At 40.6% G+C, this 121,178-nt stretch overlaps 4 protein-coding genes across 43 annotated transcripts in view; all 4 read left to right on the top strand.

The window, feature by feature from the left end:
• Positions 1-32,473, top strand: part of LOC117954295 (receptor-type tyrosine-protein phosphatase mu-like) — a 152,280-nt gene extending 119,807 nt beyond the window's left edge. For 8 of the 16 annotated variants that reach the window (XM_034887979.1, XM_034887987.1, XM_034887991.1 and 5 more), the window contains 15 exons: positions 578-586; positions 2,995-3,082; positions 4,072-4,148; positions 8,040-8,076; positions 14,516-14,613; positions 17,153-17,269; positions 18,487-18,641; positions 18,842-18,977; positions 21,240-21,389; positions 21,787-21,960; positions 23,326-23,457; positions 28,095-28,220; positions 30,446-30,609; positions 30,806-30,941; positions 31,535-32,473. In XM_034887979.1, coding sequence (XP_034743870.1) covers positions 578-586; positions 2,995-3,082; positions 4,072-4,148; positions 8,040-8,076; positions 14,516-14,613; positions 17,153-17,269; positions 18,487-18,641; positions 18,842-18,977; positions 21,240-21,389; positions 21,787-21,960; positions 23,326-23,457; positions 28,095-28,220; positions 30,446-30,609; positions 30,806-30,941; positions 31,535-31,588 — 1,653 coding nt within the window. In that variant the 3' untranslated portion in view covers positions 31,589-32,473. The remainder of the gene's footprint in view (positions 1-577; positions 587-2,994; positions 3,083-4,071; positions 4,149-8,039; positions 8,077-14,515; positions 14,614-17,152; positions 17,270-18,486; positions 18,642-18,841; positions 18,978-21,239; positions 21,390-21,786; positions 21,961-23,325; positions 23,458-28,094; positions 28,221-30,445; positions 30,610-30,805; positions 30,942-31,534) is intronic. The other 8 variants (XM_034887994.1, XM_034887992.1, XM_034887993.1 and 5 more) reach the window with 3 other exon arrangements.
• Positions 32,474-49,208: 16,735 nt separating this feature from the next.
• On the top strand, positions 49,209-54,427 carry LOC117954731 (transmembrane protein 200C). Its single transcript, XM_034888692.1, has 2 exons — positions 49,209-49,356; positions 52,174-54,427. The coding sequence occupies exon 2, from the start codon at positions 52,207-52,209 to the stop codon at positions 53,803-53,805; it is 1,599 nt and encodes a 532-aa protein (XP_034744583.1). The 5' UTR covers positions 49,209-49,356; positions 52,174-52,206; the 3' UTR covers positions 53,806-54,427.
• Positions 54,428-55,772: 1,345 nt separating this feature from the next.
• epb41l3b (erythrocyte membrane protein band 4.1-like 3b) lies at positions 55,773-112,908 on the top strand. Of its 25 annotated transcripts, none has more exons than XM_034887070.1 (27): positions 55,773-55,950; positions 75,569-75,711; positions 83,031-83,174; positions 88,942-89,046; positions 89,261-89,303; positions 89,385-89,460; positions 89,743-89,961; positions 90,636-90,723; positions 92,563-92,607; positions 93,168-93,320; positions 93,960-94,057; positions 94,523-94,698; positions 96,114-96,319; positions 96,806-97,390; positions 99,177-99,230; positions 100,372-100,407; positions 100,884-100,949; positions 101,643-101,828; positions 102,507-102,560; positions 103,176-103,901; positions 104,672-104,704; positions 104,940-105,017; positions 106,551-106,634; positions 107,067-107,165; positions 108,290-108,370; positions 108,724-108,839; positions 111,898-112,908. In XM_034887070.1, exons 3-26 carry the CDS (start codon positions 83,121-83,123, stop codon positions 108,832-108,834), a joined length of 3,456 nt encoding a protein of 1,151 aa, XP_034742961.1. In that variant the 5' UTR covers positions 55,773-55,950; positions 75,569-75,711; positions 83,031-83,120; the 3' UTR covers positions 108,835-108,839; positions 111,898-112,908. The 25 variants fall into 25 exon arrangements, 24 of the variants coding, with proteins under 24 accessions (XP_034742961.1, XP_034742952.1, XP_034742951.1 ...); XM_034887061.1 differs by lacking the exon at positions 55,773-55,950 and adding an exon at positions 56,010-56,212 and having other exon boundaries at positions 75,542-75,711; XR_004658682.1 differs by lacking the exons at positions 55,773-55,950; positions 111,898-112,908 and adding exons at positions 66,252-66,421; positions 108,942-109,232 and having other exon boundaries at positions 75,542-75,711; positions 108,724-108,890.
• A 1,423-nt stretch (positions 112,909-114,331) lies between these two features.
• Positions 114,332-117,098, top strand: zbtb14 (zinc finger and BTB domain containing 14). The gene is made up of 2 exons (XM_034888412.1): positions 114,332-114,481; positions 115,083-117,098. The coding sequence occupies exon 2, from the start codon at positions 115,106-115,108 to the stop codon at positions 116,276-116,278; it is 1,173 nt and encodes a 390-aa protein (XP_034744303.1). The 5' UTR covers positions 114,332-114,481; positions 115,083-115,105; the 3' UTR covers positions 116,279-117,098.
• The last annotated feature ends 4,080 nt before the right edge of the window (positions 117,099-121,178 follow it).

The raw sequence follows: 121,178 nt of genomic DNA, 5'->3' as shown, positions 1-121,178 counted from the left end.
CCCCCCCCCCCCCCTTTCCCTACCTGCTCAGTTCTACTATGTGTGGGCCGGATTTATTAGTAATTAACTCCCAACTTCCCCCTCACGACTGCAGGATTAAATAATGCAGCCCCCAATTGCTACCTGCAGCATCAGATCGTTGAGGGTCCGAAGTTCTTTGGGCTGCCCTCCGGGCCTAATCCATTATGGATAAAGGTTTTTTGGGGTTCACGCTGCCGGCATTGCATGAATGCTTAACAGTCAATCAAAGGAAAGCAACGCCACAGCGAATGATTGGACCCCGTCCCCCTTACCCTGTTGTCACCTAGCTGTCTTTTGCTACAAAATGAAGGCCTGGCGGATGCTTAAAGTGTGTAACAGAGCTCATTCTCACGTGGCTAGAGCAATTCATTTGTATCTTGTGTTCCGCTGCTGTCTTCTCTATATCAACCTGTTATAAGGTTAATGCCCTTTTTAATCGTTTATTATTGATGATGAGATTGGAGTCCAGTGCACCTCTAAACCTGTTGACTTACACTGTACTATATCTCTCTCTGACCCATGCTTCTTGTTATTCTTTACGTTAACTTTGGATCAGATAAACGAGGTAAGCCAATACTTTTGGTTATTTGTAAGTTGTTGTTTTTTTAAACTTGTAGATGATATCACAAACCTGACAGATTGAAGGAGCTTGTTGGCTATTTTTTAAGGCCCTGTGATTACGTCATCTGACGTATATGATCTTGTCTGAAAAGGGCATTGACCAACAGAAGCTATGCAAAGTTACCAAAGAATTTGACCGTCCTCAGATAATGAAATGTATGAAATTGTGATTTATTTATTTATTTATTTTACTTTTGTCACGTCTTTACAATGTCAATGTTTTTTTTCCATAGTCAGGAATTGTGAGATCCATAAATACTCCACAACCTAATTCTGATGTTCTTAATGAAGCTTTTTGAAAGCATACTTATTGCCACACCAGTACAATGAAAAGAAAGAGCCAGAAGAACTCCAAAAAGAAAAGTGGATATCAGTCACTCACAACAGCAATTTCTGACACTGTTAATTAGTAATTAGGTGGGGTCTACAAATTCATTAGTGTGTTTCATTATTACATAGCCAAACCCACCAAATCTCAAAGCAATCCTTTGTAAATGGAAAGCCCCATGAAAAAGGGACCCAACACTCTCACGTTGTATATTTTGTAAAAGCTTTATGATGCCATGTTTGATGGAAACTATCACAGCTTATTTGCTTGTGCAGATTTTGTTAGCGACCTTTGAGCAGAATGTCATTGTATTTCACTTGTTTTCAGCTTGTTAAATGTGAAGGGGAATGTGTTGTGTCTAGCTTACTGTGAGAATCCTGAAATTCCATAGGCTCCAACCACCATTTTGCCATTGTGTGTATTTTATGCCAAGTTCTCTGTTGTTGCTTCACTTTACGTAGGTTTTTCCATAGTTATTGTAAGCAGAGAAAGTGCTGTGTTTTTCACTTATTTCAAGTGTTTACAGACAAAGAAACACCATGGCCAGCTGAGACTGGAGTACAGCAAGTAGCCTGTAATTAAACACACACCATGTTGGATCCGTGCCAATGGGAATAATTTGAGGATTGTGAAAAACTACCTGCAGATGAATTATAGTAAAGGACAACACTGACCTTTACTACAAAATAGTTTTCACAGGTGGAGCCAGACGTTGTTTTTCAACCACTCTGAATTTTAGGCAGCCAATAATTCTCAGTGAGGGTATATAGCCTTTAAATTGAAAGCCTTCGTGTAATCTCTACCTCTTGGGACACTAACTACTTTATCACAATAGTTTATGTTTCTATATTCAGGCTCTAAACAGCCTAAGGAATGAGACAACAGCATCTGAGACAGGCAGGGTCACTCAGTCTAAGAGAGAACTATTATAAAGTTGCCATGTAGCGTCTTTCGGCTTGAAGATGATTTGTCTTAAGATGCTTGATATTAGACCTGTATCCTTCAGAGTGACAGACAGAATGACATTGGCCCGTGCACTTGCTCAAGACACATTGCCACCGGAGAAGAGGCCGATATAATCCATCTCTGAGACATGCTTCCATCCTCACTGGAAGTATGTGACATAATTTTAACATATTAAAGCTGTTTCTCAGTGAAATCACTAATCCTCAGGACTTAATACGTCCTTGTTGGTGTCGAAAGGCCTTTATTTGCCAGACAAACGGCCTGCTGCCTGCCTGTAGCAATGAGATGAATGAAACCATCAAGTCCTAGAGCAGTGATGATTGAAGACAATGCCTCCTGCTCTCTCAGACTAAAAGGAGCTCTCTAGAAAATCTGTTCAGCCCCCGAATCTTGACTTGCAGATGGTCTGCATTTTAATGTAATAGATGACATTGTAAATGTGCATTCGCTGACTATCAAAAAGCCAGAACAATAACATGTTTTTGTCAAGGCTAGTCTGCTTGGAGCCAACCCCGCCCTCCCCGGCTGAACAGCGGTGGACTGGCAGTGGAGATGTATTTTCATAATTTGGCTTAATTGTGCCTGGTGTGCCATCAGAATGGAAATCTCCCCAGCGAGAGATGATAAATATTTCATGAGGGTAATCTGAGCGGAGCAGTTTTGATCTGCAGACGATGAGCTGGCTTTATTTTCCCCCTCAACGGGCTGATTGAGTCCTTCAGATGAGGCAGACAGACAGCCGCTGCGGTGGCCCCGCTGTGGTGGCCCCGCCCGGCAGAGCGGCGTATGGGGAGAGGTTTGAGCGTGACACCCGCCGCTTCTGCCCTAATGGCACTCGCTGTTTGACACAACTCCCCAGGATCCACCATTCTCTCTGTGTTTCATATCTAATAATGATGTGAATATATCTCTCCCTGTGTCTTCCTTTCTATTGCCAATGTTCCCTTTCTTTTTTTGTAGCGCTGAAAGAAGACTCTTCTTTAGCCTGGTTATCATTTAGAGTGCTCGCACATGACACCATATTTCATCTCCCCCCTCTCTGTTTTCTGTCTTTTCAGAGCTTTTTTGAAGGACAGTCTGCGCCATGGGACTCTGCCAAGAAGGATGAGAACCGCATGAAGAACCGATATGGGAATATTATTGCATGTGTGTACAAAGCACCTCCTGAGCACTCATGAATTTTTGTGTGCCGTTCCCATTCTTCTGGCTGATTTATTGGCCAGGCTTGTGACTCTGGATAACTGTAAGCTGCTCAAACAGAGTTTTATTATCAGCCAACGAGAGCAGCTTTGACCTTTCCAATCTACTTTTATATTCATCTTTTCGCAGTGTCTTTTCAGTTATGAGAAATAAGCTGTGCGGCATATGGAAGTTAACGTAGACTCTGCAATTTGTATAAAAATGTTGAATTTGATTTCACAATGTTGCCCATCTAAACTTAAACTGAGCGGCGATGCAAATTTGCTGATTATTGCTGATTGGACACTTTATATTGAGCCTCTTTAATCACCGCTGACAGAAGAACCGTTGTGAAAGTTACCGTAACGTTATATTGCTTAATGTAACAATGCAAATGATCTTAAATACCAAAAATTATATCTTATTATTATGAACATAATCTAGAATCAACGCTGCATGGTTTTCATTTCACAAATGTATTTTAACATAAATGCGTGTCCTTTTCAAAATAATCCTACTGTGGACTAGCCTGCTTTACAATGTCCACATTCTGTTCTCTCCCCATTCTCCCCACTGACCTTATTAACCATTATTTAAAGGTTTATAAAGTCTTTCATTGTGCAACTTTCATACACCTAAGATCAATGAGTTCAAAAAATATGATTTTAGAACGTCTTGCTCCTAATTTCATATATTAAAGGTATTACACTGACAGTAGCACCATTGTGTGTGTCATATAGGCTCAATCACATGACGGCAGCCATTTATCAGCCATGTTGCATTTCTACAACTCTGTTTTCCTTCGTGCTCGGCATGATGCCAGTCAGGTCACTCCTCCATCACCACTTTCTGCTCCTCTGTTTTACTCTCCGTCCCTCTCCCGCTTTTCTTCTCATGATGCCCTCGTTAATATGATTAATTCAACGCTGGTTTCTTCCTCTCTGCCTCTCTTCCAGATGATCACTCCCGTGTCAGGCTGCAGGCCCTGGAGGGGGAACAGAGCTCTGATTACATTAATGCAAATTACGTTGATGTAAGTACACACACCAGCCAGTGCCACCAACGCAAAGGTCACTGCGCTCTTTCTCGGGGAGGGACAGGGCGCCTGGTGACGCCGTCCCAGGGGGCCTGAGGGACAGAGCAGCCCCTACTGCCTGCCCATCACATGCATGCACACAGACAGAACCAGTCTCTCTCTCTCACACATACACAGTGCCTTTATATTCAACTTCAGAGGGCTGCTGTATCACTCTTTTCATTGGATAAATTAAGAGGACTGAAGATCAGAGGCTGACAGCGCTGGGAGAGAAAGGAGAAAACTAGCACACAGGGGATACTGAGGTTATAGTTTTGGATTTTGCTTTGAAAAACAGCATGAACACGTTGTGAAAACCAAAAAATGAGAAGAAAAATGGGAGAAATTCCATGGATGATTAATGAGCAGAAAACGATTGATAAAACTGAAAAAAGAAAACGAGGTACACAGAGAGCACAATGCTGCGGTGCTTTGAACATCACAAATAGAGGCAGGTATAAAGAAATGAGCATAATAATTGTGTCTACTTATATCCATCTGGTCAAAGATTCAACAATTACTTGTAACTAAATTTTATTTAGCTTTTCATAACAGACACAAAAGTGATTCATTTGAACATTTTCTGAATTTAGTGAATAGTAATTATGGTTAAAAGAAATCAACGTTGACTAGTTGGACTCCATTGTCAAAGTCTTTGACGATGTAACCATCCACATCAGCCTCCTCCCTAAGATGTTTTGTATCATAATAACAATGTCACACACTTGCTGCCGTGTCATTATTTGCACAATCTTGTCATTGTCACGTCTGTTCATTTTAGGCAATTGAACAAGCATCCAATGTCATTTTCTGCTGAGGTTGGTCTTGAGAAATTGCAGAGCTGTTTTTTCAGCCTCACTCTGCTTCACATCCACATAAGGCTGCCTTCTCTACGACTGTGAAATCTTGCACACAGATTAGCGAATCAAGGTAGACGCAGCAGTTATCTACAGAGGTTTTGTTTTACGGCGAACCACCAGAGAGTAATGCAGCACAGCACTTACATGTACTTAAGCGACTTAGCATACCTTTACAGTAAGTAAAAGTCATTATGAAGTGGCGTGAGACATGCCTACCTTTGAAAACAGATCTAACCCACTTAGCTCACACAGTATAGAACCTCCTGATCTGACCTGCTATGCTGTTGATAGCAGTGTTAGTAGCAGGATGTGAGCAATCACAACAGCTCATTGGCCTCTTTGAGCAGATGCTTCTTCTCCATGTGTAATGGCATGGTGATGCACCTGACTCTCTAAGTGCTTTTCTGCTCAGGAGAGAACTCTCACTCTGTCTCCCATCTTCTCTTCCCCCGCCCCTCTAATGTGGTAATTTGTAATCTCTTGTTACGCCTTGAAACATAAATTCATAATGCAAGGTGTGCCACGGCAAATGCAGGGGTCTTAAATTATTTACCTTTCCCACTATTCAGTTTATGGCCCATTATGTTGCGAGAAGGGGCACTGCAGAGAAGACTCTCACAAAAGAGAGGGCTCCATTATAAGATAAGAATACACGCATATTAAAGAGGGCTCTGATTGAAAAGGATTTCCACTACTCTGCCAGCTTCATTGAAAAAGTACTTAGTAGAAATGCAGGCAGATGGGTAATGATGTTTTTGCTCTTCAGAAAGCTTTTTAACCCATCTAGAAGCCTGTCCTGCCCAATAAACTCTTATATGTAGAACATTTCCCACAGTGTTTGTTATTGTACTCTATTATACCACCGATTATTTTGAGTCATGTACGAGTAAGCCGAGCCATTGGGGTCTGTTTCTTTTCTCTGCAGCTGATTGAGTATTTTCATAAGCATTTAGGAGGCAAGGCAACATAGCCTGTTGTCTGCAGAATTGTGTTTGCATGCACAACACAAAGAGATTTGCCGGGGTTGTGCACTGTGTTTTTTAATTAGGAACATCATACTGAATGCATCTGCAAAATGTCAACATATTCTATTCATTTTTCACTGTGAAGCTACTCCTGACAACTAAAGCACCCTGACTGACCCGCTGTTTGTGATAATTTACCCAACCCAAACCCTATTTTATTTAGAAATTTGCACGCTGTCAATTTTGACACCGAGCCCCCTACAACAGTTCTTTCCACAGAGCCCCCTACAACAGTTCTTTCCAACTATTTGAGTTTGTGACTCCCTCACACCTCTACGTGCAACCCCCAGCAAAGAGCACAGTCAAGTGTTGACACGATCAGTTTTCTTTTCTCCTCAGATTGTTTCATTTGTTCACTGGTTGTGCAACAAAATTACCACAAAATAACTAACACATGATAAATTTGGGGCCCTTTGGGTCTGGGGCCTGAGGGCAGTTTCTCACTTTGCCCTTTTAGTAATCTAGGCTTGCTTTTCCCTGTGTATTCTGTGCATAAGGAGGTTACACTTGCCAGTGAACGTAATAGAGGCAGCATTTAGTCTGTTTTCTCATAATTGTATTTGGCAAAGCAAATAAGTAGTACATTAATGGAGTTTGTACTGTAGGTTTAAGGGTTGGTACCCCAGATTTGTAAAGTGGGCTATCTAATCATATTCATATCCACTGGCCATAATATTCAATGCTGCATATTTTAGACATTCTACATCCCACTGTCAATGAAAAAAAGTAAAGTAAATGATCATTGTAATAAGCAATGTAGCAAAACACTGTGCGTAATACATATTGCATTTCCCTTTAGTAATTTACACATCCCTGGAAACAAAGCCTATTCAATTAATAATTTCAGTATGTACATTTCTGCATTTATCGCTTTGTGTCGATCACGAAGACACACTCTTATGAGCCTCATGTAACATGCGACTAAAAAGCCGCAAGTCCATTTATTATAAGCTCTACTCACCTGACAGTGTCTGTCAGGGCCCTCCTTTCTTCCCGTCGCTCCCCCACTAATCCGACAGCGTTCTGGGCCTCCACTTTACTTGACAGAACTTACATGAAAGCACAAACAAATCTCCTTCTCAGTCCAGAGATAAAGAAGTCATTAAAAATGGAGGACAGTCGAATGAGCTGAATGAGCCCAGTGGATGAGAGAGAGAGTGAGGGAAATATCCTTTGTGTCTTTCTCCCTTCATTGGAAGAACGTTAATCACAGTCCAAGTTAAATTGAATATGAGTGAGATAAGCAGAACAGCGGGGGGGGGTGGGGGGAGAAGACAATCAAGAGGAGGCAGGGCCGTGGAAGAGCCTTTAAGTCCTAATGTTTTGTTTCCTGCCTCATATCTCCGGAGAGAAGGCAAGGAATTGGACAAATAAAACTTGAAGGGATTAGAGTAATCCCTGAGACTAGGGGCCTTTTGTGAAGATCAGTGCTGTTAGTTGTATCTTGGGGATTATCAACACTTTGACTGCTTACTCCAGAGGTGTGCTGCATATAGAGTGTGCTGATGGATGCATTTTGTATCCATCAGCATTCCCCAGCTTTCAGTCGTGCATTTTCCTCCCTCAGTCAGTTGTTGAGACAAAGAAGTCAATGGGCGTAGAGTGTCAAACAGCTGGCGGCCTGACTATGCACAGTGTTTCTTGAGAGCAAAAAAAAACAATTCCTCTTAAGGTGGAACAACAGTGACGCAATATTGTTGCTGCAGAAACGTGACATCTGGAATAGCAACAGCTGATAACTGGGATTTCATATAATTTTAAGTCTATTCTGTTCACTGATGTATGTAAAGTGTATAGTTTGTGATTTTGTAAACTTGAGTTTGAACGCAAAGGTCAACCTGCATTGTCAGAAAATAGACCAAGTATCAAAGAGCGTGTGTTTTCTGAGAGAGATGGACTTACCACAGCTAGTCTTTTACAAGTAGAAAGAAAGTGACTCTTCTCCCCCTTTTTTCTGATTTCAGGGCTACCACAGGCCAAATCACTACATCGCCACACAAGGTAAGAATACAACTTAAAATTGCAAGGCACTCTGGGTCTGAATGGATGGGTGGTGAAAGTTAAAGGCTGTCTTGTTTGTTTGGGTGGATGGATGTGTGCAGGTGTTTGCGAATATCTCTCGGAACATCCCCATCGTTGTTTACATACGCTCTTGCAAACTCCTCTTTGATGCTCAGTCAAGTGTGTGTTTGGGGAATCTGGTACTGCTCAGTGCACACACACTCACATTCACACACACTGACACACACTTACGGACCTCTGAGCAAGCAGAACAGCACTCTTTCTCTCTCCTGCCTCTTCTCTCTTTCTTTCCATCAGTGGCCTGGGAGAAAGCTGAATAAATAAATGGATTAGCTGACATGTAGAGGCTCATTTTGTCACTGTGTTAATCTGGCCGGCAGATTCTCAGGGTGAGGAGCACTTACCGGGACCCAAGAGGTTAAGTCTGATTGATGGTTAATTGTTATGAATTTTGCATCAAGAACCTCACTCCTACACAACAGGGCTGTATGCATGGGGATTTTTCGTACCCCTTTAAGAGAGAAAAAAAAAAGTAAGAGGCGTTTTTGCGAAGACGCCTTAATGGATTCACAATCTGCTTTGGCGGAGCTGGGAGTTGCATAATTACCTTTTTATTAGTGCATTGCCTCTCTTCCTCAGTGTCTCAATTTAAACAACCCTCTGTTTGCTTTTACTTCAGAACGAGATGGCATACCAATCAAGCAGTGGCCACTGTCTGTCTGTCTGTCTGTCTGTCCGTCTGTATGCACAGCACCTGTTGTACATTAACCACTGAGTCAAACCTATCTGTCTGCCAAGTGCCGACTCTTTCTCGCAGGGCTTCAGTTCACAAAAACAATCCACTTTATAAAGCGCAGTCACCTCTGAAAGGATTTCAACTGGATTATTATGACTTCTATAATTGTCATATAGTCATTAAGACCATTCCATATTTCATTGAAAAATATGCATATGGTGATTAGCAGTCAAAGAAGCCCTCTCTAAGATGAAAAGCTTGAGAAGCCAAACGTGTTTCCATTCAAATTAATTAGCCCCTGTTTTCTCATTGAGCTTGCATAATAAGTCACTCATTTTCCAACAACAGTTTTGCTGTGTGTGTGTGTGTGTGTGTGTGTGTGTGTGTGTGTGTGTGTGTGTGTGTGTGTGTGTGTGTGTGTGTGTGTGTGTGTGTGTGTGTGTGTGTGTGTGTGTGTGTGTGTGCACGAACATCTGTATTCTCTGGGAGAGCACGCCCTTTTATAATTCATCATCAGCTCTGGCAGACTGACAGGAAGGAAGGCTCAGTCTGCTGAAACTGAGGCAAAGAGCAGCCCGAGATGATAGGGATGCTAGACACTGACGTGTCTCTCTCAGTCAGACAAACTGCATACTATAACACCTGAAAAGAGCACCTGGGCATTGGCATAGCTGCAGAAAATCAGGAAGTTGTCTCTTCTCTCCCAGTAGTTTCTCCAAGTTTTTTAGTGAGTGACACTTCCACTCAAGTCCACTGGGACCAGCGCTAGCTCAGAAACTGATGATACTCGCAATAGTGCTGGATAAGCTAAAAAATCGTTGTCATAAATTGTGGGGGTGGTTGAGGATGTGCTTAATATGGCAGACGTGTGGGATAACGTTGTCCTCGTTCTCTTATGCTATAAACTACAATGACACTCATTAGTTTGGGGTTTATTGAGGAGTCCTTCAAGTGCTCTGTCAAGGTGACAACGGCAGGTAGAACAGCTGTCACTCCATAAAAGCCTCATCACACCAAGCGCTGCTCCTCATTATGTAGGTCATTCTCTCATCCAAGTTTTTTTTATTTTTGCTGAAGCAATACAACAACTGACTTTCAGTAACGCCATCTGCAGCTCACCTACTTAGCAGATTGAGAGCGTGCAGGCGGCTCAGCCATGGGCTCAGGTCTCCCAGTTTGCCGCCTTGCCTCTGTCCATTTTTATGTCCTGCGTATCGCTTAAATACCGATCAGAGATGAGCTTCCTCCTGGTGGAGACTGTGAATCACACTGAAGCTGGGGTGCAAACAGCTCTTATCTGCTCCTGCATCCTCCTGGTGGTGTGGAAAATATTCATGATGTGGGAAAGGGTTCAATTTCATCAAGCTTTCCCCCTCTGGTCTTCTCTGCTCTTCCCTCCCCTTCTTCACAACCACCAAATGTCACCAGCAGCGCAAAAGTTTTATTATTTACAGGTTAACATCTCAAAGCCCAACAGGGGATACGGGGGTGTGAGATAGAAATGGAGAGAGAGCAAATCAATGATAAGTGAGTGTACATTATGCCAAAGTCTGCTGCATGTAATATTAATAGGCAAGGGGGGAACATAGCGCCGTCGTGTTTGCCTGTGAGTGTGTATGCGTGCATGTTGATCGGGAGTTTTGCGGCGTACCAGGCTGGGGATTTCTACAGCTGTCACACTCTGCGCTTCTGAGGATGAACAGGCCTAGTCCCAAAGCACGACGACGGCTGCAGCAGCATTAGCTCTCTGACAGCTGGAAGTGAAGCTTCTGCTGGTGTTCTTCCTCTGTGAAGTGCCTCCACCAAACTTCTCCAACTAGGCTCCACGCACACCGTACTAGAAGCACCGCTCTCACCCAGCACCTCCTCAAGTGAACTTTCAAACCAATTACCCCCCTAACTTGTTACTAAGACCTTTACGACTGTAAACATTTCCTCTGTGAGGCTCTTTTTCAAAATGATTTGTTTGTTGGGGGGTCTTTAAAGGTGCTCTAAGCAATGTCCCGTATGTTTTAGGCTACAACATTTGTTGTGACATACAGCAAAATCTCCTCACTCTCTGCGAGCTGCCTGTCTCCAGAATACACTGAAAAAAAAAAACCCATAAAAAAACGCGGCCTCTGTGGACAGTCCAGGGTCTACAAACGGCAACAAAAACAAACTGTGCCAACCTGCACCTCGAAGCATACACAAACAGTCTAACATCGCTGCAACCAATAACTGACAAGAAGGATTTGAGAGTTAGGGTGTGGTTAGTGCTGCACTGAAGCACAGAAATTACTTTGAACGTCAACAAGAAGTAACATCACCCAACATTGCTTAGAGCACCTTTAAAATCCATAAATCTGCATGTCTCCCATGTCAAAGTCACACACTTTGTATGGCCAACCTTCCGCTTTTATGTCCACCAGAAGAGGTTCTGTAGTGCTATCACAACATTATGTTACTTCTGCCTTTCTTCCTGACAAACAACAGTTATTATTCACATAATCACAAGAGGTGAGAAAAGCGTGGGTCACTTTAAGGAGATGTAAATATTAAAGGTGCAATATGTAATACTGACAGTTAGTGTTTAAAATAGTTACTGCAGTACAAATTCAAAATACTGGAAAGAGTATCAAGCTTTTTTAAATTCTTTTAGTGAAGATTGGTAGAAACACAAAAAATTAGCCTTATTCTTGTTTATCAAGAGCCATACTTACTTCCTTATGACTGGCACCAAGTTTAGCGCTGCCCAGCGTCTCCTCCTCACCTATTATCCATCTCTTTATGTATATGGAAACACAAATTGGCTGGCTGAGGCTTGGCAGGAGCCTCCCATTGGATGATTTACCATATAATGCCAAGTGTTATTGTGTTACTGAAGGCCTACACACCAGCTGTCCTGCTTCTCAGTCTCGCTCACCCAAACTTCTCGGCAGTGTGTATCCTCCCTCTGGACAAGTGTAGGAGGTAGAAGTGGGTGGTTCAATCAGGTTGGGTAGTTTTTGGAGAGAACGAAAGCTACTGGAATTGGAGATTGAGGTCCTACGATCCAATCAAGATGAACCTTCTCATGCATAGCAGAGGAAATTTGGGAATACAAATGGAAGATGTTAATGAGCTTTGTTCCAAATTTCTAGATCTCCAATTGGATGGAAATAAGACAGCAGACGTTCAAAATATTTATTATACTGCAAAATGTTCTTGTTTTATAAAAAAGGGACACATGAGCAGGCTGGCAGCCCAGACATGATTGTGGAGATGGTTTATTTTTAATCATTTGTCTTTTTCCAGCAAAAGTCTCCTGAATTTCATTGCACAGTTTGTGAAATATTGAAGTGATTTAAACTATGTTGCATGAGGCTATGCCTCAGTGCAGTTGGAGGATAGACAGCCAACAACCACTTAGGCACCACAGAAAGTGAATCAAACATAGCTTGATTAATCAAGTCATTAAAACGGTGATGGTACTTTGTTGATGCCCTAAGGGAAATGAGGTTGGTGCAGAAGACCTTGCAAATAAGGAACACAAACACTACAATAAAAGAAAAAGATGCTGGAGCACCTGGTGTCTGATAGCGTGTTCTGTAAATTATCAAACAATTACATATTGTAAATTTGTTTTTGGGTGAATGTTTGCCTTATTTTTGTTTGTTTAATTTAAAAGAGATACAGACTAAATGAAGGGAGAGAGTGGGGGATGACAATGAAGAAATGTTGCCAGCTAGGAGGTTTTGTAGTATCTGTATGGGGTGGCTGTGGCTCAGTGGTGGAGCAAATAGTGCAGAACGGAAGGTTGGTGGTTCAAACCCTGGGCCTGCAGTCCCATGTTGAAGTGTCCTTGTTTATCTAATGAGAAGGTAGCACCTGGCACGGCAGCCTCAGCCACAGTATATGGATGTGTATGAATGGTGAATGGTTCCTGTACTATGTAAAAGCACTTTGAGTAGTTGTTAAGACTAGAAAAGCGCTACATAAATACATTCTATTTGTGTCTTAACCACTGGGCTACCAGATACCCCTAAAACGTTAATTTTAATAAGAGTAACAAATGTGTTTCTCTCACCAAGTAAGTAGGGTAGTAGTTCAGACAGTGTATGAGTAGGAGAAGACATTGTGGCATGCTTTGTCCTGCTCAAGTAGAGTGGCCAATTTGCAATTCAGTGATATTCCACAGTACATTTTATTTGCCCTGGGGGCGTCTTAAGATGCGTGTACGAAATGCTCTGATTGCCACAATTGCAATTTCATCCACATAAATGCAGAAATGGCCAAGAACATACTTGAAAAAATACTGAAAATAATTTGTCAGTGAGAAATGTTTTACATGATAATGTCAGTGTTGAATCTTGCATCAAAGTGTGGAGGCTGACCAGACGTTGTTAGCCAAAAACCAATATGAGGTAACTGAAATTGTTGCGCGTGAGCTGTTTTTCAACAGTTTTCAGGATCCTTAAAGCTATTTAATTAATTTACCCCATAAATAACAAGGAAGAAAAACTCTTATAGTATGTGTCAGTGCAATGTCTTAGCCTGTGCGTGCGTGCGTGTGTGTGTGTGTATGTGTGCGTGCATAAATTGTCATGTCTCCAGGTAATTTGGGCCAGAGTATGCACAACTGCAGTGATTTGCATTCACTAATTAATTTGTCAAAAGCATTTTTTTCACTTGGTGCATGATTAAAACTAATATTAGTAATCCCAATTAACCAGAATAATAATTAAAATCCTATCAATCCACAATTATTGCTCAATGAAGTTTTAAATATTGGAGGTATTCTATGGCTCGTTGCTCATTTATTTTGACGTTCACCACGTTAGGGTCTGGTTCTGTGGAAAGGTGGGTTTTGAACAGATGAGATGTAGGGGTATTTATTATGAGCTTTCACACACACACACACACACAAACACACACACACACACACACACACACACAGACTTTAGCCTCATCTGTTTTCATCTGCATTTAAGCCCTCTGCTGTAGAGTAAGCACTTCGCTATGAATCAGTTGTAAGAAGAACTATGAATAAATCTAGTTTGACGTGTTTTTCAATGCTCGATCCGAGGAGCGAAATGGAGGGGAAATTCTCTATAAACTGCATTGTTGCTGTAACACTATAATACCTCCAAATCCCCAGTGTGTATATTGTGTGCAAGATCTGCTTTTCTGTCTGTCTCTGAAGACAGGCACGCTGTTGGTGTGAGGTTCAGAAATCATGTCGCCACAGCGTACACATAAACAGAGAGAAGTTAACAATACATGCAATTGATATATTTAAAATAGTAGTGCGGAATAGGGCATTCAAATATACAAACAGTTACTGTTCATAATCATGAGATTTAATATAGGGAAAGCTGCACAGACTAAGAATTACAATGATGGAAAATAATGTGTATAACAGTTTTTAAATGAATATTTTACCACTCGTTGTTCTTCCTGGCACTATTTACTTGTAACTTTCCCAGACTTCTTGTACTTTCAATTTATTGAAATCCTAATACTCCAGCATACAGTAATATTTTAAACAGCAGGTTGCTTCCAACTATGTGACATAACTTTGGGAAGACCATTTCCTATTTGACAGTTCCCCCGTGCACAAAGCAACGTCCGGATCAACCAGATCAATAGATAATGCGAAATAGTGACTTTACATGTAATTTACTAACTCAAAAATACTAATTTCTTTTCTCACCCTCATAGGCCCCATGCAGGAGACGGTCTTTGACTTCTGGAGGATGGTCTGGCAGGAGAACACGGCAGCTATCGTCATGGTGACCAACCTGGTGGAAGTGGGCAGGGTGGGTATTAGTTAGATGTTCACTCTAACCACAACGCTTAAATTAGATTACCTTGCCCCAGTCGACTGGCAGCCAGATAGTATCTCAAGGCAAACGGAGCCATCTTTTTGTTTGATGGCTTTTGTGTGTTATGGACATGAGTGCCCAGATGTTTCTGTGTGCTGGCTTAGTGAGGCATGGGTCTCGTGTGCCGCCAGCTCTTTTTCCATCTATCTGATCAGTGAAAAGTGAGGCGCAGCTGATTGATGGCCTTTATTACCAGAGAGACATCCAGGCATCTGAGTACTGTTTCATCTGAGTGACTCTACAACAGTAGCTGCCAGCTCCTACCTACCAGAAACATTTCTAAATGTTGTCCTCTTTGGTGAAAAAGTGAATGTTGAGTCTTGAGGAGTGTTATGTAGTTCCTAATGTTGAAACTAATTGTAGAGCCTTGCCTGTTTTGTTCCCATTTAGAAGAAACCAAAACCCAGAGCCCGACTTCAGTCCTAATTTGTTTCACTTACCTCCCACTGTAGTTCCTCCTGGTTAGGTTATGATGAAGAGAAAATGAAGGTCTTAACGTACAGTGTAATGCTTTGACTGCCAGGGGGATTTTCTCCCAAAAATTTAAACACATTCACGCTGAAAGCCCCTTAAACACAGGCACACCTTGATTTTGCTGATGTGCAATTTTGGTGGGGCTTAAATGTAGCAGAGCTGATAATGATTCATGGGCCCATCTCTAGGTACCTCATTAGGCCGTTCTCTACAGTAGCTGAGCCCTGCCCGCCCCGCCCCACACCTTCTCCACACCTGCTTAGCGGCGGTGCAGTCCTCGGCGGGGCCCAGCCCCCAAACCGTCTGTTATATGATCCTTGTCCAATGGCGGGCGGTAGGCACAGTTGGTCCCTGTGACGGTGGCTCCACAGAGGGCCCCATAAAAATCACTCCGCCATATCACAGTGGGCCATCTGCTCGGCACAGTTGCTGATGAACTCTGGGAAATCCTGGCATGCACAGCCTCTGTGTCCCGCTGGTTTCACACATAGGGGCGGCGCCTAGCTTACTTTGATGTATGAGAGATTTGGTTTGGAAGGTAGTGTGCTGATGGGTGTGATGAGGTGATGCTATGCGTGCTTTTTTTCCATAGACCTTATATGCATGAGCAAATGAGTTCAAGTGCAATGCGCACACACACACACTCGTAAGTGTGGCCACACAAAAAACATCTGTGTGTTCCCCCCCACCAGGCGCCTCATTCAGAGTGATCTAATAAGGTAATGGCTTTTGCCTAATTCAATCTGGCTGGAAGCGGACGGTGGATTTGTGATTGTCATCGGGGATTAGTCATCAGGGGTGTCAGAGAGAGGGAACTGAAAGTCCCTGTCTGTCTGTGTCACTCCACAAACCAAAATCTCATTTCATTCCTAATCAGGGCATAGACTCCAGAAATTAAAATTGAATCCAGTTGTGGCTGTTGTTGCATTTATCCCTCATCAAAAATTATCATTCTCTGATATACCTTCATGATTTCAATCTCTGTTACTAGCCTTACTCCCTAAGTATTACCAGTTTAATTGAATGGGTGGAAAAGGGGGGGGGGGGGGGGGGGGGGGGGGGGGGGGGGGGGGGGGGGGGGGGGGGTTTCACTATTATGCTACCTAATAAAGTAATATTTCCAGTGGGGGGGGTTAGGTTTCTGTTGGGAAATCTGTTTTAAACGGCTGAGGATTTATTATTTCACATCATTATAGGATTGGCATATCTGCCTTTTCCAATTGTATTACAATGTATTTTTAATGTTTTTTTCCTATTTCTCCGCACTGGTAGTCAAAGACTTAAGGTGAACAAATAGTCCCTCTCCTCAGTGTCCAATCTGCTCTGTTCCAGATTCTGTACACTCTACCTTTTGACTTATTTTCACGTTATCGATGTCAGACTGAAAAAGCAATAATGTGAGAATGAGCTCTCCATCAATAACCATAAGATTCCCATTAACAGCAAATCTTTGACAAGCGTTTGAAACTAATAAGAAGCAAATCTCATTTTAATTTCAAAGAAATGCTTCAGAAACGGAAATGTCAAGTGACAAATGAGTTGATGTTATGTGACAGTTAAGGCCAATTTATGCTTCTGCGTTAAATCAACACCGTGAGTAGGTACGTTGAGATACGGACCCAATGCCATAACCTACACCTCAGCCTGATGTGCACTTCTCAGACATTTTTACTACACGTCGGAGCAACGCAAGACACCCTGCCGTGGCTTGGTAGCATTGCATTTCCACCTACTCAGTTTAGGGTTGTCCTTCGCCATAAGCAACATGAAATCAAGGAGATCTACCATATACCCAACACACAAACACACACATGCCGGCCCTGCAATTCTCTTAAAGAGATTGACGACAAACTAGTATAAACCTCAAGCCAAGGCCTGTCAACTTGCAGACAATCAAATAAGTTGCGAGGAAATTAAATAAAGCTGTGTGTGGGTGCGCAAATGTAAATGCATTCAAGTGTGCATGTGGTTATAGAACACTTTCTTTTGTCACTCGCAGGTGAAGTGCTGTAAGTACTGGCCGGATGACACTGAGATCTACAGAGACATCAAGGTTACGCTGATAGAGACTGAGCTTCTGTCAGAGTATGTCATCAGGACCTTTGCGGTAGAGAAGGTAAACCTTGTAACCTCTATTGTCCACTAAGAGATTTGAAAGACAACATTTATACAATGCTGGGTACTAGACCTCAACCTTTGGCCACTAAGCAGTTTGGCTGAAGATGTTAATGGGTTATGTGCAACTCTCATAAGCACCTTTTATAAAAGTTTCTTTTAGGAGTTAGTTCGGTTGCAATTGTACCTCTTTATTACAACAAGGTTATAGCACTGTGGCTTGTGCTGTCAGGTGTTGTCAATAGTTTCTTTTATATAACTCAAAATCCTCTCCTTACGGTTGATTTCAACTAGCAACACACATTATTCTGATAAGCTTTTTTGCTTTTTCTCCTCCACACATTTCTAGATTTTAAAGCCATTATTTGAAGGATTTTATCAATATTGGTATTTGTATGGGTTAGTAGGCAGCCATGCTGCTCACAACCCCATGCCACAGCCAACACTAAGATGATGAATGGTTTTGGACTGTACCAATTTTCACTTGATTGTTCAAATCTTTATCATAGAAGAAATGCATGCATCCCCTGAATAATTATTACATTAAATATATAATGTAACTCTAAGAAAAGAAAGGCCAAGTCAAAAAATTCAGTTCACAGTAAAGCCCAACACTGTTGCTAAGGAAGAATAACATGCACTGTACACTTTATCTAACTAGGCTTTTCCCAATGGGACTCATTGAGACCCTGTCTAACCATAAGGTTCCGGCTGTTTAACTTTAAGTATTGATAAATGTATATTGAGTTATGTTGAAAAGCAAACTGTTAGTAATTTAGGTAATAGTTGCATTATAACTGTTATTATAAGTGTGACTCCTAATAAGCCGAAGCAGCCTGCAAAAAGTTAATCTATAAAGTACACCAATTTAAATTCCAAAATCTGCTGTTTATATGTCAAACTCGAAATGTCCACATTATAGATGTAAAATTTAAGCCTGTGTCCACGGAGGGACATTTGACTGAAAGCACTGCAGTACAATAGGTAAAAAAAATGAGGCTACACTTGCCTTGAACATTTTTACTGTTAGATAAGGAATGATTTACTTAACCCCTCCTCGACTTTGCCCATGAAGTGTGTGTTTGTATTCAATCCAACTCTGTATTTGCTTTAGAAAGACCTCACATCGTCTGCACATTGTATGCTCTATCTTCCCACCACATCCCCGCTGTCTTCTGCTGTGCCTTGTGTGGTTAACATGATGACTCTGTTCCTCAGAGAGGGGCTCATGAGATTCGGGAAATCCGTCAGTTTCACTTCACGGGCTGGCCGGACCACGGGGTGCCCTATCACGCCACGGGCCTGCTGGGTTTTATTAGGAGAGTCAAGTCTAAGACTCTGACAAATGCTGGGCCCATGGTGGTTCACTGCAGGTTGGTGTGCACTAGAAGTGATCACTGATACAACTGTATATCATGGCTATTTAAGACAAAACAGCAGAAGAAGAAAATATTTCACATATTTTAATTATGCTATACTTTGAATGACAAACTTTAGGTGTCCTACTGCTCTGGATGAAAACAGTGTTTTCTATTACACCCCTGATGTTTGCAATCTATGTGTTTCCCTGCAGTGCCGGGGCGGGACGGACAGGCTGCTTCATCGTCATAGACATCATGTTGGACATGGCTGAGAGAGAGGGTGTGGTGGACATTTACAACTGTGTGAGGGAGTTGCGCTCAAGGAGAGTCAACATGGTCCAGACTGAGGTATGGTGAATCTGGTCCCACAGTGGTCTCAGCACAGCTGCCCACAGAGACTCATTAGTAAAAGGAAGCGTGAGGATGCAGCTTGGCAGGCTGCCATCAAATGTGGATCAACTAGTTTCTTCGAGTCACTCTTAGCATAAGCCCCACTTCCCTGCTGCTCCAGGAGAAATGTTCCAAATTAATACCAAAGAAAGGCGCTCTTTTAGGAAAATAAATAAATTATGTCCAGGAAAGATAAATCATGTTGTGGAAGTTTTCTGTACAGCAGGAGAGAAGTTTTGAAATGAGACTTTTGTTGAAACAAAATAATGACAGCTGTGCAAAAGTACTGAGTTGGTCTTTGGTGAATTTGTATTTATGCTCTGCAATGCATAAAATGACGAGAACAAATGCACAAAGTATCCACGAGCAACAATATGCGTCTGGAGAAATTTAACAGAAACATCACGGCCTTATATTCATTTTCCCTAGCAACGTTGTTTGGAAAACTTGGCAAAAGAATTAATCTTACCACACAGACAAGTTGGAGCCTTTTTAGTCTTTCTACATTTGTCCCTCATGCCTCAAAGTTTTCAGTCATTTATCTTAGCTGCTAAAGACAACCTGTGTCTTGGTCGCGTACAAATACAAAATATCCTGGCTCTCTTATTGATCCATAACTGACATTGATTAGTCAATATTTCCGCAGGATAAACGTTGTGGACATTTTTCAAGTTCAATTTCAATTGTTGCATTTTTCAAACTGTAGGAATATTTAATAAAGATACAAATTATAATTGACCTCTATGTGAAAGCTGTAGGAGCAGTGCTCTTCAGTGCTTGTTTTAACCTGATTGTAACATTGTGTTTATATGTACAATGGTTGAATTTATGGCCACAACTTTACATTTGTTTGATCATTTTCACAAAAGACATTTATTGAAGTGCACACTCTAACCACTTCTCAGGATGCTAAGAACAAGTGCTTGGCAAAACATGATTGGCAATACATGCTATAATGAAACGGTTTAGAGGCTTGTAACTGAGAGCAGTTAGCTCATATTGATGGCTGAAAACCTTCCTGGCTCATCCCCCGGCTTTATGCTGATGTGTGCTACCGAAAGGACTTTGCACTTTCCTGAACACCGGCCATCTGGAGGTGTCCATAGTCTCGTTGGATGCATCATTTCCCCGTAATTCCCTTTAAATCACAGGCGTCATTGGACTTAATGGGCAAATGTTTCATCGTTGATGTCCGAATTGGGATTTGAGTAACTAGAGACCAAATGTTGTTCACCCTGAGTCACTCTCCTCAAGTTCAGTGACCTTCAAAGAGTGTGTATGTGTGTGTTTTCCCTTGCAGGTGTTCAGGCTAGTTGGCACGGCTCCTCAGCCTGCAGCTATACACTAACTCTCCAACGTGGTTTAATCTGTCCACAGAAATGAAAAGCCTTGTTGTTTATAGTTTATGAGCTCAGATAAGATCTATCAATCTGTGAATTCTGGGGCTTGAGCGGCGTGTTGCCGCTGACCTTCTGACCCAGCCCGAGCTAGTCAAACTCTCAGGTCAGCAGTTCACGTTCTGCACTCGACGTAACAAATAGCAACACATGTTTCTCTGTCAATCTGTAAATCGGTGACCCCTGTGCATGTGTGCATAATTTTGTCCAAAGTGACAAGGGAGTGTCAGCTGAAAATGTCACTTCAGAATAGATTTGCATCAAGCTTCCAGCTTTGTCACCATGTGGAGCGCTTGACTGACTGATGGAAGGAGGCGAAAATGTGGCGCGATTTCCATTTTTTTCTCTAGATAAAGTTAAGGACAGCCGGGGTTGTTTTTGATGTTAAGACGTCAACCTTGTTCATGCCTTGATCATGACAATAATGGCGATGAAGCTTCAACCTGGGTTTGACACGGTCATGACAAAAATATCCAAAGGTCATTGTACCTGATAAAATGCATTTCTACATATATTCTAAGTTTTTTTAAATGTCGTCAAATTTTGAGTTTTATGACCAAATTAAATCAGCTATGTAACAAAATATGAAAACATATGTAACGTAACCTTTGAACACAGACAATGACAAATATTAGTCATAGAATCTGCCTCAGGGCTAAAGAATAATCATGGTTAGGTTGTGGAAAGGTCACTGAATTCTTCTAGCTAAAATGCAGGGGAACACTACCTCATGCATTTCTGCTGCTGGTAGAAAATAAAAATATTTGTTGTCATGAGAGTTAGAAGTCTGATAGATCCGCAATGAGGATGCTGTTTTTTGCAGGAGCAGTATGTCTTCATCCATGATGCCATCTTGGAGGCATGTCTCTGTGGCGACACCACCATTCCTGCCAGTCAGCTCCGCTCCGTGTACTACGACATGAACCGCCTGGACCCGCAGACCAACTCCAGCCCCATTAAAGAGGAGTTTAGGGTGAGGAGATTTAAACATAAGGCAAATAAGGCACTGTGTGCAAATCCCTAATAAAGCATTATCTTAAGTACAGGATAAGTTCAAAACAACAGTAAACATGTTGTCTCTTGATGAATGGTGCAGTCCCCCTCTGGGCCAATCAGTGGCAAATACATCACCTTGCTTTAATCTGTAATAGTAGCCCCCCTCCTTGGACCAATCGGTGTTATATGAGATGCATCGCCCCCCTAAGTTTAATCACTGTCGCATCAGGGGAGTAAGAGCTATCGCTAATGTAACTGATTAGAGAATTGCATTGTTAATTACTATATTGGGAGATAATTGGCACACTCAAGAACTGAGTACCTACTTTCCTGCGTCAGTATGACAGTGTGTTATTCTGCTTCAACCCTGACAGACTCTGAATATGGTGACTCCCACGTTGCGGGTGGAGGACTGCAGCATCGCCCTGCTGCCAAGGAACCATGAGAAGAACCGCTGCATGGATGTTCTTCCTCCAGACCGCTGCCTCCCCTTCCTGATCACCATCGACGGGGAGAGCTCCAATTACATTAACGCTGCACTCATGGACGTAAGACATGAACAGACGTGAATATTTCATATTTTAGGGAATACTCACTTAACAGAGTCATTTAAAAGAGCATTCCAGCATTATTGGAATCTAAGTTAATTTCTATGATTTTAAAGTGGTAAATTGAAACTGAGTCACAAGGCAGGAAATTGCAGCTGTGTGAGCTGAAACCGTCCCACATGTTGCTTTTCTTCAACGCTAATCAGTGTGGCCAAAGCAAGTATTTTGCCTTTGACAGTTAACTGAAAACATCATGTTCTATTGAGGCTACAGTAATTCACGTTGGTTTTATCCACCTCTTATACAAAGGACTGTTGGGTAAATATTAAACATTGCTCATGTTTAAATACCTGAAAATAAATGGATAGAAAATACATTGCTGTTCATGAAATCTATTGTGGCTGTTCAAACAACAAACTTTAGTTCAGGGTTTAAAGAACTTTTAGGTCTCACATGGACACCACCACACCACAAGATGTAGAGTGAGATAAAGTGACAAGGATCACTAGACAAAACAACTTACGTGTGCATGCTGCCAACCCATCCCCCAAAGGAGAAGGCAGTAACAAACAGAAGGACTATGTTAATGGGAATGTATTATACTGACAAGTTGTTGTGGATAAGTTAAAAATAAATATATGGGGAGATTATGTAAGTAAATAACAGGAGTTAAAAAAAGAGTAAGAGTTGTGTCCAAAAACCAATGACAGTCAGATGTTTAACAGTAGAGCTACAAAGTGGAACTTGGAAACAACACGCGGCAAATTAGACTATTGCACAATTAGAAATTAAATTAGAATTAAATAATGTAAACTCATGACAAAACGAAGATCAAGCTACATAATCAAAAGTTAAAATGTTGAATGTTGTTTTAATTTAGACTACCCTCATGGACATTGTGACGAAGGACGACCTCTGCAGGCTGGTAAAACTGGCTGGTGAAAATCAGCCAATCAGGAGCGGCACTGCGCCAGTCCTTATCATTCATCAAAACAGACATACAAGAGACTTGAGCTAACTGGACTGTCTAAAATGCACCAAGGGACAACTCAAAATAAACCCTAAATGCAATGTATAGCAATTTTCAAGTGTTAAATGTATTCAGGGGGAACCTTACAAAGAACACCATTACAAAGCTCATGTCCACTAATGGACTTTTTTGTCTCTTGTCTGGATTCAGCAGGCAACCTTTCAGGTACATGATCATCTGAGTCCCCACTGAGCTAGCCAGAAACCACATTAAAAGTTCAGTGTTCTAATATAATCTCCCTGGACATGGAATCTCCATTAGAAAACATTGAGGTGTATTTAGCAACAGTGTTTCTAATCGCTCTTGCTTCTTTTTCTCCCTCCGTCTTTCTCCAGAGTTACAAGCAGCCGTCTGCATTCATAGTGACCCAGCACCCGTTACCAAACACAGTTAAGGACTTCTGGAGATTGGTGCTGGATTACCACTGCACATCCATAGTAATGCTCAACGACGTCGACCCAGCCCAGGTAAACCCGACCTGATTCGTGTGCATAAAACCATTACATAACACAAAATAATCCTCAAGGGGATATTGCAAGAAACACACTGACATACAGATGAAGTAGTTTCTTTTATGAGAAGTCTGAGTCTAATAAAGTCACACAAAAGGACAGCGTGGGAACTGGATCCAGCGAGAGATTGCTGTTTTTGTTTGCTTTATTTCAATATGAACCTGGGTAGGGTGGATAGACTGCCAAACCCATATGTGTATACAGTATGTGTTTGAAATGAGGTGGATGCAGCAGAGTGGAAGAGGACTTGCCATTAAAGCGCGGGTAGATGGAGAGACAGGGATGTGGAAGAGACTATCCAGATTTCTCAGCCTGAGGCTCTGTCATAACACCCGTGGATCAAAGCCTGAAGCCCGGCTTGCTCTCCCCATCCAAATCCCCTTTCCCTCGGTGACTGACTGCCTGGCTGGATAGAAAAGGCCTTTCATTCAATATTCTCACTGTAGCCAGCCAAGGAAACTGCACAGGTGGGAAGGGAGGAAGGGGATGAAGGCATAGATGGAGATGAGGGAGGTTGGGGTTTACTATCTTCTCCATCAGCATCTTTGTTTTTGCATCTGTTGAATTTGTCAAATTTTGACAGGCTTTCAAAGGAAGTTAGAAAGTGCTTTCTGCCACTCAGACTGTTGATGTGTTTGTGCTCTTTTGTGTGTTGTGTAGTGAGCGTAATATTTGTGTGGCCATTTTATATGCGCGTTCCTGTTAATTTCAGTCTTCTCAGGTAGTCTCTTTTTCTCTTGTAATGTAAATGTAAATGTGCCGTATTTATATAGCGCTTTTCTAGTCTTAACGACTACTCAAAGCACTTTTACATCTACAGGAAACATTCACCATTCACACAAATTCATACACTGTGGCCGAGGCTGCCGTACAAGGTGCCACCTGCTCATCAGATAAACACTCACACACATTCACACTCCGATGTGCAGCATTGGGGGCAACTAGGGGTTCAGTGTCTTGCCCAAGGACACTTCGACATGTGACTGCAGGGCCAGGGATTGAACCCCCAACTTTCCGATTGGCAGGCAACCGCTCTACCACTGAGCCACAGCCGCCACGTATGTCTTGTTTGTTCATGACTCTGCATGCAGGCATGTCTGTCTGTGCAGCATCTGTCCATCTGTGCGTGTACACTTCCAACAGTCTTATTAATGCTGTGAGGCCGGCGCTGTGCTCTGCAGGTGCATGTTCTTAACTGGGCTTTCTCTCATGAGGAGTGGAAATAGGGGAGATTTTTCGACTCCTGTGATGCTGTCCCAGGGGGTTATTTATCTCACTGCACTTTTTACCACTGCTGACAAAGCAGTCAGCAATGCTATCAATGACTGCTTCTTAATGCTTCTAACTAATGCTATGGATTATGTTTTGTTTTACATTAATCTATTGATTGCTTTTTCAAATGTTTTACCAATTGAATACTTTTATAAACTGTTAAAAGATGGCAAAAATTCACATCAAAGTTACCCAAAGCCCAAGATGACGTCTACAGATAACTTGTTTTGTCCATCAAGCAATTCAAAAGCCAGAAGTATTCAATAGACAATGAAGTCAAATGGTGATAAAACAGCCAATTTCGAGGTTAATTTATAATTAAAAAATAACTTTTTGTCATGCTTCCTCAAACCGTCACTATATCCTGCCAGTACTACATTTGACAGATAATCTGTGAAAAAAATCACATTCTCTCCCTTACGCTTGTAATGGCATTTGCAAGGTTGTACCATGCCCAAACAAAAACAACTAATCAGAGCCAAGGAGTCGGGATCAAATATGAATCAAGATTATCTTACTGTAGTGTCTTTTTCTTACCTCAAATGTTCTCAGAAACATTATAGTGTAATGTTTAGTTGTAAAATGAGAGTTTGTGCCGGCCGGTGGACAGTGCTTAGTTTTGGCTCTGGTTGATTGCAGTTCACGAGCAGTCATAAGTCACGTTTCCCTCAACGTTTCATTTTTTGCGCATTTTGAAGTATTGCATTAGAGACCGTTGATGGCAACAGCAAAATTCGAAAAAGATTGTTTTCATTTTGTCACACTCCAAGTGCATATGTGTTCCTTAAGCCTCGTTGCTTTTAAAACAAAGGTCAGGTATGTAACCATTTTTATTCAATTTAACAGGGTAATTTTATGTCTGCATCAGCCAATTACATTGTGTAGCTTAAAATTAGAGTATGCTGTTTTTTTCTGGGATGCTTCAAAAGTTTCCTTCCAATCGTTTTCTGAAATGTCCTCTTTTAAGTCCACCCACCGTGTCTCAAGTCGATCGATGTTTCTTTAGAGCCAGATGCATTCCAGTTATAAATTGAAGAAATTAAACCCCTCTTGTTGCAATTGTTTGTTATAATTTCTTCACAAAGTTAGTGTTGGAATCCTGACTGATTGGTTTTGCATTGAATAAACAAAGTTTATCACTTGGAGATATTTTAAAAAATAAAATTAAAAAAAGTTTCCTTTGAATGTCACATATCAGAGAGATTTCTGCAGAGGTCATTAGAATACTTTATTTAAAGACGTCATGCTTATTGCTTTCTTTGCCCATATCTGGAATACTGCATCGAGCTTGCCTGGTTTAAATGAAACATTGCCCCACAAAGTACTTAGCTTGGCTGAATACAGATACAAATGCAATAGTACCTTAAACAAGTCGGATTCTATGTCCATCCAAGAAGGAGCCTCTCCAGAAGAAAAACAGAACATTAATGTTCTCAATAGTGTTGATACATAGTACCAATAAAGTTCTGAACATTTCAGTCACCCAGCATCAAATGGAAGGTACAGCAGAGAGAAGTGAATTTGAGGACATTTGTCATTCCATATATTTCCTGAAGAGTGCTGAGTTTCTTAACCATTCCTGCAGGTGGCACAAGAGAGATATATTGAAATAAACATGACATTAGGCAATATGTTCATTTTTAATCCATTTATTTTCCCTATCATGGACATATTTAAGGGCATCTACCTTTCTATAGATTTATGTACTGAGGTTCACTATTACTTCAGTTTGTTGGTGCTATAGTTTCTAAACGAGTTGTTATTTTGATGTCCAAATCTGTCACATGGATGAGATCTTGAAAGTAAAAACATATTGGTTTATATATTGTCATGCATTTCCGTTTAGGCAGCATTATTTATGATTTTGAAGCATATAATTTAAATCCAGAGATACTACCAAACAGGCCGATTAGATGTGACAGTGCTGGTATGGATGTGTTTAATAGCTAGTATGAACAGAAGTGGTGATAGAGGAGAACCTTGGGAACAACCTCTTGTAATATTGAAGGGCTCAGACACCACTTCATTTGTCAGTACCACAGCTATAGGGTTTAGATGTAACAGTTTGATCCGGTTAAGGAAAGCATTTTCAAAAACAAATTGAGCTATAAAGAGCTATTGAGCGTCAAAGATGTAAGTCCACTCAACCCTATCGAAGGCCTTCTCCGCGCCAAGCAAGAGAAGAGCCGTGTCTTTATCTTCTATCTTCACCTGAGAACACGCCTTACATCTGGAAATCCTTCCCTTCCTTTCTTTACATATCCATTTGGTCATCGCCCACAGTATTTGGAATCACACCCTCTAACCTTTTTTCCAAAATTATCTGAAGATTTCATGTATCAGTGTTTATCAAATTTATAGGTTGCATATTCTCACACGTAGTGTTATGTTTTCCTGGTTTGAAAGCAGGATGTTTAAACCTCTCTCATTTAGGCCAAGTGGTAGCCATTGTTGTAGGATTCTAGGAACATCTCATAAAGCGTTGCCAATTTATCTTTAGAGTATTTACAGTATATAAATTAATTGTGAGGCCATCCGGGCCTGCTGCTTTCCCAGCCTTCATTGCACCTATAGCTTCTAATCCAGGCTTTGTTTTACTTTCCTCAGAGATTTGGGGGGTATTGAGTTTGTTTTTAAATTAAGTTTGAACAGGCCCATTAGTAATTTACTGTGGTTTAGGAGATTTTCATGAAACATTTTAAAAGCTCTAATAATTTCCAGCAGGTCAACAATAGTATTTCCATTGGCTTCCTCAATGAAATTTATTACCCTTTCTGTTTCCTGTTGTTTAATCCGCCATGCACGAAGTCTGCCCGGATTTTCTTCCTTATAAATATATCTTTTTGATTTTTTTTTTTTCATTGCATAGCAGATTCTCAAATGTTCTCTCAGCCAGATAAATAGGCAAAAGTCAGCTTTTAAGAAAGAATGTCCAATTAGTCAAGGTTTTTCAGGAATTTCTGTTGAACAAAACTGTTGAGAAAACTCTTACTTGGAGCGCACCTGTGATAAGTGTTTGGTCTACCAAACATACTCTCCAGCTTTTGTTTGAATGTTCTCCTGTGAAGAAGCAATTCATCCTGTTCTAAAAAGAAAGCTCGTCACATGACTTCAAACTTTGTAATCACACATAAACCTGTTTTTCATCTACGTGTGAGGAGTTGAAATCAATGCCAGCGGCTTCAGCAAGTATAGTTTGAATTCTGTAGCTAATGAATCTTCTTCGGTTATCTTTGGTTTTTCCTGTGTGTGTGTGTGTGTGTGTGTGTGTGTGTGTGTGTGTGTGTGTGTGTGTGTGTGTGTGTGTGTGTTTTGTTTAGCTGTGCCTACAGTACTGGCCAGAAAACGGAGTCCACCGCCATGGTCCCATCCAGGTAGAGTTTGTCTCTGCTGACTTGGAGGAGGACATCATCAGCAGAATATTTCGGATCTACAATGCAGCACGGGTACGGTCACGCTTTAAATGGAAAATCATGTGTTCAGGAGAAAACAACTAACACCACATTAATGCGTTTTTGAAGTTTTTCTGCTCTGCTGCCCATTTTTTGTAACTTTTATAACTTGTCTTCTCTGGGGTGATCACAACAGCCAATTTATTCTGTGAATGCACACCTCACACGTCCCACTCATACGCCGGCCTGTCCATTCAAGCTGTGTAGAGGCAGAGTCATTCTGTTCTTTAACCATGCCTCTGCAACAGTGATTGGACCGAGGTGTGATTGCCTCAAGTCACATGTCTTTCAGACAGCTTGAGAACCTTTCACACGTAGTTTGTAGGTAGAAGTTGAACTGACTGTTGCTTTAATCAACACCTTTTGGGTAGAGGGTGACTGTACCTCAAAGGGTCACTTTGCCCAAATTATGACAAAAAAACACATTCAATACACTAGACAGCCATGTGAACAGTTTGGGTTTTAGTTTTAATACACCCCATTTTGAGACATTGTTTTTGAGATTTCCTTTTCCACCACAAAACAATCCCCCAAATGTTTTAAGCTTTTTAAAATACCTTCAAGTTTGTGTCATTGCTCCGTCTTTCTGACTGGATCGTCAAATCGATGGAACAAAAGTTCTATTACTGGGGAGATATTGCTATCTATAGGGCCACCCAAAAATTGTCACCTATATCCTACCTACGTCATGTAACTTAAAAGAAAGTAACTCCAGACCACTCTTTGACACTTTTTAGGTTCAGAAGTAAAAATGAGTCATCCTTTAACATTTGTTTTGTTCTGGTTTTAGAATGACAACGACATTTGGAGAACAATTAGATACAAAACAGGCATGTAGGCTCCACAGGATGATTCTTTTTCCTTGACAACTCGTGTTTTTTTTACCAAATGATGTACAGATTTAAGTCATGGCTTGAAAAAATAGTGCATATACTGTAGCTGCCATACATGGAGAAACAAAAATCTCACCAGGGGAGCATGCCCCCGGACCCCCCGAGGTTTGAGCTGATCCCCGAATGTTTACAATGTCTGGCTCCGGCCCTGGTTAACAAGATGAATCGGGGTCACAAGATAACTAATGGGGTAGAAGAGAATTAAACAGATATTTTCATAATCCCCTCCAAATGTATGTAGAATACAGCAATGTCTACTTGTCACAGGTTGACGTGAAGAAGTGTGGACATGATTGGTGAGAAATTCAATCAAAGATTCCTATGATTAAGATTAAATGGTACCTGTTTTCTTCATTTATTTTAATGATTTGTATCAAAAAATTTCACAAGAAAAAAGGAAAGTCAGAAGAAAAACTGCTACATTGTTGTAAAAGAAATATATATTTTCTTTCTTATCCCTTTAATCATCCTGAGAGTGCTCAGATTGATCTTGTTTCCCTTTGGGGGAAACAGAAGATTGACCCCAAGATTGACAGCCACTGTTCTAGATAATTCATAGACCTTGCTGGAAACCGTTTTTATTGGAAATACGTTCTAATGAAGAAATAGTTTCCTATTAAAGCTGATGACAGCGTTTTGACCATCCAAAAGCAGCTTTAAAATATCATATTTCAGTTCAAATGTGAGCACCACAAACCAATTTCAATTTTTTTTTTTTATTGGAGTGGAGTATTAAATCTCAATGACACATATATCTCAGAACTTTGGCATTAAAACCAAAACGAGGCATGGCTAGATACCACTACAAGTCCGACTATGGTTTCTGACCCTTTCCTTTTGAGCTACCAGACATAAATGCACAGAAAGGGTCCTGACCCGTGCCAGCGTCACCTGCAGTCACCTGCGTAAGCTTCTTACCCCGACAATCTGCCTGCTGTTGTCAACAATCACTCCTCATATGAACGTGTTATAACAGCGTCTGGCCAGCAGAGGCGTCACCAACGTATTAAGTGGCGTCAACTGCTATTGATCGATATGTCTGGAGTATGATTTAGAGTGTCTGCCGCTCAGATCTTAACTATCTGTCTCCAGCTGTGACTGTGCTCATCTACCATCCGTCTATCTGCACATTCATCTCTTCAGTGACTCCTCGTGCCCTTATCCATCTCTTGTCCCATTGGTTGCCATTGGGGCTTAGCTTAGCTGCATCTTTGCATTCTGATTGCATCTTTTCACAGCCGCGATTAACCCAACAACCACCCCCATCCCCCATCCTCCCCCTACTGTGGGTTAACCTGGGATAACCGGTGTGTCCTTCCCCTCCAGCCTCAGGACGGCTACCGGATGGTGCAGCAGTTCCAGTTTCTGGGCTGGCCCATGTACAGAGACACGCCCATGTCCAAACGCTCCTTCCTCAAGCTAATCCGACAGGTGGACAAGTGGCAGGAAGAGTATGATGGGGGCGAGGGGCGCACAGTGGTCCACTGTCTGTAAGTTAGCAAGTCAATTCTGCCATTAAAAATGAAACATCTCCACCTAGTGACGGAAGAGTTTTATTGCATCAGAAAGCTATGGAACTCCTCACCCCTCTGTCAGCTATATTGTCAACCTTTCTGTGTTAAACTGAACTTGTCTTAAATGCCACTTTTTATTTTCTAATGCTCGACTCCTTTGTAACAACTCTAGTAATGGAGGCGGCCGGAGTGGGACATTCTGTGCCATCAGCATTGTGTGCGAGATGCTTCAACACCAGCGCTCTGTGGATGTTTTCCACGCTGTCAAAACACTAAGGAACAATAAACCCAACATGGTGGACCTGCTGGTGAGGGGCACTGCAGTAGCACTTTTGTCAGACCTATTAGTTTATTACAACCTCACAAAGGACCAGAAAGTAGCCGCCACCTTCAAAATCCTCGCTCCCAGTTTCTAACGTAGGCTTTCTGTCATAAATGTATCATTTCCAAGCCAGAGCTAAGATACTCCTAAAGGCAGCTGTTGAGTATTACTCCCTGGTGGGATTTTATTGACCTTCATGTGTAAATCTGTGTATTTCCCCTTTAGAAATTATTAAATTAGACTTCCTTGTGGCCAACAAGTTACCCAAATTTATATGTACCCGCGTCAAGATATTCTGCATCTTAACCAATTGGTATTTACAGAAGATAAATCCTGTTTGACAGGTCTTATTAAAATTGTATTTCATACTTGTGTGGCTTTAAATCCCTTTAGATTATATATATATTAAATGTTACAGTGAAAATATCCCTAAACGCTATCTGCAACATTATTTAAATCCGATTATACCAAAGTTTAGTCCAAGAAACATTAGTAGTTTTTTGTAATTTTTTTTAATATTCACTCTAAATCTGGATTGTCAAACAGGCAACTGACCATTTGTTTCTCCTTGTCTCCTAGGACCAGTACAAGTTTTGCTATGAAGTGGCACTGGAGTACTTGAACTCTGGGTAACTCAGAGCTACTGAACCCCCCAGAGACTTAAAGTTTGGGTTCTCACAGAAGACTTCAGCTCACATGTGTGCGTTGTGTTAAGTGTTTGTGTGTGTGTGTGACTGACCAGACAGGAGCAAGGTACACACACATACAACCATACATGCAGCTCGTTTGACCAGCTCTCTTCTTCTAGTTGGTCTAGATTGGGAACGGTAACTGAGTTGTACAGTGTTAAATATCGCAGCCTGTCGGTACCGGCTAAGGAAGCCAGCAGGAGCACAATGATTTTTTTTTTTCTTCCTCTGCAGTGAATGGTCTCCTCTCTGGACGCCTCTTTCTTTCTGCCTCCTATCTCTTTCAGCCGCCTGTAGTCCTGTGGTTGTTGCCTTGATTCCTCATTGGACAATGAGCATTAAATACTCTACCGTTTTCCATGGAATGCAATACACTGTACATAATGTTAATGTGGTCTCTGATTTTTTTTAATTGTTTTTTTTTTTGCTCAACTCATTATTAAAAGTCATTAAATACAGGAACTCAAAGCCTAAATGTTACTAAATGTCCTGTAAGTGTATGACTTCTAAATGATTATTGCTTCATGCTGTATGTTGGGGACAGCTGGCTCAGTCTACATCCGCTTACCTTATTTCCTGTACCGGGATCGAAAGCTTTATTTGCACTTCCATTTAAATTCTTGTTGTGCATATTGTACATATTTCTGTAGATTATTTATTCACGACATGTACTTTTTTTGTGACTCGCAGTAAGTGACAATCATATGTTCTACACGTTGATTTTTTGACTGTATTGTGTGCTTTTATTGATCCTATTGTGTGACAGACCAATTCAAATGTAAAGACGAAAGATATATAAATGTATCTACAATATAGACATTGGATTATGTAGTCCTGAATCTTTTCTGAGTGGAACTGGAAAATATGTTATAAGAGGGACATCTGTTGGATATATGAGGAATTACACAATTGCCTACATTTTCACAACTTTAAAAAGAAGCTACAGTAGTGTTCTGTTTTCATGACTTTATCTGAAGTCATTATGTGTTTGATGGCTTTCCTGCATTTTAGCAAATTAATACGGTTTGTTTAGAAGCATTTGTTGGATGAATTTGAAATCTACGTTCTCAAAGGCTGAACAGTCACAACACAGGACCATGATTGGACAACAATACAACTTCAAACAGGTAAACCATCTGACTTGGGACTTTGCAGTTCAAAGATTTCGTAAGAGTTACAGTAAAAATGATGCATTGGTCATACTGTTGACAGGTATAAGGCCAAAATATGTATTTTTATAGTTAACACCTAGAAACAAAACAATTCTATTCGGACTATTTCTGAGCTCATGTACTGTTAGAGTAAACACCGGGGTGCAGTTGATGGTCACACTTTAACTGTTTACCTTCAGTTTACCGTTATTTGATTGAGTTAAGGATTTTTTTGTTTGTTTGCCACACGACCTTTCACAGTAAAATGCATCACCATTACAATGAACACTTCCATACAAAATTACATTTGTTGATTTTATTTGTTGATTTAACTCTGTGGTAAAGTTTTAAGGCTGTAAGTGGTGAGATATTGAGATGCAATATTTTTCTAAAGTTGTTCCATTTATTTATTTAAATAAGATCCGCAAGCGTTATTACCTTAAACTATATAGTTATTTTTCATTTGGCCCATCTGCAAACTCATTTTCAAAAGGTTCCTTACAAAAACAAGTTTTACATGTGTTGATGTCTAATGACATTGAGAAGTCAGAATCAGAACAAACATCTGAGATGGTTACCAATTAATTTCAAAATGTGTTGAACAAGCCAGGGTGACAGTTAACTGTTAGTCTTTATACTATGGCTGATTTGCCAGAATAGACCTGAGCTTGTTTTCAGAGTTAAATCAAAGGGTGACCTCCTAAAAAGCTCGTCAAGGACTTGCAGTGCTGTAACAAAAACCTAAATCGTTCACAAATAATAGATTGGCAAAACCGGCTCCTCAGGTTTAATGTTAATGTAGAGGGAGGCAAACTGTGTGGTTTGAAGTGGAAACATTAATTGATCTAACTTGTTGATTAATTGTAAGAAGGAAGTAGTGCCCTCTCACTGGAAAGGTGACACAATAAGTACTCAAATCTACTCTATCTGTTTTGGTACTAAATGTACTTTATGTTTGAGTGTGCTTTTGATACACTTCTCCTACTCAACACTTGTTTTGTTATAACTGACATTTAGAAACATTGATCAATGGTTAGACAGCTCTAGGAACATCTATATAAAAAAAAATGGTATTAAATCTTTGGAAACAAATGTAGCTGTATTTTAATTGATGTCCCTCTGTGCAAGTTTTGGAACATTACCTGTAAAAATGGTTAAGTACATCCAATTTGTATACAGGCCTACCAACTATAAAAACAGTGAGAGAAAACTTATAATAAATATATAAATACGGCCTACTGTTTTCTATTATAATCTAATTTATTTGTGACACAGCTAACATCAGTTAAATATACTGTTTCTGGATCTCCTGGACCACTGCCTTTTTATTCTTTTGGGTTTGTCTCCCCCTGGTGGTGTTCCAGAGTAACTTTCCTGCACCGTCCTAGACTAATGCATTGTGTAAACTGAAGGAAAACAATTAATTTTACGTATGACATTATTCATGTCGGATACATGTGACAGTGTCCAAGCCGTTTTTTAGTCTTACTTGGAGTGGTACAGTATAGCAGGGGTTTTATAACTAAATAAGTGAGATGCTTGCAATATTTTAAAGCGCCCATATTATACTAATTTTAAAGGTTCATAATTGTATTTTGAGGATGTACCAGAATAGGTTTACATGGTTTCATTTTCCAAAAAAAACATTTATGTTGTGCTGCATATTGCTCCAGTTCCTCTTTTCACCCAGTGTGTTTAGGTCTCTGTTTTAGCTATAGAGTAAGACATCTCACTTCTATACTATCTTTGTTGGAAGTTGCACATACACAGTAGCTAGATAAGACCACATCAGCTAGCTAACTGATTCTCCAACTTTCTGTCTGTACAAGGCAGGATTAGCTGGGAGGGTTCTTCTAAACGAGGGGTATTTGTGGAATACCTGCAGAGCAGGGACATGGAAGTAGTTCTTTTGTAGATTATGGTAAACAAGTGTGTGTTGTAGCAGTGTTTTGCCATTTAGAATGAGCTAGCCATCTAGCGCCAGCATGCTAATGAAGGCCGTGGAGATTTTGAACAGCTCAACTGGAGACTGAAGGCAGGACACATTCAGAAATCTGGATCTCACTTAAAACAGCATGGGTAGTTTTTATTTTTCAAAGTTTGTATGCGTGTGGAAGCACCAGAGACACAAAATAACACCCCAAATACCTGATTTTTTTTCTCATACTACGGGCACTTTAATAGCACGTTTCTTTCACTGCACAGTTGGAAAGGTTGGTAAGTCTACATCAAGATTAAACTTAATTATATGGGATCCAACAAGGGACAGATATAATTTACTTGCATGAAAGGTTCCAGTATTTTCTGCCATAATAATGAGAAAAAAAATCGTAATATCTTCATATCTTAATTTCTTTGCAATGAGAGAGCAAATAAGCTCCTACTGCTTTTGCTTGTACACTAACCAATCAATACAGGTTACTCCCAATGGACAGTTGTGTTCAAAATAACAGCAGTCCAACATCACAAACCTCATGAATCCTCGAGACATTTTTCAGTTTATACAGTTTGTAAAGAAAAATGCCAATACTGCTATTTTTTTTGAACATCCTAATATTCCTTTTTCTTCACTTTCTGTAAAGGTATAAAACATATCTGATCAATTTTGGTCATGTTTTGATTTGGAATTGAATGTGCAGTGCTCCCAATGCATTGATCTCATCAAATTAAGCTATTCGAGCATTATTCACTTTTTAAAACACACCGCTATTATTCTGAACACAGCTATAAATGCTAAAGAAGTAATGCTAAATTGCATTTAGAGAAGCAAAATAAAATGCTACATTGGGACTGAAAAGTGTATGTATGTGTCTATCTGTTACTTTTATTACTTGTATAGCAACCTTGGTATAGGACTATTAAGAACTAGTTGGGAATTGATCATGTATGCCAACATCTATCGTATATAAACAATGCTCTCAAACAAAGCGGTCCGTGTCTAACATCCATGTGGTATTACATAGAATTGTTATGTAATGACAATTCCATTTCTTCTAGCTGTTATTAATCACTGAAGTTCTGAGGGGCTTTTTAAATCAGGAGTAACCTGCATCGATTGTTAAGTGAATACATTAGTATGAGACTCTTTGTGAAGAAAAATAAATTGTGGCTAAAGCTGCAACAGAGCACCATGCTGCAAAAGACTATAAATATTTCAACCACAAGATGCCAGTGTAAAGCTGCTTTTCAGTTTGGTATGCCATTTTTCAATTGAGCATGTATTATGCAAACATCATGCATCTAGGCAATTCTACTGGTATTAGTCCTAGAAATAAAGACTTGGACGGCTGATTACCAAGTCACTGTATTAAAAACTCACACACAATTTCCCTGTGTTACACACTGTAGGTGCAAAAAAGACACAGCTAACAGTGTCCGAATAATTAAAAGATGTGATATTTGGATTTTATTGGCTCTTAAAGCACTGGTTTGTCTCTACAGGCTTCAGCAGCACCTTAAGGACTCTCTGTAAAAAGAGAAATCTTTGGCACATCTTCATGGAAGCTGAAGGTCTCATCTTTTCCCTTTACAGACTGTTCCAGTTGGTCGGAGCTACAGGCGCTGTGGCACCAGGGATGGTTTCATATTTCATTGCATGACTGCTGGTGAATTATTTCTCTGTTCAGGAGACCGGGGGAGCAGATGAGTTGGAGCAAAAAAGGGACGGAGCTGCTGCTGCTGCTGCTGAGGCTTGATGTGAGTTGAGCTGCTGGGAGAGTCCACACCAGATGTTCCCTGAGCTAATGTCCAGAAGCACAGGGACTACATCTGGACACACAAACACACGCTTACCGAGCTGCACATTAATTGATATCATATGCAATCAGCGACTGAGATTTGTTCCACTTACAGTCCAAAAAATATATGGAAAGCCAAGACATTTCAAAAGTTAATTCATTAGATTGGTCTCTGAGTCCTCCTGTCATTCATCTGGGCGTAAGGCATAAACACAGGTGTTTCCTTAACATGACATTTTCAATAACCGCATATATTAAATATTTAGCATTCATTGATTACTGAACAGACAGAGAGGCCAGGTGCCTCTGAAAGGAACATATTTGGGTCGAAACATCCGCAATGAGATGCCCCAAGTTAACAAGTTAAAACCACAAAGATACCCCCAATTGACCAGAGACACAAAAAAGACCACACAGGGACTCAAAATGATCTCAAAGGGATGCAAAATGATGACAAAGAGACAAAACATCTGCAAACATGAAGACAATCTAACTGATACTCATAGGTGTATACCAAAACCTCAGTTGTAATTTGACATTGAATTTAACTTTCGTCTCGGGCATCATTTTGCAAGAATCATTTTTACATTATTTTTTTTTCAAAACGGTATGCATTACATTTGGGAATGAATTTTCTTTTAGCTGCAATTGAGAAGTGCAAGGTTGCGTTGGCTTTGCTTCAGTGTCATCGCATGTCCAGGAGATGGCAGGCAAAGCTCTCAGCTGCACAATGTCAGCTGAAGTCAACAGCAGCTAGTAGAGGGCACTCTTAACTCTGTGATAGACTCAATTTGCATCAAATCATTTGCTTCCATGCTCATATTAAATTCAAATGATTAACATTTTATTCCCCAAACACCATGTATCAGGAATCTTGGAAAGACAGAGTTCAGAAAGGAATGAAATGATCTGATGATAATGACGAGAGCTGATATTTCAGATTTGTATTCATACTGTTAAGGTATATATTGCTCAACACTTCTAAACTTAACATATACATAAAATCAGTATCATAAATACAGATTTTATTTATGATACACATTAAAATAGTGAGTGTTGAGTTTGTGTTGAGACATAAGATTACAGTTTTATCCTCCATCTTGACTATGCATATGGAATTCATGAACATACTTTCTCACACTCCTCTCAGTCTCCTCTGTGCTGATGTAACAATATGATGAACCAACCAATGAATAATTAATCACTCTACGATTGCAGACGAAAGATTAAGTGGTGTATTCTCTCATAACCAAGATCCTCTCTGAATTATAGCCACCAGCCTCCTTCAAAACAAACCTTCAGCACTGTCACATACATCACTGCTGATTCTCACACGTGTGCACATATACAACACAACAAAACTGCAGATCCACACACAGGTCAAAGGTTAGCTGAAGCAACTGGAGCACAACAGCTTGTTTCCATCTACAGGGACTGGATTACTCTCTTTCTCTTTCTCTCTCTCTCTCTCTCTCTCTCTCTCTCTCTCTCTCTCTCTCTCTCTCTCTCTCTCTGCCTGAATTCTTCTCTTTACCACCAACACCCCCCCCTCTTACTTTTCTGCCACAAACAATTGCACAGACTGGGATGCCAATCTGTCAGAGAGCAGAAGTGGACATCATCTTTACCAGCCCTCATGTGGCTTTTCATTCTGCATATTTTAATTAACTACAACTGCAGTGACCAAGATCAGATGTATCACCTTTAAATTATCACTCACATGACCTGAATATGCCCAAAGCTCAAAATATCTCAAGTTGCCATTTTTAACATGTAATATCTTCTTATCATTCCTACATCCTAGTCATTCTATTGGAGAATGATGCAGCAGCTGTTTTGAGCCCACTTCCAATAATTGTGAGCACTTGCTTTCGAGCTTTTGCCAAGGGAGAGCGAGTGATCAATCAATGAACCAGCTCAACATACAATAAGCACCCCTGTCAAGCTCTCCCATCTGAGACAAATCCATATCTCACACGTCCTCCATTTTCATGCAGATGGTGGGGGGAGAGTAAGACGTTTCCGCTCTCCTGACATTGTTCCTGTTCTCCTGACGGTTTGATGTGATTGCATTGTCAGCCCTCTGAGTTTGCTGGTGCTGTTGTAGGCTGCTCTTGGTTACAGGCTGAAAGTGAAAAGGCGGGAGAAACTGTTCCCTGGCACAGATATGGCATACATATTTCAGTAGTTTGAGACTACATATTTTAGAAGTAGCAAGCTCAGTGTCAACTTACAAGTGGATAGCCTAGTTTGGTGTATGGCTGGCATATTGCATCACATTTTCCTTTTTTTTTTGTAAGTCAAACAAGCAAAAAATATATGCACACACAAACAAACAAACACACACACACATACTCTAGTGTCAGAATATCAATTCCAATCATGTCCAAACTCCTCCAGATGCAAAGCTATATTGGGAATCTGCCCAAGGTCAAGTTCCCATCGAAGTCAATCTAATTTCCTGCAATTTAGGGAGAAACTGATGACTTGGCCTCCATGTTGCCGTGACTGCCAACAGCCTCTCTCTGCATCTGTTGCCATAGCAGCCCCGGTAGAGCTCTCCTGCCAGTCAGTCTAGAAGAGTAGACGAGTAAACCAGCGGTGCCCCCATCAGAAGAGGCCTGCGTGTCTTCATCTGTTGCCATGGTACCGTAATAGCGTTCTGGATAGATTCGGCATGGCAGGGAGTCAGTCCCTTTATCTTCCAACGCATAATATTGAGCTGAGCTTGCCTGTGTTCAGCACTCGCAACACGGTGAGCAGACAAAGGGGGTCGAAGGGGGAGAAGGTAGATGTCAAGATAGTGTATGTGTTGAGATGTAGAGCAGTGTTGGGCTTAGATGTGCTGCATGCTCATCGGGTGCTGATTAGTAGTACATAGAGATAGTGTATGTTGGAAAGACATGCCTGACAAGGTAACCTGGACTCACTAGCTGACTCACTTTGTATTAGAATGAGTGGTTGCGTGCAGTCATTGAGTGCATTTGCAGTGACGATGTGTGAAAGGAACAAGGAAATCCAAGAGCCAGGCCAGCTCCACTTTAAAATGAAGTAGACAATGTAAAGGAAAATGTGTTTAAAGGGTCAGTTCACCCAGAAAAGATAATGGTTTTTGAGAGAAAAGTAGCTGTTAATTATTGTACATATACTGTATGTAGTTTGTTCAATGCTTTGTGCACCCCAAGAGAAATCCCAATCCTTTAAATTTTATTGGTTTGGAGGCACAAATGTCTCAAACCTTGGTAAATAAAACTAAAACTGTGTTTTTTTTTGTGTGCAATTTGTGTGAGTTTTTGTTTGGAGCAAAAGGCAAAAAATAAAATTAAAGAGAACTGAAAATGAAATAAAAATAGTATTTTTTCCCCACAACTTATCTCTTGTCTCTGCTAGAAGAAGAAATACATCTAGAACAAAGTCATTCACGGGGTGGTTTGCAGCCCCCACAGTTAAAGGTTAACAGATTGCTTTCTGCTTATAGATTAATACAACTTAAAAATTCCAGAGCCTTTTATAAAAGCATCCCAATATTCCAGACTTCTTTATTCCCAAGCAACTAATGTTATTTACCTATGAGCCTCCACTGCTGCCATCTATATCTTCTGCTTTCTCCTTTTTGTTTGCCTGATTGCAACAAAGTGAACATGCCTCAAAGAGAGCATTTGGTTAATATAAGAAACTTCCGCAGAAATACAGCTGTGAAACCATACCTTCTTTTTTGGTTTTCCAAAGAAAGGCCTAATGTCACTGTTCCTTTTCATGGATGTCAAACACAGGTCAAATGTTCAAAGTGTGCTGGGCTTTGTCTGCAGTGCTGGAACTATATCTTTCGCTCCCACCATCTGGACAAAGAAGTTGAGCTTGGTGACTCATGTTTAGTTCTTATGATCCTTTCCCAGACCGATCCTGTTGCTGCTGTTGCTTGCCCTCGCAGAGGAGAAAGAAAACTACATGCAGCTCAGTAGAACTCTGCAGCGTGGACTTGTCTCGTGGCACAGGAGCCTTATCTCTGTATTTTTAAAGGGTGGCTGGAAGGAAGATCTTATAGGTCTTCCAATGGGAGCCACTTGTCCGAGATCTGGTGAAAGAGCCAGCATCATCCCGTAATTCAACACAATCTCTGGTTCTGCAGACCTAACAAAAGAGACCTGTTCCCCGGCAGACCTAGGTTAAGAAAATAAGGCAAAGCAGGCAAATGTGGTAGCCAACGGCTGACGAGGGGCAATCTGCATTAACAGTAGAACCTACCTTGTCTCATTTTCATTCAAATATAGAACAAATTGGCAGAAAATCTGCTTAAAGAAAGTGCAAATTTGATTGATTAACAAAGTAACGGTCAAGGTTGCCTCACCGTGTTTACCCACAATTAACATCTGACACCTCAGCGTCTTTCAGGCCCTCAAATGGCCAAAGAAAATGGCTTAAGATCCTTGTTTCAGCCTACACATGTCTTTAGAACTCTGGAGTGGTTCTTTAGTAAAAAAAAAAAAAAGAAAAGAAAAAAGCTGCTCTATGCTTTCTCTGCCTATTTGATCTCAATCCTTATGCACATCTGTCCATCATTATGATCTGCAGGGACAGATCCTGCACATCTGATTGTCAAACATATGTGTCAGCAATGTCTTCTTATTATGTCAGGCTGTGCAGGGAGGTCTTGACCACTCTGTCTTCAAACGTATTTTTCCAGATGTATAGAGGAAACATCTGGTATTACATTTGTCTGCCCCTAAATGGGAAATTGCCTTCAAGAGCTCATCATTCTGAAATAAACTGTTTAAGCCCTTCAGACAAATCTGATGTCCTTCTGCTAAGAACAAGTAGATGAAGCTGCACTGGCGAATGAGTGGAAAACGTTTGCTTGTTTGATGTATCGCAAGTAAAGACACAACATGCTGATGTCAGAGCCAGATTTTCCTGTATTTCACAGTATTCATTATTTGATCAAAGCGCAGGCTGATAGCTGCAATATCATGATGTTTAGAGGCTTTTCTTGGAAGACAGGTCCAACGGTGCATTATATGAATGTGCAGAGCTTTTATACACTTGTTTGTTGACTGAATGAGCTCTTTCATTAATAGACCCACAAACAGTACAGTGACTTAATTTCAGTCACAGCTTAATTCAATAGAGCTTTGCTGAGATTAGTTTTTAAAGGGAATGAAATCACATAAAGTTGCTTCTGAAAACTCAGCAGGATGTGAGTGATGCTATCGAGTCAGCCTGAACAGGCTGTGAAACATTGCAGTCACCATGCTTTAAACATTTCAAGTTGTTTTGGATTACTGCTATTGTGACAGTGCTGCAGGAACAAGGATATTGCAGGGACAAATTTAAACCTATTTTAATGTTTCAGAGTTCTAAGAAACTGCACAGACTTAAAGATAATGAAGTTAAGAAAAGATGCACAACAAAAACCTTACAAACTAACATAAAACACCATACACACATCTAATAACCACCACAAACCGCAGCAAAGACTAATCAATGTTCTTTCTGTAAAAGCTAACCAGAGTACCGTATCAAACCTGCATTAACTGAACACTGCCTTATCACCACCTTTTTAATTGCACACCCAGCAGTTGCAGAGCAAGATTAGCAGAGCATTGATTGAGAGTTAACTTCCTGTCTACCTGGTGAGTGCATGTGCTAAATTACCTAGGTTATCTTTTAACTCTGTTTATGGTATTTACACATTTCTAGCAGCTAAATGCTCCACTATGTTTACAAGCTAGTTGCTAACTGTGTCCGTCTGCAGTTTGATGCTGAGCAGGTTAAATAGTTTGGGTTTTCTTATCTGCTCTGGCTGAAAACAAGGCTATGAGAGAAATGAGAGTTGACCAAAACAGTTAAGTTGGGGGCCCAGACAGCTATGAACTTCATGTTCATTGATTTTTATTTACAGAACATCCCTCTGTATGGTAAGTAGCTGATGATGCACAACAAGGGCGCTAAGTGCATTAACCTAAAGCAAAGTCAGAGCACATAAGCAACAAGTCTGTGTCGATAACGCAGTTAAAACAGAAGATTAGTCAATCAGCCGATCGGTGATTGTCCTGCCACACTTCACAGCTCTAAGTGTGTTTTAGAGGAAAGTGATGAGTTGGCACTGACCCTGGACTGTTTGATTCTAGGCCAGTATACAGCCTGCTTTGTTGTTTATTTTCCTCTCTTCAGACTCTCTCCAGTTTTTGTCTCTAACTCACTCTCTCCCTAGCAGTAGAAGATTGTAATGGTAGAGCGTATACAACATGTCTGAGTGGTTATACCCATGTTCCTCTGCCCGCACTCATCATGTTTTGGATTGTACTGTAATGACCAGTACCAGTACCAGTGTGAAGAAAGAAAAAATAATAATTTAAAAAGTGTTTCCAGGAAATATAATGAGGTTTACCACAAAGGTCATCTGGCTGTTATTGTTTATATGAAATGATGTCCTTTATCCCAGATCTCACATCTATTTATCATTTAGTGATGTTTCCGTGTCACTCGCTCTGGTGTCTCAGTGGAACCTCTTGATAAGATTAAAGAGCTTAATCCAAAAGAAGAAAAACATTTGTGAGGCCCTGTACAGACTGTGAAATAAATTTCCCCAGTGGACAATAAAGACTATCTATTTATCTATCAATCTATCTATCTATTGTATCTATCTATGTATCTATCTATCTATCTATCTATCTATCTATCTATCTATCTATCTATCTGTCTATCTATCTGTCTATTTATCTATTGAAAACTCTGGAGTTTTCATGTTGTTCTCCCATCAAACCACCTTCGAAACCATAAAGTTGAGGTAACACCATATGTGTCACACAACTGAAAATAGAACAAGGAGTGGAGTTGTGAAGAAGACATACTGTCCACATTGTGTGTGTGTGTGTACCTGTGATACAAAATGTAACATACTGCTATTTGTTACTTGTTTTTCACTCACTGAGCGGTGTTTGATTTTTAAAATGTTGTATTGGTATTTGTGCTTCCTGTGGGACTGCACATGTAAATAAGCCTAAGGCTGATTCTGGTTTAATGCATCAAATGGTAACATTTGTGTTTTAATTGCACATTGTCCCTTACAAATAAAATTGAAATAAAAAATCAATAAATCAATCAAAAATATTAGCCAAAAAATCCCCTTATAGGATTGTACTGAAATGACGATTGACTTCTCCTGCCATAGCCTACATGATTTTAAGACTGTGTTCTTCTTTTTTCAGACCCAAAGTTCTTGTTTTCTCCACAACTTGTTTTGAGAGAACAATGTAGAAATCCATTTTTTTATTTTTTATTCCTTCATTATACAAGCAATGCTTTAGCTACTAGTCAGACAAATAAACATGGCAAGATTTTTGCTTTGTCACCCTGCAGCCTCTGCCTATTCTGAGGAGGGTTGACGTCAATGAAGGTCATACATCCAATGCCAAGACACCACATTCCTTCCACTTGGTTTACCTGCTCAGGTAATGTCACATGACTGCTGTTGTATCCATGGCAGTGAACCCCTGCAGATGCCCTTGACCCGGGCTCCTCTGATGGGCAGAGTAGCATGCATGGCTGAAGCCCAAGCTCTTCCCTGATTGGTTCTGTCAGCTCCTGGCATGGGCTCCGGCTCACCCCTGCAGAAGACCCAGCTGGTTATGCCTCCCTCCCATCATGCTCACGCCTGCTGTATTCCACATGACTGGACTCGTCCTCCAGGACACAGAGACCACGCTTCTTTACAATGAATGTCAGTGCCAGAATGAATCACTACAGCTGAAGTGCATGCAATGATTGTACATTTTCAAGTAGAATCTCGAAATAGGATTTCCTGGACATTTGGCTTAGCTATAAAAACTGACAACATCTTATGTCCTCTTTTCTGTATTTCCCATATTCTTGCCATTTTGCATGTCCATCGTTTTATAAAGACGTCAACTGCAAAGAATATTCTATTTACAAACCTGTCAGCTGTCTCTTATGCCCTCTCATTTGATTCTCCACTGCCTCTGTCCCAGCCCTCTAGCCCAGATAAAAAGGAACCTCTTCTAAGGTGTTTTGCGAGGCCATTAAAAAACGGTTGCCATGGTTACTCAGTCTGAACAGGCTCTGCATACAGGCAGCAGAATAGGAAATGACAAATGCAATAATTCACTTTTTTTTTATAAATTGCTTTTTCTCTCATCCATACACAGTTGATGGACCGTGTCTATATGTTGTGGTCCATGAATCTGCATCGGAGGGACTATCTGCTTCTTGATCCAGCGAGGTGGGTTGAATGGTATTTTCTGCCTCATTTGGTCTTTGTTGTTTCTCCCTGAAGAGATGACCTATATTATCTAGGATGGGAGATCAAAGAACTGAGATCATATAAACCTTGCATCTTACAAGCCCAAAGAATCAGCTCTGATTGCTCAACTGCCTCGCTGCACTGCAAAATGTGGCCACGAAGCTAAACTGTGGAAAAAACAGCTTCTTTGTAGCTGCTCAGCCTACAGGATTCATGATCATGCAATTTAGGAGGATCAGTGCTTTTGATGTTGAGGATTGTAATTACTGTCTTTTGTTGAGATAATGCACACTCTGTTTGTTATCCTCATTATAAGCATATTCAGAGAAAGTTGTGGAAAAAAGTTATTTTTTAACTTTGTTCAAGTCTTTAAAGTTGACCGTTTTAAAAGAGGTTTCCGCGTTCCCTATGTTGGGCAATCTTCCACCACAGGAATCCATTACCTTGATATTTTACTCATGAATTCTCATTACTGTTTGCAGCTGATGATATGTGAGCTAATGCTGGCCTCAATTCCTGTTCAGGTCCTTGGTTGCCTATTCATCAGCCTTTGATACGGTATGTGGAAATGAAAACAAGGTCACCACTGGGAACCATTTACCTGCTGGGATCAAGTGTTCACCTGCTGCTCTCCACTCCCACCCTCCCACTTGTACACACCAGAACTACAACTGGGTGCCTTGTTGTATTTACAGTGCTCCAATGATGGCAAAGATGCATGGCTGCCGAACATAGAAATAGATGAACCAAAATGGCCCATATGTCTCCTTGACCTGTATCAGTCGCCACGCTGTCATGCATCTTATTAGCCACAACCGGAAGCTGCAGATGGTCCTAATGGTCATTCATCAAAAGGTGCTCTTCTTCCTACAGTACCTGAGCACATAATGGCGCAGACGATGGTTAAGGTGCGATTTATGACAAAGACCTCTAGTTTGAGTTGCCATTGTGCATAACATTGAGCAGGGTGGAGCTTCAGTCCAAAACTGAAGGTCAACAGATTGCTGCTGTAACTGTGTTTCATTAGAAATAACACCATTTTGATTTGGTGAAGAATACTTTATGTACAGTTATTTTGTCTTGACCCTATTTTGTGCGCTGATAGCGTCTGTTTTGAGGATCTTGGAGTTTGATGGTGCGATCCTCTGGGGGATTCTAATGGATAATCCAGGTTATAAAATATTTAAGGTATAACAAATTGGTTGTATACTTCAAGGATAAGTGTGATCATATTCTATATTTTCTTTATGTCAACAAATCCAATGAAAAGACCAAAACTAGCAATAAATTAAGCCCACTGACAAGTATTGTCTGTGTATCCAAAGCCTGAAACATCTTATTCCTCTGTGCCATAGAGTTCTATTGTTGTCCAAAAGCATTTAAAACAATAAGCCACACTGTTGCACTGAGTGACATGCTCCTTCGTTAAAATGAACATGGGCTTTGAAGTTTTTTAGTCAAATCTACACCCAATTCTTCAGCATACTGTGTATCAATCCGCAGCTACAAATAATCTGTTATAAATATACAATGTTCCTGTTTGAGTAGCATTTTCTAAAAACTGAAACGCCCAGCTGTTTAAGAAAAATATTCAGCCTTCTTTTAAAATAAATGAATATGTTTGAGTATGTTTAAAGATTTATAGGCTCCGTAGGGACCAATGGGGTTAGGGCTGAGTGCCAGAAACAGGGTAGATGTTGTGAAGTATTGAGAGACGCACCAATGCATTCTTGGCTTGTGATCTTTTTTTAGGATCTGTTGGCAATGAGGAAATTATAGAATAATGCCAGTCTTATTCTGATTGTACATCTCACTCATCATTTACTCATACCAGAGTTCAGCTTGCAGTCAAACCGAGGGCACATCATCATCCTCAAATCTGTAGAACCTATCTGTAACTGTGTCTTTATTTCTAAGGCCTAAGAAAGTACCTCTTTTCTCTCTCCAACTGCGAAGCCCTCTGACTCCTGCAGCAATAATAATGACGTTTCCTAGAGGGAGTTGATCTCTAAGTAAGCCCATCTCCCACATCCCCAATTAGCCAGTATAGAGTCAAGCTTACGAAATGAAATGAAAACCCTGCAGCTCCTGATGGTGCTTTAAGTCGCCTATATATTGTAGCTGTTAGACAGCATATTGCACATGGAAATATTGTCTTACAAGAAAAGAAAGCTAGAGGACAAAGTGAATGCCTTCATCTGTGCTCTGGCTGTGCATGTACAGAACAGTAACAAAGCCAGTTAGAGTTTCAGGAGGAGATCAACTGGCACTATTTTTGACACTACAGTAAATGGGAGCCCTACCATGGTGCACCATCTACAGGGAGCCGACATGAGTGAGGGATGATCTTTTTATTGATACGCATCACAAAAAAAACTGTATAGGGGCTGAACTGTGTGTAAGGGACCCATAATTCACCGTGACAGACATGATATGATCAAGATTAAACCTAATTATTGAATTACTGCTGCAGTGTGGATGGGAATGCCCCTCCCAAATATGAAAGAGCCAGTGTTAGCAGAGTGTGAAATAACGTAAAGCTCAGAAATCTCTCCAGTCGCTCTTCCTCTGCCTTTCCTTCCCGTCTTCTCTCTTTTTCATGCTCCCTTCCTTTTTTCTTTCTATGACTGAGAATAACCACTTCATCCCCATGCTCTGGGTGAGTTTAATTACCTGGGGATGTGTTGATAAGAACTGATTAAGTATGTGAAGGTAAAGTCATTAGTGCAAGTTGAAAAGTCTGCAGAAATGAATGTAAATTTGTTGCAGCTTCTGCCTGAGTCTGCAATCTTTCACCTGTAGGTCAAGGAAACCATACTTCCCATAACAATGAGGTAGCAACAATGTGAACATTTAACACTAGTCACATCTTTTGCAATTACCTGATTACTTCTCAATTGCCCTACATTGTGTAAAGACTAATAAATTTAAGATTTTTCCTCCTCTTTAATATATTAAGTTAAATAAGCAGAGCAGTTGCCGGCAAGTCTTTGGCAGAGAGCACATTATCAACTGTCAGTAAATATAAATTTAAGGAAACTTACCGTGAATCCAATACCTCATTGTGTGGGTGGCAAAAAAAGGGAAATCATACTTTGTTTGAAACACTGAGGAAGTAGTTCCAGGAGCATGCTCTCAAACTGATTAGTGATTGCAATCAAGAGTTGTTGAGGGAAGGTAATCTCTTGAGATGGAGAATTAATGTGCAAATGATAGGAGTATGGGTGTTGACTGGTGGATTCTACAGTGAAAATTAAAAGAGTTTATTTCCAAATGTATATTTAGAAAGTCTGATAGAAATAAGCATATGAGGAAATGTGGACAGGCTGGTGAGCCTTCTGCCTGTGCAACTTGCACTGTATTCAGTCGAGTATATATCATCAATTTCATAAAGTTTCCCCAATCTCAGTCAATGATTCTGTAATATAGCTGCTGCTTTTCTCTCTTAGACATCTCAGAACAACATATTTTGGAATATTTGTTTGCGGTAACAGAGTTTTAAGACGTTTTAAGCCCCTGTTAGAAGCTGAGAAACATCTGTTGTGTGTCAGTATCTTCCTACTGTATATATTGCACTAGCTTAGCGCTATACTGAAAGCTGTTCCAGACCTCCAGACCTACACAGCACCGGATGGTTAACAGCACGGATTAAAGACAGCTCATAAAAAAGAAAAAAAAAACGGATTATTCCCCATGTCTGTGTATACTTTGACTCCAACTGCAGCATTCCTACTGGAGTTTTCTCTGTTCCTTTCCTCTAATTTATGCTGTAAACAAAACACATTTCTGGGTCATAAATTTGAAGTCAGCTCTCTGGAGCATCAGCTTTGTAGTGCATGCTCCCCCCCCTAGCCCCCCCTCCTCCTGCCCAGTGTGTAGCTGCTTCCTCTGTCTCCAGCCTCACATCACCGAAACACATCTGGACTCTGTCATATTTCATTTTGTTAAACATGGGGACGTAGCACATAAGCAATTACAGCCATGTAACCCAAGGGAGAAAGGTAGAGAGAGGAAGGCGCATCATGTAAGAGATTATGTATTTGGTGTAGGCTGTTTAAATGAGCCTTCCTCTGACTTCCCCCACACTATTTGAAATTCACAACACAGTCATTTATTCATGCATTGTATTTCTTAGAGATATGCATGTATGCGTAAAAAAAGTAGCCTGTGTGCATTTTCCCAAACCATTGTGTTACAATTAGGCAACACACTGTGACAAAAATGCAACTGGCATCGCTATAACGGACAGATTAAGATTCAATTCATACGGTTACCGATTCTTGTGTCCAAATATGTAAGAAGATCTACCAAAAAAATATCTGGAAGCTCGTGGAGTTTAACATACAATATGATAAATGTCCTCAGCAGCCCTCGTTTTTCACGTTGCCCAATAATCTCCACCAATAGAAATGCAGTTGGCCCGCCCCTGCCGGTCTATTGTGAGTCCGCGTTCAACTGGAAACCACTCTTCCAGACTCTCGACACCAAAGTGGCGCAACACGACATGCACAACTGAACGACTGTGCGCCTTTGAAGATGTCTGATTGTCAATCATCAATTTCTGGTAAGAGACTCGCTGTTTTATTATTATTATTAATGATTATTATTATTATTATTATTATTATTATTATTATTATTATTATGTTTTTCTCACCTCCTGCGTCTTTACCGCCAGCTGGATATCCGTGCTTCTTTCGTGTTTATTCTGTTTCCACATTTATTCCTAATGCTGTACCGAAAACAGGGTTTAGGAAGACTTCCAATTGTGTAACAGATAGGTTTAGTTGGGGGGTAGCCTGTTTTGGATTTCAAATGAATCGACGGACAAGAGTTTTTTTATGTCAAGAAGACGTTGGACAATGCGCACTCCAGTCCGTTTACTTTTATCCTTGAGATCAAAATGACGATTGTGTTGCCGTTTTGTGGAGATATTACGCTCTGTCTTACATATGCAATACATCACCTGTCAAATATTCAAGAGGCAAAGTAAATACAATGGTGGTGGAATGAGAAAATAGCAAAATTATAAATGGGGATCTATTTACCCGGTTGAACTTTTTTTCACGGCTCTGGTGTTTCAATTAAACATCCTACGGTTGATAAGTTAGTAAGACAAATGAGAGACCCCTGCGTTTGAATAAAGGTACACGTAGCCTATTACCACACAGCTCTAGTTGTAGCGTTAGTTATGAAACCATTGGCTTCGTCAGGCCGTGGAAGAGGTGTGGATGTTTGTCATCTGTCTGCACCTTGTAAGCCAAAAAACACAGTGTTTGGCTTTGTGCTGGAGCGAGATGCGTCGCCGTGGCTCTGGACATTTTCAGAACACCTCCAACCCTCCACACACGGCACCTCGTATATTTTGCTTTACGTGCTTTTCCAACAGAAAGGAAACAGATGCGTTGTAATGTCAACAGTCAATTACTCATGCAACATTGCGCGAAAATATGCGCCCCCGCAGCTTAGACCGACTGCAGCGTCCTCTCCATCCTGCCAGACGAGCGGCTTTCATGGAGCCAAACCGAGTAGTTGGCAGCTTCCTGTTCAGCACCACAGACAGAGACACAGTCCGACTTGTCCACACCCACTTCTGATCCACGTTACTGCTGCCCTTATCCTTCCAAACATAGAGAGAGGTCCGCCTACGCTTTATCAGTTTTAGTGCAGGTTGACGTGCTCTCGCCCGGGAGGCTTTTGAGTGGTTATTGGATGCGATATACTGAGAAAGTCGCTTTTAACAGCAGCTGAGCACTGGTGTGTTGTTTGCTGAAGCTCAGGTGTAGAGCTCTGTGTTCTTCTACTTTCCGTGGGAACTTAAAGAGATGACAATCATTTTTGACTAAGGTTGAGAGAACAACACCCATAGCAACCTTTAAAAACGTTTTATTAATTGCTGCTCTGAAAGGAATTTGTGGAATAAGTTATTCGTGAACTTGAGCCCTAAATCATATACAATCAGGTGGGATTAGTCAAATCAAATACCCAGCTACCAGCACAATCAGGGACGGAAGGTCTGCCTAATTAATCTGCCTTTTCCACCGATTATCATTCACCACATGTGGTTGGATCTCATCAGCAGATGTCTGTAATCATGATGAAGTGTTAGTGGCTTCATTGCCCTTTGGACCCCAGCTTCTGTGATGCATAATCAGAAAACAAATGCAAATAGCTTATGTGACAGATCCAGTGTAAGTGTGTTAACAAATGGCTAATAGCTCATGTTTGCCTTTTGTAATTTGCCGTGTGAAGGATGCTGTCGTCTTGAAGCACAGCTGGGTTTGGTTGATGGTGGAGTGGATCCGGGTGCAAAGCAGTAGCGATAGTGTTGGTCGGAGAGGTTGGTGACACAGAGGAGAGGCAGAAAGAGAAGGAGTGTAAGGAAGTGAGAGTGAGGTGGAGAGAACATGCCTGCTGGCCTCCTGTCTGGACACATTACTTTTTCCAAGGCTGATAGCGCACCGGCACAGCTGAACATAGATAAACAGCACTTCTTGTTCTATGCTGTCAACTTGGGTTTTTGTCTCTGTTTTGCTTACATCATTGTATTTTTAGATCCAGCAGATGGATGTTAACTGTTGGTTTACTGACCATCTCATGACTAATATTGCATCTGCCATTGGTGAAATGAAGCAGTGCATACTCTACCTGGAGGATTAACTCGCTTGTGGATCTGGACCCCCTCCCCTTTTCTAACAACCCATTTTGCCTCGGTAACCAACCAGTATTTCCACACTGGAATATTAAAGCCCCTGGAAACTTGGCTTTGAATCTTAAGTATTTCTTTAAAACACTAAATATTCATGACTAAAAAAAATCGAAAGGTTTTAAGAGTTTGACCGCTTCAAAAGCTGCTTCATCAGGACTGATTTGATCGATGCTCAGAAGTACGTGACAATGTGTTTTCCAACAGAGTCCAGCCCATTTCCAACCAGTAAGAAGATCACATGGAATAAAGAAGTACTTAAATGATCTCTCATGTGAAATAACCAAAACTGTTCTAATTGAGGCAGAAATACAGAATGTGTGTTCGTGGACCCGAGTGCTCATAGTAAAAAGCTGACTGAGAAAATTTGCAGGGCCTTTAAAGGTATCAAAACTTGATATTTACAACTTGATACCCTAAAAATTTCAGTTTATATGGTGTTTTAGTGGTGCCTATCACCAAACAAACGTGTACTTTAAAAAAAATTGTAACAGAGTGAACATGGGACCTTACCTTGCCTGGTCGATAATCCTTGCATGTATAATAAATCTGGATTACATGTGTAATGTTTTTGGGTAATATACACAATCAATCTGTGGCTCTAAATGTCTAAACCTTCTTAACGTTTATATCATTAACCTAATGTTCTCTCGTTTGTGTCATTTTGTGTCCTGCCAGGTTGAGTGACAAGCCCACTGTCCAATCGGCAACATGATAGCCACAGGTGGTCTGCTGCGCATGAACAGGCGCCAGGATTCCCTCCGCTCTAAAAACCGAGCGGAAAACAAAAGGAAGCGGAAATCCAAGAAAAAGAAGAAGAACGATGTGGTGGTGGTAAAGGGGAAGCTCAATCTGTGCTCCCCGGCCGGTTTTGTGGCTGCTGTGGGAGTTATTGTTCTCATGGTGGGGATTTCAATGGCAGTCCTGGGCTACTGGCCCAGCCAGAACCAGCAGCAATACCAGGAGCGCCGCAGAACTGGAGGATACCAAGCCAACAAGATGAGCTACTCCAAAAGTCCACCTGTTTCCTCTAACTTGACCCATAATATGCCTCCCTCCGGACAGACAAGTTTATTCAACCACAGCCATTCTAACAGCAGCGTCCCCGACTCCTCCCGCCACTGTGGTTTCCTGTGTGACTTCCTGGATAATTACCTGTACTCAGACAATCTAAAAGTCTTCGGACCACTGGTGATGGGAATCGGCATTTTCCTCTTTATATGCGCCAATGCAGTCCTCCATGAAAACCGAGACAAGAAAACCAAAATCATCAATCTGAGGGATATCTACTCCACTGTAATAGATCTACACAGCATACGGTCAAAGGAGTACTCACCTCTGAATGGTTTGGTGAACTACACACAGTCAAGGAGTGCTGAGGGCCCGTCGGGCATATTCCCTGCAAGCGGGATGCTTACCCGCAGCTCCTGGCCCTCCACCGGACTCAGTTTCCAGAGCGAGTTAGGCGCCGATGATGTGTTCAGACGCCAGTCGTTGGCCAGTAGGCCTCAGAGCTGGTCCCGAGATGTCCAGACCTTCACGGACACCGTCTACAGCATCTACAAAGACTACAGCAATAGCAGCGAGCAGGCCCCGCACCCGCGACAATGGGAGACCACCTCCATAGTCACCTCCTCTGTGAACGCTTTCACCCTCCCTGTGATCAAACTGAACAACTGTGAGGTGGAGGAGTCTGAGAAAGCGGAGGCAGAGGGACACTCAAAGGAAGGGGTCGTTATTAAAGCTGCTGCTGAAACCATTAGCGAGGAAGGACAAGCCAGCAGCAGCCAGACTAACGAGACAGACACCAAGGAGAAGGACGTCTCAATGGCAACAACAACAACGGATCCCCCCCCGCCCCATCAGAGCCACGAGGACATAACCACAGACGCACCTGACAAACAGGGGGTGCCGCAGGCTCAGCCTCAACCGCAGTGGACCCAGTTGTTTCCTCCACCTTCACCTGTTGCTCGGGCGATGGGGTCACGGCTATCGCTCAACTCCCTCACGGATCAGCCCAGGTCTGCACGCCGCTGCAGCCTGTCTGTGTCTGCGAGTCGTCAAGGCGACAGAGCCAGGCGCTTCAGCTGCCCTCGTCTGGAGCGCTCCAACAGTAAGGGCTACATCAAACTGGCGGACCTGGGGGGCGAGTCCTTCGAAGCACCCGACACAGACACTTCTTTAGTGGCCACCGAACAGGAAGTAGCATTGGATGCAGCAGCAGCAGCAGCAGCAGCAGCAGCAGCGGCGGAGGAAGAAGCTCAGGGAGAGGATAATCTGGTAACAGACAGCACCTCTGCAGAATCCTAGACTCATTTTTTTGCTGATGAGCCTCTGAAATCTGTTTGACGTCTTGTCCATTGCCTCGTCCTTCTACTCTGATTGCTGATGTGAAGCTGGCCATTACAGAGAAAAGACAATGTGGAAAGTAAGCAGCTAAGGACTATTGAAACATAGCCATGAACACTCAAGAGCAAGACTCTTTATAAATACCACATCAACAGCTCAATATTAAGATGTAATTTTTCTATTTTTTCAATGTAGCAAGAGCAATATTAAAGACTTGTAAGACGGTTTAGAAAAAGATTTGTAACAAAAAAAGAAAATCTGATCCGATGAGTTTTAACTTTTCTTTTGTATAACAGTAGGGAAATCATTGTAGCTCATAGGATTGCCAAAACTGTCACTGAGAACTACTGTCTGACACGTTGTACTGTAGCATTAAAATATGCCACAGAAATCTAAATAGTCTAGAATTGTTTCTCTACATTGTGATGTGAATACCACGTGAATAGGTGAACTGAATTGAATCTCAGGTAGACGTTTGGTTTAGGATCGGGACCTTGACAAGGTCTTCCCTATGTGCACACTTGTTTATATGAAACATTCATGGTTGAATAAACTTGACTGTAACACCTCCTGTCGGGTCTAATAGGTGTCCTTGTGTTAAATGCAGCCGATGCAAAACAGTTTGTTTGCTCTAAATATTTTAAAAAACATTAAATGAAAATGATGAAAAGCTGTGTGAGTGATTAAGTGTGTGGCAAAACCTGCAGATGGTATAAATCTTTATCTATATTTCACTCCACTTCAGCAGCACATCTTATTACTGGGAAAGACTGCAGTGGCATTAATGTTACATTGTTGATGGTGGAGAATCCTTTGTGTCCTGTATGGAAACATAGGCTTTCTTCATGTTTCTGCACTTATTTATTCAGGTTTTTCCTTTATTTGTTGCCTGTTTGTATGTACTTCTTCTGCATATGATGCCACATTTGTACATATTGTTATGCAAATACTTTGAACCCAGCTTTCATTAGGGTAAAGTAACTAAATGCATGTATTCAAGTAGTGTACTTAAGTACAGCTTTAAGACAATTGTACTTTTTTTGAATACTTTTTTACAATTCTACCCAATACATTTCAATACGTTTTATTTTATTTTACAGGTATAATCACTAGTGACTTTGCAGGGTTGTAAGGTTTTACATGCAAAATACATCAGTTTCCAATGAGGTGCACATAGATGAAACTAATCCAGTCTATTACAGCTGTTCCACAATATATCCCACCTTCATGAAGCAGCCTCCAAAATGAGCATTAAGTTTAACATCTCTAAACTGTTTAAACAAAAACTGAACATTATACATAACACCTTTGCCGTGTTAGCATTTATTGCAGAACAGCTAGACTGCATTAGTATTAGCTAGGTGTACCTAATAAACTGGCAGCTGTGTTTATGATACTCTTTGATCTAAGATTTCAACTACCCAACAGTGCATGAAAACCAGATCGACTCCATCTGGGACAGCTACAAAATCCAACTGCTGCGTACAAAATAATTTAAAAGTATACTATATACAAAATATAACACAGGCAGGACCCATTCTTCTGCATAAGAAGTACTGTTGATAAGCCTACTTTAAGTTTATTTTGCTCATAATACTTTCATACTTTTACTTAAGTAACATGATTGCAGGGCTTTTACTTGTAATGGAGCACATTTATATTAAAGAATTGTTACTTTACTGTGTGTAAGCATATGAATAGTTTTTCACTTCTGAAATGCAAAAAAAAAATTGTCTTTGGTTCGTAGACTTTTTCAAGAAGTATGCTGCTCAGCCTAACGAGGCCAGTGTTCACTCATGTGATACAGACGATTATCTAACACGCCGCTCTTCCTGCAGGCTACCACCAGGTGGCACTGGGACTATGCTGCTTGCGTCGTCACCATGGGCGTGCCCGTTTAGGAGTACTATGGGGGCCGTTTTTCAAGGCAGGAGGGGCGGGGTTAGTTCGGTCCGGTCTCTGTGACGGTTTTCCAGAGCAACCGCTTACAGGTGTCTGGTCCTTTCCACCCGGACGAGCCCCGCGTAGGAATTCCTTGGTCTCCGGTAACACGTACACAAGTGTCAGTTGGTGTTTACGGAGTTTTTCCCTTCTCATAACAATCAGGTAAAGTGTTTATTTAAGTTGTTTGTGCGCTGCTGAAGTTCACTACCTATGAATACGGTTACTGGACAGTATTTTAACTGAGTTTTGCATGATTTGGAGGCAGCATTGTCATTGTTTTAAGGGTATTTTCCAGAACCCGACACGTGTAGCTATCTCCACTCAGTTAGCTAATGTTTTGTTTTATTTTTCATTTGTTTCTCTGCTTCAAACACCGGGGTTTCCGACACACTGTGACCTGCTGCTTTTCTTGGACTGTGAAATGGTGAGTACAAGCTTTAATTCGCAAAAGACGGAAAGTGTGACACAAACACTGCCATAGGTCAGACATAATAGGCAAATATATGTTTGCATATTAAAAGCGACATCAGTTTTAATGGCTCTTAGGCTTTAGGTTCAAAGAGAAGGCCGACGTGTCATTTTGAGGGTTAAGGGTTACTAGAGGGCTTATGAATGTTGCATTACCTCAAACTACTGGGTTCTACAAAAGGGTTGGTGAAGCAGCAATTTAAATGTGAACATATTTTAAAACTACCACTTCCTTGGCTTTTCTGGTGTTAACATAACTCACGTTAAATAAAACCCCTCAACTATTCAAATTAATCTGCAACAATTGCTCTGAGACCCTTTCCAACATGCTAATTGAGTCCTTTATTAACGTTTGTATTAGGCTGTTTCTTAACTAATGCCTTCCTACCACACACACACACACACACACACACACACACACACACACCTGATCAAAAATCTGCTGGGCACAGGCAGAGAGTTCGGAAATAGGAAGTCATCTCAGCATGTGGTTCCACTTAAATTCTCCCCAAAATAGAAATGTTCATGAATCAATGAAGGAAAAGCTCTTTGTTTTAATAATCCCTTAACTGTACATGTAGACTAAAAGAGTTTCTAAAACTTTACTGCATGGTCCTTATTTTGTAATTTCACCAAGTTCCATATGGCTCGTATTATATATTTTTTTAAATGGACTGTTGCTTTATATAGGGCCACAATATAGGGCCACAACGTATGGCCCTTTTATATATTTTTAAAATGGACTGTTGCTTTATATTGGGCCACAAGGTCGTTCTTACAGTTCAGAAGTTTTAACAGGTTTCCTAGGCTGAATGATAAAGGTGAATGTACAGATCCAGGAAGATACGACTGGGCAAAGTCCATGGGACTTGTCTGTGTCATGTTCATTGGCTGGTGGTTGCGTGCTGCAATTTCCACTGTGAAGCATTTGCTGAGCTGTTACTTTTGATGTCACCATGACTGACTTACTTGTCTTAAAGAGACCTTAGTAGACTAAATGTACTTGCTATATGTCACGCCATATAAGCAAGGGAGGTAGTGTAATTTCCTTTCAGATTGATCTTGTATCATTTGGAATTGTCTGTATTAAGAGCTGGGGCATGAGGTTTAAACTAAATACTACTAATAAATGATAATGGATTCCCTAAAAGAAGTGTTTCTCCTTGAACATTTATTACATTTATTTAAAACTCTCTTACAATGAAAGCCAGAACAAAAGCTCATATGCCTCTTAATAGAGACATATCAAAGTCAGAAATGTAAGACTTCTCGAACAATGCAACTTGACAAGTGAACAGCCCCTAAACGCCTCTAAAAATGTGACTTTTTAAGCAGCAAAAACAAGTAGACATGTAATCACCTTTCAAACTTGTTAACATATAGTTGCTTATTTACCCGTCCAGCAGTGTGAAGCATTATAATTCATTTAGAGTCGTATTCGTCTTTAGCATCTTAAGCATTAAGGAGATATCTGTGTCTTTAGCTATAAAATGCTCAACTAAGTTCACCAGCTAATCTCTTAACTGTGACCAACTGCCTGGGACCAAAACGTCACTATTAAAGCTGTGAGAGTGAACCGTAGAATAGTAATGAACAGTAAAGGTGTAATTATATTGATTATAGTCTCTTCAGATATTCATGACATTTTAGGTATTATTTTTAAAAAGTTTAACCTCCAAACTCAGTTAATATTCTTCAGGACTGTGAAACTTTTATTAGATTGGATTGACAACCCACCAACGTCATCAGATTCTGATTGCTACTGTATATCCTGATTAGTGCAACTGAGCCAATGAGAAGAACAGAGAGAAAAAGAAATGGAAAGTTGCAATCACAGATTACAGCAAGTAAACACTGTCATATATACTGTAAATTATGCGATACCAGCTGTAACTTGAGGAAAGTGTATTAAAATGTTGTGGGTGACTATGTTTCTTGCCTGGTTTTTTTAAGCTGGGTCACTTAAATTGCAACAAGGTTGTAATTATGGGCAAGCAGCAGGGAAATTCCAAATGGACTGGAATGCAGCATATGTACAAAAACACCAGGTATTATTACATCTGAAGATGTTGTTTAGGCGCTATGATTGAAAGGGCAGTTTTGGTGACCTGTAGTAGAGAACAACGTGACCCCAATTACCTTTGCTCAGAATTAGGAATGCTATCCCCTTAATATTTCCCTTTTTTAAAGCTATTTCATTCCTTTTCTAGTGTGAGGATGACATAACAAGATTAAATCTTTGTTCAGTGGCTCAAGGTCATTCATTCGTTCATGTTCACAATTATTGCTCATTCTGCTGCAGACATCTCTCCACAGGAGAGATTTCCCACTGCTGTTTTGATGTAATGTTTCCAGCGATAAAGACTATCTCCACCTATTCATCTTTGGAATTCAAATCACTTCTATTGTCCGATCAGTTCGTGATCCATGGCCCTGGCATTGTACTGGAGGAGAAGACATTCTTTTACCTGATGCTCTTTGATGCTATGACTCATTGAGACGTGTTTGACGGAATTAAGGTTATGGAAGGGCCTGTGTGTGTGAGTCAGAAATTGGAGTTGAAGGTTTAAAGAAATAGTCCGCGAATCTCTGGCATTATCACAATTTAGTGATAAGACATGCAAAGGTGAAGTAATATCTGTATGAGTAAAAGGGCCGAGCCAAAAATTAAATTATTACTTTAAACAAGCTTACAGATGGTGGGTCAATTATTAAACTCCCAGTGGAATAAATATTACCTCCTATGACACTTTAAAAGTGACATGAGCCGTGCGCCTGGTTAGCTCACCTGGTTGAGCGTGCGCCCCATTTACAGATCACAGCGGCCACGGTTTTGGTTCCAGCCTACGGCCCTTTGCTGCATGTCATTCCCCCTCTCTCTCCCACTTTTCTGTCTTAATCTATCCTATAAATACAGGCAATAAAAGCAAAAAAATTAAATCTTTAAGATCCATTAAACCCTGACTTCTTTTCCCAAGACACCATGGTTGGATCTAAATGGCTGGAACAAGTGTGTTTAAATTGAAAGGAGGGAATTAGACATTTTAGCAAAAGTAATAATTTTTTTTCAGTTTTTCTTTTCTTTTCAAACAAAAAGGCCAAACATTTGTTGAATCCGGCTTCTCAAATGTAAGAACGGTCTGCTTTTCTTTGCCATATTTCCTTGTAGATTGAATATATTTAGATTTTGGATTGTGGGTTGAAACAAACAAGCAATTTGGAGAAAAAAGTTTATTATGTGCACTTTTTAATTAAAAAAATTATCAGCAGGGTTATTATAGACTTATAGACATGCATTATTGTTATGGAGAAATGTTGGGTTTCTGTAAAAAAGATCACAGAGTATGGTCTAGACTTGCTCTTTTATAAAAAAGCGCTGTTAGATAACTGTTGTTGTGATTTGGCGCTATATAAATAAAATTGAAATGAATGTCAAAGTGAAGATACTTAGTCAGGCGCTCCGAGCAGTTCAGCCCAGGAGGTTCCTGGTCCCCAAGCCAAGTCCCTATACGGACTAAGCTACTGCCGCCCATAATCCAGAGTTGCAGCCCAAGAGAGACTTTTTGAGTTTGAAAACACTGAATAGTCACACAGAATTTAAAATGTAACTGAATTGTGATAGAAAACAACTGTTTTATTCTTTCATGGTACAAGTTTGTCACAGGACAGACCATCACATATTTGAGTTCATGTTTGGATCTCATTAGTCTATATCCATGACATTCTACATCTAGGATTGTTCCGGTCCTACCAGAAATTCCGCCGGATCACGTTTTTTTTCACCCTAATGTCCGTTACCTTGTGCTTTCTTTGTGTTGGAATTTTAAACTCCACTCGATTTATGAGGACAAATGTTAACTGCTCCTCAGATCGCTGCAGGGTGAATCCAGACTGCTAGCTAGACTATCTATTCAGCTATCTATTTTGCAGTGGCACTGTGGCTCTGTCCGGGACTTAGCACCGCCCATGACAATTGTGATTTGTTAAAAGAAATGCCGATAAACCAGAGCATGTTTTTCTCCCGTCCCGAAATACTGTGTGGACTAGCCAGACTTTCCTCCACAGCACTGTGGAGGAAGGTCTTGCAATGACAAGACTAGGATCCCTTCGACAGCTGAAGTGTCTTTTAACAAATGTCTCACTGCACTTCTGCCTGCTCACTTGTTATTTTTACTATAAAATCAACGGCACCAGCATACAGTGGAAAATGCAAATGAAGCCATCGACACAGATGTCTCACCCTCAGGTGTGCAGTCACTCACAGTCAGTTGAAGTGAGCTGAACTCAACACGTGAGTGCAGTGCTGCTTTCGATCACCAAAGCCTTCGGAAGGCTGGCAGAGATAACGTGTAGGACTCAATCTTGTCGAGTGCAGAGATAAGCTTGTTGGGTATTTTGTTATCTCCCAGTGTTGCCTGATCACTTGAGAGCAGCATGGGGCTTTCTTTGCCTTATAAAGCTACAGCTCCTGGGAGGACCGAGTATTTATAGTGGAGCGTAAGGGTTAGAGTGGGCTCTCTTTAAAGTCCTCCTCAAATGTGCTATTGTAAAGGAACTTTTGTTCTCTCAAAAAACTCTCACTGTTCCAGTGGTTTGCTATTTTGCTGTGAACATTCATGCACAACACATTTGTCCTTGCTTAAAGCAAAACTCTTGCCAACACGCAACCTCAGGTCTTTTTGTGAAATGTCCAAGTCAAACTTTATTTTTTGGGGGGCTTTTCTGCCTTTATTGGACAGGACAGCTAGGTGACAAAAGGGAAAGAGAGGGGGGGGGGAGACATGCATGCAGGAAATCGTCACAGGTCAGATTCAAACCCCGGACCTCTGCGTTCAAATGAACCTGTATGTATATGTGCCTGCTCTACCAACTAAGCCAACCTGGCCGAACGGATGCGTCACTTTTAACATGTACTGTATTCTCGTTTTGGGTCAAATGGCCATTTGAATGCGAGTGCTAGGGGCACTTCTATGATCACATCAAAATCACTATTTTCAAAAATTGTAGTGTTTTATAAATAGTGATTTTGATGTGATCTAACTAAACACAGAAACACAGTATTGTGTATTTGTATTTTTTTAGGCCAATATTCATATTTCGAAATTTTGGTTCACACAGTTGGTGTTTTCTTTTTTTTAAATACATAACACAATAAGCAATTGACAAAAAAATGTCATTTTAACAATTATGTTGTTTTACTTTCTGTACATACTGAAGTGATTGTTGTAATTTATTAAAGTTTATAAGATAAAAGTACAGGTCTAGAATGAAAACTGCAAATAACAAGATAACATATTGTTTGATTTTCCACATTAAAGACACATCCAACTTGGACTATGTTGTCAAAATTAAATCAATTCAGTGAAGTTACCATCTCAACCGCTACACCTCTGCTTGGACGTCGGGCTATTTAGATGGTTCTTCCAAGCTAAAATGCTGATATCCATAAAAAACTTTAAAGGGAAGAATGAGTCAAAATTTTGCTGCGGTTTTATTTATTTTTAACCACACATGTGCTGCCCATAGCTTTCTCTAAAAATGCCTGGTCTGCAATCACTTGACAGGCACAATCATTAGCCTTCTGCTTTCCAAAGGTTACACACGCAGAGTACATTCACGATTCCTCAAGATAAGATGTGCTTCCTACAAGGGAAAAACAAGAAGGGAGTGTCTTCCCCATTGTAGTAAGAATCCTTTTTCACATTTATATTACATTTTCTTTTCTAATAAGCAACGGTAGAGTCATATGATAGTGTCAAGATAGTGCTCAAGATAGGGAGTTGATTTGGTGGTGTCAAAATCGGACTCTAATTTGGCATGTTAGCCTGCTGACCTGCAGCGCTTTGGGAAGAAGGTGTTTATAACTAAATAGAGCTGGGAAAAAGGGGATAGTAGCTTTGGTTAGTTAAGGGTGAAAAAGCTGGAGCCAATTCACTTTGAGTTCATTGAGTTCAAAGTCTAATTAAAAACAGCAATTAGCTTGATAAGCATACATTCTCCTTGCTCAGTAGTACATTCTTGTATTAGACAATGGAGTTTTCATTAAGATTGAAACAGCCTGAGAATCCTCTAATTAGAAATTTAAGACAACATAGGTTGGCACACATTTAATATACATCATCAAATGTTGTGGTGTCTTTGTGTCCACAAGAAAATGCTGGCCTTGACGTATTTTATTTATAAAATCACACGGATTTGCCATGTATTGTAAGGAACATGCTTCAGTGTAATTATGTATTGATGAAGTGCCATGTTGCTTGATCTGACTGCATCTCTGGAAATTGGATTACTTTAATTCTGTTATTAGGTTTATTGATTTTAAAGACGGAGTATACACACATTTACATACAAACTAGGATTTGCTGATTCACATTTGATGTTGTTCCCCCGAAAACCTGGTCTCAAAGGTTTACTTTTTTTTTTATAACTGATTTTGAGATTAATTCATTTTATATACTTCAGTTGACTTTAACCTTTATCACTAAGTGCCAACATGCTGAGTAAGCAGGAGATCAATATAATGCAACTTCCTTCCTGTAAGTTTTGAATCATGTAAATTAAAATAGACGGTGTGAGAGGGAAAATGTACTGTAACCGCATGTCCCCCAATTATGCTAATACTTGAGATAAAACCCATTGGAATTCAAGGCTACCCAAGTTCAAGGTCAGGCGTCGGAGCAGAGGAACTAAGCGTCTCTACGCAGCAGAAAAAAAGTGACGAGTTAAGCAGCCACATAAGCTCAGTAGAGTCCAGAGATCACATGTTGTCTATCTTGTGTGGTATTAATCATTCTGCTGACCAAGGGCTGTTCTGGAGGCTCTGAGAAGTCATAGATTTGCCCTCACACTTATCTGCAAGACACTATACATACAGAGAGTGAGAACTCGTAGAGAGTAAAAATCTCAGAACGTCAGTTATCTCCATGGACGTGGGGGACTGATTTGAATTATTATGAATCTTTGTGGAAAACATTTTCTTTAAGCATCAGTTATCTGTAAGAGTGTTTCTATTTCATTTAAACTTCCCATAGATTGTTTGGCAATTTCAGCAGAAGTAAACACAAAACAAAGAGGAAGACTTCAACTCCAAATGTGATAGCAAAGGTCAATGCCTTTTTACTTCAAAAGACGGGAAAGCATTACAACTTGTCAACAGTAACACACTGAGGAAGGCCAAGCATGCTTCTTGTTTTATACTATACATTGATCAAAAGATGCGTAAATAGAAATGAAACTGCCTTAAATGTGTTCTGCTTTGGGTGTTATGTCACATTGGTTGTGTCAAGTTGGCTAGATAACACTGTGCTGCCTTCTGTCTTGTGTTTTTGTCCTGACTTGAAATCTGCCAAAGTCAGAAAAATACATACACACTAACTAACATAAAGATTCATAAATAAGAGCTCCATTGCAGCCTTTTGCCAGTCTGAGCATTGATATTTCCTTTGGAGACAAGCTAATCCTTCATTCCTGATGTAAAATTGTTTACTGCATTAGAGGCGCACAGTCACCACCCACTGGCCAGACGGGCCATGATGAGAAATGTCTGATGACAATACTGGTTCAGACTCCACTTGCTCTAAGTGTAGATCTATAAGTATTGTTTGGCTGTGCAGACAGCAGACATTCTAGATAGTTGTTACTGCTTAATGTACAGTGTATTCTCAGAGAGACGTATTGTGGTTATGCTCTAAGCAAGATTTATTTTTGCAATCATGTCAGTGCTTTGAAAACAAATTAAGGGGGAAGAAAAACAGCCTAACTTTGATAGAGTAAACAATATAAATTATAGAGGTACGGTAAGTGGTATTGGTATTAAATAGTCACAACTACTTTTTATGATAATGGTTGTTGAACCTGTAAGGCGGTCTCTCCTTATATTGTCACTAAAGTAAAAACCCACTCTTACACCATTTATGGTCACAGGAGCTATCACATTCGACTCAGCAAAGACATTGCCAGAAGTTTCTACAGTGTCACATTGACAAAACTATCGTCCTAACTGTCCTCCTCAGCTATTATTTCTCTTCCCAGTATCAAGGGTTGCAGGAATATTTTGTTATATCTATTGTTAAGTTACTGCAGCTCTAAACCTCACTCTCCTTACTGATGGTGAGTGAATAAAATAAATATATATATATATATATAACAGAATTTTTATTTTCTCTGTAGTAATTTACGTAATTACTGGAAATGTTGCAAAATAAAAGTACGTTAGAGTCCAGAAGTTTTACAATTTTTTTTTTCCTCAACAAATTGATCTTCTCTCGCCATGAACCTACATGGTCTATAAATACAAATTACTGGGGTGTTCCCATTGCTTACACCTCCATTACTTTGTGAAAAACTGTAAGTGCGCCGTTTTATAGGAAAGAAAGTCTTTTCACACAAAATGTGTATGTAACCTCAGACATCTTACCTGGACATATTGGTATTTTTGCTCTTTTATCTGTTCACTGTTTCTCTCAAATGGTGCAATGAAAAACAAACAACAGTTTGGTCCACGTGAAGTGCTGCTGTCCCGACTGTAGTTAGAGTTTTGCACATGTTACTCCAGTTGTGCCGACTGTCTTCTAGCAATCGAAAAACCTGTAAAACTTGCATGAAAAGTAGCTCAAACACCTTGGATTGTGATGTGAATGATGTCTTCAATATAAAACAGTCATTGCTGTGGTCATTGAGCTTGTTTTATTAACTGTTACAATAGAGGCAGAATGAGGAGCCAGCTGTTGAGCTGCTGTACAAAAGAGTTTCACGGTGTGTGTTATTACATGTACCCTCTGTCTGCAAAACATGCTTGCTCTGTGTCAGGCACTATTTAGGGAAGTCATGCACGACTACAGCAAAAAAATGCTTCAAAGTTGTAATGTGCTTGACTGTGTTTATATTTGCATAGTGCACTGTAGTTTAAGTGTTGGCATGTGGTATACTTCTTGACCATGAGTGCAATTAGATAAAATAAAAGTTGAATGGTTGACCAAGTTGGGACCACTGGGAGGCAGGAGGCTAAACCCTCAAATCCCCAGAGGGAACAACCCAGACAGCAATTAAAAACTTGCTATTATGTCTGTATATGTGCATGCACAGCCACATGTATGTACTTAGTGTGTGTGTGTGTGTGTGTGTGTGTGTGTGTGTGTGTGTGTGTGTGTGTTCACTATGTTGGCTTGTTTTGTTATGTCTTGGATTGTGTTTTTCAAGTTGGGTAACATTATAAAGTGCTCCAGACTGGGTACATCCAGTCAGTAAGTCTTTGAGAAGCATTTGTATGTTGTGGCTGGTCCAGGATTAGCTCATTTTAACTACTTTAACGTGCTACTAAGTAGCTTAATCTTTAGCAACAATATGCATATGATTTATGTTTAATTTTTCAGTGTGGACTGTTGAATTAGTAGTCTTCTAATTTCTCAAGGTTTATACATTGTGATTGTGAAAATAACTCACAATGGTTTTGGTTTGGGACTTTTTTGTCAAATTCTTCGAAAATATATTTGTATCATTCTTGCAGCTTACATGAATAACTTTCTCTTAAGGAGTAAACCTCTATATATGGGCGCCCGCTCTACCAGCTGAGCTATCTAGGCGTCCAATATTCAGTTTACTGTTACATGAGACACAGAAGCCACACAATCGAGAAGCTGGAACAAGAGACGTTTTGTATTTTTTAGGTGGAAAAATTACATTAACATTTATTTAATTATTAAACAGTGGGAAAACATTTAGTCCTTAAATCAATATATCAGTTTAGTCATTGTTTCCACTGTAGCCTACTGTAAGTGGTGCATTGTAAACTTGGCATATATGAATAAATAGGGATAATTCGTCCATATGCAGTAGCAAAAGTGGGATTACTCAAATAAGAACAAACCTTTCAAAGTTGTACTTGAGTACGGTTTATGTTACATTCCACCACTAATTCAGTTTCATGTAACTACATCTCGTGCCATCAATTGCCATGCTCTGCGTGTGTTCGTGTATGTGTTGGGGGGGTGCTACTAAAAGAATGCCCCGGCTGTTCAGATATCCCACAATTCTACTCAGCTGCATAGTGGAGTTTGATAGGCTGGTGGAGAGGGGGAACTGCAGCAGAGTAGCACCACTGTCAGGAAACAGAAGCCCACTACGAATGCAACTCGCATGAACCAGCTCAACGAGGGCGGTTTACCTGGTAATAAACCTTTCATTTGCTGCTTTTCTCTTCTGATCTTACACTGAGGCGTCTTGCAAGAGATGCACGATTCCCGGTTTGTTCAAATCTGTGTATTATTTCCTCTCTTGCCATATTCTGGTGGTCTGACTACAACACTCGCCGATGACAGATAATAACGTTAAGATACACTTCTGCTGTAGTCAGGCGGAAAAGTCGAGTGGACCAGGCTAACCGTGTCAGAAACATCGGTCGCAACCTTTTGTCGCGCAGTTTTGCGTTGTAGCCTTTTGGTGCGTAACATTGTAGCGTCATGTTGGTTTTGTTTGCTGAATGTGCTGCGCGGCCGTTATTTTGTACTAAGAGTCGGATATTTCAAAGCAACAAGCCGCTTAAGGTAGCCTACTGTAGGCTAACGTGCTCGAGTTTCGATGCATAAAATGGGTGAAAACAAAACGATAAATGCTTTTCCGACCTCGAATCCCCCATATCATAGGCCACATAAGTGAATGACAGCGCTGAGTCACTGGTAGACACTGTAAAATGTGAGGACAATTAACGTAAATACATTAAAATCGTTAAATAGTCGGAGGTTAAGATGACATACTCTGATGTTTTTGATCTGCAGTGCGGTAGGCGTGGTAAGGGGCAGGATGATACGTTATGGATCCTTTTTTAGCATCCTCACATCCTTGTAAGCAGGGAATGCAATGGCCGAGTCTGACTTGACAGTTTAATTAAGATGCACAGTAAGCTGTTGTTGCAGTAGCATTGACAGGCAGCAACATCATGGGCCTTGTCTGGTGGCTTTCGTTTTTCATTCATTGACAGTGTATCTTTTGATCACAGCCTGAATCTACTTTAACCTGCTTATAGTGTGTTACAATATTGAGGTAATTGTCTTTCTATCTCACAACCCCCCCCCCCCCGAAAACTGGCATTGTTTGGTATTCACGATTATGGTCAAGATATAGCTGCAAAACCCAAATTCTGTAGGAATAAGTGTAGCTTTTTACACGCATGAACCACCAAGTCAATGCAAATTAGCTATATTTTTACGACTCAAAATCACAAATTGGTCTAAGAGGGTTATAAGATTTCCAAAACATACAACACTCTCTATCCATATCCCTTATCCATACAGTAGATAAAGAAAAATCTACAAATAATGTGATTCGGTCACAGCAAACCTTCTACTAAGCTTTACAGAGACACAACGGGGTCATCTAAAGGTAAACAGCAATGGCCTCTTTTATTGTTTTTGTTTGTAAAAGGTCAACAAAGGTGATTAGATTTTTTGTATTTCTTAAAATGCCATAAACTTAAACATATTCTGGTTCCTGCTTCTCAAATGTGATGTTTGCTGCTATTTGTGTTTTATATACAGTAATTGCAAACTTCAAATTTGGGGGTTTTGGACTGCTTATCCAACAAAACAAGCACAGTATTGATGACGTAAGTTTAGATCTTTTTCACAGTTTTCTAAAATATATTGTAGGCCAAATAATGAATTGATTAATTGAGAATCCGCTGATTAACTGATAAATGGCATTTGTTTGTCTGTGAAAGGTTGACAAGGGTTATTTGATTTGATACTAATATTTTAACAACATTTGATCTATATTTGGATTTTGGAATATGGGTTTGACAAAAAGTCTATTTGAATAGTTCATCTTAGGCTCTGGGAAATTGTAATAAGGATTAGTTGCAGCTCCTGTTTCAATACTATATATCTGTCGGGCTAAGCTAAAATATTTCCCAAAGTAACTACAATTTGATTCATGTAGGCATGCCACAGCTGATGTCGACAACCCATTTTAACATTGTGCTTTTCTGTGGACATTATTGGTAATCAAGTCCCAGCTAATTTACTGATTACCAATCACTAATCTCATAAAAGGCTAAATCCCTATTGGTCCGTCTCAGCCACTGTATAAGAAGTTATTAGCTCTTCATCAGGCTAACAAGATTTGATTTCAGTCTTTTACATTGGGGGATTTTCCCTTTGGCAAAGGAGCTTTACAACTGGATTGGGTGCTCCTAACTCCAGCATACATGTAGTTCAGGTATTTTCCCTGTCTCACTGATTGGTACTTGGCGTGCCGGGCTTTCAAACAAAACCAACCCTAAGCCTTGAGGGTCAGCACGGCAACAAAGATGCGTTGATCGTGTCAAATAATGTAGTGCACAGTCAAGTTGAAATAACATTAAGTTAGCTGTTGTGTCTGTTGTATCCCTGAGTGCCTTTCTGTTAGTGACAGAAATGCTAAGAATGTAAACGCAGCAAGCTGACAGGATTTATGGCGTCCTCAGCAAAAAATGCTCTCAGCTTGTAGTCACCTTCATGTGACCATTCTGCCTTCCGCAGCTTCTGTTGTTGAGTTGTCTAGTTTTGTTCAGTCTGTAAGGGTTCTTTTAAAAGATTTTTTAAAATTAATATCAGGATTAAAAAAAAGCTTCTGAAACATCTTGTTAAAAAATCAACTATGCAAAGACTTTTTTCTTTTAGCTCTCATGAGACTGTTTTCATGGAAGTCTCAGAAAAGAACTGCATCATTTTAGCAGTGGACGATATGAAAGGCTTAAAGTTGCCAGTAAATTAGGTATACTAAGCTAATGCAGTCAAACACAAACATCCTGCCTTCATGAAGATTATAACGTTCTGTTTTTGTTGAAACTGTTTTAGAGAGGCGTTATATTCTTCTTTAAGTGATGGTTCGGAGTCATTTCCCCCTAGGGTCCTTTGCACCATGGCCTTGAGCCAAACAACCCCCCGGTAAAGCTTTTTATACTTTGGTTGAACATTGGGCGAGTTAGCGTTAGCAGCAGATTATCTTAGTTAGTAGTAAATTACACCACTAATATTGCCCAAAATGATACCAAACTTCTACAGTTGTTACAAATATGTAATGTAAGTATGTTACTGCCGGTAGCAGTAGCAGCAGAGAGTAGAAGCCAGCAGGCAATTGTTCTTTTAAATAAAATTCTCGTGTACTTCCAAATTTCCAATCCATCATTTTATGAGAACATAACCTATTTGTAGTACTGTAGAAGTTTGGTATAATTTTGGACAATATTAGTGGGGTAATTCACGAGATACACAGTTGGTTCCATTAGCGCCTGCACTGAGCTAATAATGCTAACTCGCCCAATGTTAGACCCAGGTGAAAAAAGCTTCTGGGGGGTTGTTTGGCTCGAGTTTGTGGTGCAAAGGACCGCAGGGTGAACTTACTCCAAACCATCACTTTAATGATATTTTTTTGAGGATGTAGTTTGTTTGTGATGCTGTCAAGTTGTATTGTGTTCTACTCAGAGCTGCAACGATTAGTTGGTGGACTGAAAAAGCGCCAACTATTGTTATAATCAATTCATCTTTAAGTAACTTTTAATTCAAAAATGGCAGAAAATGCTTTTTTCAGCCTTAAATATGGATGTTTCCTGCTTTTCTCTGTTTTAGATAGGTTTATCTAATAAACTGGCATTTGAGTGTACATGCCAAATATGTATGTACATTATGTCAACACTACTTCAGTGATAAGTAAAAACAAACGCCAATGTCACAAAGCATCAGTCTTTACATGTTTTGCTGAGTCACTGATGTTCCATTACATTTCATAGCCTGGTAGGAACTGTTATAGAGGGGGGTTTAATGGATAGGTTGTACGTGTTTTTTGGCTTTATAAATGAAATATAAGTAGAACTGCTTCTACACTTTGTGCTGCACCAGAGCTAGAGAATATTCTGGCTGAACCCACTGAGGTAGAAAACAGAGCTGGGTTGTTTAGACTTCTTGAATTGTTGAGGGTAAAAGTAATACAGACTGCTGTTAATGTGACAGTACCACTTCTCACCACAAGTTACCATTAATAGTGTATATGCATGCAGGGCTAATGTAACATTTAATATAAGGTCAGTGTTATGAACGGTTAAAAGTGTTTACTGAATGCCTCAAATGTATGTACATGCCTTAAATGTAAATGTTAAATGACAATAAATATCGAAAATGGGCATGGTTGGCCTCGAATAGAACATCACATTCAGGACAAGACATATAAATACTATTGCTGGTGTTTTAGAAGTCGGGAAGGTTCAAAGCACTTTGGGGGATTTGGATCAGAGGTGTCTCACTTGAGTTGCGTGTGTGTGTGTGTGTGTGTGCGTGTGTGTCAGCTGTCTGCCCTGTGGTCGTGTAGAGGGGTCTCATCATAGACTGCAGGCCCACTGGGGATGGGCCTGGACGTGTCAAAAACGCCAACTATTGCCCTCCATGTAACCTACACAAGCCCCAAGGGGATTATGGGTGTGGGGGCGGGGGTGACAGGGATGGGCCCAGCTGTGGTGTACTCTGGCTAATTGCGCTCAGCACAGATGGCAGTCCTTCGTCCTTCCGTGTGTGTGTGTGTGTGTGTGTATGTATGTGGGATTTAGACTCCATGTCTAGGCCAGGCCACTTTCCAACAGTGTGCATTACAATCACAAATGGACCTTAAAATGGAAGTTTGCATTCATGGGGCAGCACTAGGGGTTGGGGGAAAAAACAATTCGAAGATGCATCGTTATTCTCTCAAGAGATTATGTCTCAATGCTTATAAATCAAATATAAAATCCAATTCTCTACATCATGATCGTCTGTTACAATTTTGTAAGGCCGTCTAAGCTATGCTACCTCTTGCGTTTTGGTGAGTGTGGAAAAGCGTGAGCAACCATAGATAGATTCAATCCAATAGGCACCCCCTGGCTTAATAGTTTGTAATAATAATAATAATAATAACAATATAATATATAAAGTAGTGCTCAGTAACACAAACTGAGAATAAGCCACATCTATTACAGCACACATATCTATAACGGCACAAACAGTGTAATACACTGTTTTAATAGCTAAGCAAATTGCCCTTACACAACCTGAATATCAACACGTGGTTGCACAAGTAATATTAAACAATCTACACATCTATCAGCTATGCAATAAGAAACAGAAATATTATCAAGGTGATAATATATCGCTCTCTCTCTCCAAATAAATGTCATAACACGGGCAAAACTTAGCAGAAGCAGAACACTTATTGAAATATGAATAACTGTAGCTTCAACGTTTACACAGCTATCAAGACAGTAAACCCCATGACAGTTTGGCAAGCTAAGAAATAGTGTTCTGGGCTAAACACATTATTTCAACAAGTCCGGGAAAAAAGAAGAAAAGAAAAAAAAGTCAATATACAGCCGCTGTTCTGTCCCCTTCTCCTGTCTGAACGCAAGTGATTGGTAGAAGATCAAAGGAAGGACTCTTGTCAATGATTGGTCAATCTTCTCAGGAGAGAGAGAGAGCTAGTGTTACTACAACCGTTTTTTTTCAAGGTTAAAAAATGTCCTGAGCGCTGTTATCTCCTCCTTCCACCATGATTCCAACTTTAAGAAACACCGTAGACCACGCAACTTCAGGAGACTCGGATAAAGCTGTGAACAAGCGGTTTCCATACTGTGGTAATCCACCGTGATAATATTTTAAATGAAATCGGTCATTTTTATCGTCAACATTTTTACCGTGGTTTGCTGTTACACCGGATATCGTTACATCCCTAATGCAGAGTTCTTCTTTTTATTATTTTCTTAGATTTACTTAAGCAAGAAACATACACTCCAACAGCAGATTCCATTTTGGATCCAGTTCCCAGTTGGCTGAATACCCAGATTCACTAACAAACTTTTGAATCTCCTCAATCTTTTTTTCTTATTAGCAAAGAGCAATGGACAACCTATGGGTTGTAGGTACAGGTTGGGAACATTAATTAGGCTGCCACTAAAAACGTAGCATTCTGTCTTCTCAGCCAACAAAAGGTGATTAGACAGCTTTGAATTGTGGCTATTTTAGCATGCCCTTTTTCAGATGTTGAAATGTAAACCCCATAAGGTATTTAAAATGATTCATATTTGTTGAGTGGATCCCATAATGGATTTAAATCCATCCCTACTTTCTATATGCCGCCTGGATTTTTGCTGTTGAAAACTTACCAAACACTAGCTATCTCTGACAGCAAACGTATAGGTTTCCATGGACTAAGAGGCTGAATCTGTTACACAAGATCAGTCGGCAATAGAGCATGTATAATTTATTTGAAAGTATGACAGATGATTACATTTAAAAGGCTTTGTCTTTAGCTGAACCCTAAACTTAATATGATAAGGCTATATTGGTGCAGTCATCAATCAGCCCTGTATGCTAGCAGTAGTCCAGGATACTACATGAGTTGTGAATACAGCTTTCTAAATGCATAATGTATGTGGCAGTCCATGGTGAGGGCCACACACAAGGCTACTGTGTGAGCTGTTGTGTGGCCCTGTGAAGAGTGCCTGTCACCAGTGACTGAACGTATTCTTCCCCCATTTCTATGGTGCTAAGATGTTCTTTTCCTCCTCTAATACCATAGTTCCTGTTTGATTTAGGGGATACGATAAGCAAAGGTTAGCTGTGCAGCCATCATCTGTTCGCTAATCACTGAGCCGCTCCTTAATTCTGCCACACATGACACAACAAAGTAGTAGAGAGGTTCTGAAACTCTGGTTGAAATTGTCTTAGTTGTCTTTCTCCTAAGTTATCCTCATTGGGGGAATAAAACTCTTTTATTAGCCAGGGTTGTAATTTGGTTCTTGTAACTGTGTCATTTCATTCACATTTCTGCTACTTAGTCTGTAATCAATATTTGGTAATCGTAATGTCTTGCAACTGAAGTTCTTAAAGTTAAAAATTAGAAATAATTTGATCAGCACATTGTGTTCTGTGACCCTAGATGCTACTGACTTCTATGAAAGCAAGAGCAGAAATAACGTGAGACTCCAAAGTGCTTTAACTTCATTGTGATCCATTTTACTTGGCAAAGCTAAATTCGGCTTTATATTGTAATCCAATTTTATGTAATTCCATAAGAATTCAAATCAACTGCTCATTAGGAAATTATTAATTACATTTTGGCATTCAAAGATAAAATTCCTTTAGAACTTATGAAATGACTTAGAAATTATGCATTACAATGAGAGATAATACCATATGATATTAAATCAAGATGTTTCTGTTTGTGGAGTCCACTGTTAATCACACCATCTGTGCTTTATTGGAGACAACAAAACCTTCATGTCACTTCAGCTCAAAGTATTTGGAAGTAATGCATCTGTCACTGAGTATAAGGTGAACAGTAATGGACTTGGACTCCAACTGTTATTAAGTCCAACTATGTGCCTGCCAGTGCTGCTCATAGCAGGACACGTGGGCCAAATTCCTTGACTGAAGGTTTCTTATTACAAATTGCAAAATAGCTTTACTTTCAAAAGCAAATTCTTGCTTGTGGCAAATAAAAAATAAAAAATACCTAGTGTTTTATTGTCTTTTATGTTTATTTTGTTTGGCCTTGTTTTTAGAGCAATAGTTCTCCATTGTTGTTGCCGTTTTTTTCATTCAGCATGTCAACGTTTTGGGGATCACCCCACCCCACAGTGTTGCTGTTGTTGACCCAGTGGCTGCTGTCCCCGGCTGGAAGTCAGAGATCCTCCCACCACGGAGTAAACACAGCCCTATAAATAGAGCTCTGAGAGAAGCAGGCCAACAGCAGAATGACAAGCATCCATACTACAAACCCCAAACTCTCTGGAGCAGGGGCCCAGTTTGCTCCAAACCCCACATCCCAATGCCAAAGCCTGTGTTTACGTTTATCACAGGGCCCCCAGTGGGATCCATTCTGTCATCTTCATTTGGCAAAACTGACCATAAGATGTTTCCTCTTAGCATTACCCACTCTTTAAGACCTTGGGATGGCATGTGTTGCTGGTATGCTGCTATTCACAGACCTTCCTAGAATGACGTGTACTGGTGCGGTTCAGATACTTTGGATGGTTGTGTGTAAATACTCTGCAGAGAAACTGGTGTGCCCATGAAAGAAAGTGTGCAATGTTGTTGAAAATGCTGTTATTATCTTTATTAATTTATCATGATTTTAAATAAATTTCAACTGAATATCGTTTTTGTTTTGGAAAAACAAGAGGTACACTTCAGAGTTGTGTATAAGGCAAAACCGGTTGGATTGGGTTAATTTATCGGTTGAACCAGCATTTGTGACTGACCCTTTCATGCAAATTTAAAAAGTAGCCTGCATTAGCAACCTGTGTCGATTGTGTCACGGCACTGAATCCAACTTGTATTGCAAGCAGTGTTGGGCAGTAGCTATACTAGTTCAACTTCTTGTTAATAGTGTCGCTGTTTTCTGAATCAAATAGCTTTTCAGTAACTTAGCTCTTTCATAAGCAGTTTGGTAGCGTCCACACAAGCTGTTTTCCCTCAAGCTTTTCTGATGCGGCCTGAAACAAAACCGCTGAAGATCAGTGATGTCACCGCTAAACACAGGTGCGAATGTCCTGTGCATGGATGTATCAAAAATAATATAGTCTCACATTGCCAGACCTGTCTCTACAGCATTGTGTCAGTGCTGCAATATGGCCTGGCTACACCACCTATCTATTCTGGGCTAGGGGAGAAACACTCCGGCTTGTTTGTATTTCTTTAAAGCATTCACCACCGTCCTGGGCGGCGCTAAGCCCCGATAGCGCGACGGTAGGAACACCAGGAACCTATTATGGCCTTTCTCGTTAGTCTCGCTTGATAATGGGTGAGTCAAGTGGGACACCCTATTTGTAAAATTCACTATACATGTTCAAAAATGTTTACACCTGCTCAAGCCTAGTAAGCTTGCATTGGTGGAAATTGTGAGGTACATGTTTGACTATTTTCTGACATTTTACAGACCAAACGAATAGAGAGAGAGAGAATAGCGATAATGAAAATGATCCGTAGTCTCTTTTTCGAGCCAGTTTGAATGAGGAGATGCATACAGCATATTGTAGAAATTGTGCGTGTCAGGGCACCAGCAGTCTGAGCACTTTACATTACTTCCAGCTGCTGACACTTCTGAGATTGTCAGCCACTAATAATTAATATCACTCTTTATACAACTGCCAAATAATATTCACAGCTCTGCATTTGCATTGTAGAGGAGCTTACAGTATCATTATTGATTATTTTAAAGTGACCGATAACTTCATAACGAGTCAGCTAAAACATCCAGTTTCATCTTTACCCTCCTCTTTCCACTACAGCGTGATTTACCATGACAACTGAATCAGGCACAGACTCGGAGGCCAAGCAGCCGCAGGAGAACAAGGAAACGGGGAAAGCTAAAGCGGCAGCCGAACCCACCTCACCTCAGAACCAGCCAGAGCAGCTTCCCGCTGCCGCTGGACACAGCACGCCAGCCAGGACAGAACAGGTCAGCCTTCATAATCATAGTCATCCATCCATTACTGTGTCAACTGGACCTACAAATGGAGGATCCGGCATTTTTCATTGATGGCTTGAATACGGTGAAAGTCATTCACCTTTTAACATACTGCTTCATATTTTATTTTTGTAAAAACAAACAAAAGACTTAAGTAATTTACCTGAGGTGTTTTTATGGTGTAAACACTGTATGTATCCCTTTTTGAGGAGCTTGGATTTTAGAAAGCATACTTACCATTCATCCCACCGCTTAATGAATTGTGTCTTTGTGTGAAAAGTGGAAACAGACAGAATTAATTCTGACGACATTTCAGTATTTTCAATTGTGTTTACGGACCTGCATCAGATGCATCTGTTTACTAGAGAGATTGTCTTTCAGTCAGTATTCTCTGCTGTCATTTTGGAAATGGGGTGAAACACAGATCCACGACAAAATGTGAATGTTTTTATTCCTAGAATTATGTCAGCTGATTGTACCACACAGTTCACACAGCTGTGGGAAGAATGCATAAACAGAGCTACCCTAGGAAAATCTCTTGGTTTTTAGCGGTTCTTGGTTTGAGACCCCTTGGTTTAGGGCAAGGGTCGGCAACCTTTACCACTCAAAGAGCCATTTGGACCCGTTTCACACAGTAAAGAAAGCACTGTATGTAACGTTTTTTTTGCCTTTGTGCTATTTATAAACAAACTATACTGTGTTACATTTATGAAATCAATGAACGACTGCAGAGAAAATAAAATATAATTTCTGCATGCAGAAAACATTTTTAACTCCGGAAAAAAACAACGGTTTAGTAAAATAGGGCTAGCACTGTCAAATTGGCTCAAATGGCAAAACCTCCACAGCTCCTCGGGGTAAAGGGCACACAGGGCTGCGCGTCCTTTACCCTGAAGAGCTGTTTTCAGGTGTTCAGGTGCGCTGTCATGTCCACGAGACGTGGAGCTTTCCCAGCCACTCTGGCTGTTCCCAGCTCGTCCAGTAACGAACGGAACTGACGGGGATTTAAACCTTTCGCCACTAATTTGCTCAGAAGCTGAAGGACAACATTCATTACTTCTGTGCATTCCGGAGGAAATGTTTGAGCACACAGGTCTTCTTGGTGCAGGACGCAGTGAAAAGTCAGCAACTTACTGTCTAGCGACTTCTGCAGGAGTCACAAAGCGTTGTGCGCGCCAGTCATACTCGGTGCCCCGTCTGTACCACTGACACGGGGGGGGGGGGGGGGGGGGGGGGGGGGGGGGGGGGGGTATTCCTCTTGCTGTTAAACAATTCAAGACAGCCTCACAGACGTCCCCCCCGTGTTTGGCCTTTTAGTGGTATCAACTGAATAATTTCTCCTTGTGGCCCAGTAGAGTTTACATACCGGCAGAACAGCGCAATTTGTTCAATATCACCTTAGTCTTTAGATTCATCACAGGCAATTGAGGAGGCCACAGCTGACTTGATGTCTTTAATTTGCTGTACAAACTTAAATAAAATACATTTTAATTAAATATTCATTAAGTATTTTTTAAAAGCTGAGCTGCATCAGAGGGATCAAAGAGCCGCAGGTTGCCGACCCCTGGTTTAGGGCAATGAAATAAACACAGAAGACTGGGGCTGCAAGGATGACCGCGAATGAATTGTCAACAACTTTGACAATCGATTAATTGTCAAAGTCATTTATCAAGAATTAAAGGCAAAATACTTTCTGAAAATATGAGGAATGTCTTTGAGTTTTTTGACTGTTCGGCCAAACCAAAAAAGTAATTTGAAGATTTGAACGTGTGTGTGTGTGTGTGTGTGTGTGTGTGTGTGTGTGTGTGTGTGTGTGTGTGTGTGTGTGTGTGTGTGTGTGTGTGTGTGTGTGTGTGTGTGTGTGTGTGTGTGTGTGTGTGTGTGTGTGTGTGTGTGTGTGTGTGTGTGTGTGTGTGTGTGTGTGTGTGTGTGTGTGTGTGTGTGTGTGTGTGTGTGTGTGTGTGTGTGTGTGTGTCAAGGAGTAAACCTCTATATATGGGCAACTGTTCTACCAACTGAGCTATCCGGGCACCCAGAAATAAGCAGTTTAATCAGTATTGAAAATAATTGTTTTTTGTGTCACTGCAAACCACCAAAGGTTAGCAAAGCTTGGTTGTTCTGGGAAAGCATGGTATATTGACCATGACAAAGACTTAAGACCCAAAATGTATCTAGTTGACTTGTTTGTTTTTTGTTGCAATTTTCCCCACATCGGAACACAAACAACGTTTTAGTATTTGCTATTAAATGTATTACAAAATAAAACATGATCCACCTGCAGGCTTGAGGGCTATATAGGCATTTTAATGAACTTGTGTAGAAGAGTGAAAAATCTCTAGTTCAGTGTCTTTTAATCCTTGTGTTGTCTACCTGTCAAAATTGAAAATCAACACTTTCTTTTTTCTTTTTTTTTCAACACTGGACGCTTTTTTGACGTTTTCAACACTACTTAACACTAAGTTATTAACTTTAGTTTTACAGTTATTTTTGGAATATATGGTAAATAAACCTAAATTATAGGAAAGTATTCCTATTGTTTGAGATTGAAAAGCAAAAATTAGGAATTATTTAGAGTTAAATTAAAGGAATGTATGTGTCAACTTTTACTCAATACTATTTCAAAACAACTTCACTGTTTTTTTTCAAATGCTATAAATTTGAATAAGACACCCCAAAATGAATGAAAGTAGAGATTTGTACTTGCCAAAGAGCATTGTGTGGAATCAATCACGTTATTTTAGGTAGTTAAAAAGAACCGTGATATAGGAAAACGGTGATCTCTGCTATGAAGAAGAGTGTAGCCTGCAGCCTGTCCCTTTCATGCCCAAGACAGCCCAAGTAGCTACTGATGTTATCTGAACATTAAGTGCTTGGCCCAAACATCCTTCAGGGCTCACTATCTAATTACTCCACAGATTGAATTTCTAGTGCTTCCAAACTGCAGGGGGACTGTCTGTGACTTGAGGCAGATTCTTGCTTATTCCCTAATGTACTAGTTGAAAGGAGACGGTGTCACTAGCTGTAGATGCAAACATATTGAAGACTAAATCGTTGGCAATTTACCTGCACTAGCTTGAAGCTGCACCACCACTGGTCTGTTTATGGATATAACTAGAGTCCGAGCGACAAACACACATACATATATATGTGTGTTTTTACAGGGCTGAACGATTATGGCCAAAATGATAATCACGATTATTTTGATCAATATTGTGATCACGATTATTGTCACAATTATTTGTTGATTTTAACCAAAACAAATTTTATCGTCACATAGTTTCAGAGAGACGGCTGACTCATTATTAACGGTTCCATCACGGTTTGAAGGCGGATACACACGTGTGTATGAAATGTCTGTATCGTCACTGCGCTGCATTTTTATGAACTATGATATTCTGGCCATGGGTCACATCTCTGGCCCAGGTCCAGCAGCTCCGTCTCACACGCTGTTACTCTACCAACTGAAGTTAGTTGCATTCAATAACTTCTTCTGTGTTCTTCGCCATGGCTGCCGCAATAGCAGAGTTACCAGCGGAAGCACTGGTACAAATACAGGTTTGCCCCTCATATTTAACAATATACAGCTGTGTTAATAACAATTCACATTGTAGACAAATGTCAGAAGTGTCGACTGCGCTGTGTGGCCAGGCTGCGCGGAGAGTAAGAGGAGAGAGATCAGAGGAGAGAGCCAGCACAGGCACAACTTTACAGAAGAAATGTGTTATGTAACGCAAGATTAAACCATATCCATATAAACAGCGTTGCAGAGGATGCAAGGACATTATGTGCACCGGTGCGTCCTAGAGGAAAAATATTACTCGCGCCCTAGAGCCCGTGAGCTAATAGAAGCTGACAGAAGCTAAATAGCCGGTGGTTGTCTGAATAACACAGACGGGACAAGATGTTGCGTTTACTGGTAAACTGGTAAACCTTGAGACCGACGTATAATCGACTATTGTTGAATTTTCCTCCCGTTACTCTGTCCTCTGTGACTGTCTACATCTAGAAACTAAGCTGCGCGATGCAGGGAACAACTGACTGGAACATGAGCAGAGTGGGGTTTGTGGAGCGGTAGATGCGCTGTGCAAAAGAAAACGGAGCGTTCTATAAAAAATGTAGCGTTTAAAAAAAATCGCTCAATCACGCAAATTTGATGGTGGGAAGTCACAATTGTGATTGGGATATATGGATACGCACACACAGTACCAGCCAAAAGTTTATATTCTAGTTTGAAAAAAAAAATAGAATATAAGACATGTTTTTAGTTATTTTGTACATCAATTATTCATAGTTTTGATGCCTTCAGTGATTATCTACAATGTAAATAGTCATGAAAATAAAGGAAATGCATTGAATGAAAAGGTGTGTCCAAACTTTTGGCCTGATCACCGACCAAATGACGTCAATATTACTGAGTATTGGTTCACGAAAAATCCAACAGTGCCAAATTTTTCTTTGAATTTAAAAAAAGACCATCACTGGATTAAGTTTTAAGGCGCCCATGTTATGCTCATTTTCAGGTTCATAGCTGTATTTTGAGGTTGTACCAGAATAGGTTTACATGGTTTAATTTTCAAAAAACACCATGTTTTTGTTGTACCGCACATTGCTGCAGATCCTGTTTTCACCCTGTGTGTTTCGGCCTCTTGAGTTAGGTACAGAGTGAGACATCTCACTTGTTTTAGCTACAAAGTGAGACATCTAGCTTCTACTATCTTTGCTGGTAGTCGCAGATGTGCAGTAATTTGGTAATGATAACATCAATATTTAAGTTTTTCCTACTTTGGTCAGTACAAGGCAAGATTAGCTGGGAGACTTCTTCTAAATAAGGGGCACTTGTGGAATACCTGCAGAACAGGGACATGGAAGTAGTTCTTTTGTAGATTATGGTGAACTAGTGTGTGTTGTAGCAGTGTTTTGCCATTAAGAACGAGCTAGCATGCTATCGCTACCATGTGCTACTGTTAGCCACCTCTTCTTGGCTAGTAAAGTAGAAAACCGTGCAGATTTTGAACAGCTCCCCTGGAGACTGAAGGCAGAGGACATTCAGAAACCTGTATCTCACTCAAAACAGCATGGATAGTTTTGTATCCAAGTTTTTATGTGTGTGGAAGCACCAGAGACCCCAAATAGCACCAAATCCCAGAAAACGTTTTCATAAAATAGAAATCTACAATTTTAAAGTGCCTGTCATTTGCATGCAGCCAATATTAAGAAGTCAAAAGGCCAACCGTTCAAAAGTCACCACGGCCAGATGCTAGACAGGAAGAAAAACAAGCAGTGTTTGTTCTGAGATTTCTTCTTATGATCTGCTGTGTGTTTCAGCATGTAACTGAAATTTGAACATGCTCAGGCTCACAGCCCCACTGACACAGCAGTGGGGCTTTTATCATGGTGTGGAAAAATTGAAGTATGAAAATGTTTGATGAGGAGATGAAATAGAGCAGGATTTGACTTGTGACTCATAACGGGCTGAAATGAAAGAGCAGCAGAAGCAGAACGAGGTGATGAATAGATCCATTATGGGCTGGGCGATGAAGCAAAAAAGTTTAACAAAATGTTAATGCCCGTATCAATGTTAGTTCACAAAGCTGCACATGCATGACGTTGGATGGCTGACATGATATTTCATACCCTTGAGATGATGGTATACTGTGTACACTGAGGTAACTACCTGATTAAAGGCTCTGGTTGTATCAGGTCTCCATTGCATTAGGGTATTATTGCATTTGTTTACTGGATTAGCCAAAAACAGATTTATTCATTTATTTTTATTTACAGACATCTTTCTCAATTTAGGTTCCAGAAAGGTACTATATCAACATAAATGTTGATGTTTGTTGTGAAATCACTCTATAAATGATCTATATGGCCCACTCATGTGGTTTACCATAGAATGATGACCAAATAGCTCACATTTCTCCTTGATTAACATATGTTATGTAGGGTTTTCAGTAACAAAAGCAAGACGAGGAGTCTATCGCCATGCTCTGTGAGGCTGTACTTAGACACTTGGTACTCTGTGATATCAAGGAACCACAATTGGACAATTTGAAAATGTTAGCAATCGCCAAACCTAGTATAATGTTTAATGTGTTCACCATTCTAACGTTAGTATGCTAACATTTGCTAAATGGTACTAAACACAAAGTAGAGCTGATGGTAATGTCATTAGTTTTGCAGGTATTTAATCTGATGATAATAGCACTACAGTATATGACTAGTCATTGGATTAAACTCATTACAATTCATCCACCGGAGACTTTGAATATATGTATCCAATTTAATGGCAATCCCTGCAGTAGTTTTTGGTGAACCAACTGTCAAACCAACATTCCTCTTGGAACAATGCCACAACCATGGCAATTATTATAATTTACTTTATTCCATTCTCCTCCCCTTCCAGTATCTATACAACAAGGGCACCATAACTGCATCTTGATCTTAGGTTGATTATTTTGATTGGTTTAAAGAAATACAAGAAGCCCGAGCGTTTTTCCCCCTATAGCAGAATGATAATGGGTGCAGCCAGACAATTCTCCCGCACTGTGGAGATAGGTCGGACTATGTGTTGACTACCTATTTAGTGGATCCATATCCCTTTCAAAAGAATCCACATTAAACAGCCCTCATTGTGCCACGTTGAGGATGATGGATGATTCTCTGCTATTGTTGGCGCTGTGTGAATTGTCAGGAACAAGGCTGAGAGAAATTACAGCAATCTGACACAGCCAGGTCAGTGTTTCCTGTGTGAAATACACTGAGTCTTTGAAAAGACATAGACTGTATAAAACAGGATGAATATAACCTGAAGAACAAGATCAGACATTTTCAATATAAAAATCCAAAGGGGCATTCAGTCCTGTGTGTGGGTAAGAATGAAAATGTCTTGAAACCAAAGGCTTCTTCAGCATTAAGTCAGGAAGGGCTTTGTTTTCAGCGAAGTGGAAAATTGGATTTTCTCCGTTTATGACAAAATGTCAGATCACCTCTAGCTCTTCTCAGTGGGACCGGATTACATTAGCTCAGGGTCCAAGTCTCTATATTTAGGTTTTTGAACCAGTGGGTTTGTCAAAGACAACTACATTGTCCTTAAGGTCAGTTAGAGGCAGTCAGGTAAGGAAACAATGAGCAGGTCTTTTTCATTTGTGGTCTGTGAACACTTTCAACCAAAAATTAGAATGCCATACATACAATGCAATACATGTTAAGATATCTCACTGAAGTAACATGTGGAAAAGTGTAATTTTACATGTACATTCAGCATTCAACTAAGTACTGTTAAGTGACACTTGTTTTCTTCCTCTCAGGAGCGGCAGGAGGAGGACCAGGTGTCCCACAGGTCATCCACAAGTCGTCTGTCCAGGTCTCCTTTGCGAGGAGTGAAGAAGGTGAAGATCATGCAATGTAAAGTCACCCTGCTGGATGGCTCCGACTTCACACTCAATGTGGAGGTGAGATACAACGCCTTACATTTTGGTACAGGGTGCCCAGTGTTTCCCCTATAATTGTACAAGCATGGCAGGCCAACAGGGACCACCGGCACTTTTTAATGCCAACATTAACGTTTTATATCTATTGTGTTTTCTCTGTATTTATTCTGCAAACTGCAATACGGCGCGGCTCATTTTGTCAGTTAACTAAACAGGGGAAAAAACAGCTTACTCTATAAAACGCACTCAAGGTTAATTATAAACAGTAACGGAGTGTAACATAACACGATAAATAAACTGACATTCTTATGGACACACACACACACAAACAAAAGCTGTCATAATGGGATGTTTTTTAGAGAGAAAAAAATAGAGCATGGGTTGTTAATTATAATGGGTAAGAAAGAGAAAGGAGGGTGAGATGTTTGAGAGATGCAATGTAGCGGGAGAGATATCGAATTAAATGTTTTTAATTGAATTAACAAAGATAGTCGCATCACTATTTGTTGACCTGCGTAGAGCTGTGCTATTAAAACAATTTTTCCCTCAAACATTTGGTGTAAATGTGAGTGTCAGAGCTCATTTTTCCAATTATGAATTCAGGAATAAATCTCAATCGTGAACTTATTTGACATTCCACTTTTACATATTTCCCTCTTAACAATAGAAAATAGAGCCTTTAATAAAGACTTTAAATTTTGTACATTCCCAAAATGTGTTCAGGCTGAACAGGGAGCACCCGCTCTTCCTCCCCTAAAATCTCCTCTGAGCAGATTCCTCCCCACCAGGGGTTTGTAAAGAGGGATTAACGGTCTGTTTTGGAGGTGGTGAGGTGAGGGGTTCAGACTGTGAAATGGGAGCATTTGTTGGAGGAAATCAGTGTCATTGACTCTTTGTGTTGACATAATTACTGGATGTCCCACTGTGACAAAGGATTCTTAAGGACAGGGATCTGGAAATGGGCGTGAGTCTGGACTTCTTGCCCTGTGAGAAGGTGGCAGAAGGTGCAATTAATTTAGATGCTCAAGTAGCAGATAAAAACAAGCCATCTGAAGTCATGACCTTCGGCAGTGGTAAATTATGATTCACATTTTTGTCTGAATAGCAATCAAGTCTGCTTATTTCGCATGGTTGTGACAGGATCAGACACCTTTTTATATAGAGTAATACTATAAAATCGCTGTAAAAAATCGGATGACGCTAGCAGTTGGACAATACTTGCAATCACAGTAACCATAGCGATGTCTTCACACCGCTATATTCGAGACAATGGTTACACTAACTGAAAATGTTTCTTTAAAAGAAACATTCATTACAATAAAAAGCAAGAGACAACAAGTAGATCATTAGCTAATTAGTTGCGTGCTTACCACAGAAGTTGTCATAGCAACCAAGTCACAGTTACAGTCATGACCAGTTGGGAGTGCTTGCCTGAAACAAAACACAAAAAAACTGTTGTATGAAAGTTGAGGGTGAAACACAGCATACATAAGCTAAGTCAGCTCATGGTGTTTGACACAGTGATACAATTGAGGTCAAAGGATCCTCGGATAATTGCCACGGAGTCATCTTCCTCCCCCCAGTCTAATTTGAAGAGTCAACAGTGTCAAGATTTGACATCTCTATCCCCCTGAACCTGTACTTTTCCAGCTCAACTCCGTTTGAGCTTTCCTGTGGGGGGAAAGCTTGTTTCCTATCCTCATTTGCTGTGTCACAGAACTGCTGAACCTCCGCCGCTTCACTTCAGAGGGTGTTAGTCTCAGTGGAGGGGGATACAAATCCCGCATCACTCACTGTGTTGTTGTTATAAATCCTAGGCATATTTTTGAAAATCCCTCTAGTTCCGACGGACGTCTTTATCCTACCCCTAAAGTGCATGGCAGTGCATGCTAAAAGTTGTCTTAATTTAGAGCTGCAACAATTAGTCAATTAGTTGATAGACCGTCTATTTATAGAAGCTCTGGAACTCACTCCCACCTGACCTCCACAACATCAACTCTCTCCCCCTGTTTAAAACTAGACTAAAAACCCATCTGTTCCAGCTCGCTTATCTGTAAATACACTGTTCCTGTTTTGTTTTGTTTTTGTTTGTATGTTTTGTTTGTTTTTTTTTTGTTTTTTTTATTTGTTTTGTTATTACTACTTACACTTTTATGTTCCCTGTATCTGTCTTTTGTTGTCTGTAAAGCGTCCTTGAGTGTTAGAAAGGCGCTGTTAAATAAAATGTATTATTATTAGTTTTATTATAATCAGTTCATCGCTAAAGTAATTTGGTTTTAAGCAAAAAGCCAAACATTGTCTGGTTGCAGCGTCTCCAATCTGAGGATTTTCTGTTTTTATATAAGTGTAAACTGAATATCTTTGAGTTTTTGACTGTTGGTCCGACAAAACAAGACATCTGTTAAAGTCAACAAGGACCCTGAGAAAATGTTCAGTGTATTTCTTTACCATTTTACTTCAAAGTGGTCTAAAAAATGAATGGATAATGAAAATAATTGTTAGTTGCAGCCCTATACATGGTTTGGTGATGCAAGGTCCAGTACCTTTTTTTATAATCATTGTAATTCTCCGAGCTCACTGCAGCGACTGCCATGGTTTGCTGTCTATATTTAATCTTGAAATTGACCAAGAATGTTTCTTTCTAATTTGAGATCAAATTTCCTTCCAATGCCCTCCTGATCTCATGATCTCCTGAACAACCCCAGGGAAGACAGAATACAAGCCTGATTGAAGCCTCTGTCAAAGCGAGTCAGCAATAGTCTGACACAACTCTGCTAATTCCCTCAGCGATATTCTGGCAGGATTAACTCTCTGCCACCAGCGGCTTTATGGCTCTGTTCACAATCACGCACACTCCAGAGTTGTCATAAAAAGGATGAGCGTATGCTTTAAGTAATTGCTGCTACTACGTGCTACCAGGCAGATATGTATATTTATTTCCATCTGTACCCTCATGTCACAGACTCCATGTGAATATGTAGATGTGTTGTGATCCCTGCTGCTAAAATGAGCTGTGGCAGAGGTTGTCAATAAATCCAGAGGTGTGAGAAGCTGACTTTGGCTCTGTGCAGGAAGGAGGCGTGTGTGTTGTGGCAACTCTGGTCTTAAAATATATATTGTGAGGTGGCCAAATGAATTTGTGAAGTCCAACCGCCTCCAGTGGGGGCGTCGACAGAGCTCCAGCTGATGACATCCGGCGCCCAGCTAGAGACGTGCCATCGATTGGTTTTAAGCCTTCACATTGATGATGTTCACCTTGAGTTCAGGAATTTGAATGTGTATTTATACTATCATGCTTTTTATAGAAGGTATTGATTCAGAGTAACCTAATTGGTCAAATGCGGCTGCAATACCTTTGAGGTTTAGTCTCTGCAGGAAAGGCTCTTGAATGCATCATGAACTACTTATGGACTAAACTTTAAGTTATTGATTCTCAACTAGCGATGTAATGATTACCGGTCTAACGGTAAACCACGATAAAAATGTCGACAATAACGGTTAGGCCTGCAACTAACGATTATTTTAATAATCAATTAATCTGTTAAAAAAAAGCATTCATTTACAACACTTTATTCAAAAACAGAACTGAAAGTGCACATTTCCGTTCAAAGAATCTTCAGAAAGTGCACAAACAGGTTGCTCCTTGAACATTCTTGAGCTGTTAATGTAATAATTAAAAAAGAAAAACAAAGAGGCATCATCTTCAAACATCGTTGGAGGCCTCATGTCAATGACGAGCCTGTTGAATACTGTCCATCAAGACAGCAGCTTGCTGTTGTGTACATCAATTTACCATCAAGAAAACCTCTTATGGTTTGCTGTTTTTTCTGGAATAAAAAATATAGTATGTGTTTTAGCACAATTTACATCAACTCAACACATACTTACGTAAATATTTGTTGTCTTATTTAGTGGGTAAGGTAAGTAACCCATAGAGCAGACGCAGACAAGGTCACTTGAAGCTTATTCAGTAAATTATTACCATAATTTCAGTGCAAGTTAAGTTAATTTATAGACCACATTTAAACACATCTTAAGATGACCAAGTGCTATAAAAGAACTTTAAACTAAAATTTAAAAAGTACAACACATACAGTACATATATTTGTCAACAGTAACTGATATGGGTCAAAGCACAGAATATATACATGACAACAGATTGAAAAATGAATGAGCCAAATAGGCGAGTGAATAAAAATGTTGTTAGTCTTGTAAACCATACCACCGCTGCTTTGCTACTGTTATTAACCTGCTAACGCTAGCTTGTCAAGCTGGATGACGAGTAAACACCAGCACTAGAAGAGCTACTGGAGGGACGTTACGTTCCTCACTTCAAAACGGAACAAAAGTAGGATTCTGTAGTTACCCTGCTGTTGATCTGCATTCCTCCGCATCAAGACTCCAACATGGTTACGTTTTAGGTGTTGAATCATCACCATGGCCATCCCGTGCCATGCCATGTCGCGTTTGCATGTCTGCTATTTTAATTTTTTTTGCTCTGCTTTGTGTTTAACTCAATTTATTTATTTTTTATACTCAACACATTTATTTTATATACTTAACATCTCTGCAACTTATTGAGTGATGTAATAGTTGCAAATCGATAATGAAATTTCGTCGCCAACTCTTTTAATAATCACATTTTAACGATTTGTTGTTTCAGCCCTAATAATGATTACCATTTTCAATTAAAATGTTATTATTCCACGGTGTGGAAAGTTTTCATTTGTACAGTTTTACATTTTAATTTTGATGATGAAGAAAACAACAATGTAATTAATGTTTCTTTGATTTGTTTACACATTGTTCTTCATGTCTTAGCTTGAATATTTGGATTTGTATAATTTAAACCTTCACTACTGGAAATGTTCCTGACATATAAGCTGTTCACATGCTGAACCTTTGTTATTTTTATGTTAAAAGTTTCACTTTTGATAATGTCTTGCCTACTTTTGTAGTATCAGTGCTTTCTGAATATATTGAATACACTTTAAAAAATACCTTGATAATACAAAAAAACATGATAATTTTGGACAATGGACTGTGAGGTTAAATATTCATACAGTTACATCCCTATTTCTCAACACTTTGCCCTTTGCATGTAGGGACCAGAACACTTGAAGACGGTATATCTATATCTGAACTGCTTTATATCTGGACTGTTCTTGACCTGGACTTCTCTTTAATTTCCTCTGTACATCAGGTCTACCTTCTTCTCGTGGGAAGACATGTAGTTGGTTGAAACATTACTAAGAAAATCAAAGAGAGCTATGATTCCAGTGTGCTAGCACTCTCTGAATAGAAAAATAGAAATAGAACAAAATAAATTCAGAATTGAATAAATGCCGGTCTGTTAAGGACTCTTGAGCAAGCCTTAATACTTTTTGTCACACAGGACTGACTGAAAAGCAGTGTCTAGTATAAGCTATGTGTTGTTTTTATAATTGAATTTTTTAATTTCATGTTTTTTTTTTTGTTCAATTATCTCAATATAACTAATCCAATGGCATCATTTCATACCACAGGCTATGGCGCAGTTGGTACATTTATGTTTTATTTTTATTTTCTGTTGATAATTATTGAATAGGGTGTACTTTCACCAATTACATTACATTACAGTTCAGTTCATCTTAACATAAAATCAACAACAAATTATAACATCCTGTTTCTGTTTTTTGGCTTACTCCTTTTTAAATGAAACTCTTCTCGGCGATAAAAGGTGTGGTAATGCTGACTACTTTCCGTGTACCCTGTGTTGAATAAGTTTGTTTGTTTTTCTCTCTCACAGAAACGAGCCAAAGGCCAAGTGCTCTTTGATAAAATATGTGACCATCTCAATCTACTCGAGAGGGATTACTTTGGCATCACATGCAGAGATGTAGAGAATCAGAAGGTAAGGGAAAATGTATTTATGATTATAATCTGTTTTTATGAAGTTAACTGTCAATATGAATTATATATTAAAAGCAGCATTTTGAAAGAGTCAAATAAGCTAAATGGCATTCAATAACATCAAAGTTTAGTCAAATGTCTGTTTAAAAAAGAAGAAACTTTAGTTGTTAGTAATATGATGATTAATGCTTTTTGTCTGTGGTTGTCTCTTTCAGAATTGGCTAGACCCTTCCAAGGAGCTAAAGAAGCAGATCAGGAGTAAGTCTAATAATATATTAAGCCACTAAAGTGTTTTGTCTTGAACAGCAGATGTAATTTAATGTTCTCTCCTCACCTCAGCTGGTCCCTGGAACTTTGCTTTCAACGTCAAGTTTTACCCTCCAGACCCCTCCCAGCTGACTGAGGATATCACAAGGTGAGTAAGCAGCAACAGTAAATTAGAAGAATGACGTGATCACTGGCTAACATTGCTTCTTTAATGTTAAAAATGGTATCGCTGTTCCTCAGTGCTTATTAAAGGTGGACTTTGAGTTTATTTTTACTTGAATAATAAAGATGTTGTTTAATAAGGGAAAATAACGGATTATGCCAGTAAATTGTATTAAAAGGCTTATAAAGACAACTCATACATTGGATTTGATAACAAAAACACAATGACTTGACACGTTTTGTTTTCCATCTCTTCATCCTCTGTTAGGTACTACTTGTGTCTGCAGCTGAGGGATGATGTGGTTTCGGGCCGCCTGCCCTGCTCCTTTGCCACCCACACGGTACTGGGCTCCTACACAGTGCAGTCTGAACTGGGAGACTACGACCCTGAGGATTTAGGCAGCGACTACATAAGCGAACTACGCTTCGCACCCAATCAAACCAAAGAGCTAGAGGAGAAGGTCATGGAACTTCACAAGACCTACAAGTTAGTCTCGGCATCATTTCCTAAACATCTTTTCATACTAAGCTTAAGCTGTCCAGCACAACTTTTAAACGGTCACAGACCTGCCAAGAATGCACAGTTGGGTTATACACAGATCTTCCACTGGGAAAAGAATTAATAATAGATGGCAAACGTACTGGTGTGAGAAGGGTAATAGTAAAAAGTAATTCATGTGAGCGTGTCAACACAGAGCTTCTCTCATCTGGATGTTAGTGGTTGAACAGCAACCTGAGTGAATCTTTACATCCTGGAATAATAATCCGTTCTGAAAGGCAGCATGTCTCCAGACATTAGATTTGTGTTTTCCTATAAATGGAAATAGCTATACCTCCGTCTGAGCACTTCATTCGCCCTCTATAACAAGGATTTGTGTGTAATTTGATGCAGACCTGTGTAGCCTACTGGATGGAGTAAGACAACAACAGGGCAAGAATTAGGGTCTCTCTAAAGACCCATCTATGCTAAAAGTGGATGCGCTCATGGTACTCTGTTAAAAGCCTCTATTAAAAACCACAAATTTCCAAAAGCTTTTATGGAATAAAACTGAATTATCCTCGTTTTAGATCTTATTGGACTCTACTTGTTGAGACATCATCAAATCTCTCTTTGCTGTACTTGTTTGACCTCGTCTCATCTGTTATGTTCTGTTCTATCAGGGGAATGACACCAGCTGAAGCAGAGATGCACTTCCTGGAAAATGCCAAGAAGCTGTCCATGTATGGTGTAGACCTCCACCACGCTAAGGTAATAGGTCACTGCAAACTTTGTCTCTCACAAGTCAAACTAAATATCCAGTGAAAATTAAGATTTGGACACAGTTCATCACAGCTGTATATGCCAAGTTGCTTGTTTGGGGTGAAAAATCATACATTTTGAAGTTGTTAATGTAATTTTACAAGTTAACATGGAAAATGATGTAGCAGTTCATTAAAAGCAACTCCAATGTCCCTGATATCTCCAAGATGCATTAAGGAATATACAAGGAAATTTAATATAATTTTAGTATTTTCTTTAAAAGAATAGTTCAACATTTGGGGGATTATGGCTGTTTGCTTTATTGCTGAGACTTGGATATAAAGAGTCATAACCACTCTTATGTTTGTACGCAAAATATTAAAGCTACAGTCAGAAGTCTGTTAGCTTAGCTTAGCGCAAAGACCAAAAACAGGGAAACGGCTCTGACATAATCCACCTGTCAGGAACTCTACGGCTCACTAATTAACTTATTATATCTAGTTTGTTTGATCTGTACAAATCCAGTGTAAAAACAATACATTGTGGTTTTACAGTGCTTTAGAGGTGGATTTATTTTACTTTTTTAATCTTTGGATACATCCAGGCTAGCGGTTTCACCTTGCTTCTAGTCAGTGCAATGTCAGACCTTCCTACACAGCGCGGAGGAGGAGGGTCTGGCTAGTTCACACAGCATTCTGGCATGGGAGAAAAATGGGCTCTGGTTTCTTGGCATTTCTTTAAACCAATCACAATCGCCCTGGTGTGACGCAGAGCGCTGAACGGAGCAGGGGTACCTCTGCAAAATAGCCTTGGAAAGGAATTTTTTGGGGTGGAACATGTTGGTGGAGCAGTTTACCATAGTGCTCATAAAGCAGCCGAAGTTTAGAATGCCGCCACACACAAAAAACGCAGAAGGTAACAGACATCTTTCCCAAAAGGAGGACATTCGGCGGTACCTGAACAATCCCGGAGGTGTAACGTCGTCGATATAGATTACCTTGCTTCTAGTCTTTATGCTAAGCTAACCAACTGCTGGCTGTAGCTTCCTATTTACAGATACGAAAGTGGTATCCTCCTTCAAGTCTCACTCTCAGCAAGGAGGCAAATAAGCTAAGCCATTTTCAAAATGTATTTATTCCTTTAAGAAGTCAGTAGCCAGAATGTCAGTCATGACTTCAGTATTAGTGGGTGTTTCCAAGATGCATTACAAAGTATGCGAATGATTAAACGTAAACGTTTGTTTTATTTTTATGCTAGGTGAGACTAACACATTCCACTCATGCAGTCAACAGTGACGCTTGCTACCACCACACCGCTGCTTAAAAAACATCACAGCTGCCACAGTAATGCCTCAGTTAAACATGCCACTGCTGTTTGCTGATTGACCGACATGTCTCTGCTCCCTCTGTGGATTTGGGGAGGGCTAAAGTGTAGAGTGGAGGTGGGGTCTGGAGCCCAGCTTGACTTGAAGGATTTTCTTGGCATGTCTAATCCGTTAGCCAGATGGGATCAAACGCGTTGTTAGAACACAGGCAGTAAAAAAAATGATTTGGATTACAACTGCAAGACTGCTGTCATCATAAAATAAAATTAAAGTCATCAGTCTTGATATGAATCAGTCATCAAAAGCGCTTTGAAAGTCAAAATGGTGGTAGATGTTAGCGATGGAGAGGATATTGCCTTCACAGAATGGAGATGACAGAGAGGAGGAAGTGCCCTTGATCAAATTGAGTAGACGTCAACGCTCAGTGTTGGATATGTGAGTCAGATTTGATACACAAGAAAAATATGTACATATCAGACCAGCATCCCTCTTTTGTCTTTTCTCCTCTCTCATCAAATGCAAAGTTGGTAGGGAGTCTCAATGAATGCTTGGCTCCAGCTGAGGGAGAGGTAAGAGGCTGCATCTCATGTGCGTGCGTGTGTGTGTGTGAGTTCTACTTGTGCATGGTTACATACAAAGTTGTCATTTCAACATCCCATTAAGATTGATTCTTCCTGCTTTGGACCAGCGCTTCCCTCTCAAAACATCATTGGTTTCACCTGCGCATCTCATGCATCTTGTGCAGTGAAGAGCATCATTCGTGCTTCAGCCACCATTTCCCAAGACTTCACTGTTTCTGTTGCCGGTGCCCCTTAAGTCTTTATTCGGCGTCACTACAGCCTGCATAGAGAAGATAAGAGTACCATATGCCTGATTCCACTCTCCACCTGCCTGTTTTAACCTGTTTTTTTTATCACAAACTTGGCTTTGTTAAATTCTACTTTACCCTGCCATGCACTAGCTCCTGGGCCTCTTTTGTATTCTGTAGAGTTAAGCGAAGAGAAATATTGTGGTCAGTGGCTTCTTCCTTGAGATTGTCAAGGATCCTGTGTTACCAAAGTGACACATGTGAAGAATTTCATAAAACGTTGTTGTTGTTGTTTTTTTGTGCCTGTTGTGTTGTTTCCAGGACTCTGAGGGCGTGGAGATCATGTTGGGAGTTTGTTCAAGTGGCCTGCTTATCTACAGAGACAGGTTGCGGATCAACAGGTTCGCTTGGCCCAAAATCCTTAAAATCTCCTACAAAAGGAACAACTTCTACATCAAAATCCGACCCGGCGAGGTATGAACAATAACAGTTATAGATATTTAAATATGCATTTATTTATAGTGGTGTCCAGAGCTGATCTGCTGGGTCTGCATCGAGGGTAAACAAGGCATTTATTTGATCTGCTCCAAAGTCTGATCCATATCTGATTCTTTGTTAGGTGTAACCAGTTTGGCTACTGTTAAATTGGCCTCTATTTCAGCAACATTTTATTCACCAAACTTCTAAAGTGCTGCTGTTTTGAAGTTCTGAACTTTCTGAAGAAAAAGAGATGCTGTCTTACTTCTGTCTTAACATTTCCTGTCTTAAAATGTGCTGACCCAACAGATCCACACTGAAATGAAACTGAAATGAAATTTACTTATATTCTATAAAGGAAATCCCCTGATGCTGTACATCTTATATAAACTGGCATTGCTAAGTGGGCACTTGGCTAAGGAAAATATCTGTGGTGAAAATAATGGGACTGCGATATCAATATTTATATAATGTTATTATTAAAGCAGGTCAATTTTTTTCTAAACAATTGGTTACATGTTAGCATTAACATGGAAACATACATTAATTTAAAAAAAGGATACAAAAAAAATGAATAAACAAGTTCAAAGTTGCCTGTATAGTTAGTCTGACCAAAGTGTGTTCTCCCTCTTGCAGTTTGAGCAGTTTGAAAGCACAATTGGTTTCAAGCTTCCAAATCATCGTGCTGCCAAACGGCTCTGGAAGGTCTGTGTCGAGCACCATACCTTCTTCAGGTAAGAAACAAGATCTTTGAGTGTGATAGGAAACAGCTTTTAAAGCTGCTGTAGGTACCTTATTTAAAAAAAAAACTTGTCAGCAAAATCTCATATTTCTCTAATTGAGATGGCTAATGTCATGTGCTGTTCTGGTACATGGTCACTGATTAACAACATTCAGCCAATACTCTTCACAGTCCTGTAAACATGAGTTTTTTGATAATCACCGTAGATGATTTCTTTGTAGTGAAATAATGACAGTTCTCAGGCTGTTAGTAGTTGTTGGCATTTGGACAACATGTGAAGCTGCTTTGTGCTGCTTTAAGCAAAAAAATATCTCTTGGGTTCTTTTGAGTAGTGAGCCAAGCCTTAGGGCCCTCTGGAAACTTTTCAAATGAGTAGAATTTCTAATGTTTTACAGAGCATAGCGTAAATCTGTGTGGTTCTGTCTTGAGTAATATGCGTATTTGTTACTAATGGCAGGCTCGTATCCCCTGATGCACCGCCGAAGAAGTTCCTGACCCTCGGCTCTAAGTTTCGTTACAGCGGCAGAACGCAGGCTCAGACCCGCAGGGCCAGCTCTCAGATCATCAGACCTGCTCCCTTCTTTGAACGCTTCTCTAGCAAACGCTACAACATGTCCCGCAGCTTAGATGGAGGTGAGGAGCAGTTGAGAGTTTTGATAAAGTGCCAAGTTGAAATGTTGTTAACCAATGACTAGGGATAACTGAAATTTTGCTATAACCACTGACAATATCTATGGTGTCCTGATTCCTGCATTGTTGCCCTGTGACGACAAATTCTGTGTGCGTGCGTGCATGCGCATCTACTGTGTGAGCTGTTAAAATGTCCGAGGAAACTGACATTCTTATCCAGCCTTATATCTGCCATTAAATCGCCTTAAGTTAGCGATGTGATTACATCTGTGGACCAAAACAGTTTAAACTCCCCGGGGGTAGTTCACAACGTGCTACTCTTTACTTTTGGAATCTTGCAGAGATTTCATATGACCAACTGAGGGCCTGTCACTCATGCTCTCTGTCTGCATAGTTCCCCCATTTCAATGTTATAGATGACTTTTAATAGCCTATAAAAACAAACTGGATGTAGTTGATGATGATAATAATATTTTAATTTATTAGCTATGTTAAATAATGTTCTAAAATTATGTATACTTTAGGCCTCTCTTTTTCTCTCTGTCTCTTTCTCAATTTTCAATTTCATGTTGCTTTATTGGCATGACAAAAAATACATCTGTGTTACCAAATAATAAGAACAAACATACACATAAACAACAACAAAGAGTAAATACATCTGATATAATAATACAAGTAAACAGGATACTTATTACATAATTGTAGGTACTAAACAAATTATGTGCATGTCCCTCAAAGGGTAGTTTGATACAATTTGAAAACATATATGTATATATATAAACTTATAACCTTCTCTATTTATTTAGTGTTGTATTGTGGCAGGAGCAGACATATTTAGCTACTATCCATGCTTTTATCTTGTCCTAATAAAAAAAGGAATAGTTTTATCCTCAGTGTAGGTAGTGAAGCCTGTTATATGTTTTTCAAATGTTTGGAAATATTTGGTTTTTAAGTCTTCATATTTGGGACATGTACATAGGAAATGTAATTCTGTTTCAATACATGTCTACATGTGTACATTGTCTCTTGCTTTCTTTAAAACAAATACGTATTTATTCCCTGATTTATAATCGTGATATTAAAATCTCATATCGTGAAATTTCTACCATGGACTTGTTTATTTATCCAGTTTATTTTGATCAGGGCTATTTTTGGAAGCTCCTTTGTGCTAGCTGGACACATTTTTCAGATGTTCCTAATTTTAGATGATTGTTCATCGTGTTTTTTTCTAAACTTACCTTGCAACTGAAAACCTGCAAAGTTTAAATGTCTGGCACACTTTTGCAGTGCAGTGAGAAAGTTTTTTACAAAGTTTTTCTAACAACAATCTGCAGGAACAAATGAAACCCTTTATTCCCCTGTTGGTGTCCAATAAACGTCACTGATTCCAGCCTGTAACATCTATCTTTGTCCTTCAGCACCAATTATGGAGAACCATGAGACTCTAATGAAGAACAGTGCAGCTGACGGGGCGGCCAAAGTCATCACAAAGGGAGACATCATCACCACGGTAACAACAGAGAAGAAGGCGGAGGAAGAAAAGGCGGAGCAGGAGGATGCTCAAATGGAAGCTGGAGAGACGCCAGAACCCATGGCCACAACGCCGCTCAGACAAGACGTGAAGGTAAACCGCTGTCTACCAGATGTGCAGTGCAGTCAGAGCTGCATTTAATATGGATAAAGGAACTTTCTACGTAGACGCTTGAGTTGTCTTTGTATTTGGTCTAAAGCGGGATGATAAATGAATATATACAGGTATGCCCAGGGTTGTCAAAGAAAGCGATGTTTCTTAGAAGCTGCTGCAATTTAGTTTTTAGTCCTTTTTTGAGATTTTCCTTTAGTTTTCTCCTTTAGTAGACTTTTATTAATGGCTGATGAGAATTTCCCAGTTGATTTCACTTTAACCCACTGCAGCAGACTAGGCCTAAGTGCTTCTTTTCATCTTGTGTGCGCTTTACTAATTCGCTTTTCTTTTCTTGTCCTTCCTTTGACCCTACACTATACTTGTGTTTGTTTGTGTGCTCATGCGTATTTGCCCCTTTCCCCATTGCTCCTCTCCATTTACACCCACACACACACACATCTCTTCGTTGACATTTCCCGACATCAGTGCTCCCCTCATGTATACACAACTGACCCCCTCCGCTCTGAGCTCTCACTCCCCTCATCTCCTGTGTCATCAACCAAAGTACGGCGGAGGCGCAGGGAGACTGCGCGTAAACGGGCCTCGTCAGTCAGTCCAGCCAAAAGCAGCGCTGGGTGCCGCCGCAGGCAAGCCCTTGCCGACCGCAAAGCCGCCCTGCTGGACGAGCAGGTGCTGCTGCTCTCGGCCCGCAAGCTGAGGCTAGAGCAGGGCAAGAGCCGCGGCGGCACGCTCTTCTCCTTCTCCCTGCACCTGCCCGACCTGTCCGCCTACCTGGACGAGGATGGCTACATCACCTTCCCCGATCTGTCAGAGATGCGCTTCCTCCCTCTGTGCGCGCAGAACTTCCTACCCATTAAGTCACCTTCTCTCATCCCATGCTTCCTCTTTATCTTTTTCTTCCTGCTCTCCACCTCCTTCTCAGTCCCCTACGCTCTCACCCTCTCCTTCCCCCTGGCGCTGTGCCTCTGCTACCTGGAGCCCAAGGCAGCCTCCCTGACCGCCTCCTTAGCCCAGGGCTACCATGACCATGACAGTTCAGAGGAAGAGGAGGTGTGTGCGTACGTCTGTTTGTTCCAGTACCAGCCTCTGGCTTAGATTGACAGCTCATTATAACATTTAACCCTTTATCCTGTCCTGTATCTCGCTCTGCTGTTTCACCAGTACAGAGCCGACCTGGAGACTGTGTCTGTCCCAGTGTCTGTCAGTTCTCCTACTTTCAGAACCTCATCTCTGCCCGGTCACACCCTCATCCTGTAGAACTACATCCTCATCAGCTTCACAAAGAGATCAAACTGCAAGTCTCCTCATTTCATATTTGATTGGCTTGCATTTAATCTACCCAAACAAGAGGGTTAGACACAAATATTGGGGATTTTTTCTCGCGTCACACTAAAATTTGACTTTTCAACATATTTACAACATTTGTCCATAAAGGCTATGAATGATTAACTAACAAATCACCGTTTAGTAATATCACTGTCATGCAGCAATATAAACAATATTTTAAAAGGGCACTATGCAGTTTTTTTAGCTTAATGTACCTTAACTGGACAGCTTTAGAGTCATTGGAATGGTTATATTACTATTTTTGATTTGAATGGTTGTCATCTCGCTTCCTCCTAGAACCTGGGAGATTTTGGCAAGTTGCCAGACTCAGCATCAGGAATTATCTTGTGATATCAGGTCTCGTGATGTACCGAATTGCTTCACGGCAATGCACACAAAATGCTCATTCAGGAACCGGCTAACCAGATAGCAATGGAGTTTTCACACTATTTTCATGGCTGAGCCAGCAATAAAAGAAGCAGATAGCTAGGAAATCATTGTCGCAGGAACAGAGAAAGAGGAAATGGCGGACTGCCCAAGTGAGGAGTCAGACACAAGTAAACATAGGGGCTGCCAAATATCTATTCTGAAGCTGTAGAGGGGGCTCTGTAGAGAAACCTGCGAGCAAAATGCAACCTAGCGTGTTTATTAGAGATAAGGATTTGAAGAACTTTGTCATTTAGTCATTAGTCCTTCACCAAACCTCATATTTAAAGAAAGCTTTTGTGCCTAACCCATCTCAGTCTTATCATTAACATTCATGGCTTCACAGTTTAGAAAATGACTGCTACAAGATCAACACCAGCTGCATGGAAACACTTCCATATTTATCTACGGATGCACTCAGTCTCTCTGCATTGATATTGGAGTCAAGTAAAGCAGCACAAATTAAAATGAATGATTTAAATAAAACTATTGCTAAAAAGGACTAAAAGCAGATACTGTAGAATGCCAAGATGGGTTTCCCTCTCAGACAACACCCTTTGGAATCACAGATGTAATGTACTGTAATGCATGCTGTGTTGCAGAGACTCTGACAGTTAAATGCATCCAGATCACCCCTAGTGTCAACATGCATGGAGAGGAGGGGGAGGGCCTGAAAGTCAGGTTACTGTTTGTCAAATCAAATTTTTATAAACCTGTGGACTATTTTTGACCAGCAACAACACAGAGAAGGTTTTATCTACCTATAAACCAGGATTCAGCCATGTCCAAATCCAAAGCAATTTTAACATTACGCTTAAATGTCAAGTGACTGACCAAAGGTTTCAACTTCCTCTGAGTCTGTTTTGCTTGCTTACTTTTGATTTGCTTTTTTCTTTCTGTTTTTTTTTTCTAACCTTATCTGCAGCGTTGTCTGTTGACAGAAACAACCAGTGCATTTCCATGTGTTCCATTTGTGGTTGTGAAGAATCTCTGTTGACGATAAATGCATTTTCAAGGGTTTACAAGTTGGGTTCTTGTTTTCTTGCTTGCTACTCGGAACGGTTTGGTCTGTTTGTGAAAGCAGACTGACAGCGAACAAACAGACTTTGCCTTTGACGGAGAGATGACCGCCACAGAGGTTTGTACATCAAAGGATGATGTCATATCTAAGGCATGCAAAAACATACAGATGGAGACGCAGAGAAATAAAGTGATGCTGAATCATAGATATAATTCCCATTGAAATATTTAGGAGACATTTCTGTACACAATGCATGCTTGCATCTCATTATGCCCATTTACTTCATTAGTGTTCTCCTTTTATAATGTGTTGTAAACACACTTCATGTGTGTGTTGGCATGTCTTTTCCTCCGAGTACCTTTTTTAACGGATAGCCAACGTCATGGCGTCACATCCAGGCTCTTTCTCTTTGGCTGTCAGTGTACAGTACAGTTCACTAAACCTCGCCCCCTTAGTTAACTTTGCAACACCTTTTACTCCCTTTTACAGCATCCTGTAAAAGGGGTCTTAAATAGGCTGTTGATGGCTACATACATAATGTCATGCTAAAGGACTGAGCCTAGAGCTGCATGTTGCAGGCAAACAGTCAGCATCCTTATGAGTAATAAATTGAAAACTGTCAAATCAGACTGCATTTTCATTCTAGCGTAAACTGACTTGTTTAGCCACTTTTCACAGCTTTTAAAGAGCTACTACATTTACACTAAACTGATAAAAAAAGAACTGGCTTACACACAGTACCGAAATAGTACATGGTGGATGTACTAGTCTTTAACAGGTCTTCTTGTTTTAAATAACTTTTCACCCCAGAAACTAACGTAGTCCAGTTACTGGTTTGCTCCAAGGCTTGGGTGGGAATCTAATTAGCTGCACATCCTAACGGTTGCAGCACATGTTATAGCAAAGAAACCCATTGTTTAATCCATTCCTTACATGTTTGCTTTTCTTGTAACTCTGTGCACGCATCTTCAACCTGTGGAGAAATTTAAAGCTTGACTGGCATCTTGCCTGCCTAGTTACGCAGCCCTACTAGTCTAGTTGCTAAGCTATTATTGGACCAATGCTGTGTGGGGCAGGGGTTTAGTGAATGCTTGATTTCTGTCACAATATTTTTTATTTTTTTAATTCAACCACCATTCTTACCCTTAGTGTTATTTTTGCTCATTTTCTCTTTCTCTGCTTCACCCTTGTGTGTCTCTTCTTCTTTAACAATGATTTCTTGTCTCACACTCTACCCTCCACTTTTGCTCGCCATTAGTCGGACGCAGATGAGGACTCTGAGATGCGGACTCAGGTACACTGGGCTCGCTTTATGGCCCCGCTCAGTGCATCACACCACCCCCTCCACCAGATGCACTGAGCCGCTCAGACATCAGTCACTTTGGGCTGTCTCTCCACCTTGGCTTGCCTGCTGCAGCTTTTGTTGACATGCTCACTGTCCCACCACACACTAGACCTACCATTTGCTCTTGCCTGAATTCACATCACAGACTGCTGCTGCAAAGCTGTCGCTGCTTCCAAACACTCCATTCCAGCTCATTTTCACGTGCTGTTTTGTAAATGGTGAAGTCATATTTCTTTTCCTCTTGCTGTACCCAAGAGTCAGATTTCAGTTTTTTTAATCCATGGCTTGTACAGTGAGTGGACTTATGCCATGTCATTTATAGCCATACCGTAGAACACAACGCTCCCAGTATCTCGTAACAAGTCTATATTTAACACTACGCAGCTCCTTTATCAACTATTCCTCTTCCTCTTTTGTCTTTACAGTATAGTTTCATAAGACGAGTAAAAGGGGAAAACGTTTTTATCAAGCATAGTAATCTTATGCTAGAGGTTGGTAAGAAAACCATGCATGATTGAAATATGCATGCAGGTGCCTTTTGTATGAAGAATCCTAACTGATATCAAATAACTCTAACCTACCAGTAGCTTAGATTCTGTTTTCTGCCGTGCCTGTGTGAATTGGAGTTATTACATTTTTATTAACAGATTTTTTGCTGTGGACCTCCAAATAATTTTTAGTGAGAAATAAATCAGTGGTAGTAGAGGTCCTAACTACCTAGGAGATTTGGGAGTGTTGTGCTTAACGAAACCTGTAAAACTAAATCTGTGAATCTATGCATGAAATCATTTTCCACTTAAGCTGGTCCTAAATGCTCTCTTAGCATTTAAGTACACGCTGCCAGTCACTTAGTTAACAGCGGCCATATGAGTGAACATTTTCTCATTATGTTGCTGTTTCTGCGAGCTGTTGCACAGGTAGCCTGCACAGCCTCCTAAGCAGACTTGTAAACAATACAGACAATGTAAATAATGTAGTTTATAATGCAGTTGATCCAAGTCTGCATTGGTATATTCAGACCTTTTCGGAACTGTATTTTTATTTACTTACAACATTGCATAACGTTTTTTGTGGTAATTTATTGGATATGCAAGCTACCGTTGCGTACATAAAGCATGGCCGTCGTTCCCTCCACGCTGCTCCTGGCCTCATATCCTTGTATCGTGATTGACCGGCAACTGCAGGACACCTCACCTCCAGAAGAGATGGTCAAGCACCAGACCAACATCAGTGAACTGAAGCGCTCCTTCCTGGAGACGGGCGACAGCGCGCCGGGCCTGACCGAATGGGAGAAGAGACTGTCCTCGTCCCCCGCGCGCTCACCCAGAGCCGATGAAGCACCAATGATAGTGCCACTGGAGCCTCAGGATGTAAGCTGCAGTCCTCAGCAGACCGAATAATGGCATGTGTGTGTGCAGCATGACCTCATCGAGGACATTGTTGCACAAACAAAGACATCCATCTCAAAAGTGTTTGCGTAATGGGTCATAGGGCAGTAAATTCAATAATCATATCAGAGCGACAGCCATATTTTCTATATCAAAGTGAGTCTGGTGCAATACATTTTATATTCCAAATAGCTCTAGTGTATAATAAAGAAGCCCTTTGATAGAGTAAGTGCATCTATCTCAAAGTAAGTGCGAATAAATGTGTCTCTCTTTGTTGCTCTCACCTTGTGTCTTTACTATATCATCAGCTGATTAACATTTCTTTTTGTCTCAGTATTGGATGGTGCAGTCATTTATCAGTTATAATGGTTGTTGTGCTCAGTGACATTATGTGCTTGAGTTAGGGGAAGTTTTAACAGTTTCTCCTTTACTCTGAACGTAGTCAGATGAGCTCCTGCAGGACAAATGAGCATCACTTATTAAAGTCTCTGAAGACTAATCACTCACATCAAACGTGCCTGACTGACTAAAATGAAAAGAACCTGATTGACTGGAAGTGCTTTGGGATGTGAATCATTTCCATTTGAACATGTCCTTTATTTGTCTTAATCTGTGAGTGTGTCCTTTTTATTAATTTGTCTATTTGTTTCCTTCCTTTAGACTCAAGATGACCAGCCTGCGGGAGCTGAAGAGATGGAACCTAAAGCCATGGAGGTAAACTCCTTCCACTTTGTTTTCACCTGTAAAAGCCCTTGTGTCTGTGAGTGTTGATGTTGTTTCCCCCTTTGTTTCTACATAGCTCTATATACTGGCACAATGTTTCTGTATTTTGGCTCTTACTTCTTCACATGCACAGAGTCTCCACTTTATTTTCTTTTATTTAACCTTTATATCATCTCTTTACATTTGAATTGAAGCTTGAAATTTCAAGCTTCAAAAACTGATGTTTGTGAATATGCTTTGCAGCTTTTTAAAGCAGTAGTTGATATGAATCAATCAGTTACTATCCAAAGGAGGAAATGAATTCATTAATGGGGGGGGGGGGGGGGGGGGGGGATTAAGAAAAGAAATTAAATGCAAATTACTCTTCACTTATATTCATAGTTCTAAAAGAGATAATACAACCATGTACTGTATGTGCATAGAAACTAGCTTAAATGCTAAATATAAACAAGGCATATTTGTTCAAGTATTTATGGCGCTCAGTCTGTGTATGTGTTGTTTCTAGATCAACAGTCTCTTGAGGTTATTCTCATGGTCTGGGCTTTGTAAGGCTCTCTGTCTTTTAACTTGAACAATCTATTTCCAATAAGTCAAGTGTCTCCCCAGGCAACAGGATATCTGGTCAAATACGTGGTGGATAGTATTGCAACAGATTTGGCCACCTCCTCTGGGCCACACGGGATTAGTCTGTCAACCACTATGGACGACGACGTCTTTATGGACGGGACACTCAGGGAGGTGGGCGAGAAAACCCCCAACTCCCAAGAGGAGGTGTCTGAGAGGGCAGAGATGAAGGTCAGCCCTGGAGCTGTCAGACAGGAAGTGTCCCAGGCCATCAGTGACAAGAAAGGGACGCTCATTATCTTGAAGGAGGCGGAGGATAAAGTAGACACCGAGGGCAAAGAGACAAGAGCTGCGGATGAAGAAGAGGCGCCTGTTGTCCCTGGAGAGGCCAAAGCTGGGGAGGATGAAATGCTGTCCTCTAAAAAGAAAGAATGTATCAACGAAGACACGTCTGTTTTAGAAGCCAAAACAACAGTAGTCAAGACACAGAGTCCAACAATGGAGATAAAAACTGATGAAATGACTCAGATTAAAGGTACTGGCTCGCCTAAAAAGGCCATGGCATCGTGGATATCTGAGGAGGTGAAGACCGACGCTTCAGAAGTCATAAGTTTGACAACAAAGGAAGTAAAAGAGATGAAGAATTTTGATGCCATGCAGCAGAAAGCAGAAATCTTCACCTTTGTCGAAGAGGTCCAAACGGAGCAATCCAAGTCCAGCCTGACTCAGATTACAGTTTCTGAAACTTCAACTACATCCTTATCAGTGGTACTGTATGAAAACTAAAAGCAACAATCCGGTTTTGGCTGCCTCCCTCCATATCTCCAGCACCACCACCCACAGCCTACCCCATTGCCTTTCCCCAGCAGCCGGTCTAACAAAAGTGTAACCAAACGCTCTGCATGGCTAATGGTCCCTTAACACCCAGAGTTTACTCTCAAACTTGCCAAACCGCAGTTTTCTGTTGCAATCAATCCCGCTGCTTCTTTTTTGATACAACTGTTTTGGGTTTGTTTTCGAGTTTGTTGAGAGCTACAACAGCTCACCTTGCCTTAGCAGCTGGCTCCCGCAGCTGATAAGGAAAGAAATGGGGGCTCTGACTATCTCCTGTTTGTTTTCTACTGTTTTGCTCTGCTGCACCATTCCTTTCTTTCAGCTTTGTTATCAGTTCTCTGTAAGCAGTGACTTCATAGCCCTGGCTCAGTGCCACCGCTGCAGCTTTCCCCACCTCATACTCCAAAATCCCCTTCTTCCTCCTTAACAAATAAGGAAAAAAATTGTATGGGTCTACCTGAAAAGAGATTTTCAAAAGCAGATTAGTGGAAATTTGCTGCTGGTGGATTCAGTGATCCCAAAACCTGATTTCCGTTTTAGGTTCAGCGAGTTTAATGAGCTTCAAAATGGTATTCCATACAATATTTACTTTTTCAACGTTTAATTTTTCCTTTGCTCTTTATCTGGTGTTCACTGTGACTTTTGACTTTCCTCTCTTGTCCTTTCTCTCTTTCTTGTGTCCCTCCTTTCCCCTGTCCTATCAGTCCACGCTGGGATGGGGTTTTTCCTCTGAAAAGGTGACCACTTCTCTCTGGTCCTCACAGATTTAAAAAAAAAAAAAAAAAAAAAAAAAAAAAAACTTATTTTTATTACAAAAAATACTGTATGCCTATTATCATAGTCTGACAATGTGTAACCCACATAACCATTTTCCCTCTAGGTGTGATGTGAAGCCGCCTTCTACTGAGTGGATATTTTTTTGGTCATGGTGAAGCAAAAACATCATCTAACGGTACAATTTATCATTCACAGGCATCAGCTGAACCTGAGGAGAAGGCGGTTGTTGCCACGGAGACAGAGGCAGCACCAGTGGAATCGACAGGGCCAACGGTGAATATCCAAACCACACAGGCTGCAAAGGCCGAGCCGGTGCACGCTACAGCCGAGCCCGCAGTCGGAACGATGTCAGCAGATTACGGGGTTGTGTTACAAGAGGATATAAGTGGCAATACTTTAGGAAATCCACTAGCAACATCTGCTATTCCCAGCTATGCACCATCTTTAGAGCAATTTCAACCGTGTGCATCTGTAGAGCTGGTAGCTGAAAAACAGCCAGTAGCAACATATTCAGGGTCAGATGATAGCCTGTCGGCAGCGTTGACCTTAGCAGCAGAAAAAGGAAATGAGGAAGTCAAAGATGAGAAGGGAGAGGATGCGAGTATGAAGGGGGTGACGTCGATGTCACAACAAGAAAACGATGCTTTCAGATTGACTGTTGCTCCTGCCTACATCAGACAGTGGAAAAAGGAAGAGAAGCTGCTTTCAACAGAGGAGGAACACAACAAAGGGGAAGCAGCAGAGAGTTGTTTGCAAGCTTTGGATTTAGCCAATTGTAAAAACGCAGGTGAGAGAAAGCACACAGAAGTAGATGGCAAGAGAGTCCAGTTCTCCAACCAAGTGCAGTATTTTGTGGGACAAGAGTTCCCCACAGAGTTAGAAAATGGTATTGAGGAGGTGGATGAAGAGATAGATGAATGTTCACATGCAGAGGGTGAAAGACAAAAGCACTTTTCGGACATCTTGAAACTTTTGCCCTCTGAAAAAGAGAAATGCTACTATGCACAGATGGACAGCTCAAACAAAGAAATGGAGAGAGCAGTGGAGGAAGAGACAGATGGAAAGAAGGAAGAACTGGACCAGGAGTTTGATGAGGAAGAGCAGAATTTGAAACTGGCAGATGACTTGGATGACAAAAACACTTCAGAAGAAGTGGTGGAAGAAGAATTTGACAAAGCTGAAGTGCTGGAAAAAGAAGTGATTGAGGAACAAGACCAGAAGTTTAGCCCACACCAAGTGACTCTCACTGAACCCCTTACTTCAGACTTCCTGCTTGCCCCCCCGCCACCACCCGCGTCTCAGTCGGAGGTAACCAAACATCAGCTGCGCTGGCCGGAGCCTTTGGCCCTGCAACCCCATCTTCACCCTCCCCTCCTGCCGACACAATCTGCCACTAACAATCAAGCAGAACTCAACAGAAAGCATGGATATGAGTCTAACGTCACAGTTTGTTACTGAGCAGATCAAGGGGACCTTTTTTTAATATAAAGTGGCGCACACACTTGATCAAAACGTTGTGATTTGCATTCTGCAGTATCCACTCCATCACTAGCCTCTAATGTGTGACTGCATGCTCGTTTAGAGATTAAGTCCTTCAATCACAGCCTTTGGCTTAGTTTATTAGCATGCAGCATTTATTTGTGTCAATTGGATATTATGGATAACTGTGTGGAGCTATTTTAAGAACAAAGGCTGTTAACAGTGAACACCTACAGCAATTTGTTCCACACATGACAGATGATTGAATTCAAACACACTCCCTCTGCATGCATTTATTTGTGCTCATTTTTCCTTTTTGTCCATTAGAGTCTTGACGCGGTGGAGGTGGGAACCAAAGAGACGCCTGTTGTCCACACAGAGACAAAAACTATCACCTATGAGTCTGCAGAGGTACAAACATTGACATTACATCTATTTTACATTCTGCACTAATTTAAGAGAGATTATTAGCATTAATAACTTGTAAAGACACTGTGTATAAAGCGCTTTCCTGGCATTCATTTCGAGTTTTGTGTGAGTCAGGCTGATGAATTCCAGGTTTAATATTTACACATCTCTATAGCTGTTTTGCTCTCCTCTACCTCCTGAGGGAATTCATCTGGCTTAATGCTTCACCAGTTAGTTGCTAACTTTTACTGTCTTTTGTTTCATGCTGAGCAGATGGTACATACTATTATATAAATATTGACCTGTCCATCACCAAAAGACAGACAAAGTTAAGAACTAGCTGGTGAACATTTTTGCAATAAAGCTAGTGTAGTTTCACTTTATTTTACAAATATAAAAAGAAGTTTCATAATGGAGGGTTTTGCTTATCACCAGGTTGACACTAATGGAGACGTAGACCCTGGGGTGTTGCTGAGTGCTCAGACCATCACCTCGGAAACCTCCAGCACCACGACAACCACACACATCACAAAGGTCATGGTTCTTCTATTGTCCCTATTTGGTCTCTCAACCCTTGAGGCCTCAAACACAACTGCAGCGTTTGCATTTCAGCATCTCTTTACTACAGAATTTAAAGCTTTAGTGTGTAGTTTCTGGCGCTCACATGAGGAATTTTAAGTAATGACAAAAAAACTGATGGAGCATCAGTTTTGAGCGTCCCCGCCCAATAACACAATCTTGTGAACATAGCCAAACTGAGAAATACTGAGAGAATGTGTGGAGCTAATGGAACTTTGCAGTTGTTTAGCTTAATTTACCTTTACTGTTCAACTTCCGAGTCATTGGAATGGGTATATAACTTTTTTTCTATCTGAACGGTGGTCGTCTCGCTTCCCCCTAGCCCCTGTGAGTGGAAAAAACACGCTTGCAACTTTGGAAGGACTACGCATAAGTGTAGTCAACGTATCTCGTGTTATCAGGTCTCGTGATGTAACAAATTGCTTCATGGCAGTGCACACATATGCCCATTCAGGAACCAGCTAACAAGGCAGCAATGACATTTTTCACACTATCGTCATGGCTGAGCCAGCAAAAACAAAGCAGAAAGCTAGGAAATCGTTGTCGGAGGAACAGAGAAAAAGGAAACAGCGGACTGACCGAGTGTGGAGTCAGACACAAGTATACATAGGAGCTGCCAAAGATCTATTCTGATATTCTAATATCTATATCTATTCTGCAAAAACTGCATAGTGCCGCTTTAATTAGCTTTGTAGCAACTTGTTTGGCAATGGTTTGAATGTAAAGGACGTTTATTAATATTAAAAAGTTACGCACTAAAACTTTAAAACTGAAATCTCAACATGTCCTTTTTTTGTAGTCTCAGAAGATTAAGAATATATTCACACTTTAGAAGCTTGAACCAGTGTTTTGGCATGTCTACGTTTTGTCATTTTTGCTTTAAAAAAATATTTTAAACCATGAATCAATTACCAAAAGGTTAATCTTCTGTCAATCAACCAGAATTCTGTTTTTACATTTTCCCAGGATTTAGATTGAAACAAAAAGAGTACTTTTAAATAAAAAAACAACATAGTGTGAATTTGTTGCCATATCTTTTTGTGTTTGCATTGACTTTAAAGTCCTCTCTCTGTTCTCAGACGGTGAAAGGAGGAATATCAGAGACAAGAATTGAGAAAAGGATCGTCATTACAGGAGATACAGACATCGACCATGATCAGGTCTCTGAGTTTTCGTAACGTTTGACATTTATCCTCCCCTGTCCTCAGTAATTTTCTTTTGTCTATAAAGTCAATGAATGGATTTGAGCAATTAATTTGTAAAAAGTAAAATGCTAGTGACCCCTCAGACCTTATCTTGTACTGGGAGCATAGTACAGCAAAAATTAAAAAAAAACACATATATTAACTCATGATGTGACATTAACAAATACTGGAAGTATGACAAATGTAACTAAACATGGCTTCCCTGTTGACATATTGACTCACAATCAAACATCCCCACTCCCTCTCCGCCTTCCCTGTTTTCTGTCTCCCCCTGGTGTTCCCTCCTGGCAATGCACTCCTGTATATAGGCTCTGGCTCAGGCCATAAAGGAGGCTAAAGAACAGCATCCTGACATGTCAGTGACCAAAGTAGTGGTACATAAAGAGACAGAGATCACGCCAGAGGATGGGGAGGACTGACCCAGGTAAGACAACAGGTCCCAGTCCTGGTCTCAGCCCTGTCCGTTTTAGTCTAGTCTGGTTTTGATTTGGTCGGTCTGGGTCTTTTTTTTTTTCTTTTTTTTTTTTAAACTGGTCTCCATTTTTGGGCATGCTGCTCTTCCCATCAGCACTTCTTCTCACTGGTACATACAGCCCTGCTTCTGTAGCACTTACAGCTAATGCATCATGCTGTTGTCATTTCAGCTCCACTCCCCCTGCAGGGAAAAGGTCAGCAGATGTGCGTGCGTGCGTGCGTGCGTGCGTGCGTGTGCATGCGCACAAAGACCGGATATTATAGTCTCAACTTGTAATGACAATGCTTAAAAACCTTTATTGTTACGCTCCTGGCAGTCTAATGTGGTCTCTTGTTGACTGGAACACACACACACACACACTCACACACACACACACACACACACACACACACACACACACACACAACCCCACCCCCACCACCAAAACATGAAAACTGCTTCCTAAATAAGAAAATATGCAGGACATATTTTATTTTATTTATTTATTTATTTATTTATTTTAGTACAGAAAAACAAGATAGGTTGTTACCGGCATGCCGTGCACTATTCTGTAAAAACTTTGAGTATATATTGTGTTGTCTAAATTGTGCCGCCTCACAAAGGGGCAGTGATGAGCGATTAAATACCGGCAGAACCGGCTTCTGCTTCTCAAAGCACTCAGTCTGTATCTGCAAACAAACCCGTATCAACTGAAATCTGATCTTAGGTGAACACAGACTTCTTTAGCCTATTTTCACCGCTGTTCTTACAAGACAAAACATATGCGCTAACCCTCCTTAAATTTTAAATATTACCTATTAGTTACAAAAACTATGAGCACAAAAGGAATTTTAATGCAGTACAACATTCATTTATGGTTGGTTTGGATCAAAACAATGCTTGTGTGCATGTACAGTAGCTTATATATACTGTATGTATTATACTTTTGTGCAAATTAAAGGTCAATAAATTAAGTTTACATTGGCTGCTATCCTACAGTGTTAGAATATGTATAATTTACTCATTAATACATGAAGAAGAAGAAGAAGAATTTTGCACTTCACAGCACGTCCCTGACATCTTGAAACTGTGTCTCTAGGACAATTGTATTTAAAACAATATGTGGCATACTGCCCCTCTCAGTTAAAATCGTCCTTTCTGCGCCCGGGGGGGGGGGGGTAAATAGGTCAGCAGTACTTGTGGCAGTGTTTCTGCAAACTTCATAAATGCGGCCATTTGTGTTCCAACTTGTCCGCTGGCAGTATTGTGAAGATTATTTCATTTGTGGAGCTGTGTGAGGGAACCTCTCATTCTATTGCACCCACAGCATGTCGTTATAAGCTCCCCAACTTCTCTCTCAAGCATTTAGAATCTGGAATTGTCCAGTTTATTCTAATTCACACTTTGGCTCTGACGCTTGTTATTCTGCTAGTTTTTAACTGAATCCATCCCCTGCATGTCTACTTGTGTGACTCACCAGATGGGAATGCTTGGCTTTCTGCTGCCTTGCCCTTAGCACGCTCTCTCTCTCTCTCTCTCTCTCTCTCTCTCTCTCTCTCTCTCTCTCTCTCTCTCTCTCTCTCTCTCTCTCTCTCTCTCTCTCTCTCTCTCTCTCTCTCTCTCTCTCTCTCTCTCTCTCTCTCTCTCTCTCTCTCTCTCTGTGTGTGTGTGTGGCCGGCTGTGTTTCTGAGTAGCAGTATTAACACGTTACTAAATGTTTTATCTCTGGTCTTTTGTATGATTGTCTCTTGCCACTGTAGATACACACAGAGTGTTGGTATTAAACAGTGTTAGAAATATTTGGAGTAGCATTGTACACAATTAAAATTGAACACGGTCTTACTTTGAAAACACTAACAGCCCATTACAAACTAGTGTGAACTCCTTCAAAATTAAAACTGGCACCAACTCACCCCTTTTTATATATTATATTTAGATTATAGAACTTCATTCACAACATCCCTGTCTTAAAAAATGACTTAGTCTGAAATAAATGATCATTAATAAAGAACATATAACACAATTATCTTTTTTAGAATATTCTTTTTATATAATGTGTGTGTGTGTGTGTGTGTGTGTGTGTGTGTATACATACTGTCTTTCATTTTAGCTCATGACTGGGTAAAAATGTTAAATATCAGGTGGGGGTGCGGGGGGTTGTATTCAGTAGTATTTTGTTTTTTTTTTAACAGGGACAAGTTGTTAGGGATACAGTTGTTAGGGACCTTTGATAAAAGAGAAGCCATTCCCTTGCTCAGCACTGTATGTCTCCACCTGATTGGTCAGTCTGGAGGCCCTAAATGGCCCTAAATATCAGTTGTTGTTATTTTTAATTATAAGGCAACACATTTATTCATTCAGTCATATCATTCACTAAATTATAATTCCTTCCATCAATTAACATTAATGAATAAGCCTAACTAATAACTACTGCTAGTTTTTTTACTACTAACTAAACACATCCATCCCATAAACTAAATATGACCGTGTTCTCAAATAAATCTTGTAATTTAACTTAAAGTGCTGCTTTAGAAATCCAGAATGTCTCTTGTCCTAATATCTCTAAATCTCCCCCCTCTCTATGATGAAGCCCAGATAACAGATTGTTTTTTGTTTTTAAAAAGCAGCAGGTAATGGAGGATAGTCTAGTAACATGTCATAAATTTAGAGGACTAAAATAATAATTTAAACCGCATCATTACTGATAGGAGAGTGATGGTTTTCTGCATTTGTTCTTCAGGTGTGACTCCAACAGCCTTAGTGACACATTGCTTGTGGCCACACTCAAAATGGGTAATAAAAAAGTTGAGCCATTGGGAGCTTTGTTTGTAATTTAGTTATAGCCAAGAAGTACCCAAGAAGCCTGTGTGTGTCTGTTGCGTGGGCGTTTTTCTAACTCTGTGCGTAACTGCCATAACCTTTTATCAGGCTCATGTTTGGTCTTTGGCAGGGTGCACAGTGGCGCTAAAGGTTTATATGGGATTAAATATGCAGGATGTACTAACTGCCGTTTCCTCTGTTCTTCCAGGAGTAACACTGGGGGCTGTTTTCTGTTCAACCACCTAGAATCCAACATCCAGAACACCACATATTACTCCTGGACTCTCAGAAGATTAGAAAGGCTCCTACTATCCAAATGCTGCAGCTAGTCGCAACCATTACCTGCAAAATAAATAAATGCATCTTGCATGAGAAGGACGCAATGTTGCATTATCAAACAAATGGCAAGATTATACTGAAAAGTGTACAATTTTAAAAATGGTTCTCGATCCACCTGCACGCCGAATCCCTGTGTGCAGCAAGCAAACGGTTTGCTTTCACTGCCTTATGACTTTGATGCATTTTTATGATTATTGAGAATAATTATTGTAGCAACGTTTTATTTATGAAATAAAGCCATCACTCCAGAAACTTAAATCGCTGTAGGCTGTATATGTTAGGGAGCATACACTATTTAACCTTGCTGTAGAAGTGCCAACCTTATTTGCAGCATTGCCTCACTTACTCCAACAAGCAGATGAAGTTGCGTCAGGAATGCCGCCACAGAAGTCACTACAGCGCAGATCTGTACAAATTAAAGCTTTCCTAGGATAATAGACATGTATCTTTCACAGTTGATTTTTGTCATGTCCACTTGAATTGCATTTTCCTTTTTTATGATCATTTCAGTATTTTATCTTTTCCTCATCAATTGATTCCACCATGAAGGTCTGTTTTGGCAACTGCCAAGGAATCAAGATGTCTGTGCAAGAAATAGATTTGGATGTGCCTGTGCAGGCTCTGAATGTTCTCCAGGGTAGATGGTCGGCTGCAGCAGAAGTCCCAGGTTTGTGTGACTGTGATGCAAAGGGCTCAGACTGCCGAGCTCTGCCCAATTTAGCCAGGATAGATCTAAGATCCCCCTTCCATCCCACCCCCGCACACATGTCAACTGTATGCCTCCCTCATCTTTTCAACTGTATCTGAATAACCGAGTATTGTCCGTGTACAGTCAGGTTTTCCTCAAAATGGTGAAACAGAAGTGGCAAATGCATTTGTTTTTATTTGCTGTTTTCTTCTCAAATAATAAAATGTTGACCACAGGACTTGTGTCACCGTTGGACTCATTGATGGAGAATTGATATCTTTTAACACTGAGATGTTGAGTCGGTGTAAGAAACCTGTCAAAGTTCTGAGTGACAACTCCGATAAGGGCCATTAGGCCTACTATCACATCACAAATAACACTAGTGACCCATGGGATCATATCACAATAACATAAACGGTGTATCCAGCTATGTGCTACTGAACCGTTTAATAGATTGAATTGAAATCTTAAATTATTCGTGTCTTATACTTAGTTAACATATATGGGTTCGTGGTAATACAACCTGAGCTATGAGAGCCAAAGCAGATTTCATAACCTCAAGTAGTTACTGTAATAACCTGATGATACGTGGGATTATTAAAATCCTTAAAATGTGCCCATCTTGCTCTGATCTTTGCTGTTGCCAACCGCAATTTCCCCACTGTGGGGCAAAAAAAGGTTTTTCTTATCTTTTCTTTAAACAATTGAATTGAAAAATGAACAGGCCTATATTAATGGCAGCGGGTTGAATTTGTAAGTTTTAGTCGATCTATTAGTCATTAAACCAAATGCTCGAAACACTTAATTGTCTTGTTAAAAGAAGCGCCCTCGGGGTAATTACGACAGGACTTTTACAGCTATAGGTAATTATGTTGAACTCACACAAGCGTTTAAAGCTCCGCCCGCTGTGTGTGTGTACGTGCGCGTGAGCCAGAGAGAAACAAAAGGTAAGAGCTCTCACTCTGCTTCTGTTGCTGGGTGCAAGGGCGACACAGCAGGACCAGTTGATCTTTTTCGATTTGCAGTTCTAGAATCTCTAAACTCAGCACTGTGTTATTAAATGGAGTGCAACTGTATAGAGTTGATTATTGTGCATTCTTTTTTTTTTATCAAAGGCTAGATTTTAAAATAAGTAGAAAACGAACATTATTGTTTGTTCCTTTTCACTAACCATATGTTTTACAATGACAGAACAATCTCATAATTTAATCATTCAAATAGGCTAGATGAAATGTCGTAGCCTAATCTAGTTTGTAGGCTACATTAGTGTATGAGTATACTACAAAAAATAATCAAACCTGTGCTTGTGTTGCCAGACCACTGTCAGATAAATCGTATCATACCACAACCCACATATGAAGCGCATTGACTGACTTTTTAATCTTTTAATAGTAACTAGCACCATGTTTCTGTTTAAAAACGAAGAACAGTTTTGTGCAGGAATGTGTCCCGTAAATCAGATTGCATATCAGTGTTTAGATTTAAAACACGTGTATTATAGAGAAACCGTGACAAAGCTGTTTTTGGTCAAAACATTGAGGAAGCTATTCAGTGCTCGGACAGAGCCGCGCGGAGTGAGTCATTCTCTTAAACATAGACGATCTTTGTGGAGTACCCGCTCCGGTGCGGTAGGTGGCGGCAGAACAACGCGAGGTTTCCTGTGAGACCAACAGTAACAACAAGAGGAGGAAGAGGAAAAACGACAGCTCTGGGTCGTCGTCGACTGCCTTGCGTGACAACACAGGGATCTCGTTCAGGGCTTCGGGTAATAAGATTTCTTATTTTCTCTATGTTACTTCGGACGGCACAAGAAAACACACGGTAGTTTTTTTTAGCCGTGTGTTCGCCTGTTCGTTGCCGCCCGCTGTTTGGGAACTGCTTTAAAGACACCAGAAACATGCCAATGGAGGCTTGCTGACCAAAATGGCTGGGCGCAGTGAAATGTGAAATAGTCAGGTTATCCTATCTGCACGCAACCCGACTGTCACGCGAACAAAGCGGCTAAATTGCATTACTTCCGTTTAAAAAAGTGTATTTGTTTTGTAGTTGTTTGTTAGCGTGTATAATTTTATTAGAATTACTGCGGCTTTTGCTGTCGGGCCTATCGTGTTTTTTTCCTTAAAATTATGCATGGTTGATTTAGCTACTTAGGTTAACTTTGCATTTTTGACGGTCATCTGTAAACAAATGGAAGCTATTCTTATAATTGTGTGTGCATGTTTGTTCCTTCCTTTATGCAACCTGTTTGTATTATTAGCATAAGAAGCATGCAAATAGAGCGCCACTCCTCCAGCTTTGCAGGTTATACATGCCCGATTTTTTATACTAAGCAAAATATCTGACTTTTTACTGTTTTTCCTCTGCAGGTTGCTCTAAATTGACGTGCAACATGTCTGATTTACTGAGATATATCGACTATGACCACAAAGCCACCTTTCTAAAGATGCTCAACCAGCAGAGGATGGAAGGTGAGCACTGTGATGTGGTGGTGGTGGTGGAAAACATAGAATTCAGGGCTCACCGCTGTGTCCTGGCAGCCTGCAGCAACTACTTCAAAAAGCTTTTCAAGAAACAGAGCGACGAGGACAACTCCATCGTGGAGTTGGACTTCATCCGCTCTGACATCTTTGAAGAGGTGCTGAATTACATGTACACAGCCAGGCTCGCCGTGAGGAAGAAGGACATCAATATGATGATGTCATCCGGCCAGATCCTGGGGATCAACTTCCTCGATAACCTGTGCACCCAGAAACGGGAGCTGACCAACATGAAGACCCGGGAGAACCAGGCTCCTGGGGACCACGGGATGCGAGCTCAGGACGCCATCCTGAAGGAGTTGGCCATGGAGGAAGTGAGGAAGAACAGCTTCTATGATCAGGGGATGGATGGGATGGGCCCCGGGGGCTCACACGTGTCTCAGCCGCACAACTACAACACTAACATGAGTAAAGATCCTCACAGCCATGGCTGGGGCTCCTCTTCCTCCAGCGACATGAAGCTGGAGTACTTGCTGTACGGCCACCGCGACCACGGCTCCTGCCAGAGCACAGGTGCCAAGCCCATGGACCACAACGCCAAAAAGGAGCGGCTGCTTACCGCCAACCGGCCCTACGCCTGTGAGCACTGCCCCAAAGCCTTCACCACCGCCGCCCACCTCAAGGAGCACCTGAAAATCCACTCCGGCTTCAAGCCTCACCGTTGCGTTGTGTGCGGCAAGGCCTTCATCAGGGGCCCCGACCTGAAGAGGCACGAGAGAGTCCACAGCAACGAGCGGCCCTTCGGGTGCCAAATCTGCGAAAAGGCTTTCAAGCACAAGTCTCATCTGAAAGACCACGAACGGCAGCACCGGGGCGAGCGGCCATTCAACTGCGGCTCCTGCGAAAAAGCCTTCATCAAAGCGTCGGATCTGAAGCGCCACTGGAACACCATGCACAGTGGCAACCCCCGCAGACAGATGACCCTGTCTCCCGCGGCCTCTCAGCACGGCCAGGCAGAGGCCACCGACCAGAGAGACTGGAAAATGGAGACCGGGCCACATTCGCATAACTCTGGGGACTGTTAAACCTGCAAACGCACCAAAACACACTCGTACTGACATACAGATGCACATACATCCACAGCAGTCACCTAAAAACATGTATACACACTGACACAACACAACCCTGTGACAGGCTGGCGGCCTGACATCACATGGACAATGATCGGAGTGAGTAACGAGATCACAGCATGTTCATAAGACTGTGGGGCTGTATTATTATTATTATTATTATTATTCTGAAGAGTTATGTCAAAACGATGTTTTCTTTCCACCTGTAAAATCATGTAAATGTTTAGTTCACTCTACATATATTTTTCACAAAGCATCGTTGCTATCTAGGCTGAGGGTTCTCATTACATTATTCTCTTTTACTTTTATGGGATATGTAACATTTAAATGTTTGTTTAACCTTTACGGAATTTTATGGAGATAAAAGAGAGAAACAGAATGATAAGGGGGGGGGGGGGGGGGAGAGATTTCTCTGCATAACATTCGTTGCATTGAGTATATTCATGTGGATGTTTTTAATTGATGTGTTTAGTTGTATTGATTGATATTACACTGTAATAAGTAAGATTCACCATTTTGCATTTGATGCAGATGATACCAAAGTCTTGGGCATTTGAGGGATTGTCTTTAAAGGCTGTCCTGCCCAAGCAACCGGCCAACTAGATTTACTGTTATACAGTATAACTGTCATCCAGCTATCAACTGTTAATGATAGATGTCTGTATATACTGTAGCTTAGTTTGTTGCACAATTAGAGTACACAATAATGAATTATGCACATATAACATTGTCCTACTCCTACACTTTGACAATAAACACCATTTGCTGTGTTTTATTGCCTTTGCAAAGTTTGGTTTTTGCTGTTGAGAGCTCAGTGAGCAGGATTTGTATCCTGCAGACTCCCTTTTTATTAGTGGACCACTAATAAAAGTGCCACACCCAGAACAACCTGAAAGCACCTGAAAATGTGGTTTCAGAACCTAAGCTTTCCTATTTTCTGTTGAAAATGTGGAATGATACAAGCGACAGACAACGTTAATTAAAAAGCAAGTGTGTTCTGTGGAGATTACAGGTGTTCAGAGATAACGGTCTTCTGCTGTTGCCACACTGGTTATAGTGGTCACATGTTGAGGTATTTTTGGACCTTAATTTCCCACTTTTCAGCTCACAGTTATCTACCTGTGATGTGTGTGCCCAGTTGGGAATACCCTAGTCACACTGTCAATGCAAAACATAAAGTTTCTGGAGTTTATATTATTGAAAAATTCAATTCTAACTACTCCATAGTGATTTAACAGTCAAACTAGCACAAAGCGTGCTACAGGTGTGCGTAGCAACGCAATGTTGGTAAAAACTGACTGTGTTACTCAATTGCAAACATTGCTGTGTTTGAAATGTGAAGATTTTAGAGATAAGCTGCTGGGTGATTAGGTTCTATTTTAGATAAAGTGGGGATGACCAATATGGATTTTTTTATTGCCAATACTCATTTTTTTTAAATTATTTTTTCCCCATGAGCCATAGCTGATGACAAATACGGGCTGCCGATTTATTTTGGAGCCGATACTGCTTTTGCTTCCTCAATGTGAATCATAAAAATGTAAACCCTGCCACAATGGATTGGTTTTCAGAATCTGTTCTGCCATTTCTTTAAAAATAATAACCCAAAACACAGATCAGTGTCCCTTCTGGAGATAGATATAATCAGGTCATCACAAAATTTCATTTGTCAACACATTTAAATAACTTTTTAAAAAAAAAACTGAAAAGAACCCATTGAAATAAAGTGCTTGATTTGTATTTAAAGACTGCCGTGGTGGAGGGGTGGTGCATGGTCTGTACGTGAACCGCAACGTCTCCAGCAGCACAGAGCTGCACGTGGACCCCTGTCTGTAAATAATGCCGCGTACCGGCCCATACCGATGCACGTAAAACCTCAAATATCGGCCCGATGTATCAGCCGGCCGATAAAATCGGTCTATTACTACAAAATTACATCACAACAAACGTGCACATGGGACAGCAATATAATAAACAGGGTTGCAGCTAATGATTATTTTTTTTAAATTACTGATTCATCACAATCACTAATTAATTGTTTGGTTTAGGAAGTATCCAGAAAATGTCCATCCCAGTTTTCCAGACCCCAAGGTGATATCTTCAAACCCCAAACATGTTCGGTTTACAGTGATATGAAACAAAAATGTCCTGCTTGACTTCTGTCAGCTCTGTTTACCGATCCGATCAATCAAAGCTGAAACAATAAGTTGACTGACTGACAATGACGTATAAAACTAAGAGCAAAATGCCAACTGTATTATGATCCAGCTAACTAAACTACTGATTTGTAGCTTTCCTTTGTGTAATGGTATTAGTTCTTTGAATATATTATGTGATGGGATTTTTTCAGCATTTTCCAACATTGAATAAAGATCAAATGATTAATCAAAAAAAGTTATCAGTAATTGACAACTGCCTAGAATAAGATTTCGCTTTAATGTTCTTTCATCCAGAGATGTAGCAGTGCCTCAAGCACACAGACAGGTTTGCTTTGTTTAATAGACCGGCATATGTCACATCTGTACCACCACCCCCCCCCCCCCACCCCCACCTTATCAAACCACCCTGAAGCCCACCATCAGCTACGCTTTAGCTCTTTAGTTTAACTCTGATGTGAAACTTACCTTTGAGTGACCCGAGGGTTTTATAAGTAGAAAAACACTTTGCACACAACATCAAGCCAGAAAACACACACCCAACATGGCTGTGTTTCTCCATCAAGAAAAAAAAACTTCTCAACAGCTCTCCCATACTCTGCATGCAACACTAGATGGTGCCCTGTTCATAGTGGTTGACCTGTTGCTGCCTAATTTGACCTGATCATGTTGACCGGCCGGGACTGGAAGAATACTGAACATATTGAAGGCACAGTAGATTCAAAGTTACCGGGCTTGATTAAAGGAAGCCAACCTCATTAAAAAGTACATCTGGTGGCTTTGTGAAATGTATGCGCTCTCACACCTCAGTGTTTTCCATATATTTACATACATCTGACTCTAGTGGTTGGAGTAGGGCCAGTGCAGCATCAGGGTTTCCAGTCTCTCCCCTCTGTTTGCAGACGTAGATACTCTGTACCGATTTATGAGAGTTTGACCACACAGTCTGGAGGAAGAAGAACATCCGCAGAGGTGGCTCTGTTTTGCTGCATGTATCTTAAGATTAATCTATTCTTAACTGTCAACAGAGGACGAGTTTGATCGCCTGTAATTTGAAGTGAAACCGTTTTGTGGAAAACTGACGTCAGTATCTAATGGAAAAGGCGGGCCTTTGCCTGGCTGATGTCAGTAGATGCCCAAGATCTGTTTTCTGCATTTCCTGTCCCTGCTGTATGTGTGTAAGTGCATTAAAGCCGAGAACGATGCAGTATATGGTTCTGTTTCATTGTGGGACTTATCGGGGCTGAGTGTGTGTGCCTTTGTGTCATAACTGATTGCATGTGTGTATTTGTAGAGAGGTTTGAAATAATGTGTGCATGAATTATATTGGTGAGTGCGTGTGTGTACGTGCCAAGGGATTTAAGTGATGAAGGCTCATGTGTTTGTATGTGTCTGTTGAAGCATGTGGCTAAGTGTGTGTGTGGGGGGGGGGGGGGGGGGGGGGGGGGGGGGGGGGGGTTGCATTCATGCATGTGTATGTGCACGCATCGGGGAGTGTTTATATGTTTGTGTGCGCTATATGCATCTATAATGAGTTCTGTGTGTGCGCATGCACATCCGTGAGTAAGTGATAGGCAGCAAATGACTGCACTCCCATGCATGTGCTTCTCTGCACGTACTCATCCGTGCCTGTGCGTGAGGATTGTGCATTAGTATGTAGGAGGGGGTGTGTGTGTGTGTGTGTCAGTCTGTGTTAGTTTTTATGTATGCATGAGCTTGCATGTTTGTGCATGCAAATGCACACATCATCACTATTTAGGGAATTTACGTGTCAGCAGGCTGGATACTATAATGCAGGTAGTCACATAAATTAATTTCTGTATTTGTGTGTATGTGTGTGCGTGTGTGCCTGCCTGCCTGCGTGCGTTCGTGCGTGCATGCGTGGTATGCATTAGCATTGTGGGGGTTGTGCATTCAGATTCATGTCTGCATAACTTTATGTGGCTTTCTATGTGTGTTTATTCTCTCTTCAGCTTCAGTTTATGTGTGTGTGGGTGCGAGCGCATGTGTATGTGACTGTGTGTGTTAGCATATATGTGTATATGTGTACAGTGAACACCCGGTTTCCATTACCCTGGCCGGCGTGGCTCCCTCAGCCAGACCACAAACCTCCTGTCTCCACTCTGGCTCCACCCAGCGCTGCCACAGGCTTCCCAGAAAAGAACAGCGTCTAATTAAAAAAACTTTAATTACATTCATCTCGTCTCTCTCACACATACACACTCAGGGAGAATAAAACAACTGTATACAAACAATCCCATGTGATAAATGAGCATGAAAGGCAAAGCAGTTTTCCCCCCAAGTTGAATGGCTTTTAATCAGAGTTGCTGACATTCATGAGCCATACAGTAAAGTCTCCTGTGATGTTGTCCTCCACTTAAGCACCATCCGGAATTTCTTCAGTTTTAAGGACTTCATTGTGTCTTTCTGTCCTCCAATGTCTTTTCATGGGACATTTTATATCCTCGATCCTCCAGGGCATGTTAAACCTAAAAAAGAAAAACAAAGCATTAATCCTCTTACAAATGTGTATCTCCAGTTACTGTACTAACACACACTCAGGCTATTAAACTGATTTATAGGGGAGCACTTAGAGTATGACACAACTGTAAAATAACACTCGATTAATGGCTCATCTTCAGAGTGAATGTCACATTAATGTAGAGGATCTGTGAGGAATGTCTCCCGGGGGGGGGGGG

This window comes from Etheostoma cragini, chromosome 12, assembly GCF_013103735.1.
Source record: "Etheostoma cragini isolate CJK2018 chromosome 12, CSU_Ecrag_1.0, whole genome shotgun sequence".
Lineage (NCBI taxonomy): Eukaryota > Metazoa > Chordata > Actinopteri > Perciformes > Percidae > Etheostoma > Etheostoma cragini.
The sequence above is the reverse complement of the archived record's forward strand: the minus strand, read 5'-3'. Positions and strand labels throughout refer to the sequence as shown.

Coding starts and splice junctions, on each gene's coding strand:
- LOC117954731 (XM_034888692.1), top strand. CDS start 52,207: ATGATAGCCACAGGTGGTCTGCTGCGCATGAACAGGCGCCAGGATTCC.
- epb41l3b (XM_034887061.1), top strand. CDS start 75,553: ATGACAACTGAATCAGGCACAGACTCGGAGGCCAAGCAGCCGCAGGAG. Junction 83,175..88,941: donor ACTTCACACTCAATGTGGAG/GTGAGATACAAC, acceptor TCTCTCTCACAG/AAACGAGCCAAAGGCCAAGT. Junction 97,391..99,176: donor ACAGTTCAGAGGAAGAGGAG/GTGTGTGCGTAC, acceptor TTGTGAAAGCAG/ACTGACAGCGAACAAACAGA.
- zbtb14 (XM_034888412.1), top strand. CDS start 115,106: ATGTCTGATTTACTGAGATATATCGACTATGACCACAAAGCCACCTTT.